At 35.3% G+C, this 144,179-nt stretch overlaps 2 protein-coding genes across 4 annotated transcripts; one reads left to right on the plus strand and one right to left on the minus strand.

Annotated features, from left to right (window-relative positions):
- Positions 1-525: 525 nt before the first annotated feature.
- On the minus strand, positions 526-75,695 carry ANKRD13C (ankyrin repeat domain 13C). Of its 3 annotated transcripts, XM_063104765.1 has the most exons (13): positions 74,949-75,695; positions 63,304-63,345; positions 53,803-53,907; positions 43,980-44,065; positions 42,601-42,646; positions 37,571-37,637; positions 32,660-32,804; positions 27,126-27,257; positions 23,745-23,906; positions 10,888-10,967; positions 9,195-9,293; positions 6,446-6,546; positions 526-982 (listed from the first exon to the last, which is right to left on the minus strand). In XM_063104765.1, exons 1-13 carry the CDS (start codon positions 75,391-75,393, stop codon positions 852-854), a joined length of 1,641 nt encoding a protein of 546 aa, XP_062960835.1. In that variant the 5' UTR covers positions 75,394-75,695; the 3' UTR covers positions 526-851. The 3 variants fall into 3 exon arrangements, with proteins under 3 accessions (XP_062960835.1, XP_062960836.1, XP_062960837.1); XM_063104766.1 differs by lacking the exon at positions 63,304-63,345; XM_063104767.1 differs by lacking the exons at positions 23,745-23,906; positions 27,126-27,257.
- Positions 75,696-110,016: 34,321 nt separating this feature from the next.
- CTH (cystathionine gamma-lyase) lies at positions 110,017-131,945 on the plus strand. Its single transcript, XM_063105420.1, has 12 exons — positions 110,017-110,338; positions 113,398-113,479; positions 114,698-114,793; positions 116,728-116,837; positions 119,018-119,149; positions 122,646-122,703; positions 123,158-123,235; positions 124,498-124,650; positions 126,420-126,541; positions 127,838-127,890; positions 131,018-131,156; positions 131,448-131,945. Exons 1-12 carry the CDS (start codon positions 110,171-110,173, stop codon positions 131,472-131,474), a joined length of 1,218 nt encoding a protein of 405 aa, XP_062961490.1. The 5' UTR covers positions 110,017-110,170; the 3' UTR covers positions 131,475-131,945.
- Positions 131,946-144,179: the final 12,234 nt, after the last annotated feature.

Raw genomic sequence — 144,179 nt, forward strand, 5'->3', positions numbered from 1 at the left:
TTAAGCATGCTAACCATACCTTTATCATGAGCATAACAAGGATTCTTAAACTCAAGATTAGGAGAAAAAAAAAATAGAGGTTCTATGAAAGGAAGATTAGTAACAAACATTTTCCACTGAAGAAAGAATTTAGGTAAAAACAAATAGCACCACAATGAATTGCACTAAGGTGCTAAAGGAGGTACCTTATTCCCTGCAGAGTGAACGCTCCTTCTGAAATGTATTGCAACATATAAATGCAATTGTTTAATGGTTACCATTTGGTTCATTCATCTACAGAAAATTGCGTTCCTTCTAGTTCATTATATTGAACAAACATTCAAATTACTGACCTATACATAATGTTACATAGTTTACATTTTATGAAAACAAAGCTTCAAGGAATACTTCTAAATGTCACCTTGAATATAAGATGACAAGTTTAAAAGGGTTTCATATCTCTTAAGACATTTAATTTACGTTAATGGTCCAGGAGAGTTTTAGATATAGATTTATAGATATAGATATATTTATATGCATATATATTTCAACAAGAAGTGTAAAAATTTTTAAAAACAAATCACAGCACTCATAGCTGCTTTACATATGAAGGTCTTAGGGTTATTAATGTGTGAAACTATTATGCTTGTAATATGTATATTTTTAAAAAGACTGAAAATGGCACATCAGGAATTGATGAATTGCTGAAATTCTCATTAGAGGCCCATTTCATTATATCATATTACTGATGTGTCAATTCAATGAGTAATTCCCTTTTCTTCACTGAAAGCATTTGTCCCTTCTATTTGGATTCACTTCTGGGGTCTCTGTATTCTTTTTCCTTGGTTAGATGACATCATTTTCCATGTCAGTTAAAGATCAGGAAAACGGCTTGGGTCTTCCTTGTAGTCATCAGGTATAGTAAAGATGGAGCCATCAAACTCATCATATCGAAACTCCTGAAAAGTCACAGTGGCTGTGATCGTGGGAAACACAGGTATATCTACAGAGAGAACAATCAATGTAACAATCACCGTAAATTCAAACATTAATCTATTTATAGACTATTAAGTACTATTAGTGATGCTCATAATCTTAAAATGTAAAAAACATTACTCAAGGACCAAAAAATCCAAACATATGTCTAATACTGAGTGCGTGTAAAGGGTTTGGGTACTAGTAAGAAGAGAAAAATACTAAGGCATCGAGAATTACATCAAAAACTCAAGATCCCATTTCTTCCCAATCTTAATATAATACCAGATTTCACAAGTCTTTTTTCTTTTCCTTGGGGCAGAGGGATAGCTACTTTTGTAGCTTTTATATTCTGGCATATTTTCTTCAGATTATGGTATATACATATTATTCTGAGTCTTTGAACTTATTTCTTTTCATTCTAACTAACCCAAGTAAAATACACTAATCCTTTTTTGTTTTAAAACACTAAAAACAATCCATCACTTAAATATGTGAGATAAAAACAGTATCATCAGAATTGGAGTAGTACCATACCACCACAGCCTAACATTCTAAATGAAATACATTTCTGGCTGAAATTACAACTGAAATCTGGCATTTAAAATTGGCAAGTAGGGCTGGCCAGTTAGCTCAGTTGGTTAGAGCACAGTCTTGCAACATCAAGGTCAAGGGTTCAGATCCCCATACTGGCCAGCCACCAAAATAAATAAATAAATAAATAAAACAAGCGGTGCTGTGGATTGATTAAATTGTGTCCCCAAAGTCCATATATTAGAAGCTTAATTCCTTCTGTAACTGTTGAGGGTAGGAAATATTATAAAATAAATAAAATGTGCAAAAATGTTAATCATTCCACTTAGTTTTATTCCCCATGTGAGTTACTGTAAAAAGCACAAATCATAAAACCTAGGTTCTGATCACTAAAATCATTTTACTTAAAAGCCCCAGGAATTTCACCTACAAAATAAACTATGAAACTCCCTTAAAACTCTGAAATGAGTCCATGAAAGTTAACTCAAATGTCTAAGGTAAAGACATCAGACAAACATTAAGTTTGACTGTTATAAGGCTAGTGTTTTATTGCAAACAATAATACTGTCACGTTTTACAAAACACCTTAATGAGACTTAAACACAAAAATCAACATAAGAATTGAAGAGTTTCCAGTAATTTCTGGAGGAAAAATCATTTGTGCCTGCCATATGTAGAAGCTCTTCTAATGCAGGGGGTAAGGCCCACTGCCCTGCCTGTTTTGGTAAGGCCCATGAGCTAAAAAATTTTACATTTTTAAATGGTTATTGAAAAAAGAATAGCATTTTGTGAAGTGAAAATTACATGAAAGTCAAACTTCAGTGTCCATAAATAGTTTTACTGGAACACAACATGCCCACATTCACTTACTCATTGTCTATGGCTGCTTTCGTATTCCAAAAAAAAAAGGAGTTGTGACAGAAACCATATGGCCTGAAAAGCCTAAATATTTACTATCTTTCAGGAAAAGTTTGCTGACTCCTGTTTTAGGCGTTGGATATGCATCAGAGCATAATGGAGATTATGCTCTAGTCGAGAGAGACAGACAACAAATAAGTAAAAAGTAATGGTGATAAGCATCTAGACAAAAATAAAGCACGGTAGGGGAACAGGGAGTCTCAATGTTGGAGGAAGAGTTGTTGAATAGGGTGATCAAAGGAAAACCTCAGCGAAATGACCTTTCAGCAAAGACCTGACAAAAGAACATACCATGAAGTTGCCTAGAGAAAGAAAATTCCAAATAGAAGAAACAAGAACTACAAAAGCCCTTAAAAAAAAAAAAAGTGTATGATTTATTCTGGGAACTAGGAGGCCATTGTGGCTGATGCCGAGTGAATGAGAGGAAGATTAGCAAGAGATGATGTCACAGGAGAGATAGGCAGCCAGATCAGGTGGTAGATTTAGGCCAAGGAAAGAACTCTGGCTTTTACTCTGGATGAGATGGAAAGCCAATGGCAGGTTGTGACCAGAGTAGTAACATATCTTAAGTTTCAGGAAATGTAATGAGAATATAAAGTAGGGTGACAAGTGTAAAAAGAGAGATGTGCTCCAGAAGGAGCAGTCAGAGGAAATTTGAATGACTTGTCTTAGTCATTCATCGAGACAAGGACTCCAAGAGTCAAATCTTTAAGATAAAAACAGACAAGGCGCTGAGAGTTAGCTCAGTCAGTTAGAGCGCAGTGTTGTAAAACCAAGGTCAAGAGTTAGGATCCCTGTACCAGGCAGCCACCAAAAACAAATAAATAGATAGACAGATGAATAGATCAGTAAATAAATAAATAACAGAAAAGTTCCCACCAGATTTAACATATGAATATCAATAATAAACATATAAGAGTGGAATCTGCAATGGATGAAGGATGGGAGTAAACTTTTTATTTTAAGATAATTATAGATTCACATGCAAAGATCTTCTGTACCCTTTATCCAATTTTCCCCAATGGTAACATCTTATAAAAAATAAAATATCAAAATCAGGATATAGATAATATGTAAAAGATAAAGAATATCTTCATCACCATATGTTGCCCTCATGTTGGATCCCTAATATTGCCCTTTTATTGCCACATTCACTTCCGTTATGCCCTGCCCCTTCCTTGATCCCTGGAAACCAATAAACTGTTTGTTTCTATAGTTTTTTCACTTCAAGCACTTTTTATAAATGGAATCATACAGTATGTATCCTTTAGCATTGGCTTTTTCTTACTCAGCATAATTCTCTAGTGATTAAACTAGGTTGTTTCATGTATTAACAGTTTGTTCTTATATACTGTTCAACAGTATTCCTTGGTTTAGATGTACCATAGTTCATTCTTCTCTTGAAAATTGTAGTTTTTGGCTATTACAAATAAAACCAAAATAAAAATTTCATTTTTTTCTTTTCTTTGTTCTATTTTTTTTTTCCTGCCTTCCTTTGATTACCTATTTTTTAGAATTTCCTTTTTATTTATCTATAGTGTTTTTGAGTATATCTCTTTGTATAGCATCTTTAGTGGCTGTTCTAGGTATACATTTCCTACATCTAACATCATAATTTCTTGGTGTCATCATTTTACCAGTTCAAGTGAAGCAGACACCTTGTCTCCCTTTATGTACCTTTACCTTCCCCCATATATAATATAACTATAAATAGGAAGTAGGAATGGAGAGATAAAAGACTTTCAAACAGCTTGGCTGTGAAAAGCAAAGATTAAAGCAAGTAGTGGGTAGAGTGGAGTTACAGTGATTATTATATTTTGGTAGGTTAGTTGAATTTTAAAAGAAGAAAGACCTGAACAAGCCTAACAACTAAGAGGAAAAACGTGGTAGAAAAGAGAGGTGGAAGGTAAAGAAGAAATATGAGGTGACTGATAGAGCAAGCTTTTTAGAAGAGCTGGGAGGAGAATAAATCCATAGTACAAATGAAATTATTCAAGCTAAGAAGAGTAGCACCACTTCCACTGTGATAGGAAGGATGGAAGAAAAAGATGGGGTTTGGGACAGAAAAGTCTATATGTGGGGCTGGAAGTAGTAAGAGAGGTCTTGTTTCTGACAGTCTCTTTTTGTAACAAAAGTAAAAACATCATCTGCTTAGAGTGTAGGAGGAAGTAGTGAGGGAGGATGGAGATTTGATAAAACAGGTTCAAACTTAGCCTTTGAGTAGAATAAGAAAGGAAGCAAATCAGAGAAAAAATCACTCACAATCAGTAAAGCTCTGGCTGATTCTGAAAACGTAATTGTGTTAACAATTTCCAAATTTTTGTAATTTTGCCGATTGTGTTTTTTATTCTGAATATAGAAACAGAAATGGTAGAAGATTAAACCAACACAATAACAGAGTTTCATAGGGTTGGCTCAAAAGAAGGATAAATAAATGACAGACACAGCTGATCAAATTCCTTATTATCTATCCCTTGTTAAGAATGTGATTCTGCATAAGAGAAATGCCTGCAAAAAAGCATTGTAGACTTTTTTCTTTCACATATAATCAAAATATTTCTTTTGCATAAAAATCTATATTTTATTTTGGGTTTGAAACTTAAAAATAGATGCTAATGCAGAGATGGTTTGGAATATTCATGTATTCAACATCTGTCCTCTAGTTTGTCATTGTGCCTCTTAACAGTACCCAGAAGGAAGTCCAATGCTTGAAATATTTTCTGGCCATAAAAAATGGCAGTGGAATTTCAAGCTTCTGCAGAAATGTTCACACAACTATCCGTTATCCATGGCTAGAACACACAACTGTTGATTGCTTTAGTTTTCTAACCATTTCTGCCTAAGATCTTATCACTGGTTTCTCCCAGCAAACACTGGGTTGCCACAGTGCTTTTACATTTCAAAGGGCAACTACAGCAACATTTTAAAAATCGTTTTAAGGTCTTTTTTTTTTTTTGGCGGCTGGCCAGTACAGGAATCCAAACCCTTGACCTTGGTGTTAGAATAATGCACTCTAACAAACTGAGCAACCCAGCCAGCCCTAAAGTCTATTTGAATCCAAAAATATGCTTATTTCCAAGTTTAGAAAATTGAGACAGGTTTAATTTTTAGCAATGAAAACATTATTTTTTGTAGAAGTAAAGCATTTTGGCCTAATAGAGATGTGGGTTTTTAAATATTGGATGAAACAAGGTAATACATATCTGAGGAATTAGATAAAGATTAGAGTTACTATATATTTATTTTACTCTCCAACTAGAATGCAAAAACAAAAAGGGCAAGAACTTTTCATGTTTCCCATCCCTAGAAGAGTATACGGCACATAGCAAACCCTGATTAAATGTTTGGTAGCTGGATCGATGGATGGTATTAAAGGCTCTCCTGAAGGTTAAATTAATGCTAAAGCTAAGCCTCAGCTCCTAAAATACCTTTAATAGCCTCTTGTTTCCAATTTTCTGATATTCGAGGATACTTCAAAAAATTCACAAAAGGTAGAATGAAAAGATAATACAAATCTTTCCATGAACTTTTTGAACACCCCTCCTAAGTTAGAAAGATAAGTATGTGTAAAAATGAGAGTTTACAGTTCCTAAAGATCATTGCTTAAGATGAAATTAAGTTTAAACATTTAAGACTAAAAATAAATGTATGATTATCACTTTAGCCATCAATAATAACTGCTGACTCCAGAAACATTCCCACTATGCAGAAACTCAGTGTATGCTGAAAACTTGGACTAAACTCCAGTCTCTCTATTTTACATTAAAACATTACTACATCCCATCATTAGTGATCTGGACCTTCTTGTATGAAATATTTTCATATCCTTTACATTTACTTTAAATCAAGTAGAATTAGAACTCTCACCAGATACTTTATATATTTGACAAAGCATGAATATCGATGCATATAGAGAAAAACTTTACAAAAATGTAAGCAACTAGGAAACTTATTTTCCTTTCATACATATTATTAAATATTAGTTAACAACTTCATATTTCTAATAGACTCTAAAATTACATCTAAATTTTTCTCTTACCTAATTTAACAGGAAAGCCTGGAGGAAGCTTCATCTGAACAAATTCTCTAAGCTTGTTAAAGTGCTTAAACGGAGCTATTACTTCTAAAACATTCAATAATCTGAAAAATGGAAGAAAAAATGTTTTCATTGTTCAGGGTGATTTATTTTTACATTGTTTTTTAACCACATGCTTCAAATTTAGGCAGTAGTACTGACTTCCAGATATTAAGAATGAGGAAATAACATGCCTTTTTCCTCCTAATTTTTGTTTTGTTTTGTTTTGTTTGGCAGCTGGCTGGTATTCCTCCTGATTTTTTTATTTTTCTTTTAACTGTGTCAAGGTTTATAATTTTTGATTATATAGCCATAATTTCTATAGTTGTTTGATTTTAGGTCCATATTTTAAAAGATTCAAGGATTACACCTGTCTTCTTCCTGAAGTCTACACAATCCTGAGTTCCTTAATTAGACTCACTGCTAGGGTGGCTGCATTGCAGTCAGTATATCTATCATATGTGTGAAGGCTTTTACGTGCTTAATACCTGATTTCTTGTATATTTGATAAACTAGTGTTTCTTGGCTTTTATTTCAGATTATATTATCTTTCCCTCTGAACTATAATTTCATAAGGTCTCCTAGCATTCTGTATCACATTAGTCATTATAATACAACTTCTCTTTTCATCTTCTGGTTGAATGGATTTCATTTTCAAGTAGTAGTATTTTTCTTTCAAAAAAGGCCTATGGTTGCCTCTCGAGTTTTTCTATGTCTGAGAATATCTTCAGTTGCCTTGATATATAAATGACATCTTAGCTATATATACTATCATATCACACTTTCTTTTCTTCAGACATGTCAACATATTTAAAAATGCAAGGCCAGGCTGATTTTACCTCTTTTCTGCTTGGATGCCTTTATTATTATTATTATTATTAACAATTGAAGCTGAATAGTTTAATCAGTATAATTTATGTCACTGATCATTCTGTATCAACTTTTCTCAGAACTTAATGTTATCCTACAGATTCAGTTCTTCATTGCAGAGAAATTTTCTTCTATCATATTTTGAACACTATTTTAGTTACATTTTGGAGGCTTTCTATTTAATTAGAACCCCAATGATTCTTATGTTGAACCATATGTGCCCTCCTTATTTATTTATTCTTAAGTTCTTTAATTTCTTCTTCCGATGCATTCACTTTGAGCTGTCAAAACTTAATTTTCAGTCACATCTATTCTATTCATTATTGTTTCTAATGTATTTGTTTTGTAATAGTGCTGTTCAGTGCTCAGTTTATTTCCTCAGCTTTACAATCTCCTTTTCATTTCCTTTTACTGTCTTATCATTTCAGGGCAATCTAGTTTATTGATTTCATGTTGCTTTTATGTTTTTTTTATAACACTTCCAGGGAATTTTCTTCTGTTCTTTGACCTGTTTTTTATTCTAGAGTAAATTCTTTGTCTGGCTTTTGCATGCTGTGTTCCTTATTTCACTTTTTTTTTAGGTTACAATTGCCAAATTTTATAAATAGTAAGATATCTATTTTTTCACATACAAACATACCTGAAATTGGGATAATTCCTAAAATAGATGGCATCTTAACATTAGCTACATTTTTCTTCTTGACTAATAAGTAGAATATAAAATTATTGTACCTTTGAGTAAACTGGATCCTAGATACAATGAATTATGGTAGACTTGTACCTGTGGCTAATTCCTTTCTCACATTTTCTGAGACTAATCTCTCTCTAACTGTAGCTTGAGGTCTGTATAGAACATTCTATGTACTTTTCTAAAGCTTGATTATGGGGCAAGGACAGAAAGTATGCTATATATATGGACTTTGTTGGAAAATATGGGTCCTGCTGTCTTCTCTGAGAATTTTTTTTAATGTACTTGTCCAGTTTTGTTCTTTTTTGTTTTGTTTTGTTCTGACTGTATTAGACCAAATTGGAAGGGTAAAAAACTAGGAAGAGAAGAAAATCTAGGGCCTTCAACTCATCCCCCTCCCCCGACTTTAGTGAGGAGCCTAAAGCTACAGTTCTATCAGTGCCAGCTCTAGTTACCCACCTTCCATTCCACCCATCTCTTCAAATTGGATTTTTTTAAAGGAAGCATCTGGTGAGTACAGGTTTAAAAGAATACATTCAAGATTTTCACTAGAAAAATGTTTATAATGGTGACAAACTATGAACAACCAAAATGTTTACCAGTGGGGGAATCACAAAATAAATTACAGTACATCAATACTACAAAATACCAAGGAAATAGGAAAAAGAATAAGATAGATAAAAATATAATTACTCTAAGAATTCCAAGATACATTCACTTCCAAAAGAAAAAAAGAAACTTACAGAACAAAATGCAAACTATTCCCCCATTTTTATAAAAAATGCAAAAACACAGGTAAGTCTAGATAAAAACAGACCAAATAGTCACTAACTATTAATGTGGTAAAAGAAAACTATCATTTTTTATTATATAAACTTCCACACTTTTAGACATTTTTACAATAAGCATATAATCAGGCATCACTTTTATAATTTAAGAAAAACTATTCAAAAATGTATCTGGTGAAAATAAAAATATTAATACTTTGGTGAACCAAAAAATTTCTAGGAAAAGGGTGCACATACCATCAACACAATGGCTATTTGCTTTTATATTTCAAACGCCTCAAATGGACCACTCAGATGGAAATATTATTGTAGCCTTTATGGTTTAATAACTTCGTTCATAAACATGTATAATTAGTAACAAACTTACGACTCAATCCCTAAGGGAAATTCCTGACTCATGGCTATCGTGGCTTTAAAGGTTTTCTTACTCTCCTTACACACCAGTTCTCTACCCAAATGAGGAGCTCTAAAATGGAGGGAAAAAAAAGAATGTTAGGAATGTTTTTTCATAGGCTATCACCTTTCTAAGAAGAAGCTATTATCTTCCAGTGACATTCATTAATATTTCAATTTTTCTTTCTCTGTCTACAGAACTAAATTAAAATTATGCTAAGTTGTATATAAGAAATGAGACAAAGATAACAAAAACAGAAAATAGTGAAAGTTCAGAAGAAAATTATCAGACCTCAACTAATTTCACACTGAATATACTTTTAACAATCACTATTTGTAGGAACAAAGAAAATCACTAGAAAAACAAACTTTTAAAAGTATCATTGTATATCTTTAAAATTACTTAATTCAGTCTTCTTTACTGTCTACTACAGTCTCAGCATTGATCAATTAGAAGTATTGTGAAGAATAAAGAATTCTATGTTAACTATTGTCAAAAGACAAAATTACAATGAATTTTGTTTAAAGACCTAATTGACTTTTAATTGTGATTCTAGGATAGGGCAACACCTTGTTCTATAAAATAGAATGAGTGTTTCAATGGGCTGAGCAGAGGAAGTTGGTTTTAAAGACAGAAAAAGGCTAAAGAAAGCAGAAACGGAACAAAAAGCGGACTGGTCATTTTAACGTTACTTTCCTTACAGGATTAAAACAAAGGGGACTTCCTTACTATGCTCAGTTTGGCTAGAATCTCCTGGTTTTTTGGAAAACTGCCCCATTTCAAAAGTTTGATTTTTTGGCACTCAGCACAAGTGACTACATTCTGGTTCAGTCTGGTCTGCTGAGGTCTAGTGAAGGAGGCTAGTCTATAAGGACCTCCCATAAAATTTGTTTAACACTATTGAATATAAAGATAGAAACATTCTAGGGAAGTCAAAAAAAAAAAAAACTTCTTAATAAGAAAAAAAACATGATGACAACTTCTTCCTGAGCATAGGAGTAGGTAATATTTTATTCTCCACCGAAAGGACATAATGATTGGCCAGAATAAACTTTTTATTTACTCTTTCACTCAAAACAAACCTTTTTTTTATTCATTCATCATTCTTTTAGTCAATAAATATGTACTGAATATGAGCTATGAGCCAGGTACTCTACTTTAGTAATATAACATTAAGCAAAGGTCCTGTGGAAGGATGGTGAGAAGTAGTCCAGCAAAGGTTGAAACAAAAGGATAATGACAGGAAATGAGCTGGGAAAGGCAAGGAGGAGACAATAGTGAATAGCCTTGCAAATCATGCTAAAGAATCAGGATAATCAAGAAACACAAAAATTCATCATACTGGAAAATCTCAGAAACACTGCATTAGGCAATCCTCTACATTATATTGCCGTAGAACAATGTCCTATAGTATTTTGCTGTGTGTAAATTGGCAGGAGGGATGTAAAAGAAGGCTCTACAACCTTACTCAGAGTGTACATAATTTGGGATAATTCTCTCTCATCATGCTTAATCCATATTTTTAAAAGGCAAAACAATTGCTTCAGACAAAAATATACCAATCATTCTCTCTCTAAAATAATTATTCCACCTAAATATTCACATATTCTGTTTTTACAAACTGCTCTTTCTAAAAACCAAATAATATATTTGAAAAACCACCTACTTTCCATTTTCAGCAGATATATATTCTTCCCATGTAATAGTGTTCTGAGGAGGTGGGGTAAGGGACTGTCTTCGAACCGGCTGCCAAAGAGTAAAAAAGAAAAAGAGAGAAGGGGTTGGGGGATGAAAAAAGAAAACCGTCATAATTTTCAAAAATATAAAATTAAAACATACAGTAAACTATTTAAACTATCAATCTACTTAATCTCTTCAAAATAATACTTGAAGAGGTTTCTTCCAAGATAGTTCCATGGTGATTTAAGCTCTTTTAGTAGTATTAAATTTTTTTCTAAACCCCACTAAGAACACAAGTATTAAAGTAATAGTATCCATTCATTCAATGTTTCAGTCATCTAAAATGTTCCTGGCATTATGCTAGATGCTGAACATGGACAATACATAGAAGTGTAAGAACTAACTCTGACTTTAAGGAAATTATACTTCAGTTGGAAAGAAAAATAAAATACAGACACGAACAGTTAACAGTTAACCAGTAATACATAATAGTATGTTTTCAAATAAAATTACAGAAAACAGAGTAGTACGGGGAAGTTCAGAAAAGATAGCAATTTTCTGTGGACAGTAAATCAAGCCCATGTAATTAGACCTCAGATTTCAATAAAGATAAAATAAAGAGATTATTTTAAAGGCAGGGAGAATTAATGATGAAAAACACAAGTAGACTGATTTATTTGAACTAGGGAGAAAAGCTCAAAAGAGAGACTAAAGGTCATAAAGGTCAGATTTTAAAACTTCCACCCTGTCTTTGTTAATAAATATGAATTTGGATCACTATACAATAAACTGGCAATAAAGAACTAAACTAGGGAGTGGCACTCGAAATTGAAAATTGCTAAGGAAAAACTAACAGGACAGACTGTGGAGCAAAATGGCAGTAAGTGAAGAATGATATAAATAATGAAATAAATAGTAACATCAGGAGAGGGTCCCATTCAGAAGAGGGCAGTTCTGGATATAGTGAGTGTTAAGATATTAATAAGCAGTATGATACAATTGCTAAAAATCAAAGACTTTTAAAATACAAAACTGAATTAGAATCCCAACTCCAACACCTTATGTGAATCTGGGGGGGCAAGTTATTTTCTATTAGGTCCATTTAACTCACCTGTAAGACAGCAATATGGCCACCTACCTCATAGTAAAAAATTACAAGACATAAAGTATGTAAAGAGTTTAGTGCCTGGCAGAAAATAAAGTGTTCAATAAGTAATTTATATTGGGAAGTTCCTAGAAGACAATTACAGAAAGAAGAGGAAAGAAAGGAAAGAAAGAAAAGGAATTCTCTAACTAGATGAAAAATAAGTAAGAAAGCAGATTGCTGATTGAGTCCTAAAAACCACAGTTAGGAAAAAAAGAGGAAAGAATGGAGCTAGAGAAGTAAAGGAAAAAAATGAGAGCATCGAGGTATTAAAGAAAACCAGAATATGTCACCTCAAAACATGCCTCTTTGTCACTAAATTATTTTTGAGCTGAGGGCAATTAAGAAACAGAAAGTGAAGAAAATATTTTCTCTATCTTCCCCCTTTTTTGCCTAAAGACAGCATATAAATTCTTCTTTACTGTAGACAACTCTAGACTCTTATAAACCCAGACAGGTATACACCAGAGGAATCTGCAAACAAACCTTATTCCATTAGTTTCTTCCCACATATTTGCCTTCCCAGTTTCCTTCCCTTGGAAGCCTAAAACCACTTTTCTTTGTCCTGTCATCTCTCTACAAATTTATTGTTCTTTGTTGAAGATTTTATATATGGTGGAGTTCTAAGCCACCATTTTGAGTTACTTTGCACTGAGGTTTCTCCTGCATGATGTGCGCTGTATGCATTAATAAGCTTGTTTGCTTTTCTCTTGTTAGTCTGTCTATTGTTTCAGAGGTCCATCCAAAATAAGAACTAACATTGGTAGAGATAAAGATTAGCCTCCCGTACAGTATCATGGAAGCCAAAAGAAAAGATTATTTCAATATACTACAGAAACTTTTTAAAAAAGAAGCCTGAAAAAAAGGCTATAGATTTTTTTGGTTAGAAGTCATTGATGACTCTGAATAGCAGCAGAAGGATGTGGGAAGAAAGGAAACCAACAGTTTTTTAGTGTAAGGCAATATGAAAGACAACATTCTTTGAGAAGCTTACCAAAAAACAGACAGAATGTAGACAATTATAATTCAGGGTAATGGGAGCTATGATAGAAGGATCTAAAGGATGACATAAAAGTACACCAAAGAGGTTTCTGACTTAGACTGCGGGAGCCAAACTGAAAGAGAACAAAACCAGTTGAAGGAACTGGGGAAAACACAATAGTGAGAAAAAGCATGCTGTACTGGGAAACTGCAGTGTGTGTGTCTAGTTAGCATGAGTAGCATACATGATGTTTAGTAACAAGAATTAAGGGTAAGTGGGGCAAGACACAGATGAGAAAAAGTAGTTTGAAAGAGTTTTGTGTACAAAGTAGATTTTACTTTACTTGGGAAGCAAAGGGCAAATATTTTGAGCAATATAATATAATGGTTAAAACACAACTCTGGAGCCATACTGACCAAATCCTGGCTTAGCCAATTACTATCTGACTATGTACAAATTATTCAACATCTTTTGCCTCTTAATCTGACTGGGTTAGTATGAGGATAAAAAGGTTAATAAATGTAAAGTGCTTAAAACAGTACCTGACACATAGTAAGTACTCTGTACATTTTAGTTATTGAGCATAGGTGTAACATGGTTCAATCTATTTCTGGGTGATCACTCTGGAAACATTGTGTAAGTTAGGAAGCTATCTCAGTAATCCAAATGAGAAATAATAAAGCCACAATGTTTAGAAATGAAAGGACAAAAATAGATTCAAGAGCTCTTTAGGACTTCATGATTGATCAGATATAGGAATAAGAGGAAAACTTACTAAGAAGTCCAAAGACAAACTTCAGGTTGTTGGCTTGGGTAACTAACGGAATAGATAATGGTGCCACTATCCAAGACAGAGAAAATAGAAAAGAAAGAAATTTGTTTGATCAGATTTAAAATACTAAATTTTAGATATCAATGTTTATCCAATAGAGGTAGGCAAAAGCACTATAGATTGGGAGAAAGGTCAGAATTTAAGGTATACATTTGGGTGAGAGTTACAATGTTTATGTGGTAACTGAAGCATTAGTATGTATTCACTGATGAGATGTCAGAAATTGTTAGTTGTCTCCCCAATATCAGTTCTCCCGTTCTCCTTTGTAAAAGAACGTCCCCTACAAATTTTTAGCTGAGCACATGACTTCCCAGAATAAAGACTTCTTTTCTAGCCAACCTTGCAGCTAGGTGTTACCATGTGACTAAATTCTAACCAATAGGATGTGAGCAGAGTGACATGTGCAACTTTTAATTGAATTCTCAAACAGAACTGGCATGCCTTCTCCTTCCTAATTACTATTAGGAAGTACTCTTCCTGCTGGCTGGAATATGAAACTGCTAATAAATCATCTTATACCATGTGGACATGGACTACATGCTAGGAATGGTAGGGAAATAAGACCAAAAAAAGGGCTAGGTCTGAGATTAACCCACAGAGCAGAAAACCACTCAAACTCAGATTTTTACATGAGAGAAAAATAAACTATCTTGTTTATGTCACTGTTATCTTGGGATCTCCTATAAGCAGTCAAATTCATATCATAAGCAATACCAAATTTAATATACACAGTGGAATACTATACACAATAATATGGGATGTGGCAATGGCTTATCAGGAAAATGACAAGCAGGCTTAAAAGCTAATTAGTGACACTCATAAAAACATTACATAGGCTGGCCAGTTAGCTCAGTTGGTTAGAACACAGTGTTCTAACAACAAGGCCAAGAGTTCGGATCCCCATAATGACCAGCCACACACACACAAAAAAAATTAGGTAATACAGTGTCTAGTGATACAATAACTGAAGGCAGAGAGTTAACAGAACCTGTAATTTTAGAGGAAACAGCTGGAAAAATTTAAGACTGGTGCTCCAATGAAGAACCACAGCAGACTAATCCCACCTCCACCTAAACCTCTATCAATTAAAGGCTCATTTGCCACATGATTAGATAGTATGGTATGTCACATAATTATATTTTTTCAGGCATTTCCTCTAAGTTTCTTCTATTTCCAACAGAATTCTTTCTGAATGGTATACTATACATTCCCCATCTGTAGAGACTAATGAATATAACTTAACCTTTTATTGAGCACTTTATCACATCATTATAAATATTAATTATTATATACTAATAATGCCTTTTTTAGTTTGTTTATTCTAATTGGTCCTTTTCATATACTGATATTTCTAGCTGAATCCTTCAGTGTCCCCTCTATACTGATGCCATGGTTGTCTAATGAAACAGGAAGACATGAAGACATGAACACCAGATAGCTTTCTAATGTTATTCCAACAAGTCAATCAGCTCTGTAACTGAAATGCCATCAAGCCTTTCCCTCATATTAAAAATAAAAATTCTGGGGCTGGCCAGATAGCTCAATTGATTAGAGTGTGGTGTTGATAACACCAAGGTCAAGGATTCAGATCCCTGTACCAACCAGCCAGCCAAAAAATAAAAATTAAATTAAAAAAAAATAAAACTCTGATGACTGTTTTCCTTGAAGTGTATAGTAAATATTTTATTTATTTCTAAGTTTATTCTTATTCTATATTTTATATGGCAAACATTTCTGGAAGTTTAAGATATTCATGTATTTTATACCTATGTATTTTGATGTAGATTTAATATATTAAGAAAAAAATCCATAGTCACTAACAGGCTTAACTCAATATTCTGTACATATAGTTGCCATACAATAAATGTTTTTATCAATTACTCTGTCTAATAGGGCATTGTTCTCTCCTCCAAGAATAACTGGTTAGGACAAGCAAAAAGAAAAAAGCACCAAAAATATAAGAGCAAGTATCTATGACCTAAGAGTTTATGGGCAATTAAAGTTTACTATCAAAATTTTTGTCAAAAATATATACTATATATTTGAACCACATCTGAAAAGGAAGAAGAGGAGGAGGAGGACTAGGCATGGCAAAAGTAGTAAAATGGCAAATAATTCCTCCTAAGTGCTACCTATAAGCCATTTCTTATGGAAATTAAAACAAGTTATTTGGCTGGGGGAAAAAAAGAAAAACCCAAAAGCTATTCATTTATAATAAAGAATATATAAATTCATTCTGAAAAAGATGAGACATTTATTTTTAAAAATGAAATTCTATTAATACATGGCTTTAAAACGTAGTATTTTAATGTCTTTTGAAAAGAATAAGAAATCACATATATTTTCTAGGCTCTTGAAACTTTCAATAATGCTCCAAAGACAAAAATATATTTTTTTACTACTATGCAGTGATTTTTTACTACATTTACCAATAGCACCATTCCAGAATTACTCCTTAAGGTTCCGTCTACTCCTTTATCCCACCTTCAACTTCCCAATATTTTGAAATAATTGCTACGATATGTTAAACAGCTGGATATACAGAAAAAATATAATAGAGACAGAATGGGAAACAAAATACTTAGAGCAAGAACAGGCTTGTGGTCACTGTACTAAAATCAAAACTCATCTTTGCTACATTAGCTTTGTGACTTCAGACAAATGAACTTCCTCAAACCTCAATTTCCTTTCTATAAAATGGGGCAATCTCTTTAGGCCATTGTAATAATTAAATGAGACAATATATGGAAAAGTATTTAACATAATGCCCATGCTAACAACTCCAATATTTTAAGACAATATAAATAAGAAAGAAAAATTTGTTGAGGTGAATTATGGATTTATTTAGTCTTTAACTTGTAGAAGCTGAGTTTATGGCACTGAATTCAGATTAGCCTATTAGAGAATCCTTCATTATTCTCCAATAAAATATAATGCTTTGCACACAAAGGTCATTAATTAAATACATACATTTCACCCTAACTTAAAGGTTAATATAGCATATGTTTATTTCAACACTTGATTCATTTTCATATTGCCAGCTGTGACCTAGAAGCCATTAATGTTCAATATTGGTTTATAATATGTTTTTTTTTTTTTTTTTTTTTTTTTGTGACCGGCACTCAGCCAGTGAGTGCACCAGTCATTCCTATATAGGATCCGAACCCGCGGCGGGAGCGTTGCTGCGCTCCTAGCGCAGCACGCTACCGAGTGCGCCACGGGCTCGGCCCTATAATATGTTTTTTAAGACTGTTAAGATTTTAAGTCCAGTTCACCATTAAAATGGGAATGTTTCCTGAATTTCACAGATTCTTCCCTTTACTCTTTTACCCCCTATTGTTAATTTTGCATGTTAAACTTATAAATACCTTTCCTAAAAAGGTTATTGTGTAGACTTAAAAGAACTGTATTACTAAGATTATCAACAAAATGCATACAAATATATTTCTTTTCTCCTTTAATGCCCACTGTTGATTATATGTAAGTTGATATCAGTTCCATGTTGCTTTCTATGTATTAAATTCTGTGCATAAGAGAAAAAAAACACTATACAGCTAGTGGTATCTTTTTTATAAGTAGACTTATCAATTCTATTTTGATGTTCTTGTATCCTGCACCTTACCTGATTCAACCAAATCAAATTATACGTATTAATATCTGATAGAATTACTATTTTCTTTAAATTTCTTCCAAGTATTTATAATTGAACTCCAAAAAGATTCTCAAATGTAATTCTTTAATTCTTCCCTATCAAAAACCCAAACAATATATATATTTTCTTTATTCTAAAACAATTAAAAAACACAACCTTAAAAGGATGACAGAGCTGACAAATAACTCAATCATGGCTCTTAGCAATTCTTAATACATTACTTATGTTAAGTTAAAAAACAATATAATGATTTTTTAAAAAATTAACTCTAGCATAAAAAAAAAAATCCTTCTAAAATCAAGAAAAAGGCATGTGTACCTGCTCTTACCATTTTTATTCACCATTAAACTGGTGTTACTTCCTAGTGCATTAAGGCAAGAAAAAAGGACTAGAGATAGGAAAGGAAAAAGTAAAACTATCTTTATTACCTAATAACATGATCATTTGTAGAAAATCCTAAGGAATCTACAAAAACTACAGAACTAATACATAAATGTATCAATATAAAAAAATATGTATTTCTATATTTCAGGAATAAAGAACTGGAAAATGAAATTTAAAAACACTAACATTTACAATTGTATCAAAAATATAAACTACTTAAAGATAAATTCAATAAACTACAAATAAGACTTGTACACTAAAAATTAAAACCTAAATAAATGTATGTATATGTGTGTGTGTATATATATACACATATCATCTTCACGAAACAGAAGATTCAATATTGTTAAGATATCACTTCTTTCCCAATTGACTTACAGATTCAACACCATCCCAATAAAAGTCCCAATAGGAAATATAATGGAGAAAAGACAGACTTTCAAAAACATTGTGTTGAGGCAACTGAACATCCAAGGCAAAAAAATAAACTCTTCACACACACCTCATACCTTTTACAAAATTAACAAAATGGTTCATGTACTTAAATGTAAAGGTATAAAACTTTCAGAAAAAACATAGGAGAAAGTCTTAGGGACCTGGAGCTGGTAGGCAAAGAGTTCTTAGACTTGGCACAAGACATAAAGCAAAAATTGATAAATTGGACCTCATCAACATTATAAGCATTTTCTCTATGAAAGACCTGTTATAGAAGATGAAAAGACAAACAACAGGGTGGGAGGAAATATCTGCAAATCACATATCTGACAAAAAACTAACATCTAGAATACATAAAGAGAAAACTCAACAGTAAAAATACAAACAATCCAATTAGAAAATAGGCAAAAAACATGAAGAGACATGTCACTGAAGAGGATATACAAGTGGCAAATAAGCACATGAAAAAATGAACATTCGGTATCATTAGCCATTAGAAAAATGCAGTTAAAATCACAATGAAATAGCATTATAAACTATAAGAATGGGTAAAACAGAAAACAATGCCAATACCAAATGCTGACAAAGATGAAGAAACACTAGATCATCCTTATATTTCCGGTGGGAATGTAAAATGGAAAACATTTTAGCAGTTTCTTAAAAAAACATTCCACTTCCATATAACACATCAACTGCACTCTTGGGCATTTATCCCAAAGAAACGAAGACCTTCATTTACAGAAAAAAGTACATGAATGTTTATGGCAGCATAACCCAAAAAGGCCAAAAAAGGTAAACAATCCAGATGTTCTTCAACAGATGAATGGTTAAGCAAGCTATGGTGCATTAATACCATGGAACACTACTCAGCAATAAAAGGCACACACTATTGATACCCACGACTTGGAAGAATGACTAAGGAATTAAGCTGGGTGAAAAAATAAAAGCCAGTTTCAAAAAGTTACATACTATATGATTCTATTTATAGAATATCTTTGAAATAATAACATTAAAGAAATGAAGGAACAGATTAGTGGTTTATTGTGGTCTTTTCTTTTCCTTTCTTTCTTAGCATCCAGTTATGCGTGAGAACATGACATATTTTTCTTTCCTTGTCTACCTTATTTCACTTAACATAACTTTCTCCAAACTCTTCCATGTTGCTGCAAATGGCAGAATTTCATTCTTTTTAATGGCTGAGTAGTATTCCATTGTGTGTATATACCACATTTTCCTTACCCAGTCATCCGTTGATGAACACTTAGGTTGGTTCCATATTTTGGCTATTGTAAATAGAGCTGCAATGAACATGAGAATGCAGATATCCCTTCGACATGATGATTTCCATTCCTTTGGATATATATCCAGTAGTGGGACTGCTACCTGTAGTTGTTTGAGGAATCTCCGTACCATCTTCCATAATGCTATGCTAATTTACAGTCCCACCAACAGTGTAGAAGAGTTCCTCTTTCCCCACATCTTCACCAACATTTGTTATTCTCAGTCTTTTTAATAATGATGAGTCTAACTGGGGTGAGATGATATCTCAATGTGGTTTTGATTTGCATTTCTCTGATAACTAGTTGATACTGAGTATTTTTTCATGTACCTGCTGGCCATTTGTATGTCTTCCTTTGAAAAATGTCTATTCAGCTCCTCTGCCCATTTTTTCATTGGATTATTTGGTTTTTTACTGTATACTTGTTTGAGTTCTTTGTATATTCTGGATAATTAATCCCTTGTTAGATGTATAGTTTGCGAATATTTTCTCCCATTCCGTACGTTGTCCTTCTGCTCTGGTGATTGTTTCCTTTGCTGTGCAGAAGCTTTTTAGTTTGAAATAATCCCATTTGTTTATTTTTTTCTTCTGTTGCTTGTGCCTTTGGAGTCTCATTCATAAAGTCTTTACCCAGTCCTACTTCCTGGAGTGTTTCCCCTGTTTTCCTTTAGTAATTTTATGGTTTGGGATCTTATATTTAAGTCTCTAATCGACTTTGAGTTGATTTTGGTATATGGTGAGAGGTACAGGTCCAGTTTCATTCTTCTGCATGCAGAAGTCCAATTTTCCCAGCACTATTTATTGAAGAGGCAGTCTTTTCCCCAGCGTATGTTCTTGTTGCCTTTGTCAAATGTCAGTTAGCAGTAAGTATGTGGGTTGATTCCCAGGTTTTCTATTCTGTTCCACTGATCCAAGTGTCTGTTTTTGTGCCAGTACCATGCTGTTTTGGTTACTATAGCTTTGTAATATAATTTGAAGTCAGGTAGTGTTATACCTCCAGCTTTATTTATTTATTTATTTATTTATTTAGCTCAGGATCACTTTCACTATTCATCGTCTTTTGTTGTTCCATGTGAATGTTAGGATTGCTTTTTCTGTTTCTATGAAGAATGTTATTTGTATTTTGATGGGGATTGCATTGAATCTGTAGACTGCTTTGGGTGGAATGGTCATTTTAACAATGTTAATTTCTCCAATCCAAAAGCATGTATACCTTTTTGTGTACTCTTTAATTTCTTTCAGTAGTGTTTTGTTGTTCTTACTGTAGAAATCTTTCACCTCCTTGGTTGAATTGATTCCTAGGTATTTTATTTTTTGGTGACTATTGTAAATTGGCTTGCTTTCTTGATTTCTTTTTCTGCTAGTTCATTACTGGAGTATAAGAACGCAACTGATTTGGGGTTGTTGATTTTGTATCCTGAGACATTACTGAAATTGTTAAATCAGCTCTCAGAGTTTTTTGGTAGAGTCTATAGGTTTTTCTAGATATAAGATCATGTTGTCTGCAAATAAGGACAATTTGACTTTGTCCTTTTCCAATCTGGATGTACTTTATTTTTTTCTCTTGCCTGATTCTCTGGCTAGTACTTCCAATACTATGGTAAATAGGAGTAGTGAGAGTGGGCATCCTTGTCATGTTCCTGTTCTTAAGAGAAAAGCGTTCAGCTTTTCCCCATTCAGAATGATATTGGCAATTGGTTTGTTGTAAATGGCTTTTATTGTGTTGGGATAATTTCCTTCTATAATTAATTTGCTGAAAGTCTTTATCAAGAAGGGAATTTTGGTGAATGCTTTTTCTCCATCTATTGAGACAATCACATGGTTTGCTCCTTGATTTTGTTGATATGCATATCATATTTAGTGACTTGCGTATGTTGGATCAACCTTGTACTACTGTTTTGCAAGATGTTACATTGGGGAAAACTGGGTGAGGCATATGTGGAATCTCTCTGTATTATTTGTTACAATTACAAGTGAACTATCTCAAAATACAAAGTTCAATTTGTAAAAAACCCAAGAAGGCTTTTATGTAGAAATTAATTTATCTGCAGATTCAACATCATCCTAATCCAAATCCCACCAAGTTTTTTATCTATTGTAGAAACTGACAAATTGAATTTAAATATCATCAAGAACTATAAAGTTCAACGTGCTAAGGTTCACACAGGAGCTGCTTCCTTTAATTTCTGATCAGTAGTTGAAAGCTTAATTATTTAATTTGTTTATATTAGTCTGTTCTGTACATACCTATCTGGCATTAAACTGATGTTTTAATTTCTTTTTGGGGGATGGCTAGCCAGTACAGGCAACCAAACACCTGACCTTAGTGTAACGAGGCCGTATGTAACCAACTGAGCTAACTGGCCAGCCCTAATTTTAATTTGCAAAATTTTACCTGCTTACAGTGCTGTTTAAAGACCCCTTTAGCAATTCAAATACATCATGTTACAATTACAATCTCTGCCCAAATTGTCTATTTTAAGCTTAAATATGCATAAATCAGACAATCAGAGATAATGGGCAAATGGTCATAAAATGCTATTCTATAAGGTCAATTTCTATGTATTCACCCCAAAATGGTTTGCTGCCAAAATTAAGCAAAGGTAACAAAACCACCACCACAACAAAATCATACTTTTAAAAAGAACTCTAATAAAATTTAAATCACGATAAAAGTCCAAAAACATGGCATTTTTGTCTGGTCAACAATGGGAGATAATAGCAGCTTTATCAAAGACTGAGCTTAGCATTCCCTATATCAATTCATCTCCATTTCTATTTCCTGAGTACATCATGTCCTACATCTCCTTCTGACCAACAGATCAGCAAATACCAAGAGGCTTCTGGAAAATGAAGTCAGATAAGGCTCTATCTCAAGGTGAGAAGAAAACTGAGGAGCACAAATAAAATCTGGTGAGGAGATAGGATCACACTAAATTGGCATGATCAACAATCTTAACTTAAACACTTAATGTACTGTTGTACTCACTTAACTAAACTGTGGTTGATTCACTTAGTACATGCACTTTCTAAATATTAAAATATTTTCCTGGAACATACAGTATTACATGAATTAGTTAGAACCAATCATACTATTCTGGAAAGTTTGTCCATCTCTAAACCAATCTGGCATAATACCATAGGGGAGCAACTAAATATTCAAAGAATTCAAGCCTCCCTGTAGTAGCCTTTAATCTTTGTATGGCTACGACTCAAGTTTATACTAAAATCCAGCATTTACACATATACATGTTTACACAACACGTACACCCTTGAAACTATTGTTTCATGAGGGAGTAATGACCCTTATTATGTGTGATGTGCTCTGGTTTTTTGCTATCATTTTTATTTAGATACTAACTTTTTTTAAAAAGGTGGTCATGGCTCACTAAATTAATTTTGTGATCTACTAAGGGTTCTCTATCCTACAGTTTGAAAAAAAGTGCTATACAAATGTAGTAAAATGTTAACATTTGGGGAATCTTGATGAAGGGCATCCAGGAATTCTTTGTACTGTTCTAGTACTTTTTTACAAATTTAAAATTGCCAAAATAAAAAATAAATTTCAAAATCCATCTGATTCATCTTATTAGGAAATAAGATTGTAAGAGCAGTTATGATGTCTCATATATCTTAGTATTTCCTAATTTCCCTTCTCCATTCCTTGTAGTCGTACAATTCTTTGCATATATAGGATGCTTTCAATAAACACATGCTGAATAAAAAATTTTATGGGAAGGAACAGAATAGAGATGACTTCATAAAACAGATGGATCTTTAGCTTGGCCTTCAAAGCAGCATTAGATTTTGGTTGGTAAAGCAGGAAAAATATATGCAAAGGTACATGGATTAAAAATTAACACTGGGATTCATGATTATAAGATTATTTTTAATCTATTTATTAATGAAGTCTCAGACACCAAGCACAGATTCACAAAAAATACCAAAGGCCATTTTCTCTTTTTCTTCTTCATAACAATGATTTCAAAAAAAATGAAGATTCACAGAAAAATAAAAGGCAATACATAGTAAACAAAACCTGTGAGTATATTTATATAAATTTACTGTATGCCAGGAATGAGGTCTATCCCATCTCTCCTTAGAAAACAATACATTAGGAGAAGAAAAATTATACCTCGAAATTCTGTTCCATTATGTTTGCACCTTTACTCAAACTCTCCATGATGGCCTTATTTCGAAGAATATCCTCTTCGCTGAGATGTTCTCTTCTTTTCCTTGATTCTAAAACAAGTCCATTCACCAGATAAAAGTCTGCCAAAAAGTTTCCTACCCTTTCCTAAAACAAAATCAAATATTTCAAAATAATAAAACTTCAAGTAAGTTTGCCTTAGATTAAAAAAAAGTTTCAAGGTAATATATTATTCCATAAACCTGTAAGAGTCGGTTAAAATAAATATTCCCTTGGTACTTGAAATTATGAAATCATCTTATATATTCTATCAAGTTAAAAACATATAAAATAATGCATTTTTAATTTGTAAAGGAAAATTAAAAACACACAAAGATGTATGGTAGTTAATCTGCAAATGGGTTAAATCTAAATAAAAATACCACACAGTATTCTTTTAGATTCTACTTCCAAGTAGCACAAAGCTATCTGAAAACTTTATTAAGCTGACAGTCAAATATCATGAGTAACAAGGAGGGGTCAGGGATAACACTGTTCCCATTTTATAGATAGAAAAAAAAAAATGGAATAAAAAGAAATAAATAATTCAAGTCACATAGGAATCTCTAGCAAAAATTGAGTTAATGACCTGTTCAAATTCTCTCTTCTCTCACAGGACCAAATTGCAAGTTCCAGCTGCTTGCTGCTTTCAGCAAAGAGAGAACGATAGAGTCGCCTTGCTCATCGATACAATTAAGTGTTTAAATTTTGTATTGGGTATAGGGAAGAAACTCAAGTAGTTTAAAGTACATCAAGAAAAGAGTCATTATTTCCTTTCAATGGAGTCCTCCTAGTCCTTCAGCATTAACCTTCACCTTTTTCAGATCCACAGGTGGACAGTCTTTGAAATACCTTACTTCAAAAAAAAAAAAAAAAAGCTGATCAATAACTTATTGAAAACAAGCTCCCCATCTCTACCTTCATGCAAATCACTTGCTCTCCACCTTGCTGCTGTTTTCTGGCATTCCAAAACTATGTATTTGGAGTTGTTCGAGGGCCACCTTGTTTTCAGTGGCCTCCTTACCAGCCACCAGAAAGTAAAGCATTATGCACCTGTTTCTACCTACAAAATGGGAACCATAGCATTACTGACTCCCTCCTTACCTGTCAATGATTTAAGAAGATCACCTAGACGCTTGTTCAAGAGCTTTGAGCTGCTTAGCAGTAGCACTAGATGAATAGCAGTTTCAATTTTTATCTTCTCTTGAAGTGATCCGTCTAAATGCTGTCCAGAAGAACAGAGTACAAACAAATAAGACTTCAAAGCCAACAAATGGATTGCAATATAGGATCTCAAAACTGGAATCCTATAATGGCATTTCTTGCCAAATAGGTTTAGGGAGGAAAACTGGTGAGCCAAGATCTCAGTCAGAATTTATCTGTGGCTAGGAAATACCCAGGTGGTAAATATTAGTTTTTGAAACCTTAAAATAAAAATAAAATATTATAAAATGCTGAAAAGTACAGAGGATTTTTTTAAAAAGTACTTATTAAATGTAAACTATCATATCAATAACAATTTGAAGTGTATAAGGGGTATTCAAAAAGTTCACAGAAAGATTTGTATTATCTTTTAATTCTAATGTCCCAAGAACTTTTTGAAATACCCTCATATATTCCCCATAATCCAGCCATTCAATTTCTTGTTACCTAAAATAGATAATGCAAAGGTATGTAAAAGGATGATAAACACAACAGCATTTATAATGGCAGAAAACTGGACAAAACAATGTGTCTATTCATCCAAATGTCAAAAAAAAAAAAAAGACTGGATAAGTAAGTTAAAATATATCCATAGTATGGAATACTATGCAGTTGCTAAAAATAATGAAATGGTACTATATGAATTCATAAGAAAAGGCTTCTAAGACACATTAAAGAGTGAAAAAAGCCACTTGCAAAACAACAGATAGAATATGACAAAAATTAACATCAACAATGAAAAGCTACATATTACTATGAATACATATTTGTACATGAAAAGCATAAAAAGGTCTGGAGGATATACAAATGAATAACCTGCAAGGGGCTCTGGGATTGTGGGCAGTGGTCAAGGGGGACCTTTTTGCTTCATGTGTAAAGTTGTATGATACTTAATTTTATCTGTCAACTTGGCTAGGCTATGGTGCCCAGGTGCTTGGTCAAACACTGGTGTACTTGTTGCTGTGAAGGTATTTTTTAGATGTAATTAACACTTAATCAGTAGACTTTGAGTTAAGCAGATTACCCTCCATAATGTGGGTGGGCCTCAGTCAATCAGTTGAAGCCTTAGGAGCAAAGACTGAGGTTTCCAGAAGAAAGGCAATGCTGCCTCAAAACTGCAACATAGAAACTCTGCCTGAGTTTCCAGCCTCCAGATTTCTCACTCAAGACTAAATCAACTCTTCCCTGAATTTCTGGCCTGTTGGACTGCTCTACAGATTGCAGACCTGCCAGCTCCTATAATCACATGAGCCAATTCCTTACAATAAGTCAGTTTCTCCCTCAACTTCTCCTTTTACTCTCCTTTCTTTCCCTCTCTCCCCTCTCTCTCTATCTCCTATTGGTTTTGCTTTCTCAGAGAACCCTGACTAATACAGGCTTTTTGTCTGTTTCTCCAACAAGAACACATTTATTTCTATGGTGTGTAATAAAAATAAATATAATTTTTAAAAGCAGTAAATCTTGGCCTTTACCTGATGTAGTCCCTTATTTCTAAATTAATTAAGTTTATAAAAGTGCTTCCTCTGCATCTCATTCAAAATTTTTAAAATATATCTTTGAACAGTCTTTTATAACCTCTTGCTGACAGATGCAATGGTAATTATAGAAAGAATTTACAATTCACTAATAGGGAAACTTCTACTGAGATTTGCTTTAACGATAGTGTTGTAGCAATGTAAGCTTATTTAATTTTAGTCATACACACAGAACACTGAGAAACAGATACTGAGTAAATGATTTAGAAGTCTAAATGTGGGGAGAAAAAAAAGATCCAGGGAAATGAATTGAAGTATATCCCTCTTTGTAGCTTTCTTCTGGAATAAAGCATTAGAAATATAATGGACTCATGTGAAAACACTGTTCCCTATACAATAACAAGGCAACTAACAACAAGAATCCTTCCCAACAAAGAATTCAAATGTGGTAAACTTTCTCTCCTGGCTTCTCCAAAGATACATTCATTTTCTGTAACCAACCATTATAATTCTCTATCCGGATTCAAGGAAGACAAATTACTTGAAGACAATTCAGTAACCTACTACTTCTCATATTTCCCTCACATTATTTTGGTGACATAAATACCAAACAGTTTTTTAAAGTTCAAGAATCTAGATTTGCACATACTGTTTTATCTTCCCGAAAAAGCCATCCTGTTTGGGCACGCGTGAAAGAAATTGATTTGGTTGATAAAGTTGCAGAATAAATATCACTGCTCATTAAAATGTCAACCTCTTCTTCTGTTTCCATCTCTGATTCCTGGGGTGGGGGCAAAAGTTAAATATAAGAATCTAGGTTTTTCAAAGGTTATTAGTGCTACATATGAAAAATAGCAACAATTATAATATTACAGATTTCAAAAGACAAAAGGACAGATTCTAAATAATATGAAGAACTACTTATTCTAAAAGACAATTAGATGTTTAAATTTCATATATCAAGTTAGAATTATTACTAATTATAGATTTTAAAAAAGCAGGACACATGAAATACAATACTCTCACACTGTTATAGATATGTAATAGAAACAGTACTAGATTACCTATTACAAAACTATATAGTGTGTAGAGCAAATTGAAAAGATTACCTTAAGAACTGAGTTGACAGACCTGAGACAAAATGCCTATATGAAGGTTTTGTTTTCTTTAAAATAGATGAATCTTACTTCAGTTCTTTTTAATCCAAAGATCTACTACTGTCACTTTAGCCTTTCTTCCCCAATAAATTCTAAGTGGAAGGAAGGGAGAAAGATAAGGAGGGAGGGAGGGAAGCAAAAGGGAGGGAAAGAAGGAAAGCAGGTGGAAAGGAATCTTTTCTATAAACCTTACAGAAAGGAAAGAAATCCATGAATATCTCATGATTTCTAAACTTAATAAATGACCTTGATTCAGGTTTTATCTTCTACATATTCCCTAGTGCTGGCTTATAATAACTGAGCCACAATTATTTTTTAAATGTGAAAAAAGGAAAGCTTCGTGCTTAATTCAGGGACAAGAAGACTAACTGATCAGGTAGAGAAGAGTAACTGAGCAGTATAAAATGAGATTCTATTCCATAATAGGCCAATAGGTCTAACTAATATTTAGGACCCTATAAAGGACAGAAAAAAGCAAAATCTAGAGAGTTGTCTGTGGAATGAGAGTTGTCCATAAGGTTTACAATGCCCAAGGGCTCTATTCTCCATACCTCCTTATTTCTAGGTTCCCAAGAGACCCCTTTTTTATTCTTCACCACCAAACTTTCACCTACATATAGTACCTTTCTGAATTTTTTGAGACTATAGAAAACAATAGCAACAGCCTTGGACTGGGACAGTACCATTTCCCCCAACCTTACAAGTAAGGGATATAAAATCTTAACATGACTGCTAAGACTATAACAGGTGAAAATGTATTCCTGGTAACCCAAACTAATTCTGAGTACAATTTTCTCAAGAAAAACTTGGGCTTGAGTGAGTTGAACAGAATTGTTAAACATTATACTCCAAATACATTAAGAATCAACCAGAATTTTATAAATTAGCTTGGGAACTGAACACTGTACATCACATTGTCTATGAAGAAATTGCCTCACATTTCAAACACCCTATTTTCAAATAAACTTTGGAACAGAAGTCTTCTATAAATCAGAGACTGACCCATCTCCTAACCAAGTAATTGAAAAAGACCTGCTGTTAATTACATTCCTTTAACAAACATTTAATGAACAGTTATTATTTACATAAGCAAAATGAGGGTAAACTACTCTGCCCAAAGACTGTTGCTCAAAATCTAGCTTTTCTTTATATTAGGCATTATAAAATACTCACACACATTTACACAACTACTCAAAATATCAGTTCTTTGTTGAAGTCATCAATACTATAACATCAGCTAATACTTATCACTGCTTAATCTCTGGCATCTCTTTCTGTGTCCTATTTCTAACTCACCTGTTGCCTAGCTGTCTATCCTGTTGTCATTTAATATGCAAGATGTCAAATTATTTAATAAATATCTGAGAGTCTAGAATAGGGGTCAGCAAACTACAACCAGTAGGCCAAATCCAGTCCACCACCTGTTTTTATAATTAAAATTATGTTGAAATATAGCCATGCTCATTCATTTACACATTATCGATGGCTGCTTTTATTCTAACAATAGCAGAGCTGAGTAGTTATGAAGAAGACAGTATGGCCCACAAATATATCTAAATATCTAAGTATGTATTATCTTCCTTTACAGAAAGTTTGCCAACCTGTCGCCTAGAATGTACTGATGCTATATTAGGTACCAGAGAGCACAACTAAAACAAATCCATGCCCTTGAGGAGCTTAGCCTGATAGTGGGAGAAAGCCATATAAACAAACACAGCATAGAAGCTCTATGGTTCCAGATTTAGTAGGAACATAAAGAAAACAATGGTCATTTGGCAGGGGAGGCAATGACACTAAATAAGTTCTTTACAGGTGAGGGGCTACAAGAAGAGAGGCATTCCAAGAAGTAGAAACAACATGAACAAAGAAACAACATTATACAGCCAGGTAGATCTGAAAAATTGCAGAGTATGAGGGTATCTACAATAGCAAGGTAAGAAAAAGGCTAAAAGGCTAAAAAGAAAAAGGTAAAAGCCAGGTCACAAAAGGAACTATGCCATGCTAAGGAGTTTGGATTTCACTCTGTAGTGGTAAAGAACTTTTAAGTGTTTTTAAGAGAGGAAGTTTTCAAGAATTTGTTTTAAAAGTTCAATATATCTCCAATATGTGGGATAATTCAGAAGCAGACAAGAAGGGAGCCAGGAAGAACATTTTTAAGACTTTTGCAATAGTCCAGCGGAGAAATGATGAATATACAAATTATGGTAGGAACAGTACGAATAAAAAAGGGATAATTATATGACATTAACGATACAGAAATGACCAGACATGTTCTCTAATTAGGAAACATGTAGTACAAGAAAAGATGCCAAAAATAATTCCAAGGTTTCTGACTAAAGAATGACATGATTCATCAAAAGAAGGAAAACGAGAGAGAGGGCAGGTTTGGAGGGAAAATAATGAGCTGAGTTTTAACTGAGGTGAATTGTGAGGTACCTGGAGACACACATGATATCCACTAGGCATTTAAACAAATAGGTCTCCACTTGTAAGAGGTGTCTAGGATTCAAATATATACAGTCAGCCCTCTGTATCTACATCTGTGGATTCAACCAATCGTGGATAGAATACATCCGGGGGGGGAAAAAAACGGATGGTTGTGTCTGTACTGAACAGGTACAGACTTTTTTCTTGTCATTATTCTTTAAACAATAAAACATAACAACTATTTATGTATATTCTACATTGTATTAGGTATTATAAGCAATCTAGAGATGACTTAAACTACATGGGAGGATGACCGTAAGTTATATGCAAATACAAAATCCATGGAGGTTGGTAACCATGGAGGGTACTTGAAACAATCCCCCATGGATACCAGAGGACAACTGTATTTGTGAATCATCAACCTATCACAGGAGGTAGTTAAAGCTGTGGAAATGAAAAAGATGATTCTGGCAGTTTGTAAAAAATGAGAACCACATCAAGGGCATACCAATATTTAAGAAGTAAACAGAGAAAAAGGAATAGGCAAAAGAAAATAAGGAGACATAGGAAAAGAGTAACTGGCCACAGATCAATCAAAAGAAATAAAAATTTCAAGAACTGAGTTACCCAATAATAGCAAGTACCTCACAGAAGTCTAAGAAAGAGAGGGCTGAAACAAGTATACTGATTTTAGCAATGGACTCAAAATGAATATCATTTTAAACTCCAATCTTCAAACGCTTCTTCAATTCTATCAGCAGTACTACCATCATCCACTTTTCAAGCTAGCATCACTACACTCACCCTTAAATCTTTCCTCTTCTTAATTCACTACATTCAAACTTCTAGCAAATCTTATAATTTCATTCTTGAAAATGTGTGTCATAATTTCTCTTTCTTCATTATTCACTGTAGTATCCTCATCATCTTGAATGAAGATCATCCAAAATCCTCACCACCTCTCAACTGGATAACTGTAACGACTTCTCAAATAATTTCCCTGACTCCAATCTCTCCCTTTTCCAATTCATCTTGCATAATAGCTATGTGATCTTAGAGATGTCATTTAACATCTATAAGCCTCAATTTTCTCATCTGTAAAATGCAGGTACTACCTAATTTGGCAGGTTATTTTAAGGATTTAATGAGGAGAACTGGAAAGCACTTGATTATAATCCCAAAATGCTGATAATTAAAGCTCAATATATGATAGTAATTGATATACAATATAAATACACTACTACTATCCATAGCATCTAGCAGTGTCTAGCATTATTAGGTATTTAATAAATGTTTGAGAAAGGAACGGAAGGAAGGAAAATAAAAAGAATACCTAAGATTAATTCACCTAAATTAATTTTTGATCAAATCAATATCTTGTTTAAGAATCCATGACTTGCTGTTGCCATCTGTAGCAGATCCTAAGTTATCTTATCTGGCTTTTAAGGCCTTCCATAAACAACTTTCTCATGCTCAATAAGAGAAACTTTTTCTTTTTCTTATTTTTGGGTTTTGGTGGCTGGCCAGTACAGAGATCGAATCCTGAACCTTGGTTTTATCAGCACCATGCTCTACCAACTCAGCTAACCAGCCAGCCCCAATAACAGAAACCTTCACTGCAATCACACAATTCCTTTCTGTATCCCAAACAGACCATTCTTATTCCTACTGCCCTGACTTTATTCATCCTGTTTCCTCCACAAGGAATATCCTTTTGTCTTCTCCTCTTCCAATCTAAATCTTCATTGTTCAGTGCCAGTTAGGAAACTATTTATTTCAATGGTACATATACATATATAACAATAACGTCTTATCAACAGATTTGGCAGCAGGAAGATCTCATCTAATAGATATTGAGGAAGAAGCCACAAGATGTGGTAAATAACAATGTTGGGAAAGGAAGTGATGAAAAAATAAAGACAAAATAAAAACAACAGTAGCAAAAAGATGCTGACTTAAACTTCTGTAGGGTTATCAATGTCATATAGATACTAGAACAGATTTTTCTTTGGTTTACAGCTGGGGAAAAAAACAAAGGATAAAGATAATGGTGCACATTGTTTTCCAATGGTGGTTGTAAAGCAATTCCAACATGAAGATATGATGTGACAGAAGGAAGATAATGATGTACTATAAGAGAGAAAGGAGAGAGAAAGGAAAGGTATCCAAAGAGTTAGGCAAAGTAAAAGAGTGCAGACACAGCAGTACACAGAAGTGTTCATATGAAAGAGATAAAGATCGTCAGCAACATTAAAAGAAGCTAAGCTAGTAAGATAATAAATGGTAAAAGCGCCAGCACAGGGTCAACAAATGAAAACTACAAATGAGAACTAAGAGAAGTTGCAGTTCATTGATCTAGGAGATGAATCAGTGAATTCTGAGCAAACAGATTCAGTAGATTGGTAAGGATGGAGACCAGATGACAGAAATTCCAAAAAAAAAAAAAAAAAAGCTAGTGATACAGAGATAAAAGTTTTGGGAGTAAACCATCTCAATTATACCTTATGATTTTAAAGCAATTACATTGAGGCTTGGCTAAATAAATAGGAATTTTTTTTTTTAACCATTTAAAAGAATACTGATAAGACAACATGCTCACCTCATGGTGTATTCGCTGATAAACTTTTTGTTCATTGTCTAACACTACAAAAGATTCAGAGGGTGTCGCATCCCCATTGAAAATGAAGCTTAAATCCCCTCGTTGGCACTTCATATCAGTAAAGTCTATGAGAGTTGTGTCAAGCCTGTGAAAAATGGATAGATGAGAAACTGACAAAATTTCAGTAAGACTTGATTAATAATTAAACAAGCTTTGTTCCCTCTAAACTCAAACCAAGATGCTAATATCATATTTCAAAGTCAAATTTATACATAAAAGCTAAATTTAAAGTATTTTATTAAAAAACAAAAGAATATTTAAATATATATTCCATGTTACCTATATTTCACTTTTCTGAATATGTACTTCATTAACCCAGGAAAAAAAATGTTTTCCCATCGTTGAACTATTTACCTTACTGTCCTGTTTCCTACCATTTCCCTTACTGTAGCTACTCAATAAGTTACTTCAATAGGGAAGGCCGGAAAGGAAAAGCAGATCTTTCTAACATTCTTTCAACCCTTTAAGACCATGTTGCTAGGTCAACAGAGTATTTAAGAAGGGTACAACAATAGATGGACCATATTCTTGGATTTAGAACTGTCCTTTTGACCTTCATTCATGCCTTATGCCTAATCATCCAGTACCGAACCTTGTTTTATCCTTCAACCTGATAAATCATCTAACCAAATTTTTGGCCTACCTGCTTGAATTCTCAGACATAGACTAGCATTCTCCTCAGCCAAGATATCCACAGCCTGAAAACCTTATGGATCATTCTGTGCCAAATCCTAATAGATTCACACACTTGTATGTTTATTGTGCTCTTTGGTAACTTGGACCTGACATGGTCTAGCCCACTAGGCTGGTCTAAAACAACACTCCATAAATCACTGTTTGCTGGAAATTAGGGAAACTACTGGAATATAAAAGTTTGCAAGTACCCTGAAGTGCTTCAATCTTGCACAAGGCTTTACAGATCAACAGGTCAGGATCACCCTCACTGACTGGCTATTCAAAACACACAATCCTTAAGAAACTGGTGGGCCCCAGCAGTCAAGAGATGCTGATAACAACCCCAGGAAGCTCCTTTAAGTCTTTGTGAGAGATCCCTCCCGGCCACTGAACTTCTAATGCAACCATAACAATTCATGACTTTGCAGGTTTCTCAGTTCTCATCACAGATAAGGTAAAATGAGTCAGCATTCTTGGTCTCTCTATACAGGAAAAGCTGAGAAATACAAAATACCTCACATCCTACATCAAAAGAATAACTAGGTTTATATCAAAACTAATAACTTTTAAAAATGAAAGTGATACTATTAGTAATTTTACCAGGACAACAGGGGTGACCAGAGAAAAGAAGAAAGGATGGTTACCCTACATATAAGTTTTACATACCATATGTATGAGCCATATAAAATATACACTTCCCTCAAAATAAAATAATCCCTAAGAAAAGCAGCTCACCAACTCCTATAGGGGTGAACCCTACCTGTTGCTTTATAGCTGAATTTTAACTGGTCTACTCTGAGTGGCCTGCTGCCTATACCACTAAACAAGTCCTGTTATTACTTGAGCATGTGGCCCAAGAGAAAGTAATGTCATTAAAAGAGGCTCATCCTCTATCTCTATAAGATGTGGGCTCTTGATACTAAAAAAAAAAAAAAAAAAAAAAAAATTTATACATAATTGGACTATTTGGCTTCAGCTACAAGGGAACTCTATGCCCCACATAAAAGAAGAAATGGGCCAGAACAGTTTTCTGCCTCCATTCCCTTCTTGCCCATCCTATGTGAGAGTGCTAGTGCGCACGTTGCCAGGGGTGGGGATGAGAAACGTGAGGGAAGAGGTGCACAGAAAGACAGAGACGGAAAGACAAAGACAGACCAACGTGGTAACATCGGAGACCTTAAATCTAACGATACCTAAAATCAGTCATAGATACTTCCCAGTTATGTAAACTAATGTAGTCAATTTTTATTTCATCTTTATTTCTATAATTTGCAATTGAAGAAAGACTAATACATCTTCTGCAATATCCCTGACATATTAGATGGCCTACTAAGCAGTATCACATATGCCTCATAAATGATATAATTTATCATGATTGTATTTTAATGTACTGACTAGTCCTTGGCTTTAAGCCTATGAGCCAAAATATTTTTAATTTTTGCTATGTAATTAGCCATAAAGAACAAAATGTTCTTTAGACAAATGCAAGGATATATATAGAAAATATTCTTTTTGAGATAAAAGCTTGAAAAATGACAAATACCACCAAAAAAACCCAAAGCCTTCCATTGAGACAGGAAAAGCCTGAAATGAGGCAGAGTTTGCAGTGATCACTCCAATCAGTGGTTATAGATTACTTCTTAATATTAATAGTGAAAATGTTTGTTAGTACTCTCAACGATTATGTTCAAAGTTTCCTGTTTCTACTAAAGTATTAATTTCTCTTTGACACCAGAGATATTTCAAATGATTACAGGACTGTCATGAGATAAAATATTTCCCTTTGAACATATTTTTACATTCAGCTTCACTTGAACTGATGTTTAAGAAAAAATGTCTTATTATATTTAAAACAAAGTTTTTATTTAATGTTACATTTTTTTTTCTTTAAATAGATCTAGGCAAAAAAACTTTAGCCATATATTGTAAAAGCTAGCCTCTCCATTATATTTCAAATGATTACATGGCTGTCATGAGATAAAAGTCAGATTTAAAGATCTCCTTTTGCACAAATTTTAAAATTCGGCTTCATCTGAAGTGACATTTTAAAAAAAAACTGTCTAGGGCCGGCCCCGTGGCTCACTCGGGAGAGTGCGGTGCTAGTAGCGCCAAGGCGGTGGGTTCGGATCCTATATAGGGATGGCCGGTGCGCTCACTGGCTGAGCGTGGTGCTGTCCACACGGTGCTGAGGGTTGCGATCCCCTTATCGGTCAAAAAAGTAAATAAATAAAAATAAAAATAAAAATAATTGTCTTGTGACATTTAAAATTGAAGGTTTTTGTTTAATATTAACAGATTTTTTTTCCTTAGATTCTTACCATCTAGGCAAAAAATCTTTGCCATACATTCTAAAAGCTAGCCTCTCCAGTAATATAGTATCTTTGTTTGATAATGAAAGCTTCAGAACCTATTACATTTCTCCTTTACTCTCAGCTTTAGTAAGCCCCAGATCTGAGTATCTTGCTAAATTACGGTAGCTTCCCCTTAACCTACAACCTCTGTGACAATTATTCCCCCCCAGGCTCTTACTCTCATATCCCTGTGTTAACCATTATTGGTTTTATTATCTACATTTATTACATGATGTACATCATATCATTTATTTTTAAAAGTCATATATAAATGTGAAACAATTTTTTAAAAGAAGCTCCTTTTTGCCTAAACCTAAGAATCAAACAAAACCAAAACTAACTTTTGAAAGCAGCACATGGAAGACAACACTACTCTCCAAAATTGTCTACTTCCTTTGGCAAGCACCTATATTAAAAATGTTTTAACTGAAACCATAATTTGCCAACAAAGGGCTGCTGAATTAAATCTCCATCATCAAATCCTTTCCTACTTAATTTTTCTCCTATGTTTTTCTATATTTTCCAAGTTTTCTAAAATGACCATGTATTTAAAGTACATGAGCACTTTCATGACTAAAAACACCTGTAGAAGGCCGGCCCCATGGCTCACTCGGGAGAGTGCGGCGCTGGGAGCGCCGAGGCCGTGGGTTCAGATCCTATACAGGAATGGCCAGTGCGCTCACTGGCTGAGCATGGTGCGGACCACACCATGCTGAGGGTTGCGATCCCCTTACTGGTCAGGAAAAAAAAAAAAAAACAACCTGTAGAGATCATTTTAAAAACAAACAAAAAACCCAGAAACATTTACCTTAATCAAATTATACTGTTTCCTTAAGATAATTACCCTAAAACTACTTCCAACTAAAGGTTATCTCTTCACTAATTTAAATATTACACAATAAATTATCTCAAAAAGTTCATTTTTAAAATTTCTGCTTTGTGACATGGTGAGAACAACTGACAAGAATGCAGAAGTCCTGTTTCACCCATTAGTTTGTAATATGCTCTTGTAAAAAAAATCACTTCACTTCTCTGAGCTTTCTCATCTATATACAAAGAGTTTAAATGAGATAATCCTTCAAGTTATTTCTAGTTCTAGACCCTTAAACATCCAAATTAATATTCCAGCAATGTATAAAGATACACAAAATTTCATATATATTATTTATAAATATACCTATATAAGCATATATACTCAAGTTGGCATATTCACTAGCATTATAGTTTACATATATATATAATTTCTTGTAAATATACCTATAACACTATAAAGCTGAAGCTGAAGACTGATACATCTAAAATTCTGAAATGAGTAAAATAAATAGATTAATCCCCATCAGACTGAAACATCAATCTTAGTCGTAAAAGGAACAGAGAAAAAGAAAATTAAAATCAGCCTTAAAGTGTTCACTAGAATGGATAGATGATTGAACAGATGAATGAATGGATGCATAGATGTGTAAATAGGAAAGGAAGGATATGAAAGGGATGGATAAAAAGGCAAGAACTGGATCTTCATGTGTCCCTATTACTTAATAAAACCAGGATCAGGGAGGTGACCATCTTAAATCTTCTTAGTATTATATCATGATCTTCATTCTATTTACCTCTAGATAGTTTGTAGATGAATAAGAATAGTATCTTTGCTTTAGTCAAGATTTTATATCTTTGATTCCTTATCGGTAATATGTCTCAAATGAGATAAAATATTGTGCATTTGTAAGTTACAAAACACTGTATCCGAATGTAAGCTACGATTCCAGGAAGAAAAACTTCCTCTAAATCTCAATTTTCTTTTATTCAGAATAAAATCAAATCACCTTACCTGATATTGATACCTTGTTTGTATATTTTACATGCATCAGAAGGCAGAATTCGGGAAAGTAAAGGCACTGTATTTTTAAAAACAAAAGGTAAAAAAATAACTACCTAAATTCTGAGACATTTACAAACTGTTAAATTAAAAAGAGTAATATAAGCATTTCATTAATTTACCAAAATTGCAATAATTTCCTTTAAAATAGCGTTTTTTACCTTTAAAAAACATGTAAAGCAATTTTGAGCAAGTTCAAATATCTACTATTTATAATTGTAATTTCTGTGTAATTTACTGTACCCCCACCTCACCCACTAACACATCCCTATGATAATACCCTGTGGTAACTAAACCCTCCTGAATGGACCTGGATCCTATCTGATCCTTTCAATATAATTTGGAAAAACAGCAAAAAAGTAATGTGTATAAGAGAAGTCTTTGGAACTAAACCGTTGAATTTGAGTCTGAATCCCAAATATGTTATTTAAGCTCATTGTACCTTGGTTTCAAATTCTGTAATATGAGGATCATACTATATACCTATAGATTTATACATTCCAATGTTGCTATCTATAATCTATATCACAAGCTCTATTCTGACAGTTTATTATTATTTATTATCTGCTGCTATGTTTAGGGAAATAGGAGTTATTCTATGGATGAATAAATCTGCATAACAGGTTATAAACTGCCATGTACAAAAAATGAAAAAATATGAAGTTCAAAATTCTTGGAATTAAAATTATATCGAATGTACACATGTACACAAGCATGTGTATATGTGTATGTAAGATATATTTTATGTATATTTTTAAAAATTCAGTGTTTTAAAATATTAACCTCTTTGAAAGAAGCAGACTTTTAAGAAAGGCTAATTTTTTGATTAACTTTTTCAAAAGCATCAATATTTTCTAATTGACATTAAACATACACCTAATGCATCAGTGCCTGTTTTGGATCCTTAGAAGTCATTTAATCCAAAATGATTTACAGCACTGAAGACAGTCTTCTAAACATTTTATTGTACAAAAACAAGCTTGTTGGCCAGAAGGAATGCTAATAAATAGCTACCCTAGTCAAAAAATATAAGAAATCATTTTCTGACAAAATTTTCCTTTTTTGAAACAAAAGTTGGAAAGAACAATAACAGCATAAATCTATAAATGATCAAAGTTCTTTTTCATCTTCTTTCATCTTCTTTAATTGAGATTTGGCCTTAAGTATCTACATAGGATGAACCAAGATGATTACAAATAGACAAGCACTTAACTTATTACATCTTTTGAGGTAGTTGTGACAACCTACAAAAACAAAATTTGGTATCATACACCAACACCCAATTATCAAAAATCAGAAAAAGAAATAGGTGAGATTGTAGGGGAAAAAAACATGATGGGGATTGAGAAGCAAAAGCTAAGAAAAAGAAAAAGGAAAGAAGAAAAATCATGGAGTAAGTAAAAATTTCTGTCAGACTTTAATCCATTCCAAAAGTAGTAATTTATATTTTCTCAGTTCTATAATGACTTTTTTTCTCCTCCACGTAAACTGAATAATCATCTTCTCTATATCTTAAATTATCTCAGCACAACTGAGGGTCTAGCACAGTACTGCAAAGTAGCACAATTCACTAAACTGAAAATGAAAATTTTTATTTTGGTTTTGCTACCACTTACTCCCCGATTTTAAGAAGACTTTCTAAGCCTAATGTTTTCCATCTATAATATGCACGAACAGTTCCAAATACAGGATGGATAGATTCTGTGGATAAGACAAAAATAAAAAAACTATTGGTTTTTCAGTTGAAATGTGCTATATGGACAGTGCTAAATTTGAAGTAGTGACCATAATATTATAAATTATTTAACACTTTACAGTATACAACTTCCTTCAAAAAAGTTATTTCATTTCATACACGCCAAAAGGAAGTTTACAATAGATGGGATAGTTACTATTTTCCCCATTTTAAAAATGAACAAACTGGTGCTCATGAAGGAGATTTGCCATGTCAAATACTTAGGAGCCAGTACTGATTCCAATTCAGAGATTTTCTGTAACTAAAAACCCAGGCTGAAAAACCCAAGCCTTCAGATTTGCTATTAACTAAGTCTGAGGCTATTCTCTCGGAAGACTGAATATAAATAACAGCATGAGAAAGAGTGTGCTCTACTACCTAGAAATTAAATTTATCCTCATCTCAGTATTTCTTGGCTCCCCTTATTTCTGGGTGCTTGCCTGTTGTTAACATTATGGGTTCTGACAAGGGGAAGAAACATGCCTAAACTCTAGAAAAAAGCTTGATCATCAAACGTAATCATAGAGATTATCCAGTGTCTTTTAATCCAAAGTGTCTAGGTTAATATTAGCCAATGGGTTTAGTTTTGAGAATTACATATGACATCTAATTATCTGGTACCAATAGTTTTGACTTTAAATCAGTAAAATCCTTTTTCAACAATGAAACAGATATGCTGAAGTTTTTTAATCAAAGTCAAACTCTCAAAGAAGGAATACTTTTGACAAGTACCTCAGTGATTATTGAATTTGTGCAACATTTCTAATGTACTGTTTGTAACTATAGATATATACACAATTTCAGGAGTAACTACGTGAATTTATATCTTCATATAATTGAAAAGTCACTTTTAAAATATGACATTCTGTTAAGCAAGATAAATTGACTATTTTAGAATTCAAACCACTAACAATAAAGAATCAGTTAAAGAGCTAACATACCCAAGTGATAACCCAGTTTAGGATTCCCAAGCAGTACTAGAGTCTCTACAGATGGGGAAAAACTAGGGTAAAAAAGTAGTATTCCAGTTTTAGACCAGTCTAACTGGGAGCTCTTTTATTATACAGGGCTACTACAAACTTCTTTTTCTCTGTGTTCTAGGATACAAGGACTTCCAAATGATACGTGAGGCATAAATGCAAGATAGGACTATCAGAGTAACAAAATCATGTGTGATTTTGATGGATTCAAAACTAGCCTGATGAGCTAGAGCTGTAACAGCATGGGAAAGAACTGATTACACTACATTCAAGAATTAGATACATTAGGAAGACCTTAAACATCCATGCAATAAAGTATTATGTAGCTGTTAAAATAAGTGAGGTACTTCCACATGAACTAATATGGTAACACCCCTATGATATATTAAGTAAAATGGCAACTTGCATAATGATGTAATATTACAATCCCATGGGGGAAAAAAGCCAACACTGCAATTTAATATGTACGTGTGCATGTGTGCACATACATACCTATACACACATTTGTAAGCACTGAAAAGAATGTGAAAGTATTTACGTGAAACATTAACAGTGTTTGTCTCTGGGAAGTGGCAACAGGGAAACTTAAAAATACTTGATAATTTTCTATAATGTTCAAAAATTTTAACAGTGAGTAATTCTAATAAAAAATAGAAAAAATCTTAGCAAAGTCTAAAAATAAACTAGCACTAACTTATGAATTATATTAGTCAAAGACCACTGAAAAGGGTACTAAAATCTTTAGAAGTGTATATATATATGTCATCAAATCAGTGTTTAAAAACACCAATAACTTTGTAATTTATATAAGTTAGGGGAGAAGCCTGATCTGTATCCAAAAGACCCAAATAAAGAAGGCAGTTTGTCAATAATACAATTTGCAGAAAAATTAGGTATTACTAGTTGAGAAGAAGAACAAGTTTCTTCTCAAGACAGCAGAAAATTACTAACTTTCGATAAGGTAGAAAGAGGTGTTAAGGGACTTCAGATTTATGGCTACATTTTTTTTCAGAAGAAATCAGAGGATGTAGAGGAATTAGAAGAAATTACAAGTATAATTGTTAATTAAAGTTTAAATCTGGTAACTTGCCAGGCATTTTTACTGCTAAATGGTATAGTGTATAATTTCTCTTTTCTAACTGAGGGGGTTGAAGCTAAATTTGCAAACCCAAGTGCATTCCAAGAATATCATAACTTCTTTAAACAAATGTCAGAATGTAATCTGTTTCAAAGTAAATTGCATTTATTGACCTACCACAAGCATAAAACTGTAAAATTTACTACTTCCTAAAAGTACTTAATATTTTTACTTATTTGGTAGGAACTAGAAACACCTACTTCCAACAGTCCAATAGGTAAAATAAAAAATTACATATACACATATATATAACTATCAAAAATTACGTAAAATGAAATATATTTTATATATTTGTCAATATCTGATTTATTTTTACAATTATTTTGGAGATAAAATATCCCTGAACATTCAAATATCTTCATATCATAAAAATTAGTACAGATGCTTTTAAAAACACATAGAAGCTCATTTTATCCAAACCTTTACAGATTACATTTAAAAAAATCTTTAAAACAATAAAATTTAGTTGTTTAATAAAGCATAAGTCACTAGGCTCAAACTTTCTATTTGGACATGAAGGTTTTCTCCCTAGTGGACTCATGTTTAAGTGAGAAGGTGAGAAAATTGCCTTGCTAAGGTAAATCAACTAATGAATGCAAAATATCTAGGTCAAAATTAAGTTCGGAAATAATTAGAACAGTATGCAACCAAATAATATGTTAAGACAGTAGCTATAAAGAGGCAAAATGATTCAAAGATGACAAAATATACACAATCAAATAATGTTCACCAAATTCTTCACATTCAAGGGTCTAAGTACTATATTTCAAATTTCCTTAAATCCAGTAGTTCTATAATCTCATAATTATTTTCTCTTTTCTGAAAATTCCTTGCATTAAACTATTATAATTTTTTAACCTTTCATGTTAAAAAAAAAAATCTTGAAAAATATAGTTCTCAACCTTAAAAATAAGAAAACAAGAATTATAAAATTTACTAATCAAGTTTGGATAATTTAAGCGTTAGTACAGGGCTGTATAACCACTACATTCAACATCATGAAGAATATTTAATTTTCCTTAGAGCAAGTATCAAATTTGTTATGCCAACATTTCTATATAATAGTTATGTTTGCACTCACATTTCTGCATAAGTACGTATTTTATAGTAAAACAAAGCACACTCTTACCCCAGCTTTGAAAATCCCAGTGAAGTTCTAGATAAAAGTCACCTAGCTGAGAAATAAAATATGAATAATTACTAAATGCACCTTAGTTAACAGCTCTTATACCTGCTTAACATTTTGCTTTAAAAAAATCTAACTTATTATTAAAGGTCTACAGACAGGAATAGAAAATAATAAAATATTAATTTCAATGTTTGAAGTTTGAGAAAGAACAAAAAACAATATATGGTTATTACTTAAAACATGACATTACTATTCTGAACTACAAAGGAAAATATGCACCACTAAAGATTTTATAAGAACTTCTGATTCACATAAGAAGATATCTGAAACTGATAAGCATTTAAATTTGTATTAATAAATATTCCATTTCTCAGCATAACCAAAATAATAATAGGCATTATTTTAAAAATAGTTAACTTTAGAAGTGTTATTAAAAATGACTACCAAAATGATCATTTGTATAGCCTCCTAATGCTTTAAAAAAAAAAAATGGCCCATTGCGATAGAAAATTGTTTTATGTGAAGTGTTAACACAAATTTACTAAATCTGAAAAATGTCATCATATGATATCTATAGAGAAAATTTTTACTTAAAAAATTAGAAGCCAGATAACAAAAACTATAACTGTTAAAGAAACTATTAAATCAAATATTCTCCAAAACTTTCATACATTCTGAATATAAGCAAAACATTACAAATAGAACAACATCAACAAGTTAGTCTTCCTATTTCAAACAACAAAAAATGTGAACACAGAACCTGAGTAAAACACTTTTCTGGCCCTCTCTACATCTCTTCAAATCTCAAAAAAATAGCATCCCTAAGAGAACACAAGCTATCATCATATCATCATGACAGGCCTATCCTTCTCTCACATTTCTTTCAGTCATCAAAAATACAGAGGAAGAGAAGAAAAATAGAAAACAATTTTCTCTCTCTTTCTGTGCCAGCACACCCAGCTCTTACCACTATTAGATAGGACAGCCAAAAAGAATTTTTGTTTTATAAAGAATGCAAACCGCTCCTTCTAAGCAGTAGCATCTTCAGCTGTTAGAGAATCTTCCAATCCAAAGGCAAAGAAAAATTTTGTCATTAATTATGACTTACCTCCTTTTTTCTTACAGCTCTTATCTAACTTATTGAAAATTATAAATCTTTATCTTCCTAGTTCAAAGTAAATGGTGCTTCTGTTAAGATTATGTTTATACATTATCATCACAGTACTTTATTTCAATTATTGCTTAATTTAAGAATGATTTTTTGCCATTTCTTGACCCTTAATAATTACTTAGAATTTAGACTGTATTTCAAAAAATGCTTAAATTACACTTACAAGTTACACGTTAGGTGCAAAATCGGCAAAGAAACATAAGCCTACCTCTTTCAGGGCTTTTAATAATCGAGGTCGTTTTTCTTCAACACTTTCCCTGGACTGCTGCTTAAGCTTCCTTAAAAGAGCTGTAACTAAAGTTTAAATAAAAAAATAATAATAACGAAAGTAATTTACACCATACTAGAAAACACCACTGGCTTATTATACACATAGACAATATATGTACATGTGTGTGCATGTGTATACATGTGTATAATAATAATCCCAATATATTTAAAAAAGACAAAAATCAAAGACCAATGTTTAAATTACTGAAGATCTCTTGGAATAGTAGAAGAAACTGAGGGAACATGTGAACTACATATATAAATAAGTTAGTAAATAAGTTTAGTAAAACTGGTATAATTCCCAAGGAATCATGAGAAGAGACATTTCAAAATCAACCTGTAACATATTCAAACTAGTTTCTCTTAGTTTTTAATTATCAGTAAAATTTCCCTGACAAGTATACTCAATCACATTTCGATTAAAAAAAAGGAAAAAAATTTACCTGACCATGCCAGGATTTACCAGTCTCAGTCATATGAGGTAATATCCTGTTGTAACGTTGATCTCAAGGAAGATCTCAAAAAGAGTAGATTTCAGAAATCCCACTGGATACCACTTTTCTAAAAATATATAATTACCTGCCATTGTTACATTTCCTGCAATTATATTACCAGGTTTATCTGTTCTTTTGTCACTGGAAGTTGTACCCTTATATGCCTACTAAGTATAAAAAATACAAAAATGAATCCTACTGTATCTGTGAAAAGAGCTTCCAAATCTAAAAAAACCTGAAGCCCCTCATAGTATTTTCTCAACTGTTAAAAAATTGAGATGTAGACACATTGACAAAATTCAAACCCCAGCTTATTAGCTGTGTGTAAACTTGGACAAGTTACTTAAGTTCCCTAAGTTTCAGTTTCTTTTTTCATTTGTCAAGTAAGAATAAAAGTAAAATCTACTATATAGGGTTATTGTAAGCACTGAATATAAATTGCTTATTACTGTGCCTGCAATTAAGAAAATATAATCTAGAATAAAGATCTAATGTTACCTGGCAAAAATCAATCAATTAATCCCTAACATTTAAATAAGGAAAAAGATTAGACTTGAAATAAGCCTAGCAAAAAATAAAAACATAAAAAATGGTGCATCAGGGGGAAAATGAACACTTCAATATATTCTGATTTCCTCCTGGTCCTGATATATTTTTCATATACATACATATGTGTACTTTTGAGTTTTGTGTGGTTTTTTTACTATTAGTTTACTGTTTAACGGTACACATTCTTATAAACCACTTCACCCCATGTGGAATACAGAAGTGTAAGGTGAATAAAAAAGAAAAGAAGAAAGTTTGAAAGCTTGAACTAGATTTGTTTTGTCCACATAGGTCCAATTCAAGAAATACCCAAGGAAGAACATATAAAATAGTAGGACCTATTCTTATTTTTAACCATAGGTCTAATGATAATTCCAATATATTTTTAAAAGCCAAAGATCAAACAGCAAGGTTTAAATTACTGATGGTCTCTTGAAATAGTAGAAACTAAGACACAGATAGAAAGAAGTCAAAGAACATGGGACCTCGTTTCAGTTATACCATTAACGAGTTCTGTGACCTAGATCAGTAGTTCCCAAATACTAATCTATGTTTCATGGCCCAATTGTTCCAGTTTCCACAGATATGCAGCAAAATGAGAAAAACTGGAAACTAAAGTGGGTTTTTTATTTATAAATTATAAATGTTTTTCAATTTAAAGACTATTCTTCCTATTTTTAGTGTCAAGAAATGCGGACCACAGAAGAAAGTAGCTATCTTCTTAAATTCCTATAGGCTAAAATGGAAAAGTTAGCTTCCCTACAACAATCCCCAAATAAAATCTTCTTCTGATCTGTGAAATCCAAAAAGTCAGAGAACCAATGATCTGGATAATCCCTTACAGATTCAAATTTGTACGAATCTAACCTTCACGTTTATTATTATTTAACTTTAATATCAAAGCCATCTTACCTAAAAGTAGTACAATTCTTTTTGTGATCATTATTTTTTTCTATAAGCTCAAATTCCTTAATAAATCTTTATTCACTCTACCTTGCCTTCAAACTAAAATGAGATCTCTGTTGAATGCTAAGAACGAAAAGAAATCAATTCCTAGCTAGAAAAGGTCTCAATAAAAAGCAGACGTCATAGAGTCTTCATCCACCTAATACAATTTCATCAACTAAATATAACTGTAGCTGACTGAAGGCATTCATTAAATAACAGAAAATTATACAATAATGATCAAACATTACTAAAAAGGTAATAGCTTCAACTATATATAGCATAGTAGTACGTGCAAAGAGATTCCGTTCTATGAGGCTTCACTTTTAAAAGTGTTATCAACTCAAAATTTCTAACGAAAGTACAAACATTCAGAAAGCAATTACACAAAATGACCAGTATGTTTTTTAAGGATGAGTATTTATATTACCATACTGTAAGAATCTTACTAACACTGATTGATAATGAAGATAAAATTAGTTTTAGAGGATTTAGATGGTATGAGATAGAATTCATACAAAGACACAAATGCAGGATTCCAACAAACTACAACTAATTTACCTTTCTCTTTCCTCCTTCTCCTATTTAAGTTTTCAGTTTGTTTGGCCTAACAATTTTGGAATTACACCCTACTGCTCCAAGTATTACTTAAATACATATCTTCTGCCCTCCACTTCCTTCTAAGCTCCAGTCTACTTTCCTCTTCCTACTGGGACAATTCTACCTTGATGTACCACAGTTAACTCAAATTCAAAAAATTTAACACAAATTAATTAAATCCCATACTGTTCTCCCTACTATATTCTGTACATAAATTAATTAATGAGATCACCATTGATCCATAAGAGAGACCTCAGAGTTACCCTGAATCCTCTCACTATCACCATATCCCAGAGATATTCAAATTCTGTCAATTCTTTCTTTTAATTATCTTTCTAATTTATCCCTTACTTTTCTAAACACACAATCTCTTCTTTAAGTCAAGCTTATGCCATTTGTTCCAAAAATGTTTTTTTTCTAAAAATCTCTTGCCTCCCTGGCTCTATTAATTAAAAAGACTTCTCACTTATCTAATAATGTCATTCCCTGTTTTGAAGTCTTTCAGGGTGTTGCAATGACTGGAGATTGTTATTACAACCTTAAATTGCACATAAAGCTGATCTCAGTGTGGTCCATTTACCAGTACAAACCCATCTCCCAACACTGATCTTTACCCTTCCACCCATGTTTGCCATCTATCCTCATTAGTGAGTCACACTGAAATATACATTGTTCCCTAAAATATGCCTTGTTCTTTTTCACATTTCCAGGTTTTATACACATCGTGCTCCTGCACACTAGAATGTCTTTACTCACCTCATTCAGAATACTGCAAAATATTCTATTGATCTCTCTCCCCTAAGCAGGATGAGTTCCTCAATGTCAAAACTAATGACACATCCCTGCTATGTTTCTGATGCATCTGGTAGGTACTCAGAACACAAATAAACAATCCCCACCCTAATGAAGCTTTCTGCCTAATGGGAGTGGCAGATAGAGTTCTGACAGTACATGAGCAGAGAAAGCTTCCTGAGATCTGAAGAATTAAAAGGAGCTAAGGCAGAAAGGGGAGATTATGTAAGTATGAGGACTATGAAAATCTGAAAAGCTAGCAGAGCTGACATACAGAAAGCCAGAGAGAGAGAACAAGATGAGGACAGACAAGAAAAAGTGACACTATCAGAGATAAGCTAATGGATACAAATCAGGTAGAAAGCAAAATTAAGTTCTATTGGTGTACAGTAGAGCTAGGCGTCTGCAATTAACAATAATTTACTGCATGTTATCAAACGGCTAGAAGAGAGGAGATCAAGTGTCCTCATCACAAAGAAATGATTAATTTTTATAATGATCAATATGCTAATTACCATGATAAGATCATCACACATTGTATATACATACTGAAATGTAACTCTGTATCCCACAAATATGTACAATCAACGTTTGAATAAAAAAAATTTTTTTTAATTAAAAAGAAAAATAAACCAAGTTAGAGATTTTGGTCTTCATCCTAACAACAGGAAGTTTTAAAGTATTTTAAATGAGAGTAATATCAGATAACAAAATATTAACAGTGGTTATCTTTGAGAGATTATTTTCTTCTTTTTTCCTTATAATTTCTCGGTTTTCTAAAAAGAACATCATTCTTTTTTTTCTCTCTCTGAATTTTTTTTTTTTTTTTTTTGCATACATGTGGGGTACAATTTTCAATAATTGTATAGAATGTGTGGTGGTTAGATCAGTACACTTAGCTTATTCATCATTACAATATGCATTCATTCTTTGTGTCCGTTGACCAATTCCTCATTAGCTCCCCCTCCCCTTTTCTGCTTCTAGTTTTCTAAAAGCTCAACATATTAGTGTGATTGTTGTTTCTTTCTATCTTTCTGTCTCTGTCTCTATTGTTCATTTGTTTACTTATGGATTCAGCTCCCAGCTATGAGTGAGAACATATGATATTTCTCTTTCTGTACCTGGGTTGTTTCACTTAGGATAATTTTCTCCAGGCTCATCCATGTTGTTGCAAATGGTAGAATTTCATTCTTTTTCAGGGCTGAGTAGTAGTCTATTGTGTATATATACCACAATTTCCTTACCCAGTCATCCATCGATGGACATTTAGGTTGGTTCCATCACCTAGCTACTGTAAGTACAGCTGCAATAAACATGGGAGTGCAGGTATCCCTTCAACCTGATGTTTTCCAATCCTCTGGATATATCCCCAGAAGTGGGATTGCTGGATCATATGGAAGTGCTATCTGTAGTTGTTTAAGGAACCTCTATACTGTTCTCCATAATGGCTGGCCTAATTTACAGTCCCACCAACAGTGCAAGAGGGTTCTTCTCTCTCCACATCCTCACCAGCATTTGTTATTCTCTGTCTTTTTTATAAGAGCCAGTCCGATTGGGATGAGGTGGTATGTCAAAGTGGTTTCAATTTGCATTTCCTTGATGATTAGTGATGTTGAGCATTTTTTCAAATACCTGTTGCAATTTGTATGTCTTCCTTTGAGAAATGTCTACTCAGCTCCTTTGCCCATTTTTTAATTGGATTATTTGGTTTTTTGCCTGAAAGTTGTCTGAGCTCTTTGTATATTCTGGATAATAATCCCTTGTCAGATGTATACTTTGCAAATATTTTCTCCTATTCTGTAGGATGTCTTTTCACTCTATTGATTGTTTACTTTACTGTGCAAAAGCTTTTCAGTTTGATATAATCCCATCTGTTTTTTTTTTTGTTGTTGCCTGTGCTTTTGGGGTGTTATTCATAACGTCATTGCCCAGTCCTAAATCCTGGAGCATTTCCCCTATGTTTTCTTCTAGGAGTTTTAAAGTTTCGGGCTTTGTATTTCGGTCTCTAATCCATTTTGAGTTGATTTTGGTATATGGTGAATGGTACGGATCAAGTTTTATTCTTCTACAAATGGATATCCAGTTTTCCCAGCACGGTTTACTGAAGAGGCAATCTTTTCCCCGATGTATATTCTTGGTGCCTTTGTCAAAGATCAGCTGGCTGTAAATACGTGGAAGTTTTGAAAACTCAGGAGAGTTGTGCTAAATAAAGGTCTAATACAATACAGTTGCCCCGCATTATCAGTGGTGGATTGGTTCCAGGACTCCCTACAGACACCAAAATCTGAGTATGCTCAAGTCCCTTATATAAAATGGCATAGTATTTGCATAAAACCTACACACATCCTCCTGTATACTTTAAATCATCTCTAGGTTACTTATAACATCCAATACAATGCCTACGCAAAACTGCATTTGCATAGATTGAACGTAGTACCTGCTGTGTAGGAAATTCAAGTTTTGCTTTTTGGAACTATGTGGAATTTTTTTTTTTCTGAATATTTTCAATCCACAGTTGGTTGAATCCATGGATGTGGAACCCATGGATACAGAGGGCTGACTGTTCTTTTAGGGAGAATTTTGATTCTTGATAAGTAGTCTCAAATTCTCTTTGCAGCTTTTATTCATTTCTTCATTAGTTCATTGAACAAATATTGTGCCAAAGATAAAAGGGTGAATAAGAAACATATACATAACTTGAGATCTCACAAAGCTTACATCATCGAGATACAGAATAGGGAACACACACTAAACAATGAATTAGAAGTATGCTATAGTACTGCAAAGGAAAAGAATAGACCACTTTGAAAATATATGACAATGAGAACTTTATCTGCTCCAGGAGTTGAGGAAAGATTTCTCAGAAAGAAATATAAAGTTGAAACCTAAATGAAGAAGACTGTCATTCAAGATAAGGCTGGAAACCAACATGGACTCTTCCCCTCCACACTAACCTTTGATGTGCCACAAAAATAAGACAGAGGTTGATGGAATTCCCAAAACTACTATAACATAAATCTGTACAAACTGTGAGCAACTCCTGGAGAGACAAAAGACAACTAGATCCCAGTGTGCACAAGACTCACTAGAGCTGTCTAGATCAGAGGAAAGCTGGTGACCATGGGTGAGAGATAAGCTGGGAAGACTTGTAAATATATCCATATCTCTCCCTGATATCAGCCTGGGCTTGATCACTGTTCACCAGGTGACTGTTGTAAGGCAGAAAAGCAACAAAATCTTGAAATTTTATTAATTTTAAAGTAAAATTATTCTCAATAGTCTCTAACAAGTAGTTTAGCATTGTCTGACTATTCTATAGCACAAGAACATTAGCAAGATTATCAGAAAACAGAAAAAAAGATAAATAAGTCACAAAATTTTTGCTAATAATTTATAATATTAGTGTATCTCTGATTTTTTCAAAAATGCAATCTTCTATGTCCAGAAAATTTTAATGTAACACAAGCTAAATAATCAAACACTTGACAGTGGGTATCCTTGTCTTGTTCCTGTTCTCAAGGGAAAAGCCTTCAGCTTTCCTCCATTCAGGATGACATTGGCAGTGGGTTTGTCGTATATGGCTTCTATTATGTTGAGATACTTTCATTCTATACCTAATCTGCTGAGAGACTTTATCATGAAGAGATGTTGAATTTTGTTGAATTCTTTTTCCGTGTCTATTGAGATAATCATAGTTTTTGTCAATGTGGTGTATCACATTTATTGACTTGTGTATGATGAACCATCCTGCACTCTCATATTTATCAAAGCTCTATTTACAATAGCCAAAATATGGAACCAACCTAAATGTCCGTCAACAGACAACTGGATAGGGAAAATGTGGTATATATACTCAGTGGAATACCACTCAGCCATAAAAAAAAACAAAAAACAAAAAAACGAAATTCTACTATTTGCAGCAACATGGACGAGCTTGGAAAAAAATGTTAAATATTTTTTTATTATTTAATAAGCCAGAAACAGAAATAAGCCAGACACAGAAAGAGAAATATCACATGTTCTCACTCATAAGTGCGTGCTAGGAAGGAAGGAAGGAAGGAAGGAAGGCAGGCCCACAATAATACACTGATCTTTCAGAAGGACAGAACAAATCTGTGGTTACTAGAGGTGGGATGGGGGAGGGAGAAGGGGGTTGGGAAGAGACTGGGTAAGGGGCATAAAGAATATTTATGATTTGTAATGATGGATTTGCTAATAATATTGATTTGATCAATACATGTAAATAATAATCAAAAACTTAAATCACAGTACTTAAAATAATTTCAAAGTACAGACATATGTTTAACACTATTATAAATACATTTACATTAGTATTTATAAATACGTACCATAAGGATTGTTTGATTAATTACCCTTTATTAGCTAAGTATTTGTTTCATGTGATGGCAAGTAATGAAAATGTAAGCACTGAATAATTACAGATATATACAGTAGTCCCTTGGTATCTATGGGTGACTGGATCCAGCACCCTCCCCACCCAACCCTTCCCACATACCAAAATCCTGGAATATTCAAGTCCCATAGTCTGCTCTTCAGAACCCAAGGATATGAAAAATCAACCCTCTATATACAGGGGTCCCACATTCACAAATACCATATTTTCGATCTGTGGTTGGTTGAAAAATATCCACATATAAGTGGACTCACACAGATCAAATCCATGTTGTTCAGGAGTAAACTGTAATTATATAATGGTGACAGTGGGATACAACTGAGAATGGCTAAGATATCACTCTATATAAGAAAATCACTTTCTGCCAGGCCTCAATCTCTCAAATTAAAATTTATTGCTAAATATCTATAACTGATTTTCCATGAAAAACTTATTTCTTAGCCTTCCCAATAGACTATGAATTCCTAAACAGCAAAGACCACGTCTTTGTTCACCACATTTTAATACACATGCATTTTTATGGTAAGGACTCAGTAAATATTCACTGATTCTGAATAAAATAATCCTTAAAATTCACAAAAGTCTCACGGTGGGTCAGAAACTCAGAAGCCCATCTCATTTCCTCTCCACTCTACTAAATGGTTAGAAAACTCAGAAAAAGTTTCTTCAGACCAGGTGTTACAACTTTTCATTCATTCTCAGTCTATTTTGAATTTACACATTTTTTCCCCCTGAATTTATTCTAAGATTAGTACTGCTCTCATAAAGGTCTCCTGATGTCTGTCCAGAAAAAAATAACTGTCAATGTATAACAAAAACATACATAACTCACTTAGTTGTTAAAATATCACAATTTTATCTCTCATTAAATCTTAAGCTCAAATACAACTTTACCATTAAAATTTGTCCAAGGGGGGGAAAAAAAGTTGTCCAAGGAGTTCAGAAAGCCCACAAAAATATAATATGTGGATTACATATAAAGTTGAACCATAAGAAAGTGCCCAGAAGAACCGAAAACTTAGCATCAAAATAAGACTGAATACATAAACTGGCCAATTAGCTCACTTGGGAGAGCATGTGCTGATAACACCAAGGTCAAGGCTTCGGATCCACTTACTGGCCAGCCACAAAAAAAACAAAACAAAACAAAACAAAAAACCCACTGAATTGATGTAACACCTGGGAACGTTCAATGTTATGCACTTCCTTAAAAAAACTGCCAACATTTTCATTTCCTTTTACAAAGCTAGATTTAATTGATCATTTTCATCCTCAAACTGAAAAATAAATATAAATAATATTTATATTACGAAAAAATAAAAAGATAATATTACCAGAAAGATAGTTCCATTCATCCAAATTTATGTTTCATAAATTTTTCAACTATTGAGATGTACTTGGCAAAAACAGACATACGTGAAGCTGAAAAAAAAGTATGGGTAGGAGGAGGGAAAGTGAAGTAATTGAATACTCTGTATATTATGAAAAAGTATGTGACATGTTTTGGAAATACTCATTTCAAGACTAAAACAAAATAAAGAAAGTTTTGTTCCTTGACTCCAGCAAAGCCTATATCCAGCAACTAAAGCAGATAACTGTTATAACACCATGATTATTTTTAGTTGCAGTTAATGATCCAAACAATTAAGCAGCTGCCAGAAAGGACACTCAGACCTCAGCTTAGAAAAAAGTCCTTTGTACTGGATGAATAAAAAAATTTAAAAATTTAAGTAAGATAGAATGCTACAAAAGGAAAAGAAATAATAAACAACATACTTTTAAACATAATTCCTCAATTCTTTTTGTGTACCACTCAATGTTCAAGTTAAGTCATGAATAATTCATGTATATGTTTACAGATAACTGCAAAGGTTCACAGTAAGGAAAGTTATACTAAATTAAAAATATTTTAAATGCATCACTTCATATTTTTAGAATGTATATCAAAAACAGTAATTCATATTGCTTACTCATCTGTCTATCTCCATAGCTGATGGCTTCTGCCAGAGGGCTCCATCCCTGAGCATTTTTCACCTTTACTGGAGCATTGTGAGCCAAAAGTAAATGGGCACATTCTGCAACATAAAGTAGTAATAATATCAATCACTATTCAATTTTTAGAATCTCTAGATATAAATACCATGTAAAGGTTTACTAAACCAAGTTAATATAAGTAGATCTATGAAATAAATTCTGTATTATGTAGAATTAAATAATTTTTTTAATTCCTACGTATATAAGCCAGGTTATTTCAGATCCCCAGATTCAAATAGTATCCCTTCTACTACCTAAAAATAAACTGGATATCTCTGCAAAGAAAGTATTATGTTCCGTAATTATTGTTCCCAAGAGTATTTTGAAAATGTTTTCATACTCAAAAAGATAACCCAAGAATCCCCAAGAGTAATTTACATCTAAGTATCTACTGTCCACTAAGACCCAAAAAAGGATTTGCATATCTGTAATATCAAATGAAAAGCTCGTTACTAACTTCAGGGGAAAAAAAAATATGTTTTCAAAGAGAATCAGTAGTATTTCCATAAACCCTTACTTTTCAAATTTTATACTTTTTAGTTCAAAAAAAAGCTCCCCAAATGTCAATACCCTACTTACGATTACAAAGATAAATCTGGACACTTTTCAAGTAATCAAGTCTAGAATTACATTCTATCTGTCAACAGGTTGAGAAACCTTACTAAATTTTTTTTTAAAAAGTATATTAACAGGCAAAAAAAATTGAGACTCGTGGGAAACTTAGGTAGGACAGCCATCCATTCACTCATTCAATAATTCATTTACTCAAATTCCTATTATATGTCATTTTTAACTACCTGTATATAAACAGTGAAGAAAAAAGATAAGGTCTTGCTTCGGAGAGCTTACATACTATGTTTGAACACAATAAGTAAGTTAATAAATAAAAAATAAAAATAATGTGAGATAATGGTAAGTGCTCTAAAGGAAATAAGGGTGTTACGACAGTGTGAAGTGTTATGTAAGGTGGGGGAGGAATGGTGCTACTTTACTACTATTCCTAGTGATAAAAGGAATACCTGTAGTAGCAGGAATCTTTATTAGAATAAAGTAAAATAAATACGGATATTTCACAGAGGTGTTTAAGAACATCTGCTAATGGTATATAACAATATATGTACAAGAATGTTTTACTGTTGTTTGTAGTGGCAACTATATTGAAAATAAAATGAATGTCCACCATGCATAATAATAGACACATATTGCATCTATATTATTGAAGTAATATACAGCCATTTTTTAAAGAATAGTGTCATGTCAAAAGGAGAGATGAGCCAGCTAGAATGGTCAATCACCGGCCAAATTTGGTAAATTGTACATCAAAGAGAATGACTAGTTATAGGACATTGAAAAAAAAAAAACTGGTAAGGCCATGATAACATCAAAATTAAAATAGTGATAAGTTCTTTACAGAAGAATAATATCAAGCCAACTAAGAAATGCAGAAGAAATGATAAAATTAGAAAATTAGCATATTACAACACCCAACGTAATAACTGATTTGAGCAACGGTCTTTACTGAATGCTAAAACCACTATATGCTAGGAAATAGGATATTCACATGGTAATCAAGTATCATCCCAAGATTATTTACTAATCACTGTTCCTTTACAGTAGATATATGAACATCTAGAGATCACCAACTCAAACAAGTGACCTAACTTAGCTGCATTAATAGTGGAACAACCTGTCATTATTTGAGCCCTAATGTGATGCAATATAAAGATCGTTAACATCACCAATGCCGTATTTTCTCCAGAAATGTTTAACCTGTACCTAATCACACCTCTCTAGCTAATTTTCAATTCACAGAAAAGACAGACAATAAGGAACAAGTTAAATAACATCAGTAGAAAATAATCAAGCAAATCCAAGATGGAGGACATTCTACAAGTTAACTGGGCAAGATTTTTCAAAAAGTTGGGCACGAAGGGGGAAAAAAGAGTGGGCAAACTGCTCTAGATCATAATAAACAGACGTAACAACTGAATACAATGAGTGAACTTCGACTGGACTGTTTTTGTTTTTGACAGCTCGCCAGTACAGGGATCGAACCCTGGACCTTGGTGTTTTTAGCATCACATTCTAACTAACTCAGAGCTAACCAACCAGCCCTCATATGGGTTCTCTTTCAAGATAAAACACCTATAAAACACACTTTTGGAGCAACTGGAGAAAAGCATATCCAGCAGGTTTTAACATGGATTACCATGTTTACTGGGGGGGGGGGGGGGGGTAGTAAGGAGAAGGGATGATGGAGAGCCAAGCTAAAAAGAATTAAAAGAAAAAAAGAATAAAAACAAATGGACCTTCCCCCCAAATATCTACGATTGGGTTTTATGTAAATAAATATGTGTGTATATGGGCTATATAAAGAAGTTAGGGGAATGCAAACATGGAAGGTATCTACAGACTTCTAAGGCTATTTTATAACTTTTGAGAAGAAAAAAAATATACCAAAATACTATATGTAGTGATTCTACTTCAGTGAAAACAAACTAAGCCCCTGCACTGTATGTAAGGAGTAAAGTGTGAAAGGATACCCATCAGTCTATAAATGTTAATTACATCAGATAAAGAAGTGGAAAATGATGCCTTTATATACCTTTGTACTGTATTATTTCAATTGTTTTGACATCATATATTCATAACCAAAAACTCATGAGAAGAAAAAACTTTAATATAAAAATATTAAAAAGCAGGATGCACAACATCTAAAGCAATACCAAATTGTATAAAGTAAGGTATAAGATTAGTATAAGAATTACAAATTCTGCTAGACGTGTAAACTATGTTTTTTGATATGCCACAGACCCTGCAGAATGGGTGCCCTTCAATCTCCAGTCACAATCCAGTTGAAGTAGAGATGAGCAACTAACAAAAAATCTGATAATTATAGATATCCCAATGACCTATGGCATATTCTTATACATTAAAAAAAAAAAAGAACTGGATCAATCAAATATCTTCTCTCAGTAATGTTAACAATGAATACTGAGAAAACAAGGTAGTTAACAACTGGGCACTGAGGATTAAAGAATGCATAAATGTGCCAGGAAGAAGTCAGGACTTGAGTGTGAACAAACTGAAATTATGAGGAATAGAAATCAAACATAAATAAGAGCTATAAAGGTAATAAAATATAGAGAGTAGATGAGATGAAAGAACAGTTGTAAAAGAACATCTAGAGAGATCCTTATGAGAAAGAGAAAACATACTAATTCCAGAGCTACACTGGGGAAAAAATAAACTACAGATCTATAAAAGACTGAGAATGAATTAAAAGTTGCAACAATTGGTTTGAAGAACCTTTCTCTGTAGTTTCTAACCAAAAGTATGAGAATTAAAGATTAGTTTTCTGTTTCATCTCCTAAAGATTCCTGAAGCCTTCCTTAATTAACTATAATGTTCTTCTTCATTTCCACCCAAATCCATAGTTCAAAAACCTCCAGGCAACATGGACAACTTTGGCCAACGAACCCATAAATTCAGAAAATATCAGACTTCTGTGAGTGAGAGAAGGAAAGTAAATAAAAGTGTGAAAGTCCTAAGGTATCTCTCTTCCTCAATCAACAAATATTTAAATGTCCTAGGAAATTTTTGCTCTGTTTACAAACTAGTATACAAACAGAAAGTGCCCCACAATAATGAAGTCACTGAAGGCACAGTATATCTCAAAAAAAGAAGGTAAAAGAGAATAGAGTCTCACAGACTGGACAATGGTATAACATAAAAGCCATTTACAGAATTACCAAGTTCAGGCATACCCTGCTTTATTGCACTTCACAAATGGAAGGTTTGCAGCAACCCTGCATCAAGCAAGTCTATCAGCGCCATGCTCACATCACGTCTGTGTGTCACATTTTGGTAATTCTCACAATATGTCAAACTTTTTTATTATCATATCTGTTATGGTGATCTGTGATCAGTGATCTTGCATGTTACCATTATGACTGTTTTGGAGCACCATGAATCGCACCCATGTAAGATGAACTTAATAAATGCTTTTTGTGTTCTGACTGCTCCTCTGACTGGCAGTTTCTCCCATTTTGCTCCTCTCTTCAGGACTCCCCATTCCCTGAGACACAATAATATTGAAATTGGGCCACTTAATAACCCCACAATGGCCTGCCTCTAAGTGCTCAAGAAAAAGGAAGAGTCACACATCTCTCACTTTAAATCAAAAGCTAGAAATGGTTAAGCTTAGTGAGAAAGGCATGTCAAGAGCTGAGACAGGCCAAAAGCAGGCCTCTTGCACTAGTTAGCCAAGTTGTGAATGCAAAGGAAAAGTTCTTGAAGGAAATTAAAAGTGATGATTCTGGTGAACACACAAATGATAAGAAAGCGAAACAGCCTTGTTGCTGATATGGAAAAAGTTCAGCGGTTTGGACAGAACATCAAACCAGCCACAACATTCCCTTAAGACAAGCCTAACCCAGAGCAGGGCCCTAACTTTCTTCAACTCTGTGAAGGCCTGAGAGAGGTGAGGGAGCCGCAGAAGAAAAATCTGAAGTTGGTTCATGAGGTTTAAGTAAAGATGCCCTCTCTATAACATAAAAGTGCGAGGTGAAGCAGCAAGTGCTGATGTAGAAGCTGCAGCAAGTTATCCAGAAGATCTAGCTAAGAAAATCAATGAAAGCAGCTCCACTAAACAACAGATTTTCAATGTAGATGAAACAGCCTTATACTGGAAGAAACTGCCATCTAGGATTTTCATAAAGAGGAAAAGTCAATGCCTAGCTTCAAAGCTTCAAAAGACAGGCTGACTCTCTTGTTAGGGGCAAATGCAGTTGGTGACTTTAGGCTGAAGCCAATGCTCATTTACCATCTGAAAATACTAGGGCCCTTAAGAATTAGGCTAAATCTGGGGCTGACTTGTTAGCTCATTTTGTTAGAACATGGAGTTATAAAACCAGGGTCAAGGGTTTAGATCCCTGTACCAGCCAGCCACCAAAAAAAAAAAAAAAAAGAAAAGAAAAACTGCCAAATCTACTCTGCCCATGCTCTATAATCTATAAATGGAACAACAAGGCCTGGATGACTGCACATCTGTTTACATCATGGTTTACTGAATATTTTAAGCCCACTATTCAGACTCACTGCTCAGAAGAAAAGATTGCTTTCAAACTATTATTGTTCACTGACAATGCACCTAGTCACCCAAGAGCTCTGATGGAGATGTACAAGGAAATTAATGTTGTTTTCATGCCTGCTAACACAAAATCCATTCTGTAGCCCAAGGATCAAGAAATAATTTTGACTTTCAAATCTCATTAAGAAATATATTTAACACAATATTCATTCTGCAGCCCACCAGTCAAGGAGTAATTTGATTTTCAAATCTGAGCAAGAAACACATTTCATAAGGCTATAGATGCCATCAATAATGATTCTTCTGACAGATTTAGGCAAAGCAAATTGAAAACCTTCTGGAAAGGATTCACAATTCTAGGGACCATTAAGAACATTCATGATTCATGGGAGTAAGTCAAAATATCAACATTAACAGGAGTTTGGATGAAGTTGATTTCAACCCTCATGGATGACTTTGAGGAGCTGAAGACTTCAGTGGAAGAAGTAACTGCAGATTTGGTAGAAACAGCAAGAGAACTAGAAGTAGAAGTGGAGCCTGAAGATGTGACTGAATTGCTGTAATCTCATGACGAAACTTTAACTTTCAGGAGTTGCTTCTTATGGATGAGCAAAGAAAGTAAGTGGTATCTTGAGATGGAATCTACTCCTGGTACAGCTGCTGTGAGCATTGTTGAAATGATGACAGGGATTTAAAATATTACATAAACTTAGGTGACAAAGCAGAAGCAGGGTTTAAGAGGACTGATTCCAATTTTGAAAGAAGTTCTATTGAGGATAAAATGCTATCAAACAGCATCACATGCTACAGAATAATTTTTCATGAAAGGAAGAGTCAATCAATGCAGCAAATTTCATTGTTGTGTTATTTGAAGAAATTGCCACAGCTACCTCCGCCTTCAGCAACCATGAGCCTGATCAGTCAGCAGCCATCAATATCGAGGGAATACCCTACAGCAGCAAAAAGACTACAACTCACTGAAGACCCAGGTGACCAGAAGCATTTTTCTGCAATAAATTATTTTTTAATTTAGGCATGTACATTATGTTTTTAGACATAATGCTATTGTACACTTAATAGACTATGCAGTACATAACTTTTATATGCACTGGAAAACCAAAAAATTCATGTGACTTGCTTTATTGCAATATCTGCTTTATTGCAGTAGTCTAGAACCAAACTTGCAATATCTCTGAGGTATGCCTGTATAAGGTAGATGTTTTATCTTCCACTACATGTTCCAATCGCACTATTGTGCAACCACATATCAAAAATATAAAAAGACCATACAGAAAAAAGTAAAAAGTAAAAAAGAGTTCACAACTGGAAAAATATAAATTGACCAGCATATTATTGGTTGTGCCTACTGTACATGAAAAGGACTCAGAAAGAGTAAATACTGACATTATTTGTAGATCCTGAATCATCTAACTGATGTTACCTGAAATACGTTCCACAGAACTCTAGTCTCTCAAGATTCTTGTGAAAAAGAGCAAACTTCGAATAACTGTGGTGAACACTGACTACTATATCCAATACTTGACCAACTTTGGAACTTCACAATGCATATTAAAACATCAAAGTTCTAACGAGTCTCACAGTAAAGAAAACTGCTTAACTTTTATTAACCCAGTATTTTCCAAATCAATTTGACCTGGAAACTCTTTTCCTCTAAATACCTATCAATATCCCATGAAACCAATGTTTCATGAAACACATTTTAGAACAAGCAGATATAAACCTATGATGAAGTAAAGCCATCCATCTAAAATTAGAACACCTAGACCAGTGATGGTAGATAGGTTATATTTCTCATTCAAATTCTGGTAAATCCATATTGACTACTAAAATGATAAAACAGAAAGAATTCTACAATAGCAGTCAGATTTGGCAAACTGCATGTTGGCCAACTTTAACATAGACCACATCTTTTTTGAATGGCTCTCAGTGAAAAGAGGGCAAGGCAATGCATCATAAATCCAGGTTCTGGAGCCAGACATTCCAGGTTGAAGTCAAAACTCTGCTTCTTTAGTCTGGGCGAGTTGTTTAACTTCTTAAGGCTATTTTCCACCTGTTAAATGTGGATAATAATAGTGCTTTTCTCACACGGCTATTGTAAAGGTTAAATGAGTAAATACGTGTTAAAGTACTAGGAAAAGTATCTGGCATATTGTAAATGATTGATATATTTTAATTATTTTCTAACGTTCTGACCCAGTGTTTTTTGGGAAAAAGCTGAATCTTTTTATTAATCAAACTTAGCTGACTACATCTGATGTATTTTCACCAAGGTAGCTATACTAAAGATGTCTCTCATTGCCTGCCCGGCCCATATTCCTGCTAAACTAAACATACTTCCTTTGTATTCCCAATTCCTTCTCCTACCCCCAACTCTCTCCCCAAGTCAGCCTAGCCAAAGTTAATTTCACAGAAGTAAATACCTATCCCAAAGTCAGATAATTCATGAGTCTGCCATCAACCATCACCTGTGGCTTGACTTGAGATGAACTCTACCAATCAAACTTTTTGCTCAGAAATTTGGGAACCTAAGAAACTGAATCAGTTGGTGGCAAATACTGAAGCCAGAAAGACATTAAGACTTAGGATCCTTAGGATACTAGAACAGTTCTTTTTTGTTCTTTCATTTTTTTTTTTTTCTTAGTGACTAGCCAGCACCAGGGTCCAAACCCTTGACCTTGACGATATAACACCATGTTCTAACAAACTGAGCTAACTGGCCAGCCCTTAAAGAGTTATTTTAAGTAATATTCAACTTCAGTAAACAGAGAAAGTCAATCAAGAAAAGAAAGAATATTACAGATACATGAAGAACATCTAACACATCATAAGATATACACAGATAACAGATAGGGAAATAAACAGGAGAATAGCTGATTCCCAACACATATTGGTTCCTGCTCTTCCTGAAACCTGGTTAGTAACCATTTCTTGAAATTCTATAGTATGGTAGTCTCTCTCAATGAATCTCTCTCTACTTAGAAGTAACTCAAGTTAGTCTACTTTTTCGAAGAAGAAAAAAAATACCATACACTGAAGATAAATAGATTTGAGTCACCAATTATACAGAATTAAACCAAAATCAAATTATCCTTCAGATCACATGCTTCTCTTAAGCATGTGAACTTAAAAATCACACTAGCAGAAGAAGTCTGCTAATAGTTGAGCTTATGGAAATAGAAAGTAGAATTGTAGCTACTAGAGGCAGAAAAGGGTAGAGGAGTGGAGGGAGGAAGGAGATGGAGAGGTTGGTTAATATATACAAAACTACAGCTAGAAAGGAAGAATAAGTTCTAGTGGTCTACAGTAGTTCTAGGCATCTATAATTAATAATAATTTAATGTATGTTCCCAAATGGCTATTAGAGAGGAGCTCAAGTACTCTCATCACAAAGAAATGATAAATTTTTGTGATGATGAATATGCTAATTACACTAATTTGATCATCACACATTGTATTCATGCATTGAAATATAACTCTGTACCACATACAATCAATATGCATCAATTAAAAAATAAATAAATTTGTTTAAAAAGAACTTTGTTTTTCAACAGAATAAGTTGTGGTAACATCCCTGGGGTCAGTATACATTCAGATCAAATGTTTTACTGACAGTTATATTATAATACGTAACAATAAAAAATGGTCAGAATGATAGATCATTGTAAAGAAAAATGTTAACAGACATTCATTAGCCTGTTTTAAAATAAAGGAATATATGTTTTTAAAATTTAGAAATCTAGCACTCAAAGGGTTGCGAATCAGCTATCTGGAATCCTCAATTTCTAGAGTAACTGGGAATCCAGATAATTAAAATTTTATTGTATCTAGAAATAACTTACAAAAGTAGATCTTTTAAGTCACTTGCCTACGAGATTTTTTTTAAAGAATGAACAATATTAAGTTTTTACAATTATCTACCATACAAAAGGCTCGACTTTCAAGTTTAGACATACAGAATATTCCATGTTAAAAATTGTATAAAACTCTTCTATATTAAAAGTATTATAATAATTAATAAACCTTAATATCTGAAATAAGATTTTCTGAAAGTATAAATATCTGCTTGATAAAATAACCATGTAAGGGAAAAAAACAAAGCTTCAAAAGACATCAAGGTTGGTACAGGATCACCTCTCATGCTTTTAAAAAAGGGCTATAGAAAATGAAAAAACATATTAATTTTAAAATAATGAATCCTAAGTTCAACTAGCAAATAAAAGAATCAGGTTAATTTTTAAAACTCAAAAGACAAAACTGATTTTAATATTTTTAAATTGATTATGCATGAGTGAAGTTAAATATAAAAAATAATATTTTTACTAACCTTTATTTCCTAACATCACAGCAAGATGTAAAGGAGTGTTTCCTAAAATAAAAAAAAAAATTCAATTAGAAGGTGTAAAAACGTAAAAAAAATTTACTTAAATGTAGTCTCAGCTCCTTCAGTAATTTAACTGATAGATTTTAATCAAAAATAAATTAGTATAGCCATTATGAAAAACAGTGTGGAAGTTTCTCAAACTATTACAGATAGAACTACCATATAACCCAGCAATCCCATTACAGAGTATATACCCAAAGGAAAGGGAAGCATCATGCTGAAGGGATATCTGCACCCCATGTTTATCACAGTTCTGATCACAGTAGCCAAGAGTTGGAACCAAACTAATTGTCCATCAACAGACAACAAGAGAAGGAAAATGTGGTATATATACACAATGTAATACTACTCTGCCATGAAAAGGTATTAAATTCGGCCATTTGTAGCAACATATATAAGCTTGGAGAAGATTACATTAAGTAAAATAAGTCAGGCAGAGAAAGAGAAATACTGCATATTCTCACTCATATGTGGGAGCTAAAAAAGAGAACAAAACAAAGCAAGCAAACAAAAACATATAAATAATAATAAGTTGAACTGTTAAAAGGAGAGAGAACTACAGTTACTAGAGGTAAGAAAGTAACTTTCACTCTCCCTCTTCTCCCTTATCAAGCAGGCAAGAAAGAGGAAGGGACAGGAGGGAGAGTGAAAGGTTTATTAATGTACACAAATGTATAGAGAGATAGAAAAAATAAGCCCTACTGGGGAATCTACAATCAATAACATTTTACTGCACGTAACCAAACAACTAGAAGAGAGGAGATCAAATGTGCACATCACAAAGAAAGCATTAAGTTTTGCAATGATGAATAGGCTAATTAGCCTAAATAGATCAATACACACTGTATACATATATTGAAATATAACGATGTACATAAATATGTACAATGTACATAAATAGGTACATAGTTATATTTCAATATATGTATACATTGTGTATTGATCTATTTAGGCTAATTAGCCTATTCATATATTTCAATAAAAAAAAATTTTTTTTTTAATTTACTCTCTTGCCCTTTGTTTGCAGACCACTGCTCTAATCAGTAGGTATTACTTCATATTGTCTTGGTTCCAGGAGAGAACACCTGTCAGTCATCAATATAATTCCTGTATATAATCACATTAAATTACTGTTATTAAAAATTTATTTCATAATCTAGCTTACTTGATTCTAGAGTCATTACTATATTTTAACATTCGGGAGATGGGTTTGTAGGTTCTGTTATTTCTCTACCATTTTACTCACGTAAAACCAACTCATCTTCATTCAATAAATACTTCCTGAGCATTACAATGTGTTAGACATAGAGCTAGACATTATAGATTCAACTATTAACAAGTTAGAAATAACTCCTGCCCTCAAGGAGCTTATATTCAAAAAAGAGAGCATGAGAAATATAAATAATACAAGACAAAACAGAGTGTGGTTAAGAAAACCAACAAAAGATTAAGATTGAAAATGATAAAGGGAGACATACTTTTTTTTTTTTGTCTTTTTCGTGACCGGTACTCAGCCAGTGAGTGCACTGGCCTTTCCTATATAGGATCCCGAACCCGCGGCGGGAGCGTCGCCGCGCTCCCAGCACCGCACTCTCCCAAGTGCGCCACGGCTCGGCCTGGGAGACATACTTTTTGATCGGAAAATCTCTCTAAGAGAAAATGTTTAAAATGGGATCTAAAAGATAAACAAGAGCTAAGAAATCAAAGAACGAAAGGAAAAGCATTGCTGGGCTGGGCCATTTAGCTTACTTGGTTAGAGTGTGGTGCTGGTAACACCAAGGAACATGGTTCTATCCCTGTACCAGCCAGTCACCAAAGAAAAAAAAAGAAGAAAAGCACTGCAGACAGAAACCAGAAATAACCTGGCATACTTAAGGAACTGAAGAAAAGTATGGTCAGAACACGGAAAAAGGGAGAGATCTGTACAATATTAAATTGGAGAAGTAGGCAAGGTCCAGATCATGCAGGGCGCTATAACTCTAATAAATATGAAATTACTTTTAAGTAAGCAAGGCATTCAAGGATCCTCAGCAGAGAAGTTGCATGATACAATTACATTTTAAGATCAGTCTTGTTAGGATACAGAGAATGGACTGGAGGGGGAACATTAAGGAGACCACTGAGTCAAGAAAAAGATAATAAAAATTGCTTGGTCCCAAAGTAGTGGCAGTAGACACAGAAGTAGATTGATTCAAAATAACTTGTTAGGGCTGGTCAGTTATCTCAGTTTGGGTTCATATCCCCTTACAGGCCAGCTGCCAAACAAACAAACAAAAATAACAGAAAATAAATTTGTTAATTAGATGTGTATAGGGAGGAGGGGTGAGACAAAGAATGATCCCAATAATTGAGGCTTTTGAACAAGTGGATATTTAATGATGTAATTTAAGACTGTGTCAAGGTGGAAGGGGAGGAGGTGGAAAATGATTACTCAATCGTGGTCAAGTTAATTCTGAAATATCTGAGATTGCAAAGTGAAGATGAATACAGAATATGGAATTCAAAGGAGAAGTCTAGGCTGGATATAAAAAGAGAGAGAGAGAAAAATCAAACATAAATTTCAGAATATCTATTTTTGTCCTAATAGTAGAAAAGATAGCAACAGTTCTCTTTCTTCACTTTGCTATCTTTCAGGTGGGAAAAAAATGTATCATCCTCTATGGTAAAGGAAGAAGAAAACATATAGAACTGATAACACTAGTTGCTGCCAAGGAAAACAACTGGTTGGGTAGACAGGGGTGAAAGGGAAACTATTTTTACAATGTATTCTATTATATCTTTTTAGAATTCCATAGCATGTGAATGTAATTCATAATCAAAAAATTTAACAAATTAAGGAAAGCCCAGTAGAATCTAGACAGAGCACACAAGTGAAATCAAGGTGTTCATGCTCCTAGATAATTACTCTTTGTTTTCTCAAACCCTCCAGGAGCATACAGTAAAAAGGGTAAAATCATCAGTACCTACTGAAGGAGCAAATAAGTGAAAGGTTACATTATAAGTCCAAATTATTAATCATATTATCAAAAGATTTATGAACTCGAAATGACTTTGGGTTCAACAATCCAATCCCTCTCATATACAGATAAGAATATAATCAGAAATATCTACTACAAAGACACCCATTTACTTTATCAACCAAATGTATCATGAAACTAAGTGCTCAAATGTCCTTGTTATCTCCATTCACTATCCCCTTAGTTTTCTGTCTTCAACCTGCTGCTTATGCTAACTTACTACACAAATACTAAAAACTTAAAATAACCTTCCCTATCAACTTTTCACAATGGAGTTTTTAAATGTCAAATTGTAAGCCTTGATTCTGTATTAGTAAACAAAATTGAATTGTTTTGTCAAATGAGTGAATAACATTCCAGTAACATTACATCATTTTAAAATATGCAAATAATCAATTAAACAGCTGGCATTCAACAGGCATCTATTAAATGTGCTAGGCATTATGATGTATACTTCATGTACCCATCTCTTTTAATTTACTCAATAAGCTGGTGGGACAAATATTATTCCTATATCACAGGTAAGAAAAATAGACCTAATAATAGTTATTTTCCAAAATTAATATCTAGAAACTGGGCAAGTCATGACTCCAAAATCCATATTTCTTTTACTATACCAAATTTTCAAACTTTTTCATCTAAGATCCCTTTATACTCCTAAGAATTAATGAAGATCCCAAAACCTTTTGTATGGATCTACCTATTGATATTTAATATATTTGAAATTAATTTTTTTAAATTTTATTTATTACTTTTAAAATTACAATAAGCCCATTAGATGTTAATATAATTTTTTTAGTGAAAAAATTAACTGCATTTTCCAAAACAAAAGAGTAACAAGAGTGTAACTTTTAAATTCTTTAATTAAAAATGAAAATAAATTAAATTTCTTTAATGTCTGGCTTAATAGAAGACAGCTGGATCTTCATAACTGCTTCTGCATTTAATCAGGTGTAAAATGTTATTTTGGTATGAGGTATATGCAGAAAATCCAGCTTCACATAGATTCACAGCTGAAAAAAGGAAGAGTATTTTTAACATTTTCAGGTAGTTGGGGGATTTTTGATACTCCACCAAAATCTAGTAAGTGGTCATTTCTAAAAAGTTAGATGTAATATGAAATCTAAAATTATATGAATAAGCTGTTTGCACTGTGTTACACTGAAATACACTGGTGTCTCTCGCACTTTGAATGGCTCTTTTACTAATGCATGACTTTTTTTTTTTTTTTTTAAGGATGACCAGTAAGGGGATCTTAACTCTTGTTTTGGTGTTGTCAGCACCACGCTCTCCCAAGTAAGCCACAGGCAGGCCCTTACTGATGTATGATTTTGTAACGTCATGCATTGATCACCTGAAAAATATTGGTTGACAATACAGATATTCCAAATGTTGAAACATTTCACTTACACAATATCAAAAAATCACACTTGGTAATATCACCTCCAATCTGACCGGGACAGTCTTTTAAATACTTAGAGCTCATCAAGCTTACAGTGGCAGAAATAAGTTCTACAAAATTCTAATTTTCACTTGAAAGCTTGAAGTTTTACACTGGCAACAAATTCTGTCAGTTGTTTTCCTTGAGGTCACAGGCTCGCTTCATTCATTTTCCAGAAAATGTCTGCCAAATATCCAAATTATAATAACTGTAATATTGGTAAGCCATTCTTTCAAATAAAAATGGTGTTCCATAAAAACAGTGGCTAGCTCAACTTTCAACTCAGTTTCACAAATGTTTTCCCTTATTTACCCTTTGGTATGCAGCAGAGGGGCATCATGTACAATCCCCATTACAGCACAAAGAACACCAGAAAGACTTGTAGTCAAGATTAAAATTTAATACAATTAATCACTTCTATAGCATCATCAAAAACATTAAGTGAAATTGACATTTTTATTTTATTTATTTTTTACTGCACATACACGGCAGTGAATACAATGACTAATAGCACAGTTTGGTGTCGTGACTTGTACTAAGGTGCCAAGAATTTTACTCACCATTGCTTTTGTACCATCAGTGAAAATGTCAGCACAGAGAAAAAGGCAGGCAATGACTTGGTATTTTTATAAAAATAGTTTTGGCTTTGTGCACCCCTTAATTATAGAGCAAAGCAGGAAATTACAAGTACTAGAACCAACATAGCTCCAGATTCTGCACACATCTTAAAGGGAGAATTTCTGCATTTTCTCTCAAAAATAGTAGTATACTACTAAAACTCACATGTGCATAATCTTACAACCGATCCATCACCAATTCCTACTAGCTCTATCTGCTCATCACTTCCACAGTTAGACCCACTTATAACAGCTTGTTTCACTAACCCTAGCCCATCTAAGTTTGTGCTTCAGATAGCAGCCAGAGTGAGCCTTTTAAAAATCAGATCGTGTCGCTCCTCTGCTCAAAACCCTCTAACCACTTCCCGTGCTACTTACAATAAAAACCAAATCCTTAAAATGATCTACAAAAGTTCTACATGCTTATACCCCCAACTACCGCTCAAATCTTATAAGTCCTTCCACTCTCCCCCTTGCTCCCTTTGTTGCAGCCATATTGGCCTTCTTCCTAGTCTTTGAACATAATACCTTTGCATGTGAAACACTTTCCACTTGAAACACTGTTTTGCCAGATATCTGCTCCCTAATTTTCTTTAGGTAATTGCTTAAACTTCTCTTATTCACTGATATCTGCCTTGAACTTGGTTTCAATTAAATAGTTATTATCTTCCCTTCCCTGTATTCCCAGCACTCTATCCTCCTTACCCTGCTTTATTTTACTCTATAATACTTATCATTATCAGTCATCCCATACATTTATTAGTTTACTGTCTCTCCCACAGAATGTAAGCGCCATGAGAGCAGGACTTTGCCAGTTTTGTTCACTGCTATAATCCCAGAGCGTAAAGCACTGTCTGTCACATATTAGGAGCTCAGTATTTATCTGCTGAATGAATGATGAAGGAAGGAAGGAATGAACAAAAAAAAAAACTATAAAGAACCAGAAGGGCAGTGTCAAAATCTGTTTTTACTCTCCAAAAAGCATTTCACCCCAGGACAATGCAAATCTCCACATAATTTTCTATGAAAACCAACCAAAGGATATACATCATAAGAGGATATGCAACATAGCACCTGTGGATTTATCAAACAGCACAATGTTGAGAAAGAGAGAGCATGCATTAACTGCCTGACGGTTATCTGCAGCCAAGAATCCAAACTGATCTACACCAGTAGAAGACTAAAGCTGACTTATAGAAAAGTCAGATAAATCTAACCCTTTAGTAGACTGACAGGAAGTATGAATTCTAGCATTAAAAAAACCTTCCATTTAAAACTCAAAAACAAGAATGGTGGCTTCTGAAATGTATGTCACACCAAACATGAGCAAGATACTGACACTAATTGGTATTGCTACTGTATGAGCCTTCAGAGTCAAAATATTTTCCAGTATTCACCCATTTGAAATTATATTGCCCCAAGAAATGGATATTATAATACGTACTGATTTCAGAGGTTAAGTAAATACCATAATGCTAGCCAGTTAGCATGGTCTCAAACCCAGATCTGATTCCAAATACAGTGATGGCATTCTAATCTTGCAGGTAATCTTTCAGACTTCAACAAGAATAACAGGCTCTAGAACAGGTGATATTCACCTAAACCACACAGTTAAACTTTAAATATCCTGATAATTAGCACCATCCATAATCTTCAAACACTTAGAAAAAAAGAACTTTTTCCTTTTTTCCTATCCCCATTTTACATACTTCAGTCTTCCACTAAAACTGATTTCCCATCTCTCCCTCAAGGAAATAAATGGTATAGGAACAGGAACATATTGTTTGACCAGACTCCATCCAATTCTCTAGGAACTGCGCTCTTTCTAGAACCCAAAGCTTCCTGACAATTACATTGTACTATGCATCAAAGTAGATTTCTCTGACTTAAGAATGACATTAACTTGGGCAGCCATAATACCTAGAACTCAATTCTCCGATGACTCCTCTAGAATTCTGCCTCATTGAAGATGCCTGGGACCCAACATCACCAATAACTAACTGCCTGTTTCTGTTGCCTTTTTTGCCAAAATGGGAAGGTCAGAATTTCTGCTCCTATTGCAGCTCAATGTAGAAAAGAAGAGAAGAGGATCCCCCTCCGTTTTATAAGGTAGCTCTGCAGATGTGTTCAGATCACAATATTGTAAGTGGTGAGTCAAGACTATAGCGCTGATGGTAATGCAATCAGGAAACACGCCACTTAATCCAATGACAGTCCTACTTTATTAGAGATATGCAAGGAGAAGAAAGAGGAAAAAGGAGGAAGCTCATATTCATCTGATCATGAAGATCAACAAATCAACCCTGACAGATCAGTGGAGTGACAAATTTCACCACCAAATCAACCCTCACACCCAGTAAAGGTATATAACACCTTTTAGTGGATTCTCTTAGGCCTCTAGACACCACTTTTTTTCTAAGGGAAACTAAGGTCTGCCTTTCAAAAACAAAAAAAAGACTACAAAACATAAACAGAACAAATATAAAACTACTAATGTTCTTTTAAAGATACACCATCATTTTAACCGTTTCCTAGCTAAAACTGGTTACCAGACACTTAGTTCGAGATTTTTTTTTTGCCATGCAGAGTTTAGCTTTATATTCACCTCTTCTCAAAGGAACCTATCATGCATTATTCTCTCGCATCACCCATCATGAAGATTTTAGGAACAAAAACAGAAAAAATAATGTCAAAAGGAAGACAAAAGATTTAATACAATAAACCAAAATAAACATTGCATGATCAACAAATTATCCTGTTTCCTCAATTCTAAAATGCACATTTTTAATCTTTCTGAAATCAAGATTTTTTAAATCCCTGTCTGAAGAATTCTAGCCACCAGGCAGAGTGGCACATGTTAACCATTTTACTGTGAATTAACTGAATTATCTGCATTGGCAGGAACATTCTCAATTGAAATTTAACTTAAATTTGAAATCTCTAATCACTGTGTGAAATAGCTTCAAGAAGATATTACAACTCCATAAAAATGAAAATTAACTGTATATAGACAAGATGGCTTGTCACATGTCAAGCAATGTAATTAAAGCATTAAAAACTGGCCGATCTCTCAGAACAGATCAGAAAATTTTCACATCCAGGAAATACTGGTTTGAGCATTTTACATATCCAGGACTTTCATCACTCTGGCACCTAAAAGCTTCTGACTAGCATCCAAAAGAAGCTGCTTAACTTCTTAAGAATATTTAACTCAAGGGAAAAAGCAAAATTACAAATATAATAGTAAGTTCAGTTAAAACCAAGAAAGTCTTCTGTATGTTTCATATCATTCTCTATTCGAAAGGTGATGAAGAAGTAAAATCATTATTATCAATTATAAAAATGGGCATGCTACCATGATGCGTTGCCAAAACATCAATGGCAAAAAGTAATTCAGAAAAATCTTTACATTCTAAATGTGAAAAAAGGCATAGTTAGACTCAATCTTTAATTTTATACTAAAGAAAAAAAGTGGTACATAACTAAAGATATAAAGTTTAACAATTTTCTGTACATTTAACTTATTATTTCTTTTCCCCATCCAAAAAAAGGTATTATTAAATAAGTGATAAATCACAATCATTTGGCATATTTGAACACTATATACATGATGTTTGGACCCAGAATACAATATTTCTCAAAATGAATGATAGCTCTGAAAATGCAATTCCTAGTCAACCAACATTTTACCACAAAACAAAACATTCTATCCTTGCTCCTATTCCATTTAAGTCAATAATTTGCAAATGCACACACACACACCAAAATGAGTTTATCAAATCAGAGATCAGTAAAGACTGAAAGTGCTAATGAACAGTGAACTAAATAGTGACCGAATGAGGATTTAACAAGCTTTCCAGCTAAAATAAAGGACCAAAACAAAACAAATTTAATAAATATAAAGTCCTGTGATGAGGTTAAAGAAATAAATTCAAGAAGGGATAGAACAGAAAGAGAGCAGATCACCTGAGAAAAAAAAATTAACACACTCTTGCACAGGTTAACTGCGTGCGGCTTTAGAGCAAGAAATATAATCTCCTTGTTGTCTTTGCTTATGAGGCTACTATAGCTCCAGCACTAAGGTTAGTTCTGGGCACCATACTCAAAGGGAAGAATTAACAAACTAGAGTTCTACTAAAAGAAAATGATTAAGATTTTCATTTATTTATTTAACACACATATATAGTATTTACTATGTTTCAGGAACCATTCTAAACACTTTATAAACCATGTCATACAAAGAATGGATAAAGAAGTTAGGAATGTGTAAACTGAAGATAAGGGGAAGATAATAGCTCTTGTCAAATATCTAAAGGGCTATCATGTGGACAAGGTTAGCCCATTTATCTGTGACATTACATAAAAAAGAATTAACAAACAAGAGTAAGAGATCTGGGCTCTACAGATAAACTCTGAGAGCTGTCCAATGGCAGAATCTGTCTGCAAGGCTACTGTAAGGACTAAATCAAAAACTATACATTAAACAACTTTGCCTGCTATAAATTACAACATACACATTATTAGAATTGACTTCCTTGCAATATAGGGAGTCCCAATCAATAGAAACATTTACAAAGAGATTAATTATTGGTTTTGGAGTCCTAGCTATTAGTTCGACTTCTAGCTTTGCAACTTGTACCATGTATGTAACTTAAGCAAACTTTCCTTGTCTCACTAGGCTTCACTTTTCTCACTTTTAAAATGAGAATAAAACTATCTGTTTTGCAGGGCTGTTGTGAGGATTAAATGTGATAATGTATGTAAACAGCACAGTGGTGAAACTCAATAAATTATAACTATAATAATGATCATCATCATCATCGTGTTGTGGAAGGAATCCCTACAGTGAATATAAAACTATGTGATAATGAGCTATAACTATATGGCTCTGCTATTCACCTGTATGAGTGTTTGATTCTGCTGTGCATCTACCATGTTCTAACAATCCAAATATAATATACAGTTTGTTTCTTGTTAATTTAAAAAGCGTTTATCTTTTATAATTTGAAAAGAAAATATCCTAAAAATCCAAATAAAGCATCCAGGTTAGTAAAATATCAACAGTAAAATTAATACTGTAATGAGGAAATTACAAAGCTACAAGGAAAAAAGGAACTACATTTATTATATAGACTAAAATTGAAAAACTTCCTAATAACTGATTAATAAACTGATTCCACGACCCATCTCACCTAACAACTGTTTCCCAAAGAGTTAGAATATAACTACCATCAATAAACAACATTATGCTTGTTACAACAATAAAATGATGAAATAAATTACATGTCAGAATGAAAAAGTGGGTGCAGCCTTAATGTACTTTTTGGGGGATTTGAATTATGATAAATAAGTGGTGATATTATTACAATTACAGTATTGTAAACTCAGAAAACACGTGCAGTTGTTAGAGAATTATACAACCAACAGAAACCTTACTCACTTTTTTAATCTCAATTTTTGTCCTAATTTTATATAAGAAGACTAGAATCCAACGGAATTAAAGGAGTTCATTCCACAGGCAAGTATTTCATTAATGTGCTATATTATTGTGAGCACAAAGATGAGTGTGTTCTAATTGAATGTATATAATAATTGTCACAAGTTAAAAGGAGATCTATTAATATTTGCCACCTATCCAGTTTAAAATGGCCTATTTATCAAATGTTCAAAATGTCACTGTTTACATTAGTTTTCATGTAAAAATATACTGTTGCTTAAAAGTCAACTGAGTCACATTATTTTTTACAATTAAAGAAACAAAAAATTCAGCTGACAAGTTAAGGTAAGGGAAAGAACAGAAATATAATCCTTCAATAACAAATATACCATACGTTCTAATATAGGCTATAAAAATCATAGTACTATTTTTAGTCAATCATCAAGAGACACTACTGTTAGCAATTCTCTTCGTAAAACAAAAGAATAAAAAAATAGCTACTGAAAAGCCATTTTAATTATTCTAGGTATCGAACACCAACACATTCCTACTGTGTGTCTTCCAGAAATCAATGCATTCTAAGTTTCCTAAAAGCAGACAAAAAAGAAACAACCTGGTGGCAGGTAGAAATCTCGCAATCAGTTTCTGTTGTGTGTGTAGTCTGTACCTAAGTAATGAAGGCAGGTAGGCAATTCATAGGTTCAGAATTAAAGATCCAAGGTTGGAAGGAGAGAAAGAAAAGAAAAATAGCTCCATAAACCAATGAAAGCCAGGTTGGATGAGAGGCAACCTAAAATTTCTGACCGTCAAGAATCAGCATATTCAATGACTGTCTCAAAGATAAACAAAACAGCTTCTCACAGGAAACTTTGAAGTGGGCAAAGAGGAAACATTCCTTTGCACCCACAGGAACCAACCCCTTGACCATTGGCATGCTATTACTGAATCGGTCATGATTTACGGGCATTTGGCCCAGATGACAGGCAAACGACAGGGAAGAAGGGGAGCCTAGGATTCCAGAGGCCTGGGGAGGCACACCCTAGGCTCGGGGAAGGAGAGGGGCGAGCACTCCTCACCATGATTATCTTTCTGCCCGATATTGTGTGTGCGGATGAGAGAAGAGAGTCTCCTCACATCCCCCTTGAAGACGCACTCGTGAACCGGGTAGTGTGCGGGGCAACTGCCTCCATCTGCGACGACAGCAAGGGGGTTGGTGCCCGCTAGGAGAGCCGGGGACTGGGAGGTGGTAGTCACGGAGGAATTGTGCAGCAGCAGGGCCGGGGCACCGGGGGGGTTGGAGGAGGCCGAAGCTGCCTTCAGCTGCAGCCGGTGGTGATGGTTACTGAAGATCTTATGACAGGATTTGCCGCCCTTGCCGCTGCCGCCTGAGCCAATCCTGCCTCCGGTAAAGGGGCCGCCGAGGGCAGCCGCCGCTTCCTCATCCCCGGGCTCCAGCAGGTCCCCCTCTTCTTTGCTGGGCTTGTGGTCCCTCCGCAGTGAGCGGATCTTCTCCCCAGTCATCGCCGCCGCCAGGGGCAAGGGGGGGATCCGGGAGGCTCACCGCCGGCGACGGAGCTGGCGCTGCGCGGCACAAGGCGATTAGAGCGGTGGCCAGGAGCCTCCAGCGTAGCATGAACTCCCAGAGCTTCCCCGAGCCCGGGACAAACGCATCTCCCGGGAAGAAAAGCCGGCTCTCGCCTAGGCACGAGGTGACACAGGCGCGCTGGGGGGACCTACAGCTCAAATGCCCGCGACACCAAGATCCCAGTCCCCGCCGCCGCAGCCCCAGCCACTGCTTCACACCGAAAAACAGGGCACGGCCATCTTTCCCTTGCTTCTCTCGCGAGAGCTCCCCCGAGAGTGAAGAAGGAGGAAACACCGCGATAAGTGAGCTTCCCGGCTCCCTCTTCCGCACCCTCTATTCCCGGATAGTCACTGGGCGCCCGCCCATCCCGGGAAGCTTGTTTCCGCGCCAAGAGGGAGTCCCCGAGCTAGCGGGCCGAGACCCCTTCACTCCTCTGGCCGCGCTTCTCGTGGGCGGTCAGACACCGTAGCCTGCGTTGGAGATATTTGGTGGACATTGTAAACAATGACTTCAACTTTCCGACCGCCGATCCTCACGCAGAGCAGTGCAGAATAACGCCACTGCACGCAGGATGTGATGTCACGGAGATGCACAGAATACTCGTTCAATAAACATTTACTAAGCATCTACTTCGTGCCATACACTAAGCTAGCAGATTTTTAAAGCGCCACTCCTGACTCAAGGAGCAGTGTAGAGAAGGGAAGAGTCAAACAATCGTGTACAGTAAGTGCGCGGCAAATGAAGCGGATGCGGGGAGTAGGGCTGCACCGAAAAGAGAGGGGCAAATCTTATTGCTGGGGTGGCAGAAAAGTCATCATAGAAGAAGAGTTTAAGGGCTGCCCTCGGAAAACTATGAGCTGTTCAGCAGACCAGGAGAGGGGAGGTCACTCAAATATTCGTTAGATGAAAGAATTTCAAGCAGAGTTAAAGTCGGGGCCCGGGGGGGGGGGGGGGGGGGAATGCTCACGGATGGCAATTACTTTTGTGTCTAGAATATCACTGGCTAGTTCATGGCCAATCTCAACCCAGTGTCAAATTCTAAAGAAATGTATATTTTACGACCATAAAGCTTTGACAAATAACTAAAGCTGTGGGCACTGAGGGGTGTGGGGTGGGGATTAGCAAAACGTCCAGAGGATCTTCACCCATTTATCTCCCATTTGCCCTGACAGTTACTTGTCTCAAATCTTCTTTAACAAACTTTATTACCACCCCTATTGCCCCCACCACACCCTACCCCCAAAACAAAAAAACCCTCTGTGGGCCTCTCTTCCTCCTCCCCTGTCACTCAGGTTTTCACCTCTGATCTTCCCAATTTATTCAAATCAGTCTCTTCCTTTCTTCCTTTCCTCTCCTCTCTTTCTTTTTTTGGTGGTGGAAGGGGGGTGGTGGCTCCATTTATGTTCAAACATTACCCAATCAGCACCTCAAACGATCCTCCAAGAAAGTAGTAGAGACCAAACACATATATACAATAACATATATATACCCATACATACAAAACATATAACATATACACACAATAACACATAAACACATAATCACCACCTCAAAGGATACACCTGAGAGAGTAAGAGAGACTGAACACATATATACCATGACATTTTGTTCTCCCACAATAGCCAATATTTATTGTTAATTCTAAGCCAGGCAGTATACTTGGCATTTTATATGCTGTTATCTCCTTGTAATAAGCATTATTATCTTTACTTGACTTCTCTAATGCCTCAGGGCTAGAATGTGGCATAATCAAGTCTAGAGAAATAGCAAGGGCCAGATCCTGCAGGCCCTTGTATGTCACCTTAAAAGTTCAGACTTTATCTTACTAAAAAATGGATAGCCTTTTAGGGATTTTAAGTAAGGAAACAGCATGATGAGATTTAACTTTTTAGAAAAGTCACTCACTCATACTTTAGAAAAGTATATATCAAGAACGGATTACAAGGGGGCTACAATAAAGACAGGGAAACTAAGAGGTTGCTGCATAAATCAAATAGTAATGAGTTAATATATGCATGCAAAAGTCTGGTAGAATATATACATCACACAGTGGTTATCTCTGGGAGATGGGACTGCTAAATTACGTATTCCCTGGATTGCCTGAATTCCCTTCTACAAAGAAAAAGTACTACTTTTTATTAATCAGAAAAAAATAATGTTTAAAGAAGTGTGTAGTACTTCAGGCAGGAGATGATGAGAACATGAACCAAGTTAGTAACAGTGAGGCTGGAAAAGGTTTAAGAATTTTTTAAAAAATGAGTTCAGTCTTGGCATACTGAGTTGAAGGTTCTCATTGCTTATCCAGAGAGAGTTTGATGGTATACATTTTCGATATTTGAAAGTGAAACTTAATAGACAACAAACTGGGTTTAGGCTAGATTCAGGAGTTACCATTGTACAGGAATTGAGGCCCCAGAAACAGCTGAGTTCCCCAAGGAAGAGTGTTTAGAGTGAGAAATTAAAAAGGTCCAATATAGAACAAAACCTTGAAAACACCAATATTTAAAGGGTATGTATAGGAAGAGTGGCCAGCATCCTATTATTATCAAAAACCTACACCAAATATTCCACCATTATTTCTGTGAAGTATCTTATCACTGGATCCAGGATTTAAAAATACCTTATTAGTGGCTGCCATCCATGATAGATGTGGAAACTCCTAAGTGTCCATCTAGAAAAAGTAAACACTATAGATATCAAAAATAATATTCAGCCCTTACTTTTAAGGGCTCACAGTACAACAGGGAAAAAATGACATAGAAATATAAGATTAAAATACATTGTGAAAAATACAATAATTTAAACTATATAAGATCCCAATGTAATGTAAAAGAGGAAGTTATTAATTCTTCTTTCTGAAGAAGCTAATGTCTGAACTGGGTTTTAAAGAATGTATGAGTTGGCCAACTGGACAAAGGGAAAAGGACATTATAGGTAATAATAATAATTATAATAATAGCTATCATTTACTGTGAGCTTACCATGTGTTAGGCATTGTTCCAAGCACATTTCAAGAACTATTTGATTTAATCCTCATGATGATTCTATGAGGTACTCACGGTCAATTTTACGAATTAGGAAAATGAGGCACAGGAAGGGATCTCTCAGCTAATAAGTAGTGGTAAAAAAATGGGATGTATAACTTATGCCACGATATTTGAGAATCACTGGAGCAGATTAGGTGACTGGAAAAATGGTGGTAACAACACTGGAAAGGAAAGGTATGGCTAAATCACAGACAGCAACTGTCGTTAACTTGGACTGGTTGAGGGTATTTCAAAAAGATCAAGGAGCTGACCTGTTAGCTAACTTTGGAGAGCATGGTTCTCATAACACCAAGATCAAGGATTTGGATCCCCATATGGGCCAGCTGCAAAAAAAAAAATAGTTCATGGAAAGACTCATTCTTTTTTTTCAGCAGCTGGCTGGTGCGGTGTAGTATTATCTTTTAATTCTACTTTTCCACAAACTGTTTGAGGTGCCCTCATACATGCTATGCAATAGAGAGTTTGCAAAGGATTTCAGACACAGGAAAGACAGAATCATATTTAATCATCATACTGCACAATCAACCCGTAACCCAAAGATTTTGCCAATAATGGCAAACAACATATAGTATGTACTCTTTATTCAAATGATATTGAGAGAGAATTCGATCCAACAACACAAGTATATAATTTAACTACTGAATTTGCAGGATAATACTTTGTGGTTCTACAGATTAGTACTTTTTAATGTCCGTCCTGGTGAAGTTAAGAATTCAAATAATGTTCAATTTGCCCTGAATAGCAGAAAAAAGTACCTTCAGATAAGTGGGTGTCTTTCAGCTTTCTCTGAATTTTGTTAAATGTCTTACCTGTTCACTAACACGCAACATTGACTAGACAATTAAGCCTGTCTTTAAGAATGAATATTCTGAATTTTAGTAGAAATGTATGTATTTGTATTAGTATTAGACAAAGCACCTAATCTCTATCCTGGTGTTTTCATTTACTAAAAGCAATAGTGTCACAACATGAAGTACAGAATAGCAGTACTGCACAAAATAATAAAATTTCACTGGTTATATTTCAGAAATGCATCAACAGACCTACAACTAAGATTGATAGTTACTATTCTCACTCAGTTCTTCTTGCATTGCATACTATGTTCCTAATGTAAGCATTAGTGCAAGTTTAGCCTACATCTTTTTTTCTCCTTTTCTGAAGGTTTGTATTTCATACTTTCACAATAATCTAAAATGTGATTTCTTACACTCCATATTTGCTGAGCCAGGCCTAGGAGCATTTTGGTTGGATAGAGGACACAGCTGCCTGACTAATAAGCTAATTGTCTTCAAAATCTCCTGACAGCACCCACAATAGTTTACTGAACAAATGAAAATAACAAACTATGTAAACCAATACCTTCTTCACACATTTTACTTCCATCTCCCTAAGTCTCAGTATTTTTTAGTTTCCTCTAAGTCTGCCCACTTCCTTTCTCAGAGGCAATGCTGGGCATTTTCATTTCCTTCTGCTTTTCTCATCAGTGGTTATCAGTGATTTAGTCAGGTTTCTCTTAAGTAATCAGAAAAAATCTGAGAGGCAGGGGTTGCCAAGGAAACCAGAGCCAATAGCTGCAGGAAGTTCCTGAAAGAAGCAATTCCTCTGAGACAGATAAAACACAGACCGATGGGGGTGGGGGAGAGATGCCAATAGCATAGTGAGAGGCTGGTCAATGAGATGAAAAGGACAAGATAAAGCGCAACATTTACAAATGAAATTATTTTTGGATCACCAACAAAGGCTTGGAACAAAAAGATTAGAACAGGGATAGGAATGGGCTTTTCAGCAAAAGAAGACATAATAGGTAGGTATGTAAGCGGTTAAATGGCATAGATTCATAAGGGTCAGTACATGTGTTCATGGCTTCCTGGATCTGTTTTATTTTAAATTACTTTATTGCCCAGAATATATCCAACTGCATTCTGTATCGATTAGCCTAAATATTCTTCAAGAATATCCAACTCAACAAGTCCAAAATGGAACTCATCTACATCAGGAATTCCACTGCACAAACCTGTATTTCACTTTCTTCATTCTCAACTCCTCACTCTTCCTCAGGCCAACATCCAACCAATTACCAAATCTCGACCTTTCTACTTCTTACATAGCTTTAAAATCGAACCATTTCTCTCTATTTTCCACTGGTCATACTTGGGTTCAAGCTATGATTGCTTGAAACTCTTCTGAACTGTTGTGTCTATGTCTCCCATTTCCCACCCATGCTTGCATAGACAGAACCCAACATCTGCTCATTTGGATTGCCAAATTTAGCAAATAAAATTATAGGACATCCAGTTAAATCTGAATTTTAGATAAACAAGAAAAATTTTAAGACTTCCAGTTAAGATGGCAGAATAGATGATCCCCAATGTCACTGTCTCCCACAAATCAATTTACAACTATAAAAAAGCAATGACAGCCATGCTGGGGCCACTAGAGCTCAGGGGAAGAGGAAGTGAGACCTATGGAGTGCATGAAGGTGGGAGAAGCCATGATGAGAGAAAGAAAAAACCCCTCCAACCGTTTAGAATCCCCGCCATTTCCAGGCTGGAGCTGCTGAGTGCACAGAGCAGGAGCTGGCAAAAAAGCCATAGCTCTGCCTTTCGGATGAAGTTGCTTGGAGGCAGCAAGGGAGAAGAGGGCCTTGGTGGCCCCCAGGCCAGCAAGACCACTAATATGGTTTCTGTGAACCCACATAGGACCGAGGAGGCACAACAACTGAAAAAAAGGAGCCACTCAGAGGCCAGTAAATCATCACAAGAGACCAGAGCATGGCCCATCCCATGGGAAGTGTTTGACACATGGGCAGTGGCCAGGGGAAAACTGGAGCACAGCAAGGACAGCTGGATCTGCCCCTCAATCAGTGTAGGACCACTCAGAGGAGACTGGTCAGGAATACAGAATTGCATGGGGTGCAGTTTGATGAAAAGATTCAGGTCCAAACCAGAATTTCTACACAATCCAGGTGCACACACAACCACTGCAGCAATGGCCCCTGAGCTGCTGCAGGAAGCACCCCAGTTTCTCCGGAGCCAGGGTGGTGGGGGGCCGAGGGCCTTGGCCACCCCCTCCAGACATTCGCAGCCAGCCCAGCGACAACCACTGAGCCACCACTGGAAGTGCCCTGGGCTCTCCCGAGCTGGGGCAGTGGGAGGCCAAGGGCCTCAGCCACACACCCCTGACACCCACAGCCAGCCCAGTAATGACCATCAGGCAGCAGCAAAAAGGTTTCTGGGTTCCTGAGCCGGGGTGGTGGGGGGCGAGGGCTTTTGCCACACCTCTCTAACAACTGCACCCAGCCTGGAAATGACCAAGCAAACACTGGAGGCCCCCTGGTCATCCCTGTGGGAATGACGGGGGTGCTATAGGCCTCAATCCTGCCCCTCCTTCTGCCACCTTCTTCTATCCCATTTCCTTCCCTTTTGCCCTCTCCCAATCCCTCCCAACTGCTCTGCAGCAGCATTATAGAATGTTAAGAAGAATAGTAATATGAATAAAGAAAGAAAAGAAAAATTTTATCATAAGTAAGTCCCAAATATTGAATGGACGTTTGCGATATTGTCCCATGAAATATTTGAGGTATACTTATAATAAAAAATTGTTTGTTGTTTATCTGAAATTTGAATTTAACTGGGCATCTTGTATTTTATCTGGTAACCTTACTCACCTTCACCATTTATTAGGGTTGTTTAGAGTTACGTACATAAACTACAAAGCCAAAGGTGTAGGAATACTAACACCAAATTCAGTGGTTTCAATGGAGCATGAAGGAGAAAAATATCATCAGTTAGGGGTATGTCAGGAAATTCAATCATATGTGTGTTTGTATTATATATGTATTTTTAATTTTTGCTTTTTGGGTTTTTCCTCTTTTTAATGAGTATATTTCATTTTGTAAGCTTAGTGGTATATATGCAGATTTTTTAATGTTACTATGCTTTTTGTATGTCTGAAATATTTATAATAAATTTTTTTAAAAAAATCTTCAGTAGCGTTTTAGATAAAGTCCAAGGAATCTAACATGGATTACAAACACCTTCCTGGTTTTGTCAACTCTGCTTACCTCTCTGATCTTGCCACTTCTAGTTTATTCACAGTAGTCTGGTCATGCTGACCATTTTTCCTCAAAAGACCTCCAAGCTTTTACCCATACTATTTCCTCTTTCCAGAATTTGGCCTTGCCCCTCTTCCTCTTGCAATTGAGTCTCAATTGTCAGTATCTTCAGAAAAACTTCTCTGGCACCTTATATCTATCTAGGTTTGGTTCTTCTCCTATATACTTCCAGAACATCCAGTACTTTCACATTAACTTACCACTTATTCACACATTGTGATTGCTGACTTACTTCTCCATAGCTCCCATAGTAATCTAAACTCCGAAAACAGATACTGTGTCTTATTCACTCTCACATCTCTGGCCCCTGCCCAGTGTCTTGCACTAATGGGCCCTCAATAAATATTTGCTGTAGGAATTAATTAGTTTGTTAATGATGGGCTGGTTTATTTAACATTTTTGAGGCATGCTATAATTTTACTTCTAATGTGAACCCTGTTTTATAATCAGTATTGATATGGAATCATAGTCTTACCACACTATAGTATGTAGATTAGAAATCATTACTTGGAATAAAGTTCTCTTTTGCCATTCCTTTTGCCAAGTTTGATTTCAACATCATCTGTCACCTCCACTATGTCTTGCTTTGTTAGGATTAGCGCATCATAAGTGCTCACCACACTCTACTTTTGAAGCTTCCAAAATACTATCATCTGGATCCTTTTGAGGCAATACCAAGAAAAGCAAGTTGAGTGACTTAATAACTTTATAACTACTAAGGCCCCCTGTTGCTAAAATCTAAATCTTAGAATCCCTTGACTGTTTTGAATATTTGGCCCTGGGATGCAAAGAGATATTGTTTGGAGAATACTGGCTGAGAGTCAAGAGTTTTATATGGTGACACTTACTATGATGGATTCACCATAGCCCGTGAGCTGGTCCTTATTGTCACAAGTAAAGAAATCTAATTTTGTCAGCACATTTACAATGGGTTCATTTTCCAGGGATGGGCTTGAGATAGGCAAGGATGAAAGACTAACGTATCAGAATTCCAATCTAAAATTAATGGTCAAGTGGACTAGAATTACTCATCAGCACATCCCAGTAGACAAAATTGCATACAAAGCCAAGTAAACACAAGGCTGCTTGGTGACCATGGAAGCAGAATAAGTGGAGTCAGCTATTTGATTCTAATGATTAATGGCACTGTGTTTTGAGAGCCTGATATGCCTTGTTCCAGAGGAGAGATATTTCTGTCTGTGAGTCAGATGAGGAGACTCACAAGACTGGAGGAACACCAAGCAACCTTCTCACCATCGATCACACCATGCCAGATGGCCAGTGCCAACATGTGCCTCTGAGACTCCTTTCTCTATGCATTCCTGGGTGAATTACACCCCATCCCCCAATCTCATATGCATCTGCTTGTCACTTTTTCCCTTTAAATATATTAGAACATTCAGTGTGGTTATTGCCAAGTATGCTTCTGCAAACCATTATGTGATTTTGTACATCTCTACTCCAATTTGCTATATGATCATTTCAAATTTTTACTTTCAAATAACTCTCTTATTTCTCTCATTTTTATGTTCTGGGGAGACATTTCATGGTGGTGTTTATATACTGAAAACAAAATTAAATGCAAAATATTTTTAATGTTTCATCTCAGGGACTAGGAATTAGGAATATTACTAATGGATGTGATCAACCAATTCAAATATTTACTAGACATTTTAAAGTACCCTTCTGCATGTGTATGCATGTGGACCCACCCACCCCCACACTCACACACACACAATCTAGGGCAATTATTCTTAGTTCTTGAAGCTTTTATAATTATCCCTTAAATAACCATAGATAGTAAAAGAAGGAGGAATGGAAGGATGAAGAAGAGAAGGAGAAGGAGAAAAAGAAACTCAGCAATCCAGACTAACTTTAAACAACACATATTTCAATGTGTGCACAGCTTCATTTTGATGAATTAGTCTCTATTTTTTAAACCCCATCCAATTTTTTAAACACCATCTTTTCCAAGTTTCCTTTTATACTACAGGCATTTCCTATTGTGTTGCTTTCTGGAATTTTAACAAGTCCTAGATATATACTTTTGTTTCTTTTAATACTCTATTGTTCACTGTATAAAGATTATTTCATTTTGAATGTTATTTCAGTTTGATGCTATGGCTATTCATCATATGTGTTGTTTTGTGGTACCTATTTTTTTTATGTCCAACTTACATTACTTCAGCATTTTCTTATTTTCTAAAATTCTTCACTGAAGCATTTTATCAAGAACATATGCTGTCTCAGTGATGATTTTGTGATTAAAACTTTTGATTGGTTATATTTTATTTATATAATTTATAATAGTCCTTTTACTCACTCAAATATATATTGTTTGTTAAGCACTGGGAGGAACAAACTTTATTTCTTATGTACATTAATAAAACATATTCTTAAATCAAAAGTATAATTGATCATTAGAGTGAAATAATTTGCCATTAACTTATTTAATTTATTGTGTCTTATGACTGTTCAAAGAAACAGAAACTTATAGGCATGGACGTGGTTAGCCAGTCACAGAATCAGTCAATGGGATTATATTTTGAGCAACCCAAAGGAGGAATTTATTTAATCACCTTAGATACTGAGGTTTTTACTAGGTTGAAAAGACAAAATTACTTTTCAAAATTTCCATAAAAGTTTCTAAATGCTTATTCTTAATTTTAACCACTAACAAATAGTTCTCTAATGGACACTGATATGCAGACCACGCTTTGAATAGCACTATTCTATAAAATAGGAATTATTATTTCCATTTTTTTGTTGACAAAACTGAGGCTTGGATAAGTAAAGTAACTTACTTGAATTTATTCAGATAATTAATAGCAAAGACCAAATTTGTAACCAGGATTGATTGCAAATTTTGAAGTTTTAAATAATTATGATATAGTTTCATTGTGGCTCAACAAAAATTATAAAATTGTGCTGCCCACTAATTGCTAGCCATTCGTGGCTATTTAAATTTAAATTAATTTAAATCACATAAAGTTAGTTTTATTTTTTCAGTTGAACTAGTGACATTTCAAGTACGGAAAAGCCACATACGGCTAATGGCAACCGTATTGGACAGTACAGATAGAGAGCATTTGCATCCTCACAGAAAGTTCTATTGGATGTGTTGCTCTGGAATATTAATAATACCTCTTAGAGACCACTTATTTCATTTGTAACTTGTTGTTAGACACTTTTGGGTTGACTACTTGGCACACAATATCACCATCTCCACATTCTTCAAGAAACTGCCCTCTAATCCCCAATCCACAAAACAAGGCAGTTTTTATCTTTCATGACTCTGCCCCTATCTCACCACTCATGGCTAATTGAACAAGGTGTGGACACCTCACTAAAGCCAAGGAGATAAATATGTCTTTTACCTTTAGGAGAAGGTGCACACAGATCTTAAAATGACTTACTTTAGTGAAAAAAAAAAATAATTTACTGATTTGCTTATTAGCTAATCCCAGTTATTTCTCAAGAGAAAATAATAAAGGCCTGTATAGGGAATTTGACCGAGGGCCACAAAGAATACATAGTCCCAGATCAAACCACTACAGTCAAGAGGTGAGGCTGGGTTGTAATAAAATGGCAGCTTGTAGCATCTTGCAGATCAGAGGAAGGGTAGTTACCAAGAGAGAGGAAATAGTCATGAGTTTTGTATCCATACCTACAGTCAACATTGGGTGTGTACTTACTATCTACTAAACTTTTAAAAGGCATTTTACATGCATTATTTCATCCAAAGGTCCAAACAAACTTTTGAATATACCAATTTTACACATGAGGGAATGGAGACAACTGAGACTTACAGAGCGTTAAGGCCTTAGTGGTTGTGAAAATTCATACTATGAGAAGAGCATACACCACCATAAAATGCTGAATGGAAAAAATCAGTGTGAATTCATCACATTACAGAGAAATGTTGTTTTCTGTTTCTGTACCAAAAGTGACCAAGCAGCAATAGCACTATTGCCCACCAACAAACGTCACATGCACCCTTAGTAGCCCAGATTTTTGTCCCTACTGTTATGCTAGGGGAAAAAATAAAAATGATTTCATAGAGGGTGACTGATTCTAAGTCTCAGGAAACCAAATAATAATAATAATAATAATAATAATAATAATAATAATAATAATAAATAAAATAAATCCATTTATTTATTTATTTACTTATTTTATTTATGTATTTATTTACTTATTTATTTATTTTTCTGTTGTTATTAGAAAGGAAGGGTGATTTCAAAAATGTCAGGGACAACATTTAAAGGACAAAGGAACTGTCATAAAGAGGTTACCCCCCGACCAAGTCATAACAATTTGAGTATCAAAATTTTTATTATCATTATTATTGTTAATTGGAGCAAATTGAGTATATAACCCCCATGAATTCAGTATTAATATTGAGTAAAAGAAAGATTAATATACTATGTGCAAAAAGGTAGTGTTAACATAAAAGTGTGAATATAATAGGAGATATTCATTTTTTACTGATTTTAATATAACTAGGAGACATTAATATATAGGTATATTTTGTTTATTCTATTAAGTATGTGTGTTTATAAAATACAGATATGTACATTTTTCTATCTGTATAAGCAAGATATATCATACATAGAAAACTCTAAACGAGCCAAATGCTTCCAGAAAAAGTAGGTACTGTGTCAGAATCAAATAGACTGGTCAGCCCCATTGGTAATATATTCTAATCAAACAGAAAGTGGATCCACTAATTGAATAGCACTAGTGGTCATCTATACAGTAGACAATTTAAAGGGAATTCAACACTATGTTCCATAACAATGAAACAACCAACTGTCCTAAATATAAGAATCAACTGAAAAGCTGATCCCATATCTTACAGTAGATAAAAACCTTTAGAAGACCTTTAGAGGCCCTACTCTATTAATTATAAATGAGATTCTGACATGGCTTGTACAGTTTCTGATATTCATAACAGACCAGATCCAGTATATCACAATGGTATCAACTCAAAAAGCAAGAGTGGTTTCATGGTTATGAGCAGGGACACTGAAGCCAGTCTGATTAGGGTCAAAATAACTTCCTTTAGGCAAATTACTTGAGTTTTCTGTATCTTAGTTTCCTTATTTATAAAATGACAATTATAATAGTTGCCATCTCATATGGTTGTTTTGAGGATTAAATGAGTGAATACGTGTGAAGCACTTAGGACAGTGCTTTGCATGTAAAAATTACTAAGTGCAAACTTTGTGATTTCTGGGAAGTCCACAGAAATTTTTGCAAAATCACTAGAATTTGTATAAAGATGTGTGTTTGCAGCTTCCATTTATGTGAAACATGAAGCTTTAGAGTTATTTTTAAAAAGAACTTCTGTCTAATGACCATGGATGCCTTGGCTATGAGTTCCTTTGGACTACACAAGATTCCATATCCTAACCAAAAATCAATGAACATTCTAAATCATGTGACCTCAACTGCTGTGAGGTTTTGAGGGAGGGGGAGTTCAGGAGTGCTGGAAAGGAGGAGGAATATGGCAGAGTTACTGAAACTCTAGAGAGTGTGAAAATAGTATTTAGTAAACAAATGTAACACCTTATCAAACTGCTGCCAGGACTAACTGAGTGGCAAACGACTACCCTTAATTCCAGTCCTAGTGGCTGACGGAGTAGCCAAGTGTAATTTTTCAGTTGTTGGTAAGCCCTTCATAGGTGTCTCCTTCAGGAGATCTTTCCCCATCTTGCATACCTTTCCCAGGAATTAGCTCCCCCAACCTCCCACCACCCACCCACCTTGCATCTTCTCTGCCTTCTGAGGAAATCACATGCAGGAACTTCAGAGTACATAGTGGGGTTAATCAATCTTTCACAATAATTCCTTTTTTTTTTTTTTTGGCAGCTGCCCAGTATGGGGATCCAAACCGTTGACCTTAGTGTTACCAACGATAACTCTTTATCTGGATGAATATTGCTTGGTTAATCTTACCTGAAATCCAGTAGTACATAATTGCAGGAACTTAAAGGAAACAAAATGATAGTAGATACTCAAAGAAATGAAGTGAAACGATTGGACAGTAGTGACACAGCAAACATCACAGGACCTCCCCCCACCAAAAAAATACGTGTGTAACCTTTCCTTAACTCAGGAATCATTTTTGTTTTTTGTAGAAAGAGGTATTACTTCCATTCAGTTTTTGACCAATCTTTGCTTACTGGATCTAGATTGTGGATTCTGTGGCAAATATACATATAAGTTTTAACTATTAACTAAAAATAAAATGTCTTTTAGTATTGCCTGCCAGTGAGCTATATATATGTATATACAAACATACATATATATTTATTTATAAATATATATATATTTTGGCAGCTGGCCTATACGAGGATCTGAACCCTTGCCCTTGATGTCATAACATGCCTGCCAATGAAGCAGGATAGAACAGGGACTTGCCCCAGGGTGGCTGCTCATGGATACTCATGCTGATCAAGCTGACACCAGCTAGGGACACCTTAGCTACCCTACCAATCAGCTTACCCTTCTTCAGAGCCTTATGGTTTTCTGAGCAGGAAACAAAACTACAAAGTACAACCCCCCCCCCCCGCTTTTTCTTTGATTCTCAGAAAAGAGCTAGCTCAAGTAAAAAGGCACCCGAACCCCCTCTTCTCCCCCTTTTTATTGAACATTCCTCCCCTTAGTTAAGATAAAGAAACACCCCCATCCCAGAGCAGCATATAAGCCCTTTCCTAAGAATTCGCAGGGCATTCCTCCGTCATGAGGAAACCCCACGCGCCCTTCTGCATGTGCTTTTGCTTTGCAATTAACTTTGAATGGGAGTGTGACTCTGCTGTGTGAGCTTGGAGTTACTGTGGGTTCCTGACAGGATTCTTCCCTTGGGAAATCCAAGAACCTGCTTCTCTGACATCACCAATGAGTGCTGTATTCTAGCTCATTGTTGTCTCCATGATCTGTCTCCTAAAATACTTGCTCTATCTGCTAGTTTTTTAGGGTGGACCTTTTACTTTAGACCAAATTGTTCCTTTCCCCTTGTTTCTGTAGCCTGCCTTCTTCCAAGATCTAGAAGCTAAGGGTTACATTACTCCAGTTCCTGTATCTTTCACTTGTCTTATTAGTTATTCCAAGCTTCTGGCAATGTTTATGGAGGTCTTACTATGTAGGCTTTGCATATTCACTCATTTATTCCTTATAACAACCCTATAAGTTAGACAATATGATTAGTCTCATTTATAGTAGAGTAAATCGGGCTCAAAGCTTAAAAAGATATAAATGGTGAAACCATGACTGGGCCAGGCAATCTGGGCTCAGAGCATGTGCTTATCATTGTCTCCACACTGGCAAGATACAGTCTGTTCTGCTATAGTATATGATTATATTATACCAGTTAGCTAATACACAGTTGGCACATAGGGAATCCTGTCAGTATAATTTGAAAGTTGGGTGAGTTCACAGGAACTTTTCCTAGGCAAGGGGAGCTAGATAGCAATAATAGAACTATAACATAGCAGGAATGGTAAACTACCATCACCTTGGATGCTGTACAGGTAGGAACCCTTTCAGCTCTATTTTAAGAAATGTAAAAATGGGTTCCTGGTTCCATAGCTCCTTCCCAGAGAGGTGCACCCCCAGCCTTGCTGAGCTCTCAGCTAGTAGCAAGTTGTACCTTCTCCTCTGGCCACCTTTACGGCAGCCCTTCTAGCCTAAAGTTCCTCTTCCATCTACATTATCTTTACACCTGCATGCCAACATTTTTGCTCTATTGCTGTTTTGCATTTTTAATATTCCCTAATGCAGCCTCCATACACACTGATCTGCCTGCGTGGGCTGTACGAAGTTTCTCCTGAGGTACCGATTGTTTTTCTGATATTACTCTGGCCATAGGTTTGCATAGGTTTTGAGTCTTCTGCCCCAATAACACTTTGTGAATTTTAGTGCACAATTTTTCAGATCATGAGAGCTCTCAGTGAGATATATATATGTGTGTGTATATACAAGTATGTATATATATATATACATACATATATTTCATACATAAGGTTATAGCACCTACCCAAACATCCTGAATTAATCATCATTTGAAACTTATTATTATCCCAAGCTTAGCATTTCATAGTCGTAAGTAAACATTTATGTGGTCAAGGTATTAGACTAATTGTTTGGAATAAAAAGTGATAGAAAATTTACCAAAAGAGGTTTTTTCCAATACTCTGCTTAAAATCTACTAAGGGACAGAGAATTTGTACATTAAAAAGAAAAATAACAAGGTTGCTAAAGATAGCCAAATGTGACAGCCGAGCAAATTGTATGGTACCTTTATGATGTTGTAGGAGGGACACTAAACCTATAATTAAACAACTTGGATTTGAATCTAGATTCTATCACTTGCTTTGTGACCCTGGGGAAAAAAACCTAAACTTTAAGAGCTCTAGTTTTCTCAGCTTTAACTCAGGAATAATAATATCTGTCTTACAGGATTGTACACAAATTAAATGAATAATATACGTCAAAGTGCCTGACACATGGAAAACTGAATAAGTGTTAATTTCTTTCTTTTCCTTAAATAGTGCAAAAACATCATTCAGGTGTCTCAGTATTTGTTTCTAAGGTCTATAAATAAATTCAGCTGGGTCATTGTTTTGTTGTAATTAAGAGTATATTTTCAAAAACTATGCCTCCAAAGATCAACAATGAAGTCATTACGAAGTCAGAGTAGGGATTTTGATCACTGGGAAGTCAAAGTTGTGTCCTCCTGACTCTGTCCCATTTTTTAAATAACAACTTTATTGAGATATAATTCACATACCATATAATTCACCCATGTAAGGTGTACGTTCGATGTTTTTTAGTATATTCACAGCATTATGAGTCATCACCACAATTTTAGAACATTTTTATCACAGCAAAAAGAAACACTATACCCATTAGCAATTATTCCCCATTTCCCCCAACTCCCTAATGAATGAAGCTAGATGACTGGGAAAAACCCCTGAAAGTCACCATTCCCTCATCTTAGTTCAACGATCTGCCTCCTTTTGAAAGTGTGGTCCTCTCTTTCTAGCATGAATTGGATAGACATGTAGAGAAGAGATGTGAACAAGTCAAAAGTCTTATACCAGCCACTGATCACTGGCTAAAGTTCTGGGGGTGATGAGAAGAACAAATGGGGAGTATGGTCTGTACCTCTGTTTCCAAACTAGAGAGAGGGCAACTCTTGTTGAGCAATGACTCAACAAGCAACCAGAAAGGAATGTGGTGAACATTGATCCCAATGACCAATGAAATCTATTTATATGATATTCATGATGTATAACTCCTTGCTGACTCCTAATCCAAACAGAAAAGTGATAAACACTAAGCAACCAGTTTGTTACCACATAGCCTGGGGACCCTACCCTGGCCCCCTCTGATTGTCTAGACCCTCTTTGACATCCTAGTTTATACTTTCTTTCTTTCTTTCTTTTTTTTTTTTTAATGCCAAAGCACTTGGTTTAATTATCTATTGCTGTGTAATAAATTGCTGCAGAACTAAGGGGCTTAAACAGAACAGTAGACATGTATCTCACACAGTTTCTGTGGGTCAGGAGTTTGGGAGCATTTTAGTTGGGTGATTCTGGCTCAGTATCTTTCATGTACTAGCAGTCAAGATATTGACTGGGGCTACAATTATCTGAGTGTGCTGGAGGATCTGTTTCCAAGATGGCACACTCACGTGTCTAGCAAACTAGTGGTAATTGTTGGCAGTAGGTCTCAGTTCCTTACCATATGGACCTCTACATAGGGCTCCAAAGTATCCTCGTAATATGACAGGTGGCTTCTCTCAGAGTGACAGATCTAAGAGCAAGAGCAAGGAGGAAGCCCCAATATCCCTTATGACCTAGTCTCCGAAGACATGCATCATCATTCTATTCATTAGAAGTTAGTCACTAAATCCAGCTTGCACTCAAGGGAAAGGGAATTAGGCTCCACCTCTTGAAAAGTATAAATAATTTGTAGACGTATTTTAAACCATAAATCTCTTGTGCCTTACTCTCATCCACTTCTGATGTCTTCATCCAAGATAGGAAGAAGATGGAAATGTCTACTTTCCATCTATATTTCAGGTTAGAATGTTTTTATTCTTCAATCTTTTTGTTTTTCTATAACTTTTTACATGTAAATCAAGTATGTGAAGGTTAATTCTAGGTGTCAACCTGATTAGATTAAGGAATGCTGAGAAACCTGGTAAACCTATCTTTTTAGGTTTGTCTGTGAGCATGTTTCCAGAAGAGAATAGCATGACAGCCTGTGTGGACTGGCTGGGAAAGATCAACCCTCAATATGGGCAGGAACCATCTAATCCTCTGGGGGCCTGGAGAGAACAAAAAAACAGAGAAAAAAGATGAATTTCTTCCTCTATTTGCTGGAGCTGGGACACAATCTTCTCTCCCGTCCATGGACATCAAAGCTTGAGACTCCTCAGCTTTTGGGTTCCAGGACTTACACCAAGGACATCATTGGCTTCTCTGGTTTTGAGGCCTTCGGACTTGGATTGAGCCACGCTACTGGCATCCAGTTTGCAGAGGGCCTATCATGGGACTTTTCTTCATAATCATGTGAGCTAACTTCCCTAATAAATTGCCTCTCATATATTTATAAAATATCTTACTGATTCTGTCTCTCTGGAGAACCCTAATACAAAGTAATATGGGTAAGCAGTAAATTTGGAATAAGAAGACCTGGGTTTGAGCCTGGCCACATTCATTTACTTACTGGCCGTATAAATTAAAGCAAGCCATTTAACAGCTCTGAGCCTCAGCTACCCATCTGTATAATGTGATCATGACAACAACCCTCACAGGATTAGTGTAAAGATTACATAACACAACATGCACAAGAATTATTTGGAAATGGAAAGTACTATACAAATGGCTAGGTCTTAAAAATCATTACTATTATCAGCACTTAAAAAAACTATATATATCAGTATAGAATATCATGTTGATGACAAACTTTCGCCAAAAAATTAACAACTCATCTCTACTGATTCATTTGACATTAATGATGAGTTCTGCAATGAACCAAATTATTTCTCCTTTGAAAAGTGTAAAATGCACCATTGCATTTTTATACTAATAAGTGTTGAGAAAACATAAGTTTATCTTTTTTGTCATTTACCTACAGTAGCCTTCTTTTGAGGTGATGGGCCTGATATAGCCAGGCTGAACAACTGAATAGTTTTAAATGAACTTGCCCTCTAACTCTGGTCCATCTCTATTGTGACTTTTTCTTTAAACTAGAGAAAATTCTCACGAAATAGATTTAAGGATGAAAAATAGCACAAAAATATTTTAAAATTTATATACATATAAAGAGACATAATTTTATATAAATGCAATTATATAAAATATTTTAGGTCAGCCTTTTAAAAAAATTCCTTTTGGTTGACTCCTCTTTCTCTTAATGTATATCAGTTGCAGTTGTCTCTCCTACTGCCCACATTACCAATCTAGTATAATAGTAATAACAAATAAATAACTAAGTGACCTCTACTGAGAACTCATTATGTGCTGGCACTGTCTATTTACTTTACAAACATTTACTCACTCACTCATCGCAACTCACCCATGAAGTCTATACTAGTATCATCTCCATTTTACAGATAAAGAAACTGAGGTACAAAGAGGTTAAGTAACTTGCCTAAAGTAACATAGCTAGTAAATGGTATATGTGGTGTTTGCACCTACAAAGTTTGACTCTAAACTTAAGCTTCTAATTATTACTTTATAATGACTGTCAGTAGCTTTCTTTGATTCTTTACTTTTCTCCAGGATCCTATAATTCTATTTATCATTTATATGCATACATACAAAGTTTTCTTTGTAAATTTTTGTAAGTATGGGATTATATTGTATATATACTTATTTCCATCTCGCTTTTCTCATTCAACAGTACTTCAAGAAAAGTTTAGAAGTTAATGATTATTCCTCTAATTCATTCATTTTTGTTGTGATCATAGTATTCCATTCTCTGGACATGTCATCATCTAATTCACTATTCCCCATAAATATTTTTGTATAATATCTGTATGTGCTGGTTGTTTTATTTGTATGGGCTGGATTCCCAGGTGTGGCACTGCAGATTCAAAGGCTATATAAATTTTAATTTTAATAGACGTTGTCAGATAGTTTTCTAAAAAGACTGTTATTGAATTTCCATCAATAATTCATGGAATGTCCTTTCCCACACTCCAGAGAGACAGAAAAGTGTAGTGGAAAGCAACGTTTACACTGGAGTTAGCTGCTAAAGTGTGAGTCCTTGCTCTGCTATTTACCAGCTAGGTAAACATTGTCAAATTCTCCAACTCTCTGTGCCTAGATTATTGAGATAAGAATGCTACTAGTATCTCTTTCATAGGGTTATCTGGAGGATTAAATGAGGCAATTCATGCAAATATCATAGGGCAGTGCCTGGCATATAGCAAGTAGTCAACATCCGCATAAATTATCTTTTTAGTTTTTGACAGCTTGATGAATGTGAAATGATATCTTCTTTTCACTGCAACTTGAAATTTCCTGACCATTAGTGAATTTTCTCTTCTATGAATTGTGTATTTATTATCTTTCTCTGATTTTTTAAAGGGTTTTCTTTCACCTTTCATCTGATCAATTCGTAAGACTGCTTTGTAGATTATAAATAATTAATCATTTGTCAGCGCTATTCCCAAATGCTTTGTTTGTCTATTGGGGTTTCTTCTGTCCTACCCAAATCTTTTATTTTTATAGAATCAAAGGTTTTTAGCTTCTGAATAGCAAGGCTGGGGTGGGGGGCTCTCCAACCCCAAGCCTGTACTTGCAGTCTTCCCAGATTATACTCCAACAAAATTTGTGAAGTGATCCATCATTATGTCATGGGTCTATTTTTGTACTCTCAATTCTGTTCACTGTTTCGTTTGTCTACTCCTATACTAATACCATCAATCAGTTAAACAGTTAATTGAATGAACTAGAATTAGTAGGGTACAAGCAGAAGCAATATTATTTTTTCTCATCTCTGCACTTTTAAGCCCATTATATCAAAAGTTTTTCCTGCTTCCCCCACAAGAAATCTCAGTCACTTACAATAAGATCAGATTATTTTTCCATTTTGACTCAAATATTAACAAAGATTGAAGCTCCGATCATTCATCTAATGTAAACTCTTCTGCTTCTCCAAGCTCATGCCTGACTCATGCTTGGAACTGAGAAAATAGGGAGAGAGCATGGTTGGCCTTTATTACTGTTTCTCTGGGTCCTGCTCCTGTTTCCCACCCACTTGCCACTTCTGGTTCCTCTTGGCTCGGGAGGTGTAAGCAGAACGGTTTAGGGGCTGTAGAGGGGCTTATGTAATTAGTGCCACCTTTAGTTCTCTTTTGGCTGTCAAATGCTCTCAGTCTTGGCAGTCATCCAATGCTAACTCTCCTGTGGGGATCTTTTATGACCACCCCTGATACTTATCTCTAAGGATTGTCCCTTCAGACATAGACACTCTTCTGGCTGGCCACTATAACTTCTCCGGTAGTGGATTCTGGTGGCACACCCTACACACACTCTCATCCCTCCAGATGGCCTTCTTGGGTGAGATGTTTTTCAAGGTGTTTTATAATAGCTCCTTCCTGTGGGGGAACGATGGTCAGCCTCTCAAAAATATTTACCTTTGCCCAGCTATTGCAGAATTGCAGTTCACTGCAACTGTTGCCCTCTCTCTTTGCTCTGCCATCAGGCCCGGTCACCAATCAGCCACTCACCTTTAAATTTTTCAGATACCGAAAGGTAACAATCTTTACATACTCCAGGGGATCCACATCAAACTCTGAGTGGCTCTCTGAAAGCCCAATTGTTTGGCTCATGTATGGGAGATGGGGAAAATACCTGTCTCCTCTCTCCTGAAGGGAGGAGATGGGTTACAAACACAGAGCACATTGAAATTTGTTCCCCCCAATCTTTACTACTTGCCTCTTTATCTCCTCTTAGAAGTAGGGAGATAAACTATTAGTTGCAAAACTGATTTTACAGTCTCTTCTGTTGTCCTATGTAAATGGATCCAGAACCTGTCTTTTTAAATATATCAGACACAGAAGAAGCAAATGTAATCTTCTGTTCCATTTATAATAGATTTATGGTATGTTCTGATATCTAATAAAACAAATATCCCCTTGTTTTTTCAAAACTTTCCCCAAGGAGCTGTGGAGAAATTAGGAGTAGAATAGAAAACTTATATAATTTATAAACTTAAAATGAAAGTTTTACCTTCTTAAAATCTTATATTCTGAAGTTAAATATTTTCAACATTATTATATGTGGTAGCTTGTGTGAAACAATCCATAGGATAAATATTTCTTAGAATTCAGTGCCTAGAATAAAGATTTTTGTCTCTAAAGAAATATGCATGTTTCATTTTGACTGATATGAAGAGTTACACTGGCCTTTATTTTTCCCAGCTTCCAGGAAATCCATAGTAAAACACAATACTCTGTTGCAGCAACTACTGTTGTCTTGACTCCTTGTACAATTATCTTTGCATGTTTAGAGATGCTGGCTTGGATTCTGGACACTGTAAATTTTGATGTGGTTGAGTGTCTGAATTATGTTTCCTTTAAAGAATGTTGAAGTTTGTAGAGGAAGTTATGAAATTATTTGTGGCATTTTGTTCCTTTTAAGCTTTGTTAGGATGGGCATAGATTATCTTTTACGTCTGGTTTAGCCTCCTGCTAAGGTGTTGATCTTATGGGGTTGTTTGGGAAAAATCCCTCAAATTGTTTTTCCTCTGTTCTCACAGCACAATCATCAACAAAGAAGACAGCCTCTGTGTCCAAATGTGTGGAGATTTCCCCCCACCATCAAGCAAGCCAGCCAGTTCTGCAGCAGACATCAGCTGGGTGCCCTCCAATTTAATTCCATATTATCCCACAGGCTGTGGACTCAGTTCCCAAGACTGCTCCCCCACCACTTCTGAAGCCAATTGCAAGCTACATTGTTTTCCCTATGCTTCTGACAAAGTGGTTATAAATTGGGTTTCCCAGGGCCCCCTCCGTGGTTTCAATTGATTTGCTAAGCGGCTAACAGAATTCAAAAAAACACTTAATATCTACTTAACATTTATTATGAAGGATATTACAAAAGATACAGATGAAGAGATACATAGTAGGAAGTATGGGGAAGGGGCGTGGAGCTTCCATGCCCTCCTCGAGCATACCACTCTCCAGAAACCTCCATGTTCAGTTATCCAGAAGTTCCCTGAACCTTGTGCTCTTGGATTTTTACAGAAGCTTCATTAAATAGCCATGATTGAAACATGGACAACCATGTAGAAATGCGATTGGACAAAAAGGGTATGATCTAACACTAACAGACTGGGTGGGGAAACCCAGCAAAGCCTATTTGTTCAGGGTCTTCTCAGCCTCTCTGTGTAGCATTCTTTCCTCCCGGGTATATGGCAGGACGCCTTCTTGAATGGGGGTCTTATGACATGCAATCAGACAAGGAAGGTCAGTGACTTTCTTTATGGCCAGCTCTAACGCAGAAAAGGCGAGGGAAAGTTAGAACAAGCCAGGAACTGTGGATGAAAATCAAAATATACATATCACAATATCACAGGTTTGCTATGGTCTAAATGTGTCTTCCCAAAATTCATGGGTTGAAATCCTGACCACCACTCTGATGGCATTAGGAGGCGTAATCTTTAGGAGGTGATTAGGTTATGAGAATGGAACCTTCATAAACAGGATTAGTGCCCTTGTAAAAGGGACCCCAGAGAACTGCCTTGCCCCTTCCACCATGTGAGGGCACAGTGAGAAGGAGCCATCTATGAACCAGGAAACGGGTCCTCACCAGACACAAAATCTGGAGGCTCCTTGATCTTGGATTTTCCAGCTTCTGTAACTATAAAAAATACATTTCTGTTGTTTTTTAAGGTACTCAGTCTGTGGTATTTTGTTATAGCAGTCCAAACAGATTAAGATATAGGGTCACTACTGAATGGCCCAGATGTCTGAGGACTTACACCTTGGTTGAACTGAAATGTCTGCCAGTCATATGAGCCCTGGGAACTGTTTGGCTTTCAGCTACCCAGCAGTTGTTTACCCAGCCTTACAGAGTGTCAGCTATGTATGTACAGCTTAGTTCTCAGCCAAAGACACAAGGAAATACCTTATACAGATTTCTAGAGCTCTTTCTCTGGATAGCTTCTTCCACTAGGGTACTCTGTCTCAGCCCCCTGAATTCTGTTCTCTGGCTCCATCATGCTTTGCTTGGGATTTATTCCCTGCACTGTGGTCTAGAAATTCCTCTAGGCAGAAAGCCAAGATAACAGTAGGGCTCATCTTGTTTGTTTCTCTTTTAAGACATCATAGTTCTGCAATCAGTTGTCTGAAAATTGTTTTTAAAAACCACACTTTGTCCAGTTTTCTTATTGTTTATAGCAGGAGAGAAAGTCAGGTGCCAGTTACTCCGTTATTGCTAGCAGTGAAAGTCCAATTATCCTCTTTGAAAATGTATTTTCATCTTAATACCATAAGCTATTTGCAAGTCCATTTTGTAAGTATAGGGAAGCATGTTATAAAAAAATGAGGTCAGTCCTTATGGGATCCGCAGGGTTTCCACTGTGTGTTTCCTCATTAGGAGCAGAGTCATTCTCTAGACCAGGGCTGTTCAATAGAACTTTCTGTGATGATGGAAATGTTCTCTCTTGCTGGGTTGTCTGATATAGTAGCCACCACCCACATGTGGATATTGGACCTTGATATGTAGTTAATGCAAATGAGGAATTAATTTAATTTTCATATTAATTTAAATTTAAGTAACTACATATGGCTACTGGCTGCTGAGTTGGACAGCACACATATAGAAAATAATTTGCTGTGTTTTGGAGCCCAGTTGCCACCCCAAAGACTCTGTGTCATCTACTACAGCTGAACACATTCTGGGTTTCTAGTTCTAAACTTTTTCCACATCTCTTTAATTAGAATACTGTCCCTACTATTCCATATCTATTAAAATCCAAGCAATCCCTGAAGTCAGGATTTGTGACTGCCTTCTTTTTTCCTTCCCTCTCCCTTTCCTTCCTTCCTTTCTTCGTTCCATTTATAAGCAATTGTTGAGACCTTACTTTGCGCCAGGCCCTGCCAAGCTATGAAGATAAACAAATAAATAGTATATAATCTCTGACCTCCAGGATATCAGAGTCTATTAAGAAAGGCATATATACAAACATGTAAATGATAGCACGGTTTAATAAATGCAACAATAAAAGCAAATAAAAGGTTAAGAAATAAAGCACATCTTTGTGTGTTCGCTGTAGTGGGTGCTTGTAATGAGCAAGAGACTGGGCATGGAGAGAGAAGCCTTGCAGGAGGGTGACGATCAAACTTGAAATCTGAAACAGAAATTGAAAGTTTCCAAGTAGAAAAATGAAGTAGGATGTTCTAGACAGAAGATGTGCAACTGTGAAACATCCCCATCAGGTAAGGAAACTATTAACAGTTTCATATTTGCTGGAGAGTAAATTGAGTTTGAATATGAGGAGCAGGGAGATGGTTATTAGAGAGTGGTAGTTTATGAACTTTAAAGAGTAAATGGGATTGATTACTTCTTTGATGTAGTCAAGGAGTCTTTACTATATTGTGTCAGTGATAGAGAATGATGAAGGCTTTTCATCACAGGAGTGACATGGAAACTAGACAGGAGGCTGTTGCAATAGTCTTGACAAATAATGAGGGTTCAAACCAATGCATCGGCAGTAGAAATGAAAAAGAGTAGATTAATGGAAGTGATATTTAGGATGTCCAATTGTCAGGGATTAGTTGGCTAATTAGGTATGGGATGAAGGAGGGGGACAAATCCTGCGTGACTTAGATTTATGACTTTGCCTATTAGATTGGTGGTGATGATTCCAACCAAGAATTGGGAAGAATAGCAGTTTTGAGGTAAAGGATAATGGGCTGCATTTTGGACTTATTCAATGGCAGTGGTTATATAGCCCTGGAATTCAAAGAACTGTCTGGGCTAAAGGTACATAAGATTATATCTCTACTTCATAACATACACACAGGGCCAAGCATAATTGCCTGTACATAGTAGGTACTTAATACATATTTTTGATTTGACTATATTTTTAAAATCAGGGTGAACCAACAAATGAAACTTTTTGGCAGCATTTTGAATGGGCTTGTTAGCATAATTCTACCTCTTTGAGAGTGCAATTTTGGGCAAACAAATAGTGCATGATTATAATAGGTAACATTATTATTAAGTATTTACTATGTGCCAAGTTTTACTAAAAACTTTACTTGTATAGTTACTCACAGCAACTAAATGTAGAAGCAGAGTATTACACGTGACATATTCCAATTGTTAACAATGAATACATTTTGCAATGTTTAAAAGATTTTCATACAATTCTTAGGGGTAGATTAAAAAAAATAAAATAAAAAGTTTTTTATTTTCTCTATACTTGCCACCCAATGCCAACAAAAGGAATCTCTATACTTGGCATTTAAGATTGCAACACACCCTAGTAAACAACCATAATTTAAAAAAATTTATAGAGATAAAGATAAAGCCTTTGAGGCTGCATAGGGAAGACAGAATTCTGGATCATGAAGCTAGTTTAAGCTGCGTATTCTAATAAAGCATTAAACTGAGAACACTTTAGAATATCAATCTTTTCTTTTCTAATATAAAGGCACAATTGAAAGGTTATAATCATCCTGCTTACTTTTCTGTTACTTTAAAAATGCCTTTTTGGTATTAACAGAAAAATTAGTTATTCAAAACACCTGAAATTCAAAGATTATTGCTTTATCATGTAAACGATATATCTTTTATTCTTTAAAGAGTTTTTGTTATTGAATTGACTGTTTCAGTTGTTAATTCTTTGCCAAGAGAAATGTTCTTCAAATGAACACCTCTGATTTCAAAAACAATAAATAATTGTCAGCTTGTTTTTTGGACAGAAGTGCCTTGGAATTTATCCTTTTCCTTTTGTGCATAAAGGTAAAGTAAAACTGACTTTTGTGCTCCTATGTTATCTTGTATATTCTTCTATTAAGATACTTAACCCAACAAAATGAAATTATGTGTTTATATGTTTCCCCAACTAGTATATGAATTCTTCCTGGATAAGGACCTGGTTTCATTCATCTTCACTTAGACTGTTTGAAATCGTAGCTTATGTTCAATAAATTTGGCTGAGTCAATAAATTAATGCTAGCTTCCCTTTTGTCTCTACCTGGAGGTAGAACTTTTTCTACATTTGTTTATTAGGAAATATTTATTGCAAAACTATTTTGTACCAGACACTGTTGTAGGTGTTAATATATATGAGTAACAAAACAAACAAAAAGTATTGTTCCTATTGGCTTTAATTCTAGCAAGGAGACAGATAATAACTTTGGAAATATAGCAGATGAGTAGTTTATACAGACCACCAGGAGGTAACAAGTACTATGGAGAAATTAGAGCAAAATAAGGGAGGTCAGGGTTTGGGGAGGAAATGGGTTGAGATTTGAAATAGCGTGGTTGGGGTAGTCTCATTGAAAAGGAGGTGACATTTGAACAGAAACCTGAAGGTGGTGGTGGAATCAGCTATGGGCTGTTTGGGGAAAGGGTGTTTCCAGTAGAGGGAATGAAAGATTAGCTGGTGCAAAGGCCTTATGGCAGGACCATGCCTGGCTTGTGCACAGAACGAAAAGGAGGCCACTTTGAATGGAAAGGAAAAAGTAGGAGATGAGAGCAGGCAGGTTCTTATAGAACAATTTAAGGACTTTGGATTTTACTCTGAGTGAGATGTGAAGCCTTTAGAGAGCACTAAGGAGGAGTGACATGATTTGACTTACGTATTAAAATGATCATTCAGGGTGCTGTGTTGAGGATGCACTGTAAAAGGGGAGAAGGGAGGCCAGTTTGGCTGCCAAAGTAGTAATCCAGGAGAGAGAAAGAGGTGGAAAGCAGTGGAAGTGCTTGTGTTACTGAGAGTTTAAACAAAGGGATCAAGCACAATATAAGTTGGGTTATCACTTAATAAGAATTATTTTTAAAAATTACTCTGTGTTATAATGGTTTGTTTGGTCTAACTCTCCCACACTTCTGTAAGCTCCTCAAGGTTGGGTACTGAGTTGTCTTATCACCGTATCTACAGATGTACCCAGCATCAAGCACCATGCCTGACACATAGTCAGCACTCAATAAATGTTATTGAATGAATGGATGGTGATATTATCCACCCCAATGCTTGTGACTCAAAACTTTTGCTTAAGGTTCTGTTATAAATGAACATTAAGCAAGAGATAAAGAAATGGACTTTGAATTTATGTTTATGGAAGAAATGTCTCAAGGGATGTCATGAAAAATGTCCTGTAAAAATTAAAGGAAGTTTTAGTAAGTATGGAGTTACAGATAGGGAAACATGACTTCAGGCCTGTTTGTACTTCAGAAAAATCACTGCCCTGAGCTGCAAGGGGTCTATGGATATATTTATAGATTTTCTATAATACCCTGGTTCATACATTATTTGTGAACAAATTTCCCTTATAAAGAAGTTAATCTCATTTAAAACAAACACCACAGTAAGTAATGTGGCAATACTGGTATGCTTTCACTATTTATTTTTTAGACTTTTTGAGGACAAAGACTAAATCTTGGCATCCCCTTGATTGCTTAACATTTATTTAGTCATTTGACAAATATTTATTGAGCATTTTCTATATGCCAGATACAGAGCTAGGCGCTGGTATCTTAGACACTAAGATAAAATTTGCTCCCTTCCTTCTAGAAATACATAACTTAGCAAAAGACATTTAAACAAGCAATTACAATTAAACACAAAAGTAATTGTTATAGCGCTTACATCTGTGGAAGGGAAACTAACTCTGGGGATAGTAGCTTCAGATGAATTTTGCCAGAGGAGGAAAACCTTGAGCTGAGAAGAAGGGGGAAAGGAATTCCAGGATAACAATATGTATAAAGACCCATAATTATTAACTGATCTTGGTATCTTCAAGGAACTGAATGTAGCTTGGTATGGCTGGCAAAAGGTAAGAAAGGGCAAGATCATGAAGGGTTCTGGATGCCAGGTGAAGAAATGTAAACTATCTTATGCAAATCACTGAAGGGTTTTAAAGCTGGGCATACTACAGTCAGTTCTGTACTTTGATTTTCACAATTCTTTCTAGTAGCAGAATAGAGGAAATATGGATAGTCTGGGATGCACAATAAAGGACTTGAGCCAAGGAAAACCATTTTGCTTGTACATAACTGGCACTGAATAATTATTTGTTGAATGAATGATGAATGAAGAATGCATACAGGTCTATGTAGGCATTCTTGATATGCCATAAACATATATACAGCTGTACAGACACAGTACAAATAGAAATCCTTTCCTGAAGAGCTGGCCATTTACTCACTTGATTAGAGCATGGTGCTGACACCAAGGTCAAGGGTTCGGATTCCTGTACTAGTCATAGGGTTGAGTGATAACAAAGGGATTAAGAGAACTAGAGCAATTACTGGAGAGGAATGGAGTACTGAGGGGAATTTTTTTGAACGGCTTGAGCATAGTTGTATCCCGAGGGGAAAGAGTTGGAGGAAAGGACATAAAAGTCTAAAAAGGGCATGGGAGAGGATGAGATTTGGAGCTTAGATTCTCCATTCATTGGCTGTGTGACTGGTAAGAATTACATCAACTCTTTGACCTTCACCATACTTGCTTGTAAAACTGAGACAATTTCTAATCTCTGGAAGTGTTATAAGGATTAGAAAGTAATGATGTAGAACACTCAAAATAATTCGGCAGTCAGCAGATGGTGTTTGTTATAGCTATCGTTGTTATTAGGGGTGTGACTTTTGGATAGAGAAAAGACAATAAGGGGGTTGAGGAAGTTGAGAGTGGGACAGAGGGAAAATTGAGTTTACATCTGTTTTTCTGTGCAAAGATGCCAAAAAGAGAATGAGGAAGAGAATCTTGGGATAAAGATTGAAAGGAGTGGCAAAAGCATACAATATCTATAATGGCCATTCAGTGAAGTAACTGAAAAATTGTGGCCATCTAATGGAACTTCTGATTGCTTTGAAGGATCAGAGGAGAGAGTCTTAAAGTACTGCTCATTTCTTTCTTTTTTAAATTTTTAAAAATTTTTTTTTATTTTTATTTTTTTATTTTTTATTTTTTTATTTTATTTTTTTTAAATTTTATTTTGTCGATATACATTGTAGCTGATTATTTCTCCCCATCACCAAAACCTCCCTCCCTTCTCCCTCCCCCCCTCCCCCCCAACAATGTCCTTTCTGTTTGCTTGTCGTATCAATTTCAAATAATTGTGGTTGTTATATCTTCTCCCCCCCCCCCCGGTTTGTGTGTGTGTGTGTGTGTGTGTGAATTTATATATTAATTTTTAGCTCCCTCCAATAAATGAGAACATGTGGTATTTCTCTTTCTGTGCCTGACTTGTTTCACTTAATATAATTCTCTCAAGGTCCATCCATGTTGTTGCAAATGGCAGTATTTCATTTGTTTTTATAGCTGAGTAGTATTCCATTGTGTCATTTCTTTCTCATAAAAAAAAAAAAATCAGTGGAGAAGTTTAAAATTACTTTTTACTATTTTCTTGACCTATCTTCCACACTAGAATTATTTTATGTATAGAAATTCTTTTGAAATTGCCTCAAGAGAAAACTGTTACAGCAGAAATGAAAGATGGGTTGCAGAAAAGGATGAAGTTAATACTTTTGAAATATTTCATGCTTGGTTTCCCATCCCGAGACTTCTCTTACCCTTTATCATGCTGTTGATAGGCATCATGAATCTAAAGATGTTTCATTAAATCAGTGGTTTTTCCCAAACATTTCTGGACACCGAGCTGCTTGTTTTGCATAGACCTTCCTATGGACACAGTTTGGGGAAGTTTGGTCTGGTAATTACGTCTTATCTGTCAGGCTTTTCTTTCCCTACATACCACAGTCTTTAAAATAATAAAGTCACTTTTCTCTCAAATTTCTCCATATGTCTTCATTGCCAATCCACTGTCCACGTTGGTAAGATTAAATTCAGAGCAGCCCCCCGAGTTTGTCTCATCATGGTTCTCCAGTTGAAAGACTTGAGGGTTGATCTTTCTGCACTTGGAAATACGTGGGGGTGTGCCGCTGGCTATCAGGGAGGTTAAATGCCCTGCAGTGATCCATACAGTGCTGCAACATGGAGAATTTCTCCCTCTAATATGTTTTCTGTATGATATGAAATTGTCAGCAAGTCAAGTCAGGAGATTTTCAACTGCTGTATTACCTGTTGAACAAGACTTCTGCACCTCTGGATAGTTCAAATCACCTGTCATTCTTATATCTTATCTCTGTGCCAGTTTATGTGCTGTGCAAAAAGGTGTTGCCCACTTTCTCCATTGGACCACATGGCCTCTGCATGGTACATCTCCGTAAAGATACTGAAAATATCACTATCTTTCATACAAAAATATCAAAAGGAGCTCTCTGACCTAAGTACTTCTCTGAATCTACTTGCTGCATAACTTTCTCTGGTTTGCCATGAGCTTCTAAGAACCCCCCCCCCTTTTTTTCTTCTTCATTTAAGTGACTTTATTCATACATATGAAGATATGGTAAAATACTTTCCTTATTCTTTTTCTTGAATCTCTTTCTTTTCCTTCAACTGCTCTGAATGGTTAATTAATTATTTAGTTCAAAATTTTTATTCTTTATTGTATATATTTACGGGCTACAGAGTGATATTTTGATACGTGTATACTATGTGTGATGTTTAAATTGGGGAAATTAGCATATCCATCATCAAAACATTTATCATTCCCCATGTTGGGAATATTTGAACTCCTCTCTTCTACTCATTTAAAATTACACAAGTTATTGTTGATTATAGACACCTAGCACTACTATAGAACACTAGAATTTATTCTTCCTATCTAGCTGTACGTTTGTATCCATTAACAGACCTCTCCCTATTCCTCCCCTCTGCCTACCCTTCCCAGCCTCTAGTAACCACAGTTCTGCTCTCTACTTCTAAGAACTTATTTTGGAGAACTTCCAAGTATTATTATTTTTCCTATTTTTACAGAAAAGGAAACCGAGACTTACATAGGTTAAGTAAATTGCCCTCTCAAGGCCAAAGAGATAGCAGGTGCCAGGGCTGACCTTCAAACCTAAACATTCTGACTCCAAAACTCAGCTGTTTAACTGTTACTCAAAAACGCCTGAGCCAATGCTTCATTACATTTCTCAGTCATATTTGGCTCCTTTTACATCACCCTGGAATGCATCCTGATGATTTCAGGTTATTTCATCCCAAACGCCTGAAACTCTGGGGTCTATTCTCAGCTTAGAAACTCACTGTACCTGTTAGCATGAATATCTCACTTATCTTCTTTGCATCTCATCACTAAAATAAAGCAATTATGCTAGAAATTTGCTCTCCAGTGTCTCTTGACATTAAATTTAATAGTTCCACCAACAGTACTTAGACTTTTTTATTCTCAAGAAATACAATTTTTGATTACATCATCAAAACAGATTCAGGGGTTTTTGTTGCTGTTATTTTAAAAAAACTGTTTACACTGGCAAGTGAAGGTAGGAGTCGTAAGTGCCATCTGGGGGGCTTTGGCCCATTGTAGTGATCTACAAATCCCCCAAATTAAGAATTTGTGTTGTAATGTTTTCCCCTTCCCCCTGCTCCCAAAATACCCTTCATAATTCTCATAACTTCACTGGCAAAAGCCTAAGGAAGAGCAAGATTTTTTCCTTTCAGGTAGAACAAAACAGATCTAATCATTGCCTAAATTTATGCTTGATAATAATAATATTTTATGAACATCCCTCCCAGGTCCTTACTACGTTTTTTTGCTATTCAGTCACAGTATATTTATCCATAACCTGACATTAATGAGAGTAGTGGAGGTCTTTGTGCCTATATGCAAGAAGTACAGTGCTATTTTCATAGTATTTAAGAAGTATTTACTATAAAACTAATAATATACTTTGTATTTTAAAAAATTAAACAGTAAAGAAATGTAAAAAATGAGAATTCTCCCATTTGCTCTAAAATATCTGCCATTGCTGAATCCTATCCCCAAGAGGAGTTAATAGTTTCTTCAGTGTTAGGATAATATTGTTTTGTTGTTTACAAGCTAACTTAATGAAAAGTTAGTATACCCTCCAAACTATATAGCATTACTGTACTTAAAGTGGCTATTAATTAGTCTTTAAAAAAGCTTTTTCTAAATAATTTGCTTAACTGAAACCTTTAAATCAGGTTTTTGATATTATTATTGTTGGAAAGTTAATAAACAATATATGCCCATGGTGTATAACTTGAATACAAAAAGAGAATAAAATGTAAAGAAAGTTATCTTTCTACTGCAGATCCTAGGTCTCTACTACCAGAATGATTTTTGTACATGTTAAAGCATCAATATCTGTCTAAAATGATGCAAGACAATGTAAAGTCTTTTGAAAAAGCGTAAGCATGACGTATACATTGCTTTTTACCTTGCTTTGCTGTCTTAGAAATTAGAGATCATGACATACCAGTGCACATCAGTTCTTCTTTCTTATTGGTTATAGTGTAGCCATAACAGAGCTCTACCATAAATGGCTGACCAGTCTCCAAAAGATGGGTAATTAAGCTATTTTCATTATTTTCCTTTTCAAAGTAGCAAAAAGACGTAAAATGAACATCCACGCTCATCTTTGCACACATGTAGGAATACACGTGAAGGATAAATCAAGTGACATTTCCTACAAGTGAAATTGTTGAGTCATAGGAAGAGGTATTTCATATCCTTGATAGGTAATACTCAGCTGCCATCTAATAATGTTTCTTCAGTTTATGAGAATAAAATGCCTAATTTACAGCATCTATGTTGGTACATTTTTAAAAGGATGCTTTGTTCTAGTAACACCAAATAAAATGTCCATATGAGTTTTTATCCAACTCTGCGTTTGTAAACAATTATTAGGAGGTAAAATTAACAGGGACTCTTTCAGACCCTCCTGGCCCCTAAGTACCATATCATACATATCACATAAAAATATACCCATGCATAGTTATGTATAACTGAGATGAGTTGCAGTTGACATGTTATATCTTTAAAAGAAAAATAGCTATTAAATAGATATTAATATCCATTTAGTGTTTAGGAGTCCATTCATTTTTTCCCCCATCCCTAGCAGTTTTGGTAGGCCTCTAAAATTTCCCCGGCCCTTAGGCACTGCTCCTGTAGTGCTTAATGAGTCCTTGGAGCTAACGTGAAAAGCAAATTTCCTCTTTCCATTCTCTTCACATCTTTCTTTTAAACAGTAAAATTTTAAAAGCTTGTTCTTCCTCTTTCTTAGGTGATGTAATAAAGTTTTCAGATCTTCAGCTAAAACTGTACTTTGCAGGAACAGAAATATTCCTAAATTCTCGAGTCCTAGAAAATAGTCACAATAGTAAGTAGGTCAAGTCTGTATTGTTTAGGGCACAAGGAGATTTATGTTTGTTTCAAAGGAGTGAGTGCAGGTGAGTGGTACGTTGTGACTCGGGACTGATTCTTCTGTCCTACAATGATGTTGCTGTCAATTGTGTAACAGCAAAAGCACTTTGTGTAAGGATGCGAGGCTCTAGTAAGTTTTTCAAAGCCACACTATGTTTCTCATCAAGGAGAGTTTCTCCGGGCACTTCAAAAGAAGATAATGATGCCTGAAAAGGCTCAAGCTTGAATAGCTCTTAGGCAGCTGCCAGAGTTCTGCTTAGGCATCCTCACCACAGCAGCTTCGCTATTACTTAAGAGAAACAGGACCCTCACTGTTGTTTCAATCATCGGAAGCACCGCGTCATTACAGAGCTCAGCGTACCTTAAAAGACAGGCTGCCTGTGATGAATGAGAATCCAAGTTGTAAATTTGGCGGCTTGTTACTGTTTTCGTAACTGAATCGCCACGTTGTCGCTTGCGACTTTCAGCACCGCCCTCAGGACAAAAGGGGGGGGGGCAGAGGGAGGGACAGGGGCCGCAGTAAGAGGAGGCTATTTGTGTGGTCTGTTTACAGGTTACTCGGTTTCCACAGCAAACCAGCCTTTCTTCAAATCTCGGCCAAACCTCTGGCCGGATGTCACAGAAACTCCGGCGAGGCTCACAGAAGCCAGCAAGGAAACTTCCTTACGGTCGGTACCCTGGAATTTCGCCCGCAGGGACCAACACCACGTGACCCGCGGACTCTGGATTCACCTCACTTGGAGCACCGGGAAGGGCAGTTGCGACGTCGCTCCAGGCAACGCCTCTGCTGCGAGCCAATGAGAAGCGGAGGCCGCGTCGGGGCCTTCTCTCATTGGGCCGCACTGGCTCCGCCCCGTGGTGATCGCAAGCCTCCAGGCCCTCTAAAAAGTCTCAGCCGGAGAGACGCTGTGTCTGGCTTTTGTACGCTCTCTGTCCGCTCAGTCGGCGTGCTTTAGCTCCCTTTCTTCCGATTCTTGTCTCTCCCCAACCCTGACTCCCCGGTTTCCTAGTTAATATATACCTCACTGTTTTCCTGTCTTCTTCCTTCGCAGTGCAGCATGCAGAAAAGAGACGCCTCCCCACGTGGTTTTCTGCCTAGCTTCCAACATTTCGCCACACAGGCCATCCATGAGGGCCAGGATCCGGAGCAATGGACATCCCAGGCTCTGGTGCCCCCTATCTCACTGGCCACCACGTTCAAACAACGGGCGCCCGGCCAGCACTCGGTGAGCTGGGGCTGTCTGGGGCGGTCCAGGGTTGGGCGGTAAGAGAGACGACTTATAAATTAAAAAAGGCATGCAAGTAATTTATAAAATGACTTATAAATTAGGAAGGCACCCGAAAGGATGTTTCTGCACTTTAATCCTTGCAGTACAGCTATGGTCCAGTGATTAAATTTCTTTGGATAAGCTGGACTGAAAGGAGCAGTTTGTCCAACTTTCAGTATAGTTTTGCACTGAAATTCGTATAATTTTGGCAAATGTGCAATTCAAAGCTGAGAGTCATAACTTCTTTGAATTACCTTCAGCAACAAAATTTTAAAGATAGTAAGGCTGAAAAAAATTAAGGGTGTGATAACTGGCCTAGAACCAAAATGCTTTCCAGTAGCTGTGTTAAGTTAATAGTTATTGAGTACCTACTATGTGCCAAATACATACATATATGTATGCCATGTATATTATCTGTATTGTCTCATATCTTAGCAAAATCCCTAGTCTGAACTAAATTCTCATTTTTTCTGCTGAAATAGCTGAGATTTAGGTTTGTTAAGTAACTAGCCTAAGACTAGTAAGTGCTGGAGCTGGGTTTCAAACTCTGCTCATAGAACCCTACTCCTAGGCTCCAGACCGCACTGTGCTGTACTCCAATAATGTTAGTAATGATTTAACCCATTGCATCATTTAAGCAGTGTTGCTTAGTGATTAAGAGCACAAGTCATACAGTCAAAGGACCTGGGTTGAATTCTGACACAACCTCTTCTGAGCTGGGTGACTTTGAGCAAGTTACTTAATCTATCCTAGCCTCAGGTTGATCCTGAATAAATGAGGATAGTAATAGTACCTACCACATAAGTTGTTGAGATGTATGTAAAACTATATGGTACCTGATAATTTCTCAATGGTAGTTTGGTATTTCGCAGTGTTCTCATTTACACTATTTCCACTTGATCCTCAAAATAACCAGTTCAGAGGGCAAGACAGGAATAATATAAAGTTGTCCCTCAGTATCACTGGGGGATTGGTTCCAGGACCCCTCTCAGATACCAAAATCCAGGGATGCCAAGTCCCTTATATAAACTCTTCTTCTGTATACTTTAAATCATCCCTGGATTACTTATAATTCTTATTACAATGTAAATGTTATGTAAATAGTTGTTATACTATATTGTTTAGGGAATAATGACACGAAAAAAGTGTGTACATGCTCAGTACTGATGGAACCACCCATTTTTTTTCCCAAATATTTTCAATCTGCATTTGGTTAAATTCATGGATAAGGAACTGATGGATATGGAGGGCTGACTGTACTTTTTATAGAAAATGAAATGACCCAGAGTATACATAAATGTCCTGTAAATCCTGTGAAAGAGTCCTCTTTTTTAACTATATAGTTAGCTTTCTTCCTTTTGGTGGCATACTTGATGGATCTTGAAGTATTTAAAAGTTGCTGAGGTTCAGAAGAAGTTAGTTTAATAAACTTTGTAGGTCCAAAACCTTGATTATGCTTTGAAAACCACCTCTGTGTGTTATGTAAGTTAAAGAAAATCCTTATAGACTTAGCTCTTTGATTTGTGAGGTAGAATTCTGAGGGCATTTCTACAACTGGTTTAGAATACTCCTAGCTACTGTATTTTGGAATCAAGATTTGTACACAAGTCTTCTAGGCATACACTTCGTTCCTGGTGTAGGGTTTAGTGAATGTGGGGCTGCCCAAGCTTTGGAACTTAGTACAAAAGTTAACCATTTAGGTATGAGATTAAGAATTAAGTGTTTCAGAAAGTTGGCAGGGGTGGTTAAATCCACAAGACTCTGCTTAATACCTGTAAAATCAGTTAAGAGCATTAAAGGGAAGTTGAGGTGCTGAGTGAGATCTAATTCTCCAGTTCCATTTGGAAAGCCATTAAGTGGGTGAGGTAATTTGCCACTGAACTATGATTCTTTTCCCACCACAAAGTTAAATATTTTCAGTGAATATTAACGGAAACATGGGTACCTTTATGTGGCAACGTGCATATGAATCTAAGCATTTTTTCCTGTCTGGCAGGTACAGCTGCAGGTCATGGTAAGGATGTGGTGGAGGGGAGTGGTGAAGATATCCTGCAACCCTGTAAAATATAGGGTTTGTCAAAAACAAGGAAACAAAGCACCAATGCTTTTAAAAATGATTAATATTAGTACTTGAAGCTCTTGAATCAGAAACAAGTATAAAGAGCGGTGTTGTTTTGTTATGTGTTATATGAGGTAGAAGGAGACAATTACAGGACTTTCAATCAACTTTCAAATTCTAGGTTTGAATTGTGGCCCTGACACTCCCTATGTACTATAACATTTGGCTTTTCTTTCCTCAAAGCAGGTCATGAGGATTAAATACAATGACTGGATAAATGCATCTTGTATGATGCTATGTGTATAAGGGAGCATAATGCAAATTTTAAAAAAAGTATTGTGTGGAGCTTCTTTGCTAAGAGTTACTCTCTCTTTTTTGTCACTTTTGTAAAGCCAAGGTCTGAAGTCTGAACATTTGTAAGATCTGTTCAGAGTTTCCTGTAACATGCTAAATAGAACTTGCATCACTTATTTCTTAGAAAATAAAATACAGGTTAGAATTAGCTTTACTCTGTTGGCTCACATAATTCCCTTTTCCTAATGTCTCCAGATTAATGGGTAAAGTGAATCTAATATTGCAACAATACTACTAATAAAAACTGCTATTTATGTAGTAGTTAGCATGTGCCAGGAAATATGCAGTGCACTTATATATTATCACATTTTATCCACTCAAAAATTTTGTGAGCTAGACATCTGTATTTTATTTTCATTTTACCTGTTGGCACATATCTCCTAAGTGGTAGATACAGAATTCCAATCCAGTTTGGGTGACTTCAGAACCTCTCCACACCACTACAGCCACAACACTGTCACACTACTGTCTAATGGCAAGACATATCATGACTAAATAATAGCAAATCATTATGGTAGGATGAACCTGTAGCTATAGAGATATCTATGTTTGGACTCTGGTAAACTTAAATCTCTTAGGATGAACTCTAACTTCTCTTCTTCAGGGTTTTGAATATAGCCGTTCTGGAAATCCCACTAGGAATTGCTTGGAAAAAGCAGTGGCAGCACTGGATGGAGCTAAGTATAGTAAGTAATTTCCATTTCAAAGTTTGTAAAGTGTACAATTCATTTTTAAATGTATAGAGAAAATCATTAGAGGCACAGTCTGTAGAACTGGAGAGAAAGATTTGCTAGTTCAAAACTCTTATTTTACTAAGACATTGAATTCTTTGCCCATGGTCTCTCAGTCGGTGTATAATATGCATATGCGTCATCATCAGATGGAGATAAATATGAAGAGAAGCAGAATGTCGACATTTACTATTTAGTATTCATGTGAATACACTCTTCATCTGAAGCTATCAGTATAAATAGATTAAAATTAACTATTTTATAACACTACCTATGAGAATAACTTTCTTATACTCTGGTTCATTCACCTGATAATTTGTGCCTGACAGTGGCGACAATGGCACCAATGGACGTTTACAGTAGCCGGTAACCCTTGATAATGTGCTCGCAGATATAAGGGATTAATTCTCTGAACCTTTTTTTTTTTCTTGAAGGGAGTAGATTGCAGTTAAATCATCTTCTTGTTGTTTTTATATATATAAATGGTACTAAATAAGGGCAGAATAGTTAATAGAAAATAAGAGTCTAAGTGGCTGGCCAGTTAGCTGAGTTGGTTAGAGCAACGTGTGATAACACTAAGGGCCAGGGTTTGATCCCCATACTGGCCAGCCACCAAAAAAAAAAAAAAAAAAAAGGGAAAGAAAATAAGGCTAAAGCTTACATCATCATTAAATTTATTAGACACATTTCAGGTCTGATTTTGAGTCTTGTTAAAATATTTACTGAATTGCATATCCATATTATTAAGGAATAAATCATATCTTAGCTCTATTCCTCAAGTTTGAAATTCTTTCAGTATGATGTTTTAGAACTGTAATTTAATTGGCAATAGACCCTTTATTTCAGATGCTTGTAAAGAGTTATTTCCTTGAAATGTTTCAGAGAAATGTTATAACCAAGGCATAACTGATGTAACACAAAGTATCTGCTCACATCATATATTTTTAACTTTAAAGATACTTAAAAAAAAATCTTTACTTTAAAGATACTTTGTTCTTGAAGGAGAAAGGGAGATTTTGTAATGGTGTTAATCAGGGGACCTCTGGTGACTCAGCAATGAAGGCTGTCCTATCAGCAGAAAGGGGACATAAAGTAATGCATGTAGATACTGTAGGTGTTTTTTAAGTTATAGATCTGACTTTTTGGCTTACTGTAACTTGATTTTTATTTTAGATTTGGCTTTTGCTTCGGGTTTAGCAGCCACTGTGACTATTACCCATCTTTTAAAAGCAGGGGACCACATTATTTGTATGGATGATGTATATGGAGGTAGGTGACCCCTCTTATTCATACCATGTCAACTCGTATTTTAAAGTTAGTAATGTGAGCCCTGAATTATATTAACAATGTTGCCACTATTATTGATTATTTATTATCTTTTAAAGGTGTGATGGGCACTTCCATGCTGGCTCAGACTTGGCAAAGGAGAAGCATAAACACTTAGGGTCCATGCTCTGGCACTGTTTATAAGAAAGACTGTTTAATAAGAATTTTATTTAAGCTGCTGGAATGAGGATGTAGGACTTGATCAACTTTCATACATATTCTGGTCTAGAGAAAATAATGTTTAGAGAGAATGTGTTCTAGTGTAATTTAAAATTTTTTACCTGCAATGAAGATGAACTCTCAAAGAGCTGAACTCTAATCCATCTCTCCCCTCTTTTATGTTTCTTTTGGAAACTTTTGAAAATCTTTTGAAAGCTATGGACACTTTCCCTCCAGCAAATGTTCTTAAGACTACATCCAGTACTTAGCATTTTAATTTTAGGGGTCTCACAGATTGACTCCTTGAGGACCATCCATGGATCCAAATTTAAGAACTTCCATTCCAAAGAGTTTAAATGCTATTTAAAGTGGTGAGTGGGGAGTAGACAGGCTTGCCTTCATCTTTAAGCAAGACTGATCTTTGTGTTCAAAACAACAGCAAAGAATTTTGTAAAATGTGCATATATATTTCAAATGCTTCCAAATAATTAAAATGTGACTTCTAGAATATTATTATCATTTTATCTATCTCCAGTCTGAATAAAAAGTTAAATCTCTGAGTTCCTTGAAGGAAGGGACTCACTCTTAGTAATAATTTTACCCTTCAGAAATTTGCAGAGTGCTTTGTATTTTATCTTAGGTCCTTATTATAGTTTATTGAATTGAAATTATAGAAACCTGAAACCTTCGATTACTTTTATAATGTGCTATAAAACCCTCCTGACAAACATAGGTACAAAATCCTGAGAACTGTTGTTGATTTTTAATAATTCTTGGCATTCTTTTTCAGTCTTATATTACCTAGAGTCAGTCTCTATAACATCAAAAATCAGTTTACCTTTGATCACAGAGTATTTTTCTTGTTGACTATCAGTAATAGCAATTTTTCACTTAAATTTGCATATGTAAAAATCAAATCTGAAACAGTGTTTATAAAAGAAATTATTCTAAGTTGAATGATTAATCTCCTTTTACTTAAAAATCTAGTAGTTTGGGCCGGCCCTGTGGCTCACTCGGGAGAGTGCGGTGCTGGTGGCTCCAATCGGATCCTATATAAGGATGGTTGGTGTGCTCACTGGCTGAGCGTGGTGCAGACCACACCTTGCCGAGGGTTGCGATCCCCTTACTGGTCAAAAAAAAAAAAAAAAAAAAAATCTAGTAGTTTGATTTACATTGTCTTATTTTATCTTATTAAATCTTTCAGAGGCACATAACAAAAAGATTGAGAAAGCATAAAGAATAGTAACCAATTCTATCAAAGTATAATCAGATTGAAAAGTTATAAAATAAAAGTGGCAGCAGAAAAAAAATATTGAATATTTATTGTGAACATTTTATCAACATTGGTTCATTTATTTTAGATTTGAGTACTAGAAAGAAATTTTTAAAAAAGATATTGATGTTTCAGGGAGCATGCCACTTAATGTTGAAAAATAAAAATTGGGTGTTTTGAGAAACATTTTCCGCTTCATGCCACTTCTTGTGGATGTTAAGTGTGTTTTATGTTTTACTCTGGATCCTTTCACTTAAAGTCCAAATCTTATTATTCTTTCCTATGTTGGATGGCCAAACTATTTAACCTAACTAGAATTGCTTTTAGTTGCATTTTTACTGATGATTGAGAATTCCTTGTATTTTTAAAGTGTTTATATGTATAAGGAATGAACATTTCTTAATACAATGTTCTTTCCATTTTATCTGATTCTCTTCTGCCTCAGGTACGAACAGGTACTTCAGGAAGGTGGCAGCTGAATTTGGATTAAAGATTTCTTTTGTTGATTGTTCCAAAACCAAGTTGCTAGAGGCAGCAATTACACCAGAAACCAAGGTAACTCAGTTAGTTTTCAATTTTGTCCATTTTTGCTATGATGTTTGTTTTTATTATTTCTGTTTACTAAAGAGTAAACAAATTTTACTGAAGTAACAAATTTTATCTGAGTAACAAATTTTAATGAAGCTGTTAGGAACATCAGCAAGATTAGGATAGGCCTGGTATCTCTATTGTATTATAGCATAATGGTCAGGTACACAAATTCTGGAGAGGACTTCAAATTCTAATTCTGTATGATAGTTGTTATGTTATCTTGGGCAAATTGTTTTACCAAAGTCTCAATTTCTTCATTTGCAAAATGAGGATAATTATACCTGCTTTAAAGAAAGGTGGTTGTGAGAATTAAATGAGATAATAAATATGAAATGCTTAATACGATACTTAAATACACGGTTAAATGTTAAAAAAATGTCTGTGCAAGAATACACAATTCTTAATTGCATTACCAAGCTAATATTGGTAACAGAAGTCATCACAGAGATTGGATTATAGAAAAGGAAGCTTGCCAAACCCCAAAATGCTGCACACAGTGGCTTTCTCAGGGCTCTAAGGGATACTGCTGCAAGTAATAGAAGTAGAGAATGGGCCACAAGCAGTCTTTATCCTCTATCAGCCTGGGAAGCTTGCATGCCGCCGGAAGGTGTTTTGTGCCTGAGTGAATGGCATATGTGATATTCTTTCTTGGAACCTCATTTAAATTCTGCATGGGTAAAAGAAGGATTAGTGTCTTTTATAAGTCAGCCTTTTCCAACTTTTTGCTAATGATTAAAAGGTTAGAATTGTACCCAAGATTATGCTGCAGTGAATGCTAAAAAATGAAAATCTTTTCTCCTACAAATAATTACTTTGCTGATTAACACAGGGGTGAGCTTTTGGTGATTAAGGTTTGTTTTCAAAGAAACTTGTTTATCTTACATGGGAGAGAAGACCTTAAAATAGCTGGTTTGAGTCTTTTGAAGGGAGGAAAGCAAATTGTAAGTATGTTAAGTCTTGTCAACAGAACTTGATATAGTGGCTTTTTACTGACTTGAATGAATATATTTCTCTCCCTGAAATATCAGGCTTGTCATTTAAAGTAGAATTTTTAAGTCCATGTAAAACATACTTTATATTTATCTACTTATTTAAAATTTTTATTTAAATTTTTTGTAAGTAGGAATAATACATTCTTACACAGAAATTATTTTTATAGATTCTTTAAATAATTAAAGATTTTTATAGAATATGTATTATTTTAACCACCTTATCTTTTCTGTAGTAAAACTCTAGAGTAGGAAGAATATTAAACCAGATTTCTTGCCCCATTTAAGTAATAAGTAATTTTTAAAAAGAATCACTAGTCCTTTTAAAAATAAAGTTCCCCTGTACTGGACAGCCATCAAAAAAATAAAAAATAAAAAATAAAAATAAAAATATGTAAATAAATAAATCTGTAGATAATGTATTTCAGTACAGTGGTATCTTGTTCAACAAACAGAATTTTCTTCTTTTCTTTGGACTTCTCAACTATCGAGCATCCTTGTGTGCCTGAATTGTGATGAATTTTGGGATATACAGAGACCTATCATATTGTCTCTTTCTTAAGTAAGCCATAACCAGGTTTTCTGCTGTGAGCATCACTTCTCTCCCTCAGTCTAAAGCCCATGCTTTCTTCAAGTTCTAGGTATTATTTTATATTTTCTAGAGCATCTGATATTATTTAAATTGATATAAAAGGCATTTTTGGCCTTTTATATCATAGGGATAATTCTTTTTAATGAAAATTCTGGGATGTATTCTTACACAATCTGTTATTTATCTTTGAGAACAAAATTTCCAAACACTGAACTATGTCTTTGGAATATATCCTCTTTTCTATGGAAAAATAATTACAAGAATTAACTTTAGCACTCTTTTGCTTTTAAGTACATTGTCTCATTTGATCCTTACATCAACTCTATAAGATAAATATTACCAACACCATTATACAGAGGAAGCATTTGAGGAATATGAAAGGTAAGTTACTTAGCTTTCTTAGAAATTTGTAGGAGAGGCTAGGATCCAGATTTGGACCTTCCAACCTTATCGTCCATGCATTTCCATTATGTAATGTAGCCTTCCAGATTGTTACCACATATGAGATGTAAGTTTGTGAAGTAAATTTTTACAAACTATTGTTATTTACTGAATTATTTTAGCTTGTTTGGACTGAAACCCCCACAAATCCTTGCTTGAAGATGATTGACATTGAGGCCTGTGCACATACTGTCCATAAACACGGAGATATTATTTTGGTTGTGGATAACACTTTTATGTCAGCATATTTCCAGGTAAATGAAAATAAGCTTTTTTTTGTCAGGATTAGTAGACCACACAGATATTTGTAATTAGGAAAGGAAAGATTTGTTTACATTACAGTCATGATCAAACTCAAGAAATCTAATCTTAATTATTGATTAGACAAAGAACTAAATTTGGATCTTTTCTACCATGAGTTAATGTCTTTTCAAACCTATGTTAGTATCTTGTATGGTACATTGTGGTTTTTAACTGTTGTCTCAATTAGAGCTTTCAAGTTCTCCTAGGATGTGTAAAATCTCGGAAGAGATGGCCTTTATGTGATTGTTATCTGCCAATGCCTTACACATAGTAGGGACTTCAATCTTTATGTGCTGGTTAAAAAGCAGTCATATGATTTTTCAGTCACTCTTATGTATTTTTATATATATTATAGGTTACCTTTTATTACCTGGCTAACCTATAATATTCATAAAACTTTTTTATATATGTAAAACTTTTTTAACTGGCTAACCTTTCGAGTAAAAGAAAAAGCTATACTCAATAACATTTCGGTATGACACACATAGTATTTCTCCATTTCTCTTCTTTCTTTCTAGTTTTTCTTCCCTCAGCACCCCATAGACTATTCCTAGCCCTCTGCTTCTTTAACTTATTGGTATTATGATTTCTACTTCATATGTTTTACATTATAGCTTTAATTATGAGGGTACTTCAGAAAGTTCATGGAAAGACTCATATTATCTTTTAATTCTATATTTTCATGAGCTTTTTGAAGTACCCACATATTTATAGTGCTGCTTTCTTAGTCTGTTTGGGCTGCTATAGTAAAATATCCTCAAGTGGGTAGCTTATAACAGAAATTTATTTTTCATAGTTTTGGAGACTGGGAAGTCTGAGATCAAGGTGCCAGCAGATTTGGTGTCTGGTGAGAGTCTGATTTCTGATTCATAGCACCTTCTCATTGTGTCCTCACGTGGTGGAAGGCAGCTCTCTGGGCCTCTTTTATAAGGGCACTAATCCCGTTCATGAGAACTCTGCCGTCATGACCTAATCACCTCTCAAAAGTCCCCACTACCTAATACCATCCCATTGGTGATTAGGTTTCAACATAGGAATTTGCAGGGGACACGAACATTCAGACCATAGCAGCTTCCTTTAACTTGTCTCTTTTCCTACCTATACCTCTGTACTTATCTCCCCTAGAGTCCAACACTTCCATACATCCTCCATTCCTTTCCTTTCATGTCCATTTTTTTCTAGGTTCTTCCTCTTTTTTACTCTTTTTGGTAGATCGTCTTGTGATCTCTTCATAGTTGACTTCTTGTCTGCCTGTTTCCCACGTGTTCTCCCTCCATTACCTCTGAGTAACCTAACTCTGTTTCCCTTCTTTGTTAAAAGCTACCTTTTTCTTGCTCTTTTCTGCCTACTTGTACCTTGTCATACTTAGTACACTTCCTGTAATTCATTTTTATTCCACAAGGTTCCTGAAACCTAGCTCATTTTCTCAGCTCTTCAATTAGGCAGATATTTACAAGTCCAATTGTTTACCTTGTTTATATTCACCTCATTCTGTTATGGTTCCCTGAAGTTGACCTAGGCTGCTGCCTCCATGTGACTGGCCAACTCCCTGGGCAGTTTGGATAAACCTGTTCTTCACCTCCTGCCATTTTATTCGAAGACATTACCGTGTTTTATTTTCCTTTCATGAAACACACTTCCTGGCTATATTGCGTTCAGAGAGCTTCATGGTCCATCTACCTTTGCCTCATGATATATCCTTGGCTTCTGCTTGTATCAGGTAAAGCAGTCTGTTTCCAAACGAAAATCTCTTGGCACAATCTGTTGACCCAAGTGATTTTCATTCTTGGCTTCTTTTTCCCACCTTCTTAACTCATATGCCACATACATTAGGCTAGTTAATATAGCATAGGATCACGTTAGGTGAGTCACAGTGAGTCCTGTGTATTCCCAAAAAGATTGCATGAATTTTTTAGCCTGGCCCTGCCCAGGTTACTCATCAGGCCTGGCCCTCTTTCTCCTATTACCATCGTTAAATAGCTCCAGTTTTTCTACCTTTCTGTAGCCCACATGACGTTCCTCATGCTGAGGGTTGAGATTTGCTTCATTTCAACTTGGGTTCATCCCAGTTGAATTAATCAGAATTGTATCACCCCTTGACAGCCACATATATTGCCTCCACAAAGCCATCTCCTCCTGAAAATGTCCTCTCATTGTCTTACCCTCATGAAAACTGAAAATGTTCTCCTTCTTCCCTGGCTTTTGTCTTCTGGATCTTCTGTAAGTCTCACAAAAGGAATAATGGACATATCGGCACAGAATTTCAGAGAGTGCCTCAGGAGTCAGGTAGTCTGGGTATGAGTCCTGGCTCTACCTGCTTTTTAATCTGAGTGATCTATCTCATTTTTCTTGATTCCTTTTCCTCAGCTGTACGAGATCCATCAATTATTAATTTTATTGAGTTAGGTAAATTATTTTGTACTGTGCTTCTGCGAGTTATGTAAAACATTTAGCATGGTTCTTGGCACATGTGTGATCCACTGATGTTACTTATTGGTTTTTATTTTTCCTTCTTGTTTGACCATAGAGGTTGCAGACTGTTAGCACTGAAAGAGACCTTAAAGACCTTCTTTGACCCTCTCACTGTAGAGATGAGCAAACACATACGTAAAGAGTGCTTTTAGGCAATACCTTACTTAAATCATTCTATTTTTGAAAAACACTAAATGAAAAGGTCTTATATCCAGTTACACTAATATTTTCCAAAGACTGAACAATTCTGGTGAGGTCAAAACACACACTCTTCTATGTTAAAATGTAAATGGAAAGATATTGATAATATATTGTTAAGTGGATAAGTTGATTATAACTTTAACTTTCACTGAAAACAAAGACATTTTTACGACTGAAGGACTAATTTACAGGAAAATTCATGGGAGAAAACGATCCAAATGAGTTTCTTTATAAGTGACTTTATCCTTGGCAAAACTAGTATAATAAAAGTCAAGATCATGACAAACCAATTGTGAATAATCACAGCATACTTCATAAGATTTAAGTGATTAAAAATCTAAGCAGATTAGTTTACATTTACTTGACATAAAAGTTGCTGAAAGTTTTTCAACTATTTTATGTTTCTAATGAGTCATAAAATGCCAGTGTCTCTGCTGTAGGTAGTAAATTTAGCGGCTGGTTAGCAACTGCTACAAAGAAACAAGTTCAGGAGACCTATTGGCCTGAGTTCATATGCTATTTCCATGAAACTTGTGCCTTCAGATTGAATACTGGGTCCAATACTTCATATTCTTATTTGGTGAGAGGAAGGCCTTTAAAGGCAAGATAATATCAGAGATCACAGAAAACTTTAAGATGTACGTATTTTTTGCAAAGTTTATATTGATTAGAATGGGAATGGAATTTAAAATTCCAAATAGGCAAGTAATGAAGCATATTTTTACATGATTTCTCATTTAAAATTAAAAAAAAAACAACTTTTGTTTCTTTCAGCGGCCTTTAGCTCTGGGAGCTGATATTTGTATGTATTCCGCAACAAAATACATGAATGGTAAGATATGCACAGTCTAGGCTTTGAATGTTTGATGGATAAATGAAAATAGCATAGCGTTTGACATTTTGATCTTTTTTCTTCTAGTATTAGTTAGGTTTTTTTCTGTAACTCATGTAGTAAAAAAAGTAAAAAAATTATACTTCAATTAAATATGGGATTTCATTTATAGTAGACAAAAATGTGCTCATGATATATGAGGATTAAAATTTACTATAAAAGATTGCTTTTATCCTGCTGACTGCTTAAAAGAAATATTTAGTTTTTATGTAATTTTTATTTTATTGTTCTTGGTATAGCTTTTGCTACTGTCCAGTTGAATAAAGTTTAGTTAAACTTACTTAATAGGGCCTTTTCTCTGAGTGTTTTTTGAGTGAAAGTTACATTTTAGAAATTATAAAATGAAGAATAAACACAAATTGTTTTTAACTTAAATGTTTTTATTTTGTTTTAGGTCACAGTGATGTTGTAATGGGCTTAGTGTCTGTTAATTCTGAAAGCCTCCATACTAGGCTTCGTTTCTTGCAAAACTGTAAGTATTAACAAGTCTGGATTCTCTCTTATGGACTCAGTGACTATATTTGATATTGCATTTCCACTAAATGTTGTGAAGTGATAGCATTCTAATAATTTATGAAGAAATGAGAAATATAGGGGGAAATTCTGATTTGTAGAGGAAAGAAGAAAAATTGAGTTATAAAAATATTAGTTATACCGTAGCAGGGCTTTACGACATGACACAAGTAGTAATCATATCCATGTTCATTTAAATCATAATTTGGTAAAGCCCAAGTGAATTTTTAGTTTTAAGAATTAATGGATTTTTTCTTTTTTAAAAAGACATTTGAAATGAGGGTTTTTGTGTACTGTACCTTTTATATCTGGAATGGTGGTTAATTTCAAATAGCATTTAAGATATAAAGTTACATTTTTCAAGAGATGTCTGAACATCATTTTCTGTTCATATTGTTTATTTTATTTCAAATATGGATGAAGATTTAACCATTGCCATTTGACAGATAAGATGCAAACATGATTAGGATTAAAAATGTTCTTCTAGGGGCCGAACCCGTGGCTCACTCGGGAAAGTGCGGTGCTGGGAGCGCCAAGGCCGCAGGTTTGGATCGTATATAGGGATGGCCGGTGCACTCACTGGCTGAGCATGGTGCAGGCGACACTAAGCCAAGGGTTCCGATCCCCTTACCAGTCACAAAAAAAAAAAAAAATGTTCTTCTAGGAAATAGGTATTATAGTAACAGAAGTGGGCACTGAAGAGGGAAACCAAAGCTTATTGCTTGATAAACGTCCTTTCATTTATAAAAAGTAGGAATGAGGTGTGTGTATCCTAGAGGCATGAGAAATCTCAGGCACTTTAGACAAAAGCTAAATAAAATGTTGGTGGAATATTCAGTAATAATAGGAGTTGACCTGCTATTTTTCTCTGTATATTGTAGTACTTTTTCAAAGGAATGCAGGGTTAAACTATGCGCAGTTTGTCATTTCATTGAAATTATAGAAAGGACTATTCATGTCATTGTATTTTTACTTTGTTTTCAGGACATTTATTTCTCCTCTGTTTTTAAAGCACATTTCTCCTCTGTTTTTAAAACACATTTAAAGCATATTTTATGCTTCATTTCATGCTTCTAATTTGATATATTCATTTCCCCTCTAAAACTCAAACATTGAGCTTTGTATCTAGCATCTCAGAGTCAATATAATGAAAAAGAGAGGACAGAATTTTCTGGGCCTCACTCTGCCTTCAAACTAACCCAAGTTGTGTTCATTTTGCAGCTCTTGGAGCAGTTCCATCTCCTATTGACTGTTACCTCTGCAATCGAGGTCTGAAGACTCTACAGGTCCGAATGGAGAAGCATTTCAAAAATGGAATGGCAGTTGCCCAGTTCCTGGAATCTGACCCTCGGGTAGAAAAGGTTATTTATCCTGGTATGTTAATATCTAAGCAGATATGCTTATAGTAGGATTTTAAGGGTGTCTGGCTATGACAAAACTACTGCAAGGCTCGGAATCCTCACAGTGCAAATTGTCTAGCTCTTAATCCTGTTCATGACTCCAGTAGTAAAGCCAGGTGATCATGCTAGTTGTTGCGGCTTTTACCTGCCAGTAATCCTGCACCGACTGGGCCGATGGTTGAGCTAGGGCTGGGTCTGGAGCTCCCAGACCCCTCAAACCCTTTCACAGACTGGGTCACAAACCCTTCACACGCCAGGCTGAGTCACCAGACCCCTCCATGCCGGGCTGGGTCACCAGACCACTTCACACAGGTCTATGAGCTAGGGAACTGGCCACACGGTCCTTGGAAGCTGAAGGTCTGGAAAAACATGGCCACACAGGGTGGGCACCCAAGGCAGTAAACACCAGCCAAAGCGGTGCCGTGCGGGCACACTCACTCCACCCACAAACACAGTGCTGACTGAACCACCCTGAAACGGCTCCCAGGTGAGGGGAGCCTGACCAAATTGTTCCATTTTCCCAACAAAGGGTTATCCTGAGTATCCTGTTTATCTGTAAGTTAAGTGCTTTCATATACTTTTTATTACTGAACACTGCTGTGTGTCAGGCTCTGTGGGGGGTCTGGTGGAAAGAAGGTATTCATGGTCACTGGCCTGTGTTGCCTGTCGTCTCGTGGAGGCTTGGGTGTCAGGAAACGAGTCCCATAAATTTGATGTTCCTGTGATGGTCTTCAGCTTGAAGGCTTCTGTATACCTATTCTAAATTGCAAGATTGTACTTTTCAGTTGATTTGTTTATAATCTTATCAGTCTGCTATTCAGCATTAGCTCTAACTTTAATCTGTGAGAGGTGTGTCCTGAGTTGAGACTTGATACTTAGGTGCCAGAATTTTCCTGAAGCTCTTACTTCCTTTTTGAATCCCAGCATCTAGAAATGCTCATGTGGAATTCACAGACTTACATGTTAGTCTTTGAATTTATTTTACCAGTCTTTTAAACTGTGGTGGTCTTAAGTAGTTTTTTTAAAGATCCTTTTGAGGTATCTAGCCATGTAGTGCTGGAGAATTAAGACTGGCCCCATTCCGCAAAGAATTTAGATAAACCAAGGCAGAAATATATATGAGATTAGATGCCCTGTATGTAGTCAAGGTAAAGAGTTGTTGACTGTTGTATGTTTTGAATGGAGGGAGGGAGAAGAGTTTTGAGCAGTGCTTTGAAGAATAATTAGCATTTGTTTAAAGAGTATGGACGAGGCATTTTATTTTTTGTTTGTTTTTAGATTTATTTCAACAAATGCTTATTAATTGCCAACTCTGGGCCAGGCTTTGTACTAGGAACTGGGATTCAATTATATATTAACAAAAGAAGTGGATTAGCCCTCATAGAGGTAGTCTTGTAGATAAGACAGATGTTAAGCAAGAAATTACAGAGGAGTATAATTAACAATGGGGAGAGGGGACACCAAAGAGAATATTCCAGGTTAAAGGGACAGCATGTGCACAGGTCCTGAAATGAAAGGGAATGACAAGCTGGTGTGGCTAGAGCATGGAGAGAATAGAAACAATGAGTCAGTATGAAGCTGGAGATAGACAGGGGCCAGAAACAGTAGTCAGATATGAACGTGGCGTAAAACTCATTATTAGGTTTATTTGCAGTTTCCTTAAGTTAATAGTAAAATTTTTTCCCCCCAAAATGACATGTTTTTTCTCTAAAATAAGACTTTTATTATACCTTATGATTACAGGACTGCCCTCTCATCCACAGCATGAGTTGGCAAAGCGTCAGTGCACAGGTTGCCCAGGGATGGTCACTTTTTATGTTAAGGGCACTCTTCAGCATGCTGAGACTTTCCTCAAGAACCTGAAGGTAAACTTTCAAAATAGGTTTTGAAATTGTAGAGGTAAGACCTATTTATAGCAGTTCATAATCTCTCACTTCCTCCCAACCCAGATAATGTTTCTGTACCTGTAGGTCACACCTGTAAACCTCTTTGTCACGAAATGACTTAACCAATGGCACAGTAGTGGACATCTGAATATGTTCATTGACTTAACTCTCCACACATTACTGTCAGTTTGAGAGGGACAGAATGTTCTAATGCATTGGTTTCCAAATTTATTTAGAAGTGAACCCCTTTTTCAAATGAAGTATTATGTTAAACCTCAAAGTTGTGTGCAGTTAGTGCATAGCACAAAGGCTGTTCTGAAATCTATCCTATGAATGTCTTCCAAACCCTGTACCTCCAAGACTGCATTTGCTTGGGTTAAGGGAAGGGAATGCTTTTGTCTAATTTTCACAAAGGCAGGAGGCTCTCAGGGGTCCTGAGCGAGAGGCCTATGGAACTCCATATACTGGGCTTACCACTGAGCTCATGTAGTAGGCTTTGAAGTTTAAATGCTTTATAGATCTAATGAATAGAATGCTGCCAGATTAGTCAAAGCCCTCCTGTGTCTCAAATTTGTCCACTTTTAAAATCAGAAAGTTAGTAATATACATCTGATTTGATACAGTTATGAGTAATTTTTAAAACATTAGTAAAATTCTATGACACTCTAATATTATGAAAACAGGTTTTTTTGTTTGTTTGTTTGTTTGTTTTTGCTCCAGGAGGGAGTTAAATGGATTTATTGATTTAATAAGTGATGCATATTAGCAAGTAACTATGTATAACTTGGTAGACATTTAGAGATTTTTATTTAAAGTATAACCACAGAGCTAGGTCTTAAATGTAATAATTTTGATGTTTTAGAGCTCATGTTAAGTATTACTTAAGTATAGGGCCAAATTAGGAAGACATAGGAGATTCTCTTTGATCAGCTTTTAATTTTTTTTTTCTTTTTTGGTGGCTGGCTGGTATAGGGGGGTTGAACCCTGAACATTAGCATTATCAGCATCATGCTCTAACCAACTGAGCTAACTGGCCAACCCCCAGCTTTTAATTTTTTAAGAGTTTAAAAATAATATGTCTAATTAGTGAAATTGTTTTTACAGACTTTATTCTCATTTTTTTCTTTGAGTGTTTTGCTTAATAATTTAGTTCCTTCATAATTACCACCAATCTCCATCCCCTGTGCCAGGGCCATTTTATTAAAAAGTTTTATTTTTAGAATTTAGTATTTTTATTTTACTGGAAGATCTAAATTTATGTTTTCGTTGCTATAGTTATTTACTCTGGCTGAGAGTTTGGGAGGATTTGAAAGTCTTGCTGAGCTTCCGTAAGTATATTTCTGTTTTGCTTAGTATTTTAAATTTGATGTTGGCTTTAATGACTATTTGTAAAAGGAGTATGATAAAATCAATAATAATTCAAGATATTTAACAGTAAGAATAGCATGGCATTTACTGATTAGAATGGACTGTTACCCAATCAGGATGGAGACTTTGATAAAATTGAATGATGGGCTACTTATCAGTGAGCTGTGTCCTTTAGGTGTTTCTTTACCTGTTCTGCCTACAGAAGATTCCAGCAGTCATTGTTTTCTAGGGTCTCTGACCTCTAACTCAGGGCCTGACTTGGCCTTGGAAGAAAGGTTGCAGACTTTGTTCTGGAAAAGATGTTTTCAAGGCTCCTTGGGAAATAGAGAATATGTCTGATGAAACTCCTCCACCCCCTGGTTTGTTGGAGAAGAGCCCTACTAGATACTGTCAAATCCATTTATTTTCTTTTCTCTGTGGGGTAAACCTTTAATGGCTCCATGTCACCTGCAAGATAAATCCAGGCCCTTCACTATCTGACCCAATCAATTTGTCTAATTTTTCAAAGCATCAGAGGGTATTAGAAGAGGAAGCAGCCTAAGATCATTCAGTCCAAAGGCTTATTTTATAGACAAGGAAACAAAGTTCTAGAATGGTTAGTTGATTTACTCAATTGTCACACATGAATGTTACCAACTTTACTCTTGAGACTTTGCATCAGAAGTAGTGAGAGGAGGTAAAAGGAGCCTAGATGTAGATTTGATACCTGCTTCCCCCAATTACTTAACCATTAAGCTTCAAATCTTTCCATCCATAAAATGGGATTAATAATTAAAGTAATGATTATCATTTATTGATTACCTGTCCCACCAAGCATTTCTGAGCTATATCTTGCCTTTATTGTATGAAGCTGTGACCACATATTATAATTATTGCAGGGGTAAGTCTACAATATTACCTTAATTTTCAGCTGTACCAAATGCACGTGGTGTGTTTCTGTGTTCTAATTTTTATAAACATTTATGGAATAACTATGTACTGGAAGCATTGTGTTGAGGTATATCAGGGATTTCTAAAATCTAGGCATATTTCCTGCCTTCTCATAGTAGTTTGCAGTTATGGGGAATGTCAGGCAGTCTCACAAAGTTAAAAAAAAAATATGATTCCTAAATAATGATTTGAAATAATTCATGTAACACAGATAGCTTTTTGTTAGTTTTTCAAGAAGAAGTCTGCTAGTAAGTCTGCATGCACAAGAGGGCACACTCAACATGTGAGTTGGGTTTATTTCTCATAGTAATGAAATGTATCTTACTTTAAGTCTCTCTTCTTAAAAATAGACCTCTTCTGATTTAGTTAGGAATATAGTTTAAAGTTGCCTTGTCCTTAGGCTGTAACCCTGATGCCAGTGAAATGAGTGAATTTAGATCACGGCTTGTCTATTCTATCAAACCTTCATTCTGTGTCTCCCTCCTATGCTGCAACTAGTGCAGCATTGCAATGAGGAAGGGAGGAAGTGGAGCCAACATGTGCTGGGTTAGTCTCCCAGCCTAACAACATGTATTAACTCTGTGACCTTAGAAAGATTACTTATCCTCTTTCTCAATTTCCTCAATTGTAAAATGTGGATAACACTGTACCTAGCTCTTAGGATTGTTGTGAAAACACAGGAAAAAAAATCCCTAAGCTAATTCCTTGGTTCATACTAAGTACCCAAGAAGTGTTAATTGCTACTATGAAGTATTGTTTTTTACTGGGCATCTTCTACATTCCAGGTACTTGTAAGTATGCTTTACATATATGTTCCTTCAATTAATGCCTGTGACAAACTTTTAAGATAGGTTTTGTATCCAATTTTTTAAAAAAATGAATTAATGCACATAAATCACCCAGTAGAGTACCTGCCTCATGGTAAGCACACAGTGGATGCTATTATTTCAGATAAGGAAATGGTCACTGAGGACAGGTAACCAACTTTTCAAGGCCACACAGCCAGTATATGGAGGGGCTAAGCTTCATACCCAATTCTATTAGTCTCTGAAGACAAAGTTCTTGTTTTTCCATGTGTACTCTCTTTTAAGGAATTAAGAGCTTGCCAGGGCAGAACATTTTAAGGATGATGTTTGTGTGCTGTAAAAACTTCGTTAGAGCAATAGAAGAAGTTACCCAGTTACTCAGACCACAGCTGAGATTTTCTTTCCATGGTCCTGAAATGAGACAGGAGAAAGCAGGTGGGCTCTGATTTTGCTGGTGGTGCACAGGGGAAGGAAAGGTGTTGGTGGCAGCATCCTTATTTGGGTTAGGTAAGACTATACATCTCTCCTCCATTATGCCTCAGCCCGCAGAGATTTCCCCCTCCTCCAACCTCTGGCAGTCCTTTTGTCCAAATTTATTTGGCATTCGTTGTAAACTATTCTGTTTTGTGAATTGTCATAGTCTTTAGCTCCTGCTTTGTTATCTAGGTTAAAGAAAATACCTTATTCTTTTTGGTTTCCCAATTCTTACTATAGTACCTGAAACATAATAGGTGCTTTACCTTTCTTTACACATGTTGTTGATGATGACAAGTTGCTAGATAGTTTGGAAAATCCGTCAAGGTCTCTATGTCATGGGTTATATGCTGGAATTACTGATGCTCAGTGGTTGCTACTGGTGGTCTTAGGTTGTCTTTCTCTGATCTGCCTCAGAAGGCCCAGTTCCAGATTGATCTGTTGATCCAGAGGGAAGTAATTCTGTCAGGCTCTTGGCCCAAGAGGCCTGTTATAAGTAGCTGTCCAGCAGGTTGGTTATGGTGTATATGACTTCTGGCCAAAGCTTCATTCAGGCAGGTGTTCAAATCCACGTGCTGGAAGCTATGCTTTTCCCTCCAGCATGCGGGTGCTTGACAGGTGCCTTCAGTGACTGGATTGAGTATTCCTTACAGTGGTATAAACAAGATAAGAAAATACTGGTTTTCACTTAAAATCATGACTAGAAGAGATAAGCTTCATAATTTTTCATTTTTTTTACCTGTGAAAAATTATAGAGATATGAAAAATTTGATACTTGGAGCAGAAAAAATATGAAGGTAATTGCAACTTGTGAGACAGAAATATGCCTCCACTGACACAATATAGGGATCAAAAATTTGCTTGCATCTTCTTCCAGGGCAATCATGACTCACGCATCAGTGCCTAAGAATGACAGAGATGTCCTTGGAATTAGTGATACACTGATTCGACTCTCTGTGGGCTTAGAGGATGAGAAAGACCTACTGGAAGATCTAGATCAAGCTTTGAAGGCAGCAGTAAGTCTTATTATTTGTGTGCGCACGTGCGTGTGCGTGTGTGTGTGTGTGTATGTGTACATGTGTATGTTTAATCTTGGGGATGGGGTCACTGTATTTACAAAGAATGGCCTCACTGTGAACTCTAAAGGTTTTTTATCCTTTGTGCAATAGGCAAGGTGTATAAATGTGCAGAGAAGTCACTCAAAGTGCAGATTTAAAGGGTGGTAGCATTCAGAAAAGACTTCTTGAGGAGGTGAAGATTTGCCTACAGGTTTAATAACATGTTTTTCTGGTGCTCTGTTAATATAGCACTCTCCAAGTGGAAGTGGCAACTAGCGTTCCAGAACTGCAATTAGAAGCTGCTTCCTGAGATCAAATCTTCTGAATAATTGAATGGACAATTAACAAGCCTTTGTGGAATTTTCAAGTGAAAATTTTAAGGCACCTTATTACCTTTCACAACTGTAATCTAGGGATCTTCCCTGTTAAGGGCTGTTTTCTGTATATCTTACTGTAATTGACACGTCGATTATGGTGATACCTTTTTGTTAATCTGCTATACATTTGCCTCTGAAGGAGGTGGGATTTGTGCTGCTTTGGGGGATCATATTCTTTTTATTCAGACTAAGATTTATTTTGGTCATGTTTGCAATATAATGGTAATTCATTTTTGATCTTTTGTGAAGAATTTAAATTCTTAAATGGATGTTCTTAAATCAAATGTGATTTTTTTTCCTATTGTTGAAGGGATCGTATAAAGCAATGGTTTACACTTAATTACCACAAGCCAAAAATCTAATATTTGAAAGTCTACTGTGAAATTTTACTCTTTTAAGGTTATACTTATTATTTAAAAAAAAAATAAATCTAATTATCAAATGAATCCCATTGTGATATTCCTTTATTATGATGACATTAACCTGTATTCCTGTATTCTTTTAATTCCCAGTTACTGCTCTTAGAGTTCTCAGCCTCTTATGTTCATTTTTACAAATTCAGTTAAATAACTATTATTCCTAAATCTTAGTGTTTGTAGATTAGTTATAAATTCTATACATGGCAGGTAAAAGACCACTTTCATTCAGAGAAATACTGAAGTAGTAAATTTGTTGAGGCGAGTAATAGTTGAAGAGACTTTCTCCACATCATATTTTTGACACTTGCAAGAGAATGGTAGATTAATCACTTGGAATTGCTAATGAATACAAACACCAAGTTAGCAGATTAAACAGTTAAATTGCTAAGTGACCTTAGCTCATCTATATTGCATATGAGAAATAAATATTTTATTTGCTGCATCATTCAAAAAAAGGAAGATATACTTAGAACTTTTTATAGTTAAAGTGCATGGTCAGCATGTTATATCATCAATAAGCCATAGCTAAATAATTACATTTTTAACATTGATTTTGTACTAAAGGCTTATAGTATATATTACATCTTATAGTATATGTACTATATATACTATAGTAATATATTTTCTCTTATAGTATATATTACATTTTGTTATCACCATCTGTTTCAGTCAAAAGAAGAACATCATAGAACCTGGTAACTAATAGCGTTAAGTAGGAGGAGAATGAATACATAAGAACACACTCCTATGTATTGTCCACATTCTGAATTATAAAGTGTGGAAATTCTGTCTCTAGAGGCAGCAGCATTTTGAGAGAGAGAGAAGAAATTTATTTTAAAGAATGGCTTTTGGGAGGTGGCAAGTCTGAAATTTGTGGGGCAAGCCGGTTAGCCGAAGATAGTCTTGAGTCTGAAATCCACAGGGCAGACCAGCAAGCTGGAAATACAGGCAGAGATTCTGTGTCGCAGTTTTAAGGATGAATTGCCTTTTCTTCTGGAAACCTCAGTGTTTGCTGTTAAGACCTTCAACTGATGGGATGATACCTACCCACAGTATAGAGGCTAATCTCTTTCACTCAAAGTCTACTTTGAAGTATTAATGACATCTAAAAAAATACCTTTACAGCATCATTAGACTGGTGTTTGACCAAACAATTGAGCACCACAGTTGACACATAAAATTAGCTATTATAGACACATTCTAGACAATGTTCCTCACTGCCTGAGAAGTTTATTAGGTTTATTAGGGTTTATGAAGTTCACCCACAGCTTTTGGTTATCTTCAAACTTGCCTCCCTCCATTAACATAATTTACACAGATGATGATTCAGTGTTTAAACACAGTGAACCCGGCCCTCCATCCCCTTCATGGTACCTGGCTTTGTAGAGGGGAACGTAACTGGACAGCCACATTTTGGTCAGGTTAGGAAAGGTCATGCTTCCAGGATACTATTTTCACTGAGTTGCTTTATAGGGCACAATATGCAAAATTCCATTCTAAGCCTTGTGTTCACTATATTCACTGTTGAAATTCTAATAGATTAATATCTCACACCACAGCCAGTGGGTACAATCTTGAGTAGGCACACAGCATCATGTTTGTATTTTATTCAGCTAGATGACATTTAAGAGAAAACCTTATGACGACAGTGAAGTATAACAAACATTTCTTTTGCTTGTGACTCAGTTTGCTCAGTATTTGTACCTGAGAGCTTGTTCATAGCTGACTTTCTGCTACTTTTAATTTACATGGTAAAAGAAAAGAAACCTACTCTTCTCAGTGTCCTTGTAGTACATTTTCTTTTAGTTTTTCAGTTAAATCTATTATAGGTAAGATGGATAAGATGGTCCATTATTTTGGAATATTGTGCCAAAGACTACCAGCTGTGATATGTAAGGGGTAAGTAAGAAAGTAACAATGAAACGTGGAATATTTTCTTAAAAAATTAAGACGTCTTTTTAAATAACAGAGTAGCCTCCATAGAGGAGCCAGGAAACAACCTGGAACTATTTTATTTTGCATAAAAATGGAAATCTTTATATTATTAAGATTTTCATCTTAATAATATTTTTATAAAGTGAAAATAATATGATTGCTTAATTACTTAGGTGGACCTGAAGAAAATTTCAAGAAAAAAAAACTAAAGCCTTTAACGGACTTTTAAAACCCAAAAGGAACACAAATGCTTCATAACAAATCTCTTAGGAGGGAATATTAAAAGAAATTTTTTAAAAGGTGGTTCACATGATTAAACCAAAAGTCATCAATGAATAATGAAGGTATTATTTAAAATAAGGAAACTTCTTTTAGGAATTGTCCAAAGAGAAGTAATAAAAAAGAAGAATTTCCAATTCCACAACAAAAGAAACCCCGATTTCATTTTCTTCAGAATACAACAACGAACTTACTTAGAAAAATATAAGTGCGATAAAAAATATAATTGCTTTTGGGATAGAAATTGATTATTTGAAGAAAGGATTGCTGTATTTCTTCTTTTAATAAACACATCTGACTCGATGTTGACTTACTGCTTGCAAAATCAATTTAAATCTGTTCCATTGAGAAAAGTCAGATATTGCAAACATTCCTGGTCTTTTGAACAGTGGGCCTCTAACAGAACACATATTGCATAGCACTGGGAATTAGAGACTTCTGACTTCATTATTATTTTTATAGTACTTTACATTTCAGTTTCTTCAATTAGAAAAAAAAATCAGGCTTGATTTTTTTTTTTAATTTACCAGCTCCGTTGTTCACATCTACCTGTTGAATTAGAAGGGACAAGTATAATCCATCTTCTACAGAGGAAGAAAGGAAGGCTCTAGTGGTCATGTGACCTTTCTACAGCACTCAGCTAGTAAAAAGTGGCAGAGCCGGAGCCAGAACCCTGGTCTTCTGACCTTTTCTTTTCTTTGTTCTAGTGCACTATTCTTAGTCTAGCATAGAGGATTCTTAAACAGATTAGCAAGCCACTTTCTCGAAATGACAAGAGTTGTTACTATGTGATCAAGGCATCAAAACAAAAACTCTACTTTCTAGTTGGGAAAGAGAATAGTGTGGTGACTATAATGTAAGATGGACATATATCTTATTTATATAGGTTTTATTTCGTTTTGAATGAAAGAACTGAGCAAAGTCTAACCTTGGCCTGCTCCTCAGGGGGAGGTCCCTGAAATGAATGTGCTGCACAGCTGGGGATAAAAGGGATGCCTTTCATAGCCTTGTATTATTCTATTACTCAGTTACTAATTATGGACTGGAGATGGGGAGGGGCAGGGAAGTTGAGGGTTGAGGCAGGGGTAACTTCCCTGGTGAAAAGCCCCAGTCAACTGAGGACAGTTCTCTGGCAAAGGGTGGGAGGGTGCCCTGGCCTGATAAAGAAGACCTACAGCATACTACAGCACTCACTACAGGTAGTAAGTCATGCCTCGTTCATTTATATCTAACAACCTCCAAGCTAGACTAAAAAAGTAATCATGGCTATAATGTTGTGATTATTGGTGAGTAATGAAATTGCTCCTTCCTTCCTTCCTCCCTTAATAATGTTTTTCTTTTTGGCAAGAGTATTTTTTTTCCCTAGAGAATTTAAGGAGCTAGAGGGAGGAACTCTTTTTATAGGCTTCCATTATAAAAAGGTAGAAATCAGACTTTCCGAGTTCAAAACCTAGCTCAGGTGCTTACCAGCCATTTGACCTCGATTTAAGCAACTACTTTAAACTACCTAACCTTCGATATCCTTCCTCATGGGTAAAAGGGGGATAATAATAATGCTTGCTTCATAGAGTTTTTCCAAAATCAAGTGACATAATACATGTAAAACATGCCTGTATTAGGTACTCAGTAATTGTTAGCTGTCTCTGTGGCTTCAGTAATAAACCATTGTCAAAATTTTGCATGTATACCTTCAAGTTCTTTCTCTGAATAACATAGACAATGTTTTGAATATTGGAATCATGGCAAATAAAACTGTCCATCCAGCTCTTGTGATTTAGGTTTAGAACACTCCGTTGTTACTAAGTAGTAGGCTGGTTATCCTGGTTGTATGTGTGGGGGTGATGATGATGAAGGTTCTCTTTAGCCTAGCTACAGGCTGCTTTAACCAGCTGGTGTGAGGATTTTCAAAAAATTGAATATTGGAGGAAAAAGGTCAGAGGACCTGACTGGCCCATATATGTAGCTAATACACACGATAATAGAATATTTTGAAAATATAAAGCAAGCTTAAAAGTTTTATCATTACCAAGTAACAATGTTGATAATTGTAATGTTATGGAAAGGTTTGAAATTGTTCTTATTATAAAGGCGCCAGGAAAGAAAATTCACTGTTATACATTTTTCATGCTGGATGAGTAGCAGGGAACCTTTAAAAAAAATATTTAAAGCCAGATATCCTCTTGTGCTTTTGATTCTCAAAACTCAAGTAGCCTTTGTAAAAGGCAAAATAAACAAAATTGGAAAGAGTGATTTTGTTAAGCAATTAGAGTGGCCGTCTTTTGTTTTGACTGTCCAGCATCCGTTTGACCTTCTTTGGGCAACATATGCCCCGTGGAAAGCCCCAGTCCCCATTATCAGTCACTGGTTTGGTGGGGAGCTCTAGCAGTAAGACAGATTAACCAAAACCAATACAAATATGTATTCACCTGGCTACAGTGAACACTTCATTTAAGCCAGACCATTTAGAGTAAATCTCAGAACATTTATGAGAATTATCAGAAAAGATGCATTCTCATTCCCTGGGACCTGAGCCTGGATGTATGCAATGTAGAGCTGCTGCAGCCATTTCACCACCATGAGGGGAACACCTATCTGGAAATGAAACTTCTCAGAGAAGGCATCTCTGAGAGATGCACAAAAACCAAGCCCTGGTGATATTTTTGAGAAGCAGATCCAGTTATCCTGGAAGCTAGACTTATGCTAGTACATGTCAGTCACATAAACCAATACATTTCCTCTCTAATGGGTAATGAGAATCTTATCTATCTTTGGGTTTTCATTTTTACAAGTTGTGTGTAATAATATCACCATATTTACAGGTTTGATATTATTTTAATCAGGATTCTTTAGAGTAACAGAACTGATAGTGTGTTCATGTGTGTGTGTGTGTGTGTGTGTGTGTGTGTGTGTAGAATTGGTTCATGCAATTATGAAAGCTGGCAAGTCCAAAATCTGCAAGGGAGAGAAGCCGAGGGCAGCTCCTGCTGACAACCAGCAGGAGCACAGGGACCTCAGGAGCTGAGGACAGTCCTTGCAAACATATAGCAGGAATGCGAGGCACTGTCATGTGGGTGGCTGACTGCTGCCACAGACATTGCTGCTGTCGCAGTCTCTGCCACTGCAGGAAGTCTGCTGACCATTTGAATGCTTTGACACAAGCAAGGTCATCAGTAGTGCCCAGGAAAGAGGTGAATGAGCAAAGACACGTGACCCAGTAGCCCAACCCACAGGGGGAATTGTGCTGTCCCCGCCATGGTACCTGGGGTTGGAAGTACATGCACAGCCCACCAACTGCCTTGACCTGGGGAGAAGCACACATGGAAAACCCAGAGTGTGCAGAAACACAGGATAGCCAAATAGTAAGGAAGAAAATTCCCAACCACCAGCAACCCATCCTCCAACCAGAGTAAGCAAGGAACAAAGAAGGAGCCTCTGCCTGTAGGAAAGAAGAAAGAGAAATGCTGCCCATGTGCACATATGGAAACTGAGGGGCTTTAGTATACCCCAGTGCACCCATCAGGGTCATGGGATTCTAGCTAGCATGCCAACAAGTCCTCCCATGGTCACTTGTCCCAGCAAAAGAGCATCAGGGTACCCAGGATCTTTGCTCAATAACTCAAGAGCTCATGCATGTCCTCAAGGACCCAACACAGTGTCACTAACATCAGCAAAAAATCACTAAGATCACTAAGTGCCCCAGTGCCTAGGCCATGGAAACTCTCACATGCAACTCCAACATCAAATACAGCTGAAGTACCCACACACAGACTACACTACTGAGTCTACTCAGAACCAATACTAAAAATCCCCTACTCAGTGGTCAGTAGAAAACACATTTACAGGAGGAAAGCTCTCTCCTCTAAGCCCACTCCAGAGTAATAGGGGAAACAACTGCTCTATGAGACATCCGGACATCAACATAGAGATACTAGAAATATGAAAAAAAAAAATGTCACCACCAAAGGAATACAGTAATTCTCAAGTACCAGACCCCATAGAGCAGGACAACCTTGAAATGACTGAAAAGGAATTCTGAGCAACAATCTTAAGGAATCTCAATGAAATACAAGCAGACTCAGATGACACAATGAAATGAGAAAAAATATCCAGTATATGAAGGAGGAAATTTACAAAGAGATTAAAACTTTAATAAAGAATGTAGCAGAACTCTAGAACTGAAGGACTCATTCAACAAAATAAAAAACACAACCCAGACTTAAGCAGCAGTCTAGAGCAAGCAGAAGAATTTCTGATCTTGAAGACAGTCTTTTTGAAATAACCCAGGTGCACAAAAAAAGGCAAAAGAACCCAAAAAATGAAGAAGATCTAAGAGACTTAGCAGACAACCTTAAGCATCCAAACAACCGAATCACGGATATTATGGAAGGAGGGGAAAGGAAAATGAATAGAAAACATACTCAATGAAATAATAGCCGAAAACTTCCTAGGAATAGGGGAGAAATCAACCATCAGATCCAGGAGGCTCAAAGATCCCCAGACAGATTCAATCCAAAAAGGTTCTCTCTGAGACTTATTATAGCTAAACTGGCAAAACTCAAAGAAAACCACAGAATCCTAAAAGCAGCAAGAGAAAAGCTTCAAGTCACATAAAAGGAAGGCCCCATCAGACTAACAGTAGACTTCTCAATAGAAAATCACAGACAAAAAGAGAATGGGAAGATGTATTCAAAATACTAAAAGAAAAAAACTGCTAGCTAAGAATATTATACTCAACAAGGCTATCCTCCAGAAACAAAGGAGAAATTGTGTATTTCCCAGAGAATCAAAAATTGCAGGAGTTCACCAGCCCTACAAGAAATATTGAAAGGAGTCCTGCATTTGGAATCCAAAAAACAATAATCACTACCATTAATACATAAGAAAGAGCAAAACCCACTTGTGGGCCAAAAATGCAAATAAGAGAAAGAAACTAAATCTTACCACCTCCAAAAACCAACAAGCACTGAAGACAAACAATGAAAAAGGAAGAAAGGAAAAAATGATACTTAAAACATCCAAACAAAAATAAATAAAATGCCAGGAATAAGACAATACTTTTCAATAACAGCTCTAAATGTAAATGGATTAGATTCTCCACTCAGAAGGAACAGGCTGACTGATTGGATTAAAAAGGTAGACCCAGCTATATACTGTCTACAAGAGACTCACTTCACCTCTAAAGACACACACAGGCTAATAGTGAAGGGATGGAAAAGGGTACATCATACAGATGGAAACCAAAAACGAGCAGGAGTAGCTATTCCTATATCAGATAAAATAGATTTTCAACCAAAAACCATGAAAAGAGACAGAGAGCGCCACTATATAATGACAAAGGAATCTATCCAGCAAGAAGACATTACAATCATAAATATATATACACCCAACATGTAAGCACTCAGATATGTGAAGCAAACACTATTAGACCTAAAGAAGCAGATGGACTCCAATACTATAATTGCTGGGGACCTGAACACCCCTGTCTCAGCACTGGAAAGATCATCTAGTCAACAAATCAACAGAGAAACAAAGGATTTAAACTACACTTTAGACCAATTGGACTTGGCACATATCTACAGAACATTTCATCCAACACCTACAGAATGTACATTCTTCTCATCAGCACATGAAACATTCTCCAGGATAGACCACATGTTAGGTCACAAATCAAGTCTCAACAAATTTTAAAAAGTTGAAATCATTTCAAGTATCATTTTACATCAGTACAGATTAAAACTAGAAGTCAATAACAAGTGAAACTCTGGAAACTACAAATACATGAAATTAAACATTATGCTCCTGAGCAACCTATAGTTCCAAGAAGAAATTAAACAGGAAATCAAAAATTTTTTGAAAAAAATGAAAAGAAAGACACATCATACTAAAAGCCTGTGGTATACTGTAAAAGCAGTACAAAGAGGGAAGTTTATTGCAATAAATGCTTCCATCAAAAGAAAAGAAAGATTTCAAATAAACAACCTAACACTACACCTCAAAGAACTAGGAAAACAAGAACCATCCCATCCCAAAATTAGTAAATGGAAAGAAATAAGATTAGAACAGAACTAAATGAGCTAGAAACCCCCAAACAGCACAAAAGATCAATGAAACAAAAATTGTTTTTTTGAGAAGATATACAAAGCAGACAAATCATCAGCTGGGCTGAAAAAGAAAAGAGTAGACCCAAATAATGGAAATCAGAAATGAAAAAGGAGACATTACAACTGATACCACAGAAATATACTGAATCATTAGAGACGGTAAATTTTTGTATGGACACATACAAACTACCAAGACTTAACCAAGAAGAAATAGAAAACCTGAACAGACCAATAACAAGCAATGAGATTGAAGCAATAACCAACAATCATCCATAACCCAACCAAGAGGAGGCCAGGACTGGATGGCTTTACTGTTGAGTTGTGCCAAACTTTTAAAGAGGAATTAATACCAATTCCCTTCAAAGTATTACAAAAAATTAAAACTGTGGCCATTCTCCCAAATTCATTCTATGAGGCCAGCATTACCATTATACCAAAACCAGACAAAGTGCAACGTAAAAAAGAAAACTACAGGCCGATATCTTTAATGAACATAGACACAAAAATCCTCAACAAAATAGTAATCAGAATATAGCAACACATCCAAAAATTTATACACCATGATCAAGTGTGATTCATCCCAGGGATGCAAGGATGTTTCAACATATGCATGCTGATAAATGTAATACACCACATCAACCAAATCAAGGAAAAAAATCCATATGATTATCTCAATAGATGCAGAAAAGTATTTGACAAAATCCAACATTCCTTATTGATAAGGATTCTCAGCAAATTAGGTATAGAAGGAAAGTTTCTCAACACAATAAAAGCCATCTATGACAAACCCACTGCCAATATCATCCTGAATGGGGAAAAACTGAGCACTTTTCCCTCAAGAACAATGAGGGAATGAGACAAGGATGCCCACTTTCACTACTCTTCTTTAGCATACTTTAGAAGTACTAGACAGAACAATCAGGAAAAAGAACGAAATAAAGGGCATCCAGATTGGAAGAGACAAAATCAAAGTGTCCCTGTTTGAGGATGACATGATCCTGTATACAGAAAAACCTGCAGACTCTACCAAAAAACTCTTAGAGCTGATAAACGATTTCAGAAAAGTTGTGGGATACAAAATTAACAAACAAAAATCTGTAGGATGTTTATACTCCAATAACAAACTAGCAGAGAAAGAGATCAAGAAAGCTAGCCCATTTATAATGGTCACCAAAAAAGTAAAATACCTAGGAATCAATTCAACCAAGGAGGTGAAAGATCACTACAATGAGAACTACAAATCACTGCTGAAAGAAATTAAGAAGGACAGAAAAAGATGTGAAGACATTTTATGCTCTTGGACTGGAAGAATTAGCATTGTTAAAATGTCCATACTACCCAAACTGATATACAGATTCAATGCAATCTCCCTCAATATACCAATGATATTTTTCATAGAAATAGAAAAAAACAATCCTAAGACTCATATGAAATAACACAAGATCCCAACCAAATAGCTAATGCAATCTTGAGCAAAAAAAAAAAAAAAAAAAAAAAGCTAGAGGCATGACACTCCCTTATTTCAAACTGTGCTACAAAGCTACAGTAACCAAAACAGCATGGGACTAGCATAAAAATAGTCACTCAGCATGGGCTACAAACACAATTTTTGGTAATGGGCATGCTGCCAGTATGAATGGCCTTCACATCTTGGACACAAGGGGTGACAACCAGCTTTTTATCTCATGAATATTCATAATCAATAAAAAATATATAGTCACTCAGACCAATGGAACAGACTAGAGATCCCAGAAATCAACCCACATATTTATTTATAGTCAGCTGATCTTTGACAAAGGCAACAAAAACATACATTGGTGAAAAGACTTCCTTTTCAATAAATGTTGCTGGGAAAACTGGACATCCATATGTAGAAGAATGAAACTAGACCTATACCTCTCACCACATACCAAAATCAACTAAAAATGGATTTAAGACTTAAATATAACACCTGAAACTATAAAACTCCTAAGAGAGAACACAGAGGGAAAACCTCAAGAAGTAAGACTGAGCAAAGACTTTATGAATAAGACCTCAAAAGCATAAGTAACAAAAGAAAAAATAAACAAATGGGATTATATCAAACTAAAAAGCTTCTGCACAGCAAAGCAAACAATTAACCGTGCAAAAAGACAACCTACAGAATGGGAGGAAATATTTGCAAACTATACATCTGACAGGGTATTAATATTCAGAATATCCAAGGAACTCAAGCAACTTAACAGTAAAAAAAGAAGTAAACTGATTAAAAAATGAGCAAAGGAGCTGAATAGGCATTTTGCAAAGGAAGATGTACAAATGGCCAATAAGCACATGAAAAAATGCTCAACATCACTAAATATCATGGAAATGCAAATCCAAACCACACTGGGATATCACCTCACTGCAGTTAGACTGGCCATTATCAAAAAGAGAATAACAAATGCTGGTGAGGATGTGGAGAAAGGGGTGCCCTCCTACACAGTTGGTGGGACTGTGAAATAGTACAGCCATTATGGAAAACAGTATGGAGGTTCCTCAAACAACTACAGATAAAACTGCCATATGGTCCATCAATCCCACTGCTGGGTCCATACCTAAAGGAAAGGCAATCATAATATTGAAGGGATACCTGCACTCCCATGTTTACTGCAGTACTATTTACAATAACCAAGAGTTGGAACCAACCTGATTGTCCATAAAAAGACAACTGGATAGGGAAAATGTGGTATATATACACAACAAAATACTATTCAGCCATATAAAAGAATGAAATTCTGCCATTTGTAGCAACATGGATGAAGTTAGAGAAAAGTATGTTAAGTGAAATAAGCCAGGAAGAGAAAGAGAAAAGTCCACATGTCCTAACTAAACACATAAACAAATATATTAAAAAAGAAAGAAAGATATAGCAATCACAATAATTCTTTGAACTTTCTTAAAGAGAGAACAGAAATGCAGACACCAGAGGTGGGAAAGGGGTAGTGGTATTAGCGAGAAGTTGATAAATGGCCACAAAAACTGATTGCTTTGTGCGATGTTGAATATACTAATTTTTTTTTTTTTTGAGCATCTCATACTGCAGACAGCTATTGATATTCAATGCTGTGCCCCCCAGACATGTACCATCAATTATGATTGAATAATAACAAAATCTGGAAGGGCTAGTGGGGAGAGATGGCTGGACACCCAGGGAAGTGCTAATGTTGCAGTTCAAGTAGAACATTTGTTGGAGAATTCCTTCTTGCTCCAGGGAATCCAGTCTTTTGTTCTATTCAGGTCTTCAACTGATTGGATAAGGTCCACCATGTTATGGAGGGCAATCTATTTTATTCAAGGTTCACCAACTTAAATGTTAAAATTATCCAAAAACTCCATTGCAGAAACACTCAAAATAATGTTTGGCCAAAATCTGGGCACTGTGGCCCACCCAAATTGACACCTAAAATTGGCTATCACTGATATCTAGCACTAATAATGGCCAAGGTTTACTTAGCTCTTACTATTTGCTAGGCATCTGGGTAAGTATTTTATAAGCATCCTTTCAATGAATTCTTATACAGTTTCTTGAGGCAGGTCCTATCATTATCATTATTTTTACAAATGGGGAGCTAACACCAAAGGCAAGGAAGAAACGTGTCTAAGGCCATACAGCTAATAGACGGTAGAGCCAGGACATGAACCTGATTTGTATGATTTCAAAAACCCATGTTCTTAATAAATAAGACATATTGCCACCTCAAGGCTACCAATTTGTTTGGCATGTTTTGGTCATTTTTGGCAGAATACTCTAACAGCATGGGGGGAATGTAATCAAGAGACATAGCCTCTTTTATTTTTCCATTTGATGTTTATTGAGCTATAACTGCTGGGGATGCGTTCAGTGCAAGA

The sequence above is a fragment of the Cynocephalus volans genome, chromosome 8, assembly GCF_027409185.1.
Source record: "Cynocephalus volans isolate mCynVol1 chromosome 8, mCynVol1.pri, whole genome shotgun sequence".
In the NCBI taxonomy this organism is placed as follows: domain Eukaryota; kingdom Metazoa; phylum Chordata; class Mammalia; order Dermoptera; family Cynocephalidae; genus Cynocephalus; species Cynocephalus volans.

What these genes read in the sequence shown, in the direction of transcription:
- ANKRD13C (XM_063104765.1), bottom strand. Translation starts at nt 75,393, where the DNA reads ATGACTGGGGAGAAGATCCGCTCACTGCGGAGGGACCACAAGCCCAGC. An exon ending in CTATGGAGATAGACAGATGA is followed by an intron (nt 44,066 to 53,802) that starts GTAAGCAATATG and finishes TTTAAACTTTAG; the next exon opens with TTACAGCTCTTTTAAGGAAG. An exon ending in ATCAGCGAATACACCATGAG is followed by an intron (nt 27,258 to 32,659) that starts GTGAGCATGTTG and finishes CCCCCACCCCAG; the next exon opens with GAATCAGAGATGGAAACAGA.
- CTH (XM_063105420.1), top strand. Translation starts at nt 110,171, where the DNA reads ATGCAGAAAAGAGACGCCTCCCCACGTGGTTTTCTGCCTAGCTTCCAA. An exon ending in GGGCGCCCGGCCAGCACTCG is followed by an intron (nt 110,339 to 113,397) that starts GTGAGCTGGGGC and finishes TCTCTTCTTCAG; the next exon opens with GGTTTTGAATATAGCCGTTC. An exon ending in GCTTCGTTTCTTGCAAAACT is followed by an intron (nt 123,236 to 124,497) that starts GTAAGTATTAAC and finishes TTCATTTTGCAG; the next exon opens with CTCTTGGAGCAGTTCCATCT.